At 44.4% G+C, this 142,432-nt stretch overlaps 4 protein-coding genes, 1 long non-coding RNA gene and 1 other non-coding gene across 7 annotated transcripts; 4 read left to right on the forward strand and 2 right to left on the reverse strand.

Moving 5' to 3' along the window:
- Positions 1 to 1,402: 1,402 nt before the first annotated feature.
- On the reverse strand, positions 1,403 to 80,929 carry LOC134757507 (uncharacterized). The gene is made up of 4 exons (XR_010131560.1): positions 80,526 to 80,929; positions 19,969 to 20,055; positions 7,958 to 8,050; positions 1,403 to 2,634 (listed from the first exon to the last, which is right to left on the reverse strand). It is a non-coding gene; the product is annotated as an uncharacterized lncRNA (long non-coding RNA).
- RHBDL2 (rhomboid like 2) lies at positions 1,765 to 55,322 on the forward strand. 2 transcript variants are annotated; one of them, XM_019015782.4, is made up of 8 exons: positions 1,765 to 2,152; positions 24,586 to 24,956; positions 28,197 to 28,345; positions 32,438 to 32,550; positions 45,060 to 45,160; positions 47,902 to 47,962; positions 53,106 to 53,167; positions 54,447 to 55,322. In XM_019015782.4, the coding sequence occupies exons 1-8, from the start codon at positions 1,783 to 1,785 to the stop codon at positions 54,624 to 54,626; spliced, it is 1,407 nt and encodes a 468-aa protein (XP_018871327.1). In that variant the 5' UTR covers positions 1,765 to 1,782; the 3' UTR covers positions 54,627 to 55,322. The 2 variants fall into 2 exon arrangements, with proteins under 2 accessions (XP_018871327.1, XP_004025548.1); XM_004025499.5 differs by lacking the exon at positions 1,765 to 2,152 and adding an exon at positions 14,336 to 14,483.
- Positions 16,904 to 17,011, reverse strand: LOC115932227 (U6 spliceosomal RNA). Its single transcript, XR_004068543.1, has one exon. It is a non-coding gene; the product is annotated as a U6 spliceosomal RNA (small nuclear RNA).
- On the forward strand, positions 64,927 to 66,736 carry GJA9 (gap junction protein alpha 9). Its single transcript, XM_004025498.5, has one exon. The coding sequence runs from the start codon at positions 64,927 to 64,929 to the stop codon at positions 66,472 to 66,474; it is 1,548 nt and encodes a 515-aa protein (XP_004025547.3). The 3' UTR covers positions 66,475 to 66,736.
- On the forward strand, positions 67,572 to 77,816 carry MYCBP (MYC binding protein). Its single transcript, XM_004025497.5, has 5 exons — positions 67,572 to 67,747; positions 67,948 to 68,020; positions 73,166 to 73,214; positions 73,765 to 73,894; positions 76,067 to 77,816. Exons 1-5 carry the CDS (start codon positions 67,664 to 67,666, stop codon positions 76,109 to 76,111), a joined length of 381 nt encoding a protein of 126 aa, XP_004025546.1. The 5' UTR covers positions 67,572 to 67,663; the 3' UTR covers positions 76,112 to 77,816.
- A 62-nt stretch (positions 80,930 to 80,991) lies between the features above and the next one.
- RRAGC (Ras related GTP binding C) lies at positions 80,992 to 102,566 on the forward strand. Its single transcript, XM_004025500.5, has 7 exons — positions 80,992 to 81,355; positions 83,687 to 83,890; positions 84,866 to 85,065; positions 88,283 to 88,397; positions 89,014 to 89,156; positions 94,653 to 94,801; positions 101,049 to 102,566. The coding sequence occupies exons 1-7, from the start codon at positions 81,119 to 81,121 to the stop codon at positions 101,198 to 101,200; spliced, it is 1,200 nt and encodes a 399-aa protein (XP_004025549.2). The 5' UTR covers positions 80,992 to 81,118; the 3' UTR covers positions 101,201 to 102,566.
- The last annotated feature ends 39,866 nt before the right edge of the window (positions 102,567 to 142,432 follow it).

Consider the following 142,432-nt stretch of genomic DNA (forward strand, 5'->3'; position numbering starts at 1 on the left):
ACATTGCAGGTCTCAGTGAATTTTTTTTTTTTTTAAGACAGGGTCTCACTCTGTCATCCAGGCTAGAGTGCTGTGGTGTGATCATAGCTCATTGCAGCCTCAACCTCTTGGGCTCAAGCTGTCCTCTCACTTCGGCCTCTGGAGTATAGCTGGGACTACATGTGCACACTACCATTGCCCAGATAATTAAAAAAAATTTGTTTTGTACAGACAGGTGCCATTATGTTGCTCAGGCTGGTCTCGAACTCCTGGGCTTAAGCAGTCCTCCAGCCTTGACCTCCCAAAGTGCTGGGATTACAGGTGTGAGCCACCACACCTGGCTCCAGTGATCTATTTTAAATGCAGTCTGATAGTTTGTGTCCCTTGTTTAAGGCCTATCTGTGAGCTAGCAGGGTGTGGTGTACCACCTGTAATCCCAGCGCTCTGGGAGGTCAAGGCGGGAGGATCTCTTGAGGCCAGGAGTTCGTGATCACCCTGGGCAACAGAGTGAAATTCCATCTCTACAAAAAATTTAAAAACTGGCTGACCATGGTGGTGGGTGCCTGTAGTCCCAGCTACACAGGCAGCTGAAGTGGGAGGATCACTTGAGTCCAGGAGTTCAAGGCTGCTTCAAGCTATGACTGCACCACTGCACTCTAGCCTGGGTAACTGAGAGAGATCCCATTTTTTCTTTTTTCTTTTTTTTTGAGATGGAGTCTCACTCTGTTGCCCAGGCTAGAGTGCAATGGCGCAATCTCGGCTCACTGCAACCTCTGCCTCCCAGAGAGACCCTGTATTGCAACGAACAAATGAACAAACAAACAAACAAACAAACAAACAATCTTTCTATGACTCCCCAGAACCTATAGGACACAGTCCAAACTGTTTACCAAGGCACACAAGGCCCTGCATGATCTGACACTCCCTGCTCACAATTCTGAACTTTGAGTAGTTCCTGCTGAATTCCGTCCCTTCCCATGGCCTTTTCTGTCAGCCTGTGCTCCCCTTCTGTGTGCTCCCCGCTCACAATTCTGGAAAACCCCTGTTCACCTTTCAAAACCCATCTTGTATGTCATGTCATCTAGGAGCTTTTCCAGAACACTTCCACACAGGGGGATTCCTCCCTGGTCCCTTCTGCCTGAATTTTTTTTTTTTTTTTTTTTTTGAGACCGAGTTTCGCTGTTGTTGCCCAGGCTGGAGTGCAATGGCGTGATCTTGGCTCACTGCAACCTCCGCCTCCCGGGTTCAAGCGATTCTCCTGCCTCAGCCTCCCGAGTGGCTGGGATTACAGGCATGCACCACCATGCCCAGCTAATTTTGTATTTTTAGTAGAGATGAGGTTTCTCCATGTTGATCAGGCTGGTCTCGAACTCCCGACTTCAGGTGATCCACCCACCTCAACCTCCCAAAGTGCTGGGATTACAGGCGTGAGCCACCATGCCTGGCCGCCTTCTGCCTGAATCTTGAGCAGCGTCTACTTAGAGCTTCATTCTTTGTCTTCCTAGTAGAGTAGGAGGTCAGGGACCCCGTTAACCTACCTCTTCATCCTCAGGGCCTCACACAAGGCCAGTTATTCTCAAAATGCTTTGAATGAATAATCAGAGCTGGCAAAGCTATTTCACCAGGGGCCATGGTGTCACCAATTCTTCTGTGGACTAAATCTCTGCTGAGGATCATCAAGTCACCCACCCTGGTGCCCAGTACAGGCCTGGCTTCAGACTGGAGCATAACCAAATGCAGAGTGATAGAGACCACCTCGTTGAGGCGTCAGAGAGCTGAGAGTGGAGAGCAGGGGACCCAGGCATGAAGCAGGAGGGCAGGACTTGGAGGAGGAATGGAGCTCAGTGTCCTGGAGAAAGAGCAGAGGCTGCCACCGGCTCCCTGGCTAAGACCCAAGCAGGCGAAGAGGAGGACTCATTCATCCAGGGCCAGCCCAGGAGCAAGACTGCCAAGCAGGCCGGCCCAGCCCAGCTGGGAGGGGATTTCCTCAGCCTCCCTCCTCCTGGGCTGGGCAGCTTTGGAACCTGTCTGGAGGATTTTCGTTTGGGGAGGGACGGAGGAGCGCCTGGCAGAGCGGGATCTTCAGGGCAGTGGGCAACCCCTTGGCCCAGGAAGCCTGGAACGCAAGGACCGGAAGGCGTGGGCTGGGACGCCCCTACCTTGGTCTTTCAGGGTAAGATGTGGGAGCTGGGAGGGAGTGGAGGGAGTCCCATGTCAGGACAAGGGGGCGGCAGCAGGAAGTGCAGGGCCGAGGGGTGCTGTGCAGGAAGGAGGAGGGACATGTGGGGTGCTTCGTTGGTAACCCCCCTTCTGGAGTGACCTCCTGGTGTGGCTGCTTTGGATCCTGCTACTTTCATTTTAAAAGTTGGCAGCATGTTGGGCCAGGAGTCAGGGGCTATCTTCCCGAGGGAAATGGCAGGGAAGGGCTGAGGATGAGGGCTGAGTAATTCCATTCCTCTTCCCTGCCCTTCACACTGGCTTTCCCTCCAGCCATCATGTTCTCCCCAGCACCCCCTACCCTCCTAAGTTTTTCTAACTCCAACTAAGCCAGTTCCTAGCCCTTTGCTGACCTGGACACTGGAGACCACAGCCAGGGAGACAGTCTCCACTTCTTCCTGCAAGGCGGCTCCTCCAGAGTTATTTGTTTCCTTCTTCCTGGTGTGGGTATCAGAGAGATTTCACTCAATCTTTCATTTATTCATTAGTGTTCATTTGTTTATTCATCACTGTTTGAGCATATACCTGGATTCCATGGAGGGAGGGCTGCACAATTTCTGCTCCTCTTGGGAATAAGAAAACTGAAACTTATTGCTCAAACATTTGATGGTCATCTACAAGCTGGTGGGCAGCATGGCAGAGCAGAAAATTATTTTGGAGTCACAGAGAGACTTGGCTTTTTATCCCATATCTCCTGTTTACCTCCTGAGCCTCAGTTTCCTCAGCTATAATTTTTTTTTTTAAAGAGACAGGGTCTTGCTACGTTGCCCAGGCTGCAGTGCAGTGGCTGATCATAGCTTACTACAACTTCAAACTCCTGTGCTCAAGCAGTCTTCTTGCCTCAGCTTCCTGAGTTAACTGAGCCACGGGGGCTAGCTCAAAATGATATTTTTATGAAGATGACAGGGAACAATGCATGTTGAATACCAAGCCGGGTGCCAGGCTCATTGTGGAGCCTTCCTAAACACCTGTGCTTTTCCCTTCCTCTTTGACTGCCTTCTTGCCACGCCTCTCCCTAAGCAGCAACTCCCTCACCTTAGGCTTGTAAAGATATGCTAGACAACCCCTGGCCTTGAAAGCACGTAGGCAGCGTGTAAACAGAACTGGCCAGTGACGGGTGGAGTGGTGAAGGGAGAGGGAAGGCTGGGTTCCATGGCTCGCTCCCAGCGATTTGGGAGGCCGAGGCGGGAGGATTCCTTGAGTCCAGGAGTTCGAGACCAGCCTGGGCAATAAAGTGAGGCCTTGTCTTTAAAAAATAAAATAAAAAAGAAGGGAGAGCCACATAGGCATGGGATTAGGGAAGGTGTCAGGTGCTGGTTTGTGGTAAAAATACTGGACCAGGGCTGAGTCCAGACATGCTGTGTTTCTGAATTTGCGCACTCAACACTGAGCAAGTGATGGGAACCACCAATTCCTAAACTATGGATGCAGGCTAAGGGCTTTTAAATGCATTCTCTTATTTAATCATAATCCTCTTATGATATTATTATTAACCCTATTTTATAGATGGGGAAACGAAGATACAAACAGGTTAAGGGATTTGCCTAAGGTCACATGGCTAATAAGTAATGGATCCAGAATTCAAGTCTAGGTCAGACTCTAAACTCCATGCTTTTTGCTCTGGTGCTTGCTGTCTTTCAAGTTTCTCTGTATTAGAAAGAGCAGGCTGGGGGTGGTGACTCATGCCTGTAGTCCCAGCATTTTGGTAGGCTGAGGTAGGAGGATTGCTTGAAGCCAGGAGTTCAAAGCCAGCCTGGGCAACAAGCGAGACCCTGTCTCAAAAAAAAAAAGAAGTCCTGGCACAGTGGCTCACGCCTGTAATCCCAGCACTTTAGGAGGCCAAGGTGGGAGAATTGCTTGAGTCCAGGACTTTGAGACTGGCCTGGGCAACACAGTGAGACCTCTTCTCTACAAAAAATAAAACAAAATTAGCCTGGTGTGGTGGTGTGCACCTGTAGTCTTAGCTACTTTGTTTTTTTTTTTGAGGTGGAGCCTCACTCTGTGGCCCAGGCTGGAGTGCAGTGGCGGCATCCCCATCTCAGTTGATTCTCTCACCTCAGCCTCCTGAATAGCTGGGACTATAGGTGCACACCATCACGCCCAGCTAACTTTTGTTGTTGTTGTATTTTTGGTAGAGACAAGGTTTCATCATGTTGCCCAGGATAGTCTCAAACTCCTGGACTCAAGTGATCCACCTGCCTTGGCCTCCCAAAGTGTGGGGATTACAGGCATGAGCCACCATGCCCGGCCCATCTCAGCTACTTTGTAGGCTGAGATGGGAGGATCATTTGAGCCTGAGACGCCAAGGCTGCCGTGAGCTGAGATCAGGCCGCTGCACTCCAGCCTGGGTGACAGAGCAAGACTGTCTCTCAAGGAAAAGAAAAAAGAAAGACCAAAAGGGCATCAGCATTCCCCAACTACCTCCCTAGACACTGGCCTTTCACTTCCTGTAGATCTGCTCTGGGCTGCTGCATCCAGACTCCTTCCCTGATTCGTTAACTCATTCACTTATTCCTACATCATTCATTAAATCAAGTGCTCTGTTTATCCCCTGAGACTGCAAAATTTCAAGAGGGCAGGGATCATAAGCATGATCCTGTTCATTCAGTTTTATAATCCTGTTCATTCAGCACCTCATTCATTCCTGATACAAAAATTTTCAATGAATTCTTTGTGAGTAAATGAATTTGACAAATATTTACGGATGCATTCCATGGACTAGGTAATAGGGAGTCAAAGATGAATAATGCAGAAGCCCTGTCCTCAGAATGCTCACAGCCTTGTAGAGGAGACAGTTATAATACAAAGAAGACATTGATGCTCTAGATGCAAGCAGAGGTTGCTGACGGAACTAAGAAGAGCATTTAATTCTACCATGCATCCTCGGTGCCTAATACAATGCTAAGCATGTGGTAGATGCTCAGTAAGGCTTTGCAGAGGAGTTGTAAAGGACAGAGTCTTTTAGTTTTGTTTTTCTTTAATTAAAAAATTTTCTTTTCTTTTGTTTAACTTAATCCCAAATGTGATAGTAAGGAACAGAGTCTTAAAGGGGGTGTTAATACTTCCCTGGGACAACAAATGGGGAGTGGGGGAGGATGTTCTAGCAGAGGGAGGAGCTCATGAAAAGACCTCATGGAGAGTGGGAGCTGGAACTGCTAGGGGCTCAGTGTGGCTGGGGCATAGGGTGTATTTGGGGAAATGGAAAGAAATGAAGGTGGATAAATAGGCAGGGTTCAGGTCATGAGGTCTTTCTGTGCCTCGTTAAGGAATCTAGGCTTTAAACAAAAGACATTGGATACCCATTGAAAAGATTTTGGCTGGGCGCGGTGGCTCACGCCTCTAATCCCAGCATTTTGGGAGGCCGAGGCAGGCGGATCACAAGGTCAGGAGTTCGAGACCAGCCTGACCAATATGGTGAAACCCCATCTCTACTAAAAAAAAAAAAAATAAATAAAAATTAGCTGGGCATGGTGGCGTGCACCTGTAGTCCCAGCCACTCTGGAGGTTGAGGGAGGAGAATCACTTGAACCCAGGAGGCAGAGGTTGTAGTGAGCCAAGATTGCGCCGCTGCACTCCAGCCTGGGCAACAGAGTGAGACACTGTCTCAAAAAAAAAAAAAAAAAATTAGCAATGAGAATGACACTACCTGATTTGCATTTCAGAAGTGAGGCTGAGGTATAGGGGCCTAGGATATGATGACGCCAAGGTTTTCAGGCCTGATGGGTCCCCACCTATCTATGAAAATTAGTCTTCCTTTTTAAGACTTCAGCATGGTTTGTTCATGAAGGGTCTCTTGAGTTGGCCTGTTCCTGATGACTGGTACTTTGCCCTCAGCTGTATACTGGGTCACAGTGAATCTGTTCCTCCTAATAAAAGTTTGGAAATTTATAAATAGTTTCCTTTTGTATAATCTGGAATAAGTTCAAGGATACTACTTGCAATACCTTGTGCTTTCTTATGCCAGAGAGCTAGAGATGGAGGTGTAGAAGGGTTTCCAGGAATTATATCTAGCTCTGAGTGTGCCCAGTGAGGGTGTGTCAAACTAGCCAGTGGTCCTGGAACTGGGAATGCAGGGGCACAGATAACATTAAAGGAATCCATTTCCAGATTCTCAGCTTCTGCAGGGACTCTTGCCTAAAAGTCATCTGCTTGTCTGGATTCTTTTAAGTTCTCCTTTTCAACTCTGTTTTCATTGTTTCTCTTCTTTGGCTTTATAAGAAAGTTACACCTCTGTCCATCCCAAATTCATTGAACAAGGTCCATTGTTCAAAAGGACAGTTAGAGAATGCTCTGTTCCTGAGAGATAGCAAGTAAAGAGAGATTAGGCAGGAGAAACTAAAGGGTGCTGTGCCTCTACTACGGACTCGTAGTATTTGTTTTATTTAAGAATACTCGGCCAGGGGCCAGGCGCAGTGGCTCACGCCTGTAATCCCAGCACTTTGAGAGGCCGAGGCGGGTGGATCACAAGGTCAGGAGATTGAGACCATCCTGGCTAATACGGTGAAACCCTGTCTCTACTAAAAATACAAAAAATTAGCTGGGCGTGGTGGCGGGTGCCTGTAGTCCCAGCTACTTGGGAGGCTGAGGCAGGAGAATGGTGTGAACTCGGGAGGCGGAGCATGCAGTGAGCCGAGACTGTGCCACTGCACTCCAGCCTGGGTGACAGGGTGAGACTCTGTCTCCAAAAAAAAAAAAAAAGAACACTCGAGAATACTCGGCCAGGCATGGTGGCTCACACCTGTAATCCCAGCACTTTGGGAGGCCGAGTTGGGTGGATGACTTGAGGTCAGGAGTTCAAGACCAGCCTGGCCAACATGGTGAAACCTCATCTCTACTAAAAATACAAAAATTGCTGGGCACGGTGGCTCACACTTGTAATCCCAGCACTTTGGGAGGCCGAGGTGGGTGGATCACCTGAGGTCAGGAGTTCCAGACCAGCCTGGCCAACATGGTGAAACCCCATCTCTACTAAAAATGCAAAAATTAGCTGGGCGTGGTGGCCAGCATCTGTAATCCCGGCTATTCGGGAGGCTGAGGCAGGAGAATTGCTTGAACCTAGGAGGCGGAGGTTGCAGTGAGCTGAGATCGTGCCATTGCACTCCAACTGGGTGACAAGAGCAAAACTCCATCTCGAATAAAAAAAACAAAAAACCCAAAAAGCAAAAAACCAAAAATTAGATGGGTATGGTTGCGTGTGCCTGCTGTAATCCCAGCTACTCAGGAGGCTGAGGCAGGAGAACCGCTTGAACCTGGGAGACAGAGGTTGGAGTGAGCCAAGGTCATGCCACTGCCTTCCAGCCTGGGCAACAGAGTGAGACTCCATCTCAAAAAAAACCCCAAAAACCAACAAACAAAAAAGAATACTTGTTTATTCAACCTGAGGAAGCTGATTAAGTAAAGCCAAAAAATAAAACATAAAATAAAAATAAAGAAATAAAAATATTAGTTTAGGCTGGGCACAGTGGCTCATTCCTCCAATCCCAGCACTTAGGAAGGTCGAAGTGAGAGGATCACTTGAGCCCAGGAGTTTGAATCCAGCCTGGGTAATGTGACAAGACCTCATCTCTACAAGATTTGCTGGGCGTGGTGGCATGTGCCTGTGGTCCTAGCTATTTGGGAGGCTGAGGTGGGAGGATATCTTGAGCCCAAGAGGTCGAGGCTTCAGTGAGTTGGGTTTGCATCACTGCACTCCAGCCTGGGCAACAAAGCAAGACCCTGTCTCAAAAAACATCCAAATAGGGCCGGGTGTGGTGGCTCATACCTGTCATCTCAATACTTCAGGGGGCCGAGGTGGGCAGATTGCTTGAGCTCAGGAGTTCGAGACCAGCATGGGCGACATGGCTAAATCCTGTCTCTACAAAAAAATACAAAAGTTAGCCAGGTGTGGTGGTATACACCTGTAGTCCCAGCTACTTGGGAGGCTAAGGTGGGAGGATAGCTTGAACCCGGGAGGCAGAGGTTGCAGTGAGCTGAGATCATGCCACTATACTCCAGCCTGGGTAACAGAGTGAGACCCTGTCTCAAAACAAAACAAAACGAAAAATTTGCTCAATGCTAATTATGTGCCAGACACTCTTCTAAGAATTTTACAGATAATAAACTAATTCAATACTGATACCGAATCTATAAAGTAGATATTTACCACCCTCCTTTTACAGATGATGCTCCCAAGGCACAAAGAGGTTTAATAAGTTGCCCAAGGTCACAGAGGTGTTAAGTGGTGAAATCAGAATTTGAATTCAGACACCTTTGAATTCCTCTAGAATTTGTGTTTTAGCCATTATGCTATATTAAACTTAAGTGCTTTAGCTCTTTATTTATGTATTATAAAATTAGAATTGAGACATGAGCCAGTTGTCATGGGGATGCAAATTAATGCATTTATGGAACCTTTTAAAAATAAAGGTAGATTTTCTTATGGACAGAAAATCTGTTTGATTTGGCTAATTGGTTTGACAGTGAGGACAGGCTTTGCCAACTGGATTATGTGGTAGACATTTTCCATAAACTGAACGTGAAATCTGTAGCTCTAAGGTTTGGATGAAAATGTATTTAAAACATGTCTCTAACAAAGACTATGACAAAAAATTTGATCTTGGAGCCGATTTTAACTTGTAAAAAATAATTGTAGTTATTAACTTAAAAATGTATGAGACAGAACAGAGCTTCTTAAAATTTTTTTTTTTTTTTTGCAACTGAGCCTAGCTTTGTCACCCAGGCTGGAGTGCAGTGGCATGATCTCAGCTCACTGCAACTTCTGCCTCCCGGGTCCAAGTGATTCTTCTGCCTCAGTCTCCCAAATAGCTGGGATTACAGGTGCCTGCCACCACACCCAGCTAATTTTTTTGTATTTTTAGTAGAGACGGGGTTTGACTGTGTTTGCCAGGCTGGTCTCAAACTCTTGACCTCGTGATCTGCCCGCCTCGGCCCCCCAAAATGCTGGGATTACAAGTGTGAGCCACTGCGCCCAGCCATTTTTTTTTTTTTTTTGAGACAGTCTTGCTCTGTCACTCAGGCTGGAATGCAGTGGCATGATCTCTGCATTGCTCACTGCAACCTCCGCCTCCCGGGTTCAAGCGATTCTCCTACCTCCACCTCCGGGTAGCTGGGATTACAGGTGCCCATCACCACTCCTGGCTAATTTTTTTGTATTTTTAGTAGAGACGGGGTTTCACTATGTTGGCCAGGCTGGTCTCGAACTCCTGACCTCACGATCTTCTGGCCTCGTCCTCCCAAAGTGCTGGGATTACAAGTGTGAGCCACTGTGCCGGGCCATTTTATTTTTATTTATTTATTTATTTTTGAGACAGTCTTGCTCTGTCATCCAGGCTGGAGTGCAGTGGCACAATCTCGACTCACTGCAACCTCTGCCTCTTAAATTCAAGTGATTCTCTTGCCTCAGCCCCCTGAGTAGCTGGGATTACAGGCACCCACGATAACGCCTGGCTAATTTTTTGCATTTTTCATAGAGATGGGGTTTTGCCATATTGGCAGGCTGGTCTTGAACTCCTGGCCTCAAATGATCCACCCGCCTCAGTTTCCCAAAGTGCTGGGATTATATGCGTCAGCCACCACACCTGACATTCTTCAAAATTTTTATGGGGATTTATGAAGACTTGTGGACCCAGCACAGTGGCTCACTCCTGTAATCCCAGCTCTTTGGGAGGCCAAAGGGGGTGGATCATTTGAGGTCAGGATTTTGAGACCAGCCCGGCCAACAAGTGAAAGCCCGTCTCTACTAAAAATACAAAAATTAGCCGGGCATAGTGGTGGGCACTTGTAATCCCAGCTACTTGGGAGGCTAAGGCAGGAGAATTGCTTGAACCTAGAAGGCAGATGTTGCAGTGAGCCAAGATTGCACCACTGCACTCCAGCCTGGGCAACAGAGCGAGACTCTGTCTCTAAAAACAAACAAACAAACAAACAAACAAAAATTGTGAAGACCTGTGAGGTATGACAGTGATAAACATCGCTGGCCATGTGTTTGCTGGTGGGGATGAAGTTTCTGGTTAGGTGAGGGGAAGTAGCTTATCCATAGGTAAGCAGGGGCAAAATTGGAGCAAGGACCAGGATTTTCTGACTCCTGCAATGTCAGAGCTCTTTCCATGATACTTCCCTTTTCCTTCCTTCTCCATTCATGGGATTGTTAATTCAGCAAATACTTGCTGAGAAATATTTTCCACTTTCGTGGAGCTCATATTCTAGCAGAAAGAGACAGACAATAAATAAACTAACTATTTTTAGATAATGATAAGTGCTGGGAGAATATAAGTGGGGAAATGTAGTAGAGCATATAGGGGTACGGGAAGGCATGGGCAGGGGAGACTTCCTAGGGACGTGCTACAGGTTACGAAGGATCAAGACCAACCTTGCGTGTATGAGTTGTAGGGAAGGGAGAGGGCTAGGTAGAAGGAACAGCAAGTACAAAGACCTTGAGACAGGAGAAGATTTGGTGTATTCCAGGAACAGAAAGACATCCCTGTGGCTGCAGCACTGAGTCGTTGGGAGAAAGTAGTAGAAAGTGAATTCCACAAAGAAGGTAGGAGCTAGCTCATATAGGATCTTATCATTTGCCATTAGGATCCTATATCTATCCCAAAGACAATGGGAAACCATTGAAGGATTTTTAAGCCGAGAGTTAATACACTCTGATTTACGGTTTTGTTTTGCTTCATTATTGGAGGAAGGCAGGAGTGGAAACAGAGTGAAGACTAATTTGGGAGAGTAATTTCGGTTCAGACATCAGTAATCTACTCAATGGAAGAATACAAAGATGAACAATGTGAATGGAAAGAAAGGCAGAATGGTATGGGATGTCATTCTGTCTTCTGGTTCTGATGAGGCATGCTGGTAGCTATTACTGTGTAACAGATCACCCCAAAATTTAGTGACTCAAAACAATAATAGGTGTGGTGGCTCACGCCTGTAATTCCAGCACTTCGGGAGGCCAAGGTGGGTGGATCGCATGAGCTCAGGAGTTCAAGACCAGCTTCGGCAACATGGCGAAACCCCATCTCTACAAAAAATGCAAAAATTAGTTGGGCATGGTGGCGCTCACCTGTAGTCCCAGCTACTTGGGAGGCTTAGGCACAAGAGTCCCTTGAACCGGGGAGGAGGAGCTTACAGTGAGCTGAGTTCGTGCCACTGCACTCCAGCCTGGGCGACAGAGTCAGACCTTGTCTCAAAACAAACAAATAACAGAAAAACCAAGAGCCATTTTATTTCGTCATAATTATGCAAGTCAGGGATTTGGGCAGTGTTCAGCTGAGCAGTTCTTCTCCATGTAGTCATCAGCTAGGGTCATTCACAGCTGTATTCAACTGGTGGATGAGCTGGGCTGGTAGGTCAAGAAGGTTCCATTCATAGGTCTGGCACCTTGGTGCTTTTCTTTATTTCATTTTCACATGACTTTTCTTTTCTTTTTTTTAAATCAGGCAACCTCCTGAGCCAGAGCAGGCTCAGAGAGACTCCTACCTTTGTGCTCTTCTACATGGCCTCTCTTTCCATGTGGGCACCTTGGGCTTTCTCATAGCATGGTGGCCTCCAGGTAGTGTTAGGTTATATGGTGTTAGGTTATATGGTGTTAGGCTTCAAAGAGGAAGCATTCCCAAAGGAGCAAAAGTGGGGACCACATAGCTGTTAAGGCCTGGCCCTGCAAAGTATCCAGCATAGCTTCTGCCACGTAGTATTGGTCAAAACCAGTCACAGGGCTGGCCCAGACTTAAGGAGAGGAGAAACAAACCCAAACCATATCTCTCAGTGAGAGGAATGGCAAATTATATGCTCCGTCTTTAGTCTACCATCCTTGGCTTCTGGGAACTGAATAGCCCTAACCATGCTGATGGTGCTGACCCACTTTTAAATCTAAACCACAGTATACTATGTTGGAACAATTTGTAGGTCTTTATTCCCCAGTGAATAGAGAGGGACTGGAGAACAGGAGGTGGTTTCCTTTTCTTTCTTTCTTTCTTTTTTTTTTTTTTCCCATGTGTTTCCAGAGCCTAACACATACAAGGCATTCAGGGAATGCTACCACTGGATGCACACATCACATAAGCATTCACTGGTTGTTGAAACATGATGTATATAAGAATCCCCTGGGAGCTGTTAAAAATGCATGCAGATTTCTTTTTTCTTTTTTCTTTTCTTTTTTTTTTTTGAGACGGAGTCTCGCTCTGTCACCCAGGCTGGAGTGCAGTGGCGCGATCTCGGCTTACTGCAAGCTCTGCCTTCCTGGGTTCACGCCATTCTCCTGCCTCAGCCTTCCGAGTAGCTGTGACTACAGGCGCCCGCCAACACGCCCAGCTAATTTTTTTGTATTTTTAGTAGAGATGGGGTTTCACTGTGTTAGCCAGGATGGTCTCAATCTCCTGACCTCGTGATCTGCCCACCTCAGCCTCCCAAAGTGCTAGGATTACAGGCGTGAGCCACGGTGCCCGGCCGCCTGCAGATTTCTGAACAAGACCTGAGCCCAGACCCTCTGAATCCAAATCTCTAGGGCAGAAGTTTTCAGTCTTGGCTGCACATGAAAAGATACAAGTGCCAGGCCTTCACCCCAGAGACCCAGTTTCTGTTGATCTGGGGTGAACTCAAACACATTTAAGTCTCTTCAGATGATTCTGTTGTGAGGCCAGGGTGAAGACCAGTGCCCTAGGATTAGAACCAGCCATCTCTGCTAACCTCCCCAGATGATTCTGATGCAGGTGGTCCATGACAGGGTGACCAACACCCTTGGCTTGCCCTGATTTTAGCACTAAAAGTCTCACATCCCAAGAAACTCCTAGTCCTGTGCAAACCAGACAGTTGGTCATTATCAGTGGACCACTATTGAAAAAAATTCTACACGAAGCAGTGAAAGCCTTTTTTGAGAAATGCCCACAAATATCTACTGAAAGCCATGATTTTGTCTCCTTACTTAAGGGCCTGAGCCAACTGTCCTTGAATTAAGGGGGAAGTGGCTCAGGGTCACTGTTTTCCTTCAGCCCTGTGCTCTGGTGTGCTAGGCCTGTTAACTCATGTAAATAGTGTGTCTGTCTTTGGGAATTCTTTCCGACTATATCCCTTAGTGCGCACACCACAGCTTTGAAAGCCCAATCACCATCAACAAAGATGATGTGTTTAGGATAATACAAGATACAGGATGAAATTCCTATGTCTTCTGCACCAGTGTGTATTATTATTACTATTACAAATACTATAATAGGGTACACAAATATATGTAATATGTTAAATAGCTGTGGGGCGGCCCAGACTCTGGTCTGAGATTCCCAGGTTTGTGCCCTAGCTTTGCTGTACCTAGGTATGTAATCATGGATGCCTCTTTTTTGCCCTAGTTGTTTACCTGTAAAATGGGAATAATAAAGAGGTCTTCTTCACAGAGCAGATGGGAGGATCCAGAAAATAATAAAAGCGAAAGTGGTTCTGTAGAGTGAGAAGGCTGAGTATTATGATGGTCTTTGAATGGGAGGGACTTGAAGACATTATTCCGCTGAGAGGCCCTGCATGTGACTGGGGCTCTGGTCCCCCTACCCTGAACCATAGCCCACCTGTGAAGTTTCAAGGAAGAAGCTTTTGACGCTGAGTGGACCATGGAGAGAGCTCAGAAAGCAGAGTTCTCTACCTTAGCTGCCCTTACTGCTGAGGTCAAGTGTGCTTTGCTTCAGCAAAAAGCAAAGCTTTTGGAAACGGGGGTTTGTGAAGGCATTTTTTTGTTTTCAAATCTTTTGCCTATTTATTCCAAGTGTATCCTCAGAAATGTAGCCAAAAGAAAACAACCACAACCACAAACCTGTAATATTGAAAAGCCAGTTCTTAATTTCTGTAGCTAAAAAAGCATCCTTTCAGGATGTAACCACAGAGAGATTGCTGCAGGCCTCTGGCATAATGATGGTTTGCAGTGTGATGAAGGAGGCTGCTAAGCTCTGTGGCCCAGAAGTCCAATCCTGGCCTCTCCAATTACCCAGGCGCCTAGCAACACCACCAAAAGTCTCCCCAGCAGCCCCAGCTGGGCAGCAATTGGCTACACCCACCACTGCCCGCTGCCCAGCGTCCTGAGCTCCCCAGCCACATCAAGGCGGGTCTCAGCCCCGGCAGGGGCCCGCCTGGTACCAACGAATGGGTGGGGCCAGCTGTTTAGAAAAAACAATTCAGATATTTAAAACCTCCTGTTTGAATGCAGCTAGGCAAGCGGCACAAGCTCACAACTAAAAGTGTCTGCCATGGAAAAGGAGTTGTCATAAGCGTGTTGGCCTTGCCAGGGCCCTCCTGGGTGAGGCGAAGAAGGGAAGGTGAGCCTGATTTAGTCCTCTGGCTTCTCAAAGAGGCAAATCCTTTTCCCATCCTGGACGCTTGTGTCCACCTAGAGTCCTCGTCGTAGCAGTGGGGATGGTGGGAATTCCCAGCCCCATCTTCTCCCAGGGGTCATGACCTGCCACTTCCTCTACAGCTTCCGTTTAGGAATTCCCAGGGTCTAGTCTGGGACTGTCTAGGCAGCTGGAGGAAAAAGAGGGAGCTAAGAGTACAGGAAAGGATGGGATGAAAATAACCAAAAAGAAGATTCACACTTCTTTTGTTTAAATTTTTATTTTTATTTTTATTTATTTAGGTTTTGGAGACAGGGTTTCGCTCTGTCACCCAGGCTGGAGTGCAAGTGGCACCATTGTAGCTCACTGCAATCTTGAACTCCCCGTTTCAAGCGATCCTCCTGCCTCAGCCTCCCGAGTACCTGGAAGTGCAGGTGTGCACACCACTGCACCTGGCAAACTTTAATTTTTAATTTTTTTTTTTGTAGAGAAAGGCTTTCGCTGTGTTGCCCAGGCTGGTTTCAAACTCCTGGCCTCAAGCAATCCTCCTGCCTCGGTCTCTCAAAGTGCTAGGATTACAGGCATGAGCCACCGTGCCTGGCCCATTATTTTTTATTTAATTTTTTTTTTTTTTTTACATGGCCAGGCACAGTGGTTCATGCCTGTAATCCCAGCACGTTGGGAGGCCGAGGCGGGTGGATCACCTGAGGTAGGGAGTTCGAGATCAGCCTGACCAACATGGAGAAACCCCATCTCTACTAAAAATACAAAATTAGCCAGGCGTGGTGGCGCATGCCTGTAATCCCAGCTACTCAGGAGGGTGAGGCAGGAGACTCTCTTGAACCTAGGAGGTGGAGGTTGTGGTGAGCCAAGATCCTGCCATTGCACTCCAGTCTGGGCAACAAGAGCAAAACTCTGTCTCAAAACAAAACAAAACAAAACAAGGCCGGGCGCTGTGGCTCACCCCTGTAATCCCAGCAGTTTGGGAGGCCGAGGCGGGCGGATCAAGAGGTCAGGAGATTGAGACCATCCTGGCTAATACGGTGAAACCCCGTTCCTACTAAAAATACAAAAAAATTAGCTGGGCGTGGTGGCAGGCACCTGTAATCCCAGCTACTTGAGAGACTGAGGCAGGAGAATCGCTTGAACCCGGGAGGCGGAGGTTGCAGTGAGCCGAGATCGCACCACTGCACTCCAGCCTGGGTGACAGAGCGAGACTCCGTCTCAAAAAAAAAAAAAAGAAAGAAAAAAATTTACATTTTAAAATCTTAAATTTATTTATTTATTTTAGAGACAGGGTCTTGCTCTGTTGCCAAGGCTGGAGTAAATTTTCATTTTTAACTCTAATCCCATGACAGATGAAGGAGTACCTTTCTATAACTCTTGGTGCGTAGAAATCACACGGGCTGTGGAACATGTGGGGGCTTTGGAGTCCGGCGCCCAAGACTCTTCTCCCAGCCCTCCCCTTATTAGCTGTGAGACCTTGAGTAAGTTACTTTGGGAGCCTGGGTTTCTTTATCCTTAAAATGGGAATATTATTACCCTGCCTTACAAAGTGGTAAAAATTAATGAAGAGAATGCTCATAAAGTGTTTAGCCTGGAAGCTGGCACACAGTAAGTGTTTATTATTCTAGTAGCTCTTTATTATTTTATTTGGTTCTTACCACAATTCTGTAAGATACTCAGGGCAGAGGTGAGCTCTGTTTTACAGCTGAGGAAACTGAGGCCCAGTGGAAAACTAAATGTGGATGCTGGGAGTAGAATTCAGGTCTTTACAGTGTCAAACACAAGGCAGGCTATTCTTCAAAGGCAGATGGCAAGCCCTTTTTTTGGTAGCCACTATGACATGGCAGCTTCACAGTGATGGTGCCCAGTGATGGTAGAATGATAATGGAAGTGGTGCGGCCTTGCAAAGGAAAAGGTTGGTAGGAGGCTCTTTTCTTTTCTTTTTTTTTGAGACAGAGTCTGGCTCTGTCGCCCAGGCTGGAGTGCAGTGGCGCGATCTCGGCTCACCGCAACCTCCGCCTCCCAGGTTCACGCCGTTCTCCTGCCTCAGCCTCCCGAGTAGCTGGGACTACAGGCGCCCGCCACCACGCCCGGCTAATTTTTTGTATTTTTAGTAGAGACGGGGTTTCACCATGTTAGCCAGGATGGTCTCGATCTCCTGACCTTGTGATCCACCCGCCTTGGCCTTCCAAAGTGCTGGGATTACAGGCGTGAGCCACCGTGCCCGGCCCGGTAGAAGGCTCTTTTCAACATAAAGTCACACAAAGACTTAGTCAATGTGTGGATGGAATTCCTCCTTCCCCCTTTTCCCTCCTCTCTTTCTCTCCCTGTCTCTTTCCCTCCCTTTCTTCCAGAAGCATTCCTTTTAAAAAACATTTTTTAAAAAAATAACTCTGATGTTTTGTATGGAATGCTTCACGAATTTGCGTGTCATCTTTGTGCAGAGACCATGTTAATCTTCTCTGTATTGGTCTGGTTTTTAGTATATGTGCTGCTGAAGCAAGCACCACAAGCATTCTTTTATTGATTGATTGGTTGAGATAGGGTCTCGCTTTATCACTCAGGATGGAGTGTAGTGCCACGATCTTGGCTCACTGCAACCTCCACCTCCCGGGTTCAAGCGATTCTCCTGCCTCAGCATCCCCAGTAGCTGGGATTAAAGGCATCTGCCACCTCACCTGGCTAATTTTTTGGGTACTTTTCGTAGAGATGGGGTTTTACCATGTTGGTCAGGCTGGTCTCAAATGCCCGACCTCAGGTGATCCGCCCGCCTCGGCCTCCCAAAGTGCTGGGATTATAGGCGTGAGCCACCGCGCCCGGCCCGAGTCAGGTTTTTTGATTGCAAAAGATGGGAACTGATTCTGGCTAATTAAATCAGGAAATGAATTTTATTGAAAGCACATTGAGTAAGTTACAGAATCACTTGAAGGCTGTAGAAACAAGGCTTGGGAAAAAAGCAGAAACAGAGACCAGGTACCTAAATTACACCAAATCCCATCACAGAGCCAGATAGGTGAGGACAGCCTCAGTGCTGCTGCTGCTGAACGCCCAGTGCTGCCGCCTTCGTCACAGCCACAGCTGGCGTTGGATGCTGGATGCCATGCTGACCCCAGTGGCAAAGCTGTCTGGACACTGGATACTGCTGCCACTGCTGCAACCACTGTAAAGAATTTTTTCCATCCCCACCTCCAGCCTCAGAAATCCTAAGCAAATGCAGCTGATTGGTCAAGCTGCCCTAGCTGCCTAGGGACATGCAAAAGTGAATATTGGGCATGGTTAATGTCTGTAGTGGGATCCGTTTCCTGCTGCCCACCAGGAGAAGATAAATTCCCCAAGAAAACTGACAAATGGCGACTACGTACATGTTGTCAAAGAATCCACTGGTAGTCCTTGACATTTGCAGATTCAACACTTGCAATTTCGGTAATTTATTAGTTACTCCCAAAGGCCCATTATAAATGAATATGAGTTGAATGATTGGCTTTGCCTGTTAGTGAGCCAGGCCTACTGCTCTGCCTGGACATCTCACATGACTGTTATCCTTTATGTAGTTTGCATGCAGTGATTAAAATATTTGTTTCTTGTTTGCAGAGTAGAAAAGATTCATAAAATAAATAATCCAATAGTGCCAGTGATATAAACAAAGAGAAAGTGAGGAGGTATAAGACAGTAACTTTGTTTTTTGGCTACAAATAGAAGTTTTGGATAAATTGGCATGCTGTGTCAAGTTCAGTGGTGTCTAAGATCCCTGATATCATTAGATCCACCATGTGTGTCACTGAGATACAAGGAAAAGTTGTTTAGTGAGTGCATCAGCCAGGCTGCTCATCAAGAGAGAGATTAACCGTTTTTTTTTTTTGAGACAGAATCTCACTCTGTCGCCCAGGCTGGAATGCAGTGGCAAAATCTCAGCTCACTGCAACCTCCGCCTCCCACTGCAACCTCCACCTCCTGGGTTCAAGAGATTCTCCTGTCTCAGCCTCCTGAGTAGCTGGGATTACAGGCACATGCCACCACTGCTGGCTAATTTTTGTGTTTTTACTAGAGACAGGGTTTCACCATGTTGGTCAGGCTGGTCTCGAACGCCTGACCTCAAGTGATCTGCCTGCCTCGGCCTCTCAAAGTGCTGGGATTACAGGTGTGAGCTACCATGCCTGGCCTGGCTATACTTTACAATGTAACTTTGGGAGACACTATGTGGTATGTAGTGCATTAGGGCATCTGAAAGGTCTGGAAAAATCTCTTGCAAATGTCAGGAGTCTCCTATGTAAATCTCTTTATAGAAATCTCTTTTTGGCTGGGCACAGTGGTTTACGCCTATAATCCCAGCACTTTATGAGGCCTAGGTGGATGGATCACTTGAGGTCAGGAGTTTGAGACCAGCCTGACCAACATGGTGAAACCCTGTCTCTACTAAAAATACAAAATTAGCTGGGTATGGTGGTGCATGCCTGTAACTTCAGCTACTTGGGAGTTTGAGGCAGGAGAATTGCTTGAACCTGGGAGGTAGAGGTTGTGGTGAGCCGAGATCGCACCATTGCACTCCAGCCTGGCAACAAGAGCAAAACTCTATCTCAAAAAAAAAAAAAAAGAAAAAGAAAAAAATCTCTTTTCAACAGATTTTTTTTTTAAGGTAGTCAACTGTCCTGAGTAAATGAGCGCAGTCCTGCCCTTTCAAGTCTTTGGCCAATACACTGGCTCTGTGATTGTTAACAAGTAATGCTTATTCCAGGCAAAGTCAGGAAGTAGGAAAGTTCCTTCCGTGTTTCCTTGTTTTTTTTTTTGAGACGGAGTCTTGCTCTGTTGCCTAGGCTGGAGTGCAGTGGCGCAATCTCGGCTCACTGCAACCTCCGCCTCCCGGGTTCATGCTATTCCCCTGCTTCAGCCTCCCGAGTAGCTGGGACTACAGGTGCCTGCCACCATGCCCAGCTAATTTTTTGTATTTTTAGTAGAGATGGGGTTTCACTGTGTTAGCCAGGATGATCTCGATCTCCTGACCTTGTGATCCGCCTGCCTCCGCCTCCCAAAATGTTGGGATTACAGGCGTGAGCCACTGTGCCCAGCCCTGTGTTTCCTTTTAAGAGTACTTGTGGCCAGGTGGGATCTTTCTATGTTTCCTCTTGAGAATACTTGTGGATTACAGGCTCTCTCACACCTGTAATCTCAATGCTTTGAGAGGTCAAGCAGGGAGGATCCCTTGAATTCAAGGGTTTGAGACTAGCCTGGACAACATGGGGAGGCCACCATTTCAAAATAATAATAATAATAAAGTTTAAAAACTTTTTTTTTTTTTGAAAAAAAGAATACCTGCCAACCATGAAGGAAAGGGTTTTGGTTCTTTTCTCTCCCTCCCCAATCCTTAGAACCCATGAAAGGGTTTTGGTTTTTGGTGTGCATAAGGAACATTTCCATTTTTAACCAGAAGGCTAGAGACATTCTAACAATCTACTCAGTTGTTCCCTACCTGTAGGATGAGAACTTCTCACAGCAGTGCCACCCAGTTTTGATCTGTGTATGCGAGGCCTTTCAAAAAAGAGTGGGCAGCAACTTCCTGCAGATAAGAGGTAGGAGGTTTGCTTAGTGAGTAAGAAAGCAGAATCAGTGCAGTAAATCTCCACCCAGTGAATGACACCCAATAAGTGAGTGCTCGAGTGCCAAGTAAATGAATGGACAGCTGTTGATGCTTGTATATTTCTTTGAGACTAGAATGTGTTGTAATCATTATTTTGTTTTGAGACTCCTGCTCCATTCAATTGGGCTTCCAAAAATTCTGGTAATCTGACGTGTGTTTCTGAACGCTGTATCCCAAGTTTGACCTATAGAGCCCACGGAGTTTATATACAGGCCATGCCCAAGGAAGGACAAAATTAATGACAACATGACCTTCGATTAGATTTGCTTTGTGAGGCTCCAGGGAGGGAAACCTTGGACCCAGGAGCTGGTGAATAGATTCCAGCAGTGTAAGGAAGAACTACCCATGAATTAGAACTGTTAGAAAATATAGCAACCCCGCTGAAGTCCATCTAGGTTGTTTATAATTCTTCACGGCTATGAATAGTTCTGCATGAATATCCTTGTAATATACCATTGTGTATGTGCTCAAATACCTTTGAAGGGTGGATTTCTAGAAGTTGGATGGTTCTGTTGAAAGGTATATGCTTTTAATAGTTTATACACATTGGCCAATTGCTTTCCAAAAGGCTGCATTAATTTACACCTCATACATTGCACCCATTGCCACACACCTCATAAATATGGGAGATTAGTAGTCTTTTTTTTTCTTCTTTTTGAGATGGAGTTTCACTCTTGTCGCCCAGGGTTGAGTGCAATGACACGATATCAGCTCACTGAAACCTCCACCTCCTGGTTTCAAGTGATTCTCCTGCCTCAGCCTCATGAGTAGCTGGGATTACAGGTCTTGCTACCATGCCCAGCTAATTTTTGTATTTTTAATGGAGACGGGTTTCACCATATTGGCCAGGCTGGTCTTGAGCTCCTGACCTCAGGTGATCCACTGACCTCGGCCTCCCAAAGTGCTGGTATTACAGGCATGAGCCACTGTGCCCGGCCTAAGTCTTTTTCGTTGTTACCAATCTAATAGGTAATATTTCCTCAGAAATTCAGGAGTGGGGCAGAAGATAAACGTGAGCAGGAGAGATGAGGAAATGTTAGAGACTGGAAGGAGCACCTGTGAGCATTATAGTACCAGGTATTGGAGATAAGATAAATCAGAGAGAGGCCCCTGTTCTCAGGAAACAGGGTGGAGAGGTATGGAAGTTGGAGGATGATAGTAATTGACTGAGAAGAGAGGTAAAACCAAAATGCAGTGGCTCATACTTGTAATCCCAGCACTTTGGGAGGCTGAGGCGGGAGGATCGCTTGAGCCCAGGAGTTTGAGACCAGCCTGGGTAACACAAGAAGACCCCATCTCAACAAAGAAAAAAAAAATAGCTGGGTGTGGTGTCGTGTGTGCTTGCAGTCCCAGCTACTTGGGAGGCTGAGGTGGGAGGCTCACTTGAGCCTGGGAGGTAGAGGCTGCAATGAGCCGTGATCCTGCCACTGCATTCCAGCCTGGGTGACAGGGAGAGATCTTGTCTCAAAAAAATTAAATAAAAAAACCCCAAATGTTTCTAATTGCTAGCAATGTGCTTATTTGGTGCTAGAGCCTGAAGTAGCTAGAACTACATGTCTACTTTACAAGGCAAGGCAGAAAGCAGACATGCAATGAGTTTTGACTAAACCAGTTGGGTCAACTATCTTTGCAGCACAGGAAATATATTTAAGCACTAACATATTTAAAATGGTGGCCTTGAAGTTGTAAAATTTCTGGAACTGTTGAAATCCCAAGATAAGGGCAAATGTAATCCTTATTTTTGTAGCTCCTTTTATACAGTTGTATTGTTAACAATGTGACATTTTATTTCCTCATAAAATGATTATGTATGATATTTAGATACAAAAAGGCTGATTTATACAATGTGAACTGTCCCTAATTGAACTTATTTTTAAAATGCTTTAATATTTGTGGTTAAAAGCTGCTGATCTTAAATCCACATTGTAGTTTTGTCAATTATGAGACGTGGCAAAAAGTAGAAAAAAATCATCAGTCTTCAAGGGAAATTAATAAAAGAGTGATATCTATGGACTGAATGTCTGACTGTCTGACTCTGGGAGGCGGGTGAGTGGGTGGGTGAAAAATGCAGGGGAGAGAAAAAGCCTTTATTTTCAGAAAATTTGCTGGGGAAAAGAAAAATAAGATGTCTCTTCCTCAATTTATTGAATATAACCTATTCTAATGTGAAAACTTGCCTAATGAGTTTCATTTGAAAATCAATTGAATTTGATCTGATTCCCAGTAACATGCAGTGTGAAAACAGGCCCCAGGCTCAGCTCCATCCCTTCCATCTATCCATCCATCCATCTAAAACTCATTCATCCATCCATAGCCAATAACAACTAATAATTATAGGGTGTTTACTACGTGCCAGATACAGTTCTTTTTTTTTTTCTTCGAGACAGAGTCTTGCTCCGTCACCCAGTCTGGAGTGCAGTGGCCTGAATTTGGCTCACTGTAACCTCTGCCTCCCAGGTTCAAGCGATTCTCCTGCTTCAGCCTTCCTTCAGCTGGAAGTACAGGCACGTGCCACTATACCCAGCTAATTTTTGTATTTTTAGTAGAGATGGCGTTTCACCAGGTTGGCCAGTCTGGTCTGAAACTCCCGACCTCAAGTGACGGGATTACAGGCGTGAGCCACCACGCCCGGCCCAGATACTGTTTTAAGTGCTTTACATGCATTATCTCAAGTAAGCTTCCCAGCAATGTTATGAAGTAAGTGCTATCATTATCCTCAGTTTAAAATGGAATGTGAGGGTTTCCCAATAAGTTAAACATAGAATTAATTACCATATGACCCAGCAATTCCACTCATAGGTATATGCTCCCCTCAAACTGGAAACAGATGTTTAAAGAAAACTTGTGCCAGGTGCGGTGGCTCATGCCTGTAATCCCAGCACTTTGGGAGGCCGAGGCGGGCGGATCACGAGGTCAGGAGATCGAGACCATCCTGGCTAACATGGTGAAACCCCGTCTCTACTAAAAATACAAAAAAAAAAAAAAAAAAAAAAAATTAGCCAGGTGTGGTGGTGGGCACCTGTAGTCCCAGCTACTCAGGAGGTTGAGGCAGGAAAATGGTGTGAACCCGGGAGGCGGAGGTTGCAGTGAGCCAAGATCGCACCACTGCACTCCAGCCTGGGTGACAGAGCGAGACTCTGTCTCAAAAAAAAAAAGAAAAAAAGAGAAAACTTGTACAGGGATGTTCATTCACAATAGCGAAAAGGTGGAAACAACCCAAATGTCCATAAACAGAGGAGTGGATAAACAAAATGTGGCATGTCTATACAATGCAATAGCATTCAGCCATTAAAAAAAGGAAATTCTAGGCCAGGGGTAATGGCTCATGCCTGTAATCCCAACACTTTGGGAGGCCGAGGCGGGTGCATCACTTGAGGTTGGGAGTTCGAGACTAGCCTGGCCAACATGGTGAAACCCTGTCTCTACTAAAAATACAAAAATTTTCTGGGCGTGGTGCCGGGTGCCCATAATCCCAGCTACTTGGGAGGCTGAGGCAGGAGAATCGCTTGAACCTGGGAGGCAGAGGTTCCAGTGAGCCGAGATCGCACTACTGGACTCCAGCCTGGGCGACAGAGCGAGACTACATCTCAAAAAAAAAAAAAAAAAAGAAAAGAAAAGAAAACATGTGAAGGAAGCCAACCACAAAAGGCCACCTACTGGATGGTACATATGTATTGTATGATTTCATTTATGTGAAATATCCAGAATAGGTCAATCTATAGACACAGAAAGCAGGTTAGTCGTTGCCAGGGACTATGGTAAGAGGAGAATAGGAATTAACTGCTTAACGGGTATGGGTATGGGGTTTTTGTTTGTGATGAAAAAGTTTTGGAACTAGTGGTGATGGCTGCACAACATTGCAAATGTACTCAATGTCACTGAATTGTACACTCTAAATGGTTAAAAACAGGGCCGGCTTCGGTGGCTCACGCCTGTAATCCCAGCACTTTGGGAGGTCTAGGCGGGTGAATCACTTGAGGTCAGGAGTTCGAGACCAGCCTGGCCAACATGGTGAAACCCTGTCTCTACTAAAAATACAAAAATTAGCCAGGGAGGGTGAAGCAGAAGAATTGCTTGAACCCAGGAGGCAGAGGTTGCAGTGAGCTGAGATCTCGCCATTGCACTCCAGCCTGGGCAGAAGAGCAAGATGACTCCACCTCATAAAAAAAAAAAAAAGAAAAAATATATATTATATATTAAATGGCGAAAATGGTAAATTTTATGTTATGTGTATTTCACCACAATTTAAGAAATATGTAATTTGAGGCTTGGAGAATTTAATTAAGTGATTTATCTGATGTTAACTTACAGCTGATACGTGGTAGAGCTGCGTTTTAATCTCAGTCATCTGGCTCTTTTTAAAACAATTACAGAGAAAACTTTATTTTGGGCCATTTAGGAGGTTTAGATCATTTTGATCATCTTCAGCTGTCTTCTCTTCAAATACAGGAAAGGCCTTGGAAAGCAGTCGTTGCGCCAGACAGCCCAGGGAAGAGCCGCAGCCTGAGGACCTAGGGCCACCTGCTGTTCCCTGGGATTCATGTCCTTCTGGGGAGAAGGGAGGACCCAGGACAATGGCTGCTGTTCATGATCTGGAGATGGAGAGCATGAATCTGAATATGGGGAGAGAGATGAAAGAAGAGCTGGAGGAAGAGGAGAAAATGAGAGAGGATGGGGGAGGTAAAGATCGGGCCAAGAGTAAAAAGGTCCACAGGATTGTCTCAAAATGGATGCTGCCCGAAAAGTCCCGAGGAACATACTTGGAGAGAGCTAACTGCTTCCCGCCCCCGGTGTTCATCATCTCCATCAGCCTGGCCGAGGTGAATGGGGAGCGGGGTGGGCACCGGGGTAAGTGGCATGGGGAAGTTGCGAACAAACTAGGGGTCAGATCTAGATCTAGAGAAGAGACTGGGAACATGGGAGAGAGCTTCGCGGGGATGGGGACAGCACACACCTCACCTCTGCCTCTGCTCTCCCCACAGCTGCCTTTGAGGCTTTCCCTATACTCACGGTCACTGCCAACCCAGGGTGGAGTTTCGTTTGTCAGACAAATCTGCCCAGCTGTGGCTGCAATTTCAGTGGCTTCCTTTCATTTTAGTTGTGAGGTCTTTAGGAAGCAAATCATTCTGGGGTTGCACAAGGGCTTTCTCTCATGAACCGATTTAGGCTGGTTGGTAAGGCATTTCTGGGACCCCAGGTTTAGAAGTGTTATAGAATTCTTCTGAATTTCAGTAGGAAAAAAACGGGATCCTTTAACAATGTCTACTTCAGGCAGCACGTGGTGTGTTTTCAGGCTCTGATCTAGTCAGTCCTCTTGTTTTCCAGAAAAGACTGCAAGGCTCAGAGAGGTGGGATGACTATCCCAAGGTCACATCATAGTCACTGGGCCAGGATGAGGCTCCCCTGTACCTCGTGGCACCTAGTTTTTTCCCCCACACTTGATGTCCTATAAAGGAACTGGCCAACCATGGCTGCCTGTGGAGTGTGACTTCAGGGGCATTAGGAAGTTCCTAATGTAACCCTTTTAGTTCCCACTGATGCACTGATGCCTCAGCTTCCTTATCACATACTGTATTAGTCAAGAGTTCTTCAGAAAAACAGAATCAATAGGTGTGTTTCCTGGGGGAAGAGAGATTAATATTTATTTTAAGGAATTAGCTCAAATGATTATGGAGACTTGGCAAGTCCAAAATCTTCAGGGAAGGCTGGCAGGCTGGAGGCCCAGGGAAGACTTGCCATTCAAGTCCAAAGGTAGAGTTCTGCTGGCAGAATTCCCTTTTCCTAACAGAGGACAATCTTTTCTCTAGCAAGGCCTTCAACTGATTAGACAAGGCTCACCCACAGTATGGTGGGAAATCGGCTTTACTCAAAGACTACTGATTTAAATATTAGTATAAACCATAACCTCACAAAAACACCTAGGATAATGTTTAAGGAAATGTCTGGGTAGCATAGCCTAGCTAAGTTGACACATAAAATTAACTGTTGCAGGGACCAAGCCTCTTATGGCTTAGACAAAGGTAAGGCTAAGGTGTAAGCATCCCAGGAGATGCTGTGGTCAAGTCTGTTTAGGTTGAAGGGGCACAGTTCTAATTTTTTTCACAGGATTTTATTGTGAGACTGCTTGCACCTGGGAAGTCGTCCGGATCTGAGACATCTGTATCTGTTTTTTCTGCTTCTCCTTCCTGTTATCCTTCTGGCCTATGGGTTGTCTTGTGTTCCAATCAGCTGTGTGTGTGTCTTGTCCGGGTGAATGGGGAAGAATGAGATAAAGTATCGTGGTACAAACCACAATTGCCTAGGCAATGAGTGCTATGGAGGAGGGCAGTTTGCCATAGGAGGCTCATGGAGCAGGTGCTGAGATACCTGCCTCTCACAGAAAGACCAATTTTTAAATTAAAAATTTTAATTTTGGAATAATTTTACCTCTATAGAGATATTGTAAAGATAGAACAGAAATTTCTTATAGGCCGGGCACAGTGGTGCACGCCTGTAATCCCAGCACTTTGGGAGGCCGAGGTGGGCGGATCACAAGGTCAGGAGATTGAGACCATCCTGGCTAACACAGTGAAACCCTGTCTCTACTAAAAATACAAAAAATTAGCCGGGTGTGGTGGCGGGCACCTGTAGTCCCAGCTACTTGGGAGGCTGAGGCAGGAGAGTAGCGTGAACCCAGGAGGCGGAGCTTGCAGTGAGCCGAGATCACGCCACTGCACTCCAGCCTGGGCTACAGAGCAAGACTCCATCTCAAAAAAAAAAAAAAAAGAAAGTTCCTGTATGCCTCTCACCCAGTTTCTCCCATTGTTTATATCCTACATTTCCATAGTACATTGTATTTTTTTTCTTTTTTTTCAAACCCAGGATAATCTCTGTATATAGTACATTACATTTCCATAGTTTTTTTTTTTTTTTTGAGATGGAGTCACTCTGTCGTCCAGGCTGGAGTGCCAGTGGTGTGATCTCAGCTCACTGCAACATCCGCCGTCCAGGGTCAAGTGATTCTCCTGACTCAGCCTCCCAAGTAGCTGGGATTACAGGTGTGCACCACCACGCCCGGCTAGTTTTTTTTTTTTTTTGTATTTTTAGTAGAGATGTGGTTTTGCCATGTTGGCCAGGCTGGTCTTGAACTCTTGACCTCAGGTGATCCACCTGCCTCAGCCTCCCCCCAAAGGGCTGGGACTATAGGCATGAGCCACTGCGTCTGGCCCCATAGTACATTTGTCAAAACTAAGAAACTGACATTGGCATATTCCTAACTAAACTCCAGATTTACCTGGATTTTTACCAGTTTCTCCATTAATGTCCTCTTTCTGTTCCTCTGGTACCCACTCCATTTAGCTGCCATGTCTACCCAGGCTCCTCTGATCTATGGCAGCTTCTCAGTCTTTGTTTTTCATGACTCTGATAGTCTCGAGGGGGACTGGCTAGGGATCCTGTAGAATGTCCCCCAGCTGGGGTTTGACTGATGCTTTTCTTGTGATTTAACTGGAGTTATGAGTTTGGGAGAAGAATACCATGGAGGTGAAGGGCCCTTCCCATCACATAACCTCAGAAGGTTGAGGACATCATGTGGCATCACTGGGACATTCACCTCCATCCCTTGGTTAAGGCAGGGTTTGCCAGGTCTCTCCCCTGGCAAGTGACTATTTTTCCCTTTCCCTGCTCTATTATTCGGAAGCCAGCATTGACCTACTTTCATAGCAAGTTGTAAATGAAAGATCAGTTGGTGCGACGATGAGGGCAGTGGGTATTTAAGAGGGAGAGGGTAGTAGAGAACGTAGTGCCAGAGAGCAGGGTGTCCAAGAGCAGGGCAAAAGGGGTTCAGAAAGTCTTCCTTACAATGTGAGCTAGCACTGCTCCCAACCATCAGAGGAAGTGGGGAATGGTGGAAACCATCACAATGGGGGATGGTGAAGGAGTGTATTTCATGTCACCTTCTGGCACTATGGTGTGGCCCACTTGAGAGCTGAATCATCTGAAACAGTTACTGCCCACAGGCTTGGATGGGGCCCCTCTCTGGAGAAGGTGTGGTTAATACTCATGTCTGCTCCCTCCATCAGCTGGCAGTGTTTATTTACTATGCTGTGTGGAAGCCTCAGAAACAGTGGATCACGTTGGACACAGGCATCTTGGAAAGTCCCTTTATCTACAGTCCTGAGAAGAGGGAGGAAGCCTGGAGGTTTATCTCATACATGCTGGTACATGCTGGGTAAGCAATGATAGTTAAGCCCCTGGTATCAAAGGTGATTATATCATTGTAACCTCTAACATTTGTTGAGTGCTTTATTATTGATAAGGCACTTTCATGTCCATAATCTTCACAGCAACCCTAAGGGGTAGGTATTGCTCCCACTGTTTTATGTCTGAGGCATAGGAGATGTAGTCATGGAGGCTAAGGTGGGCAGATCACTTGAGGTCAGGAATTCGAGACCAGCCTGGCTGATACAGTGAAACCCCATCTCTACTAAAAATAAAAAAATTAGACAGGCATGGTGGTGCATACCTGTAGTCCCAGGAGGCTGAGGCAGGAGAATTGCGTGAACCTGGGAGGCGGAGGTTGCAGTAAGCCGAGATCGTGCCACTGCACTCCAGGCTGGGGGACAAGAGCAAGACTCCATCTCAAAAAAAAAAAGATGTAGTCACTTGCTCCAAGTCACACAGCTAAGGTGCAGAGCTAGGACCTCAGCCCACTAGTGCTAACTCTAAGGCCAGTATCCTTTCTTACATTTTGTTTTTTTTTTTGAGATGGAGTCTTGCTCTTGTCGCCAGGCTGGAGTGCAGTGGTGTGATCTCGACTCACTGCAACCTCCGCCTCCCGGGTTGGAGCGATTCTCCTGCCTCAGCCTCCTGAGTAGCTGGGATTACAGGCACCCGCCACCAGGCCGGGCTAATTTTTATACTTTTAGTAGAGACGGGGTTTCACCACGTTGGCTGGGCTAGTCTTGAACTCTGACCTCAGGTGATCCATCCGCCTCGGCCTCCCAAAATGCTGGGATTACAGGCGTGAGCCACTGTGCCCTTAAGGCCAGTATACTTTATGTTGCATTATAACTGCCCGATATTAGTATTTATTTAGGAATATTAATGAGAAGAGATCAAATCATTGCAAAACCAAAAGCACGTTCCCCTAGTTGTCTAATGTTGTTAAATATACTCTTTAGGCTATGAAAATGGTGGTGCTGAGTCACCAGTCTCCTCCTCCACCACCATACATCAAACAAAATTTAGTTCATGGCTGGGCACAGTGCCTCACACCTGTAATCCCAGCACTTTGGGAGGCTGAGGTGGATAGATCACCTGAGGTCAGGAGTTCAAGACCAGCCTGACCAATATGGTAAAACCCCGTCTCTACTAAAAATACAAAAACTAGCCGGGCGTGGTGGCGTGCGCTTGCAATCTCAGCTACTCAGGAGGCTGAGACAATAAAATTGCATGAACCCAGGAGGCGGAGGTTGCAGTGTGCCGAGATCGTGCCACTGCATTCTAGAGTAGGTGACAGAGTGAGACTCTGTCTCAAGAATAAAATAAAATAAATTTAGTTCATGAACATATTGATGAGTGTGTGATACTGTTATCCATCTGGAATAATACTGGTAATAGGAGATGCAGTGCCCGCCATTTAGTTTTGCCTGTAGTTTCTTTCTTTCTTTTTTTTTTTTTGAGATAGAGTCTAGCTCTATCGCCAGGCTGGAGTGCGGTGGCGCGATCTCGGCTCACTGCAACCTCTGGCTCCCTGGTTTAAGCCATTCTCCTGCCTCAGCTTCCCGAGTAGCTGGGATTACAGGCACGTGCCACCACGCCCAGCTAATTTTTGTATTTTTAGTAGAGACGGGGTTTCACCATGTTGGCCAGGATGGTCTCAATCTCCTGACCTTGTGATCCGCCTGCCTTGGCCTCCCAAAGTGCTGGGATTACAGGCGTGAGCCACTGTGCCCGGCCGCCTATAGTTTCTTAAATGCCGATGGCCTTTCGTGAACTCACTCAGCATCCATGATCCACCATGCCCACTGCAGACAGCGAGCAGCTTCCTGTTGGCCCCACCTATCCAGTGGACTCTTGTGGTCTCAGGTGGGTCCAACCTTTTCTGTGCAGTCTACCCAACTCTGGACTTGAAAACGACTTGTAGCTGGGGTGTGGTGGTGTGTGCCTGCAGTCCCAGCTACTTGGAAGGCTGACGAAGGAGGATCGCTTTGAGTCCAGGAGTCTGAGACCAGCCTGGGCAACATAGAGAGTGTCTCTACAAAAAAAAAAGTTAAAAATAAATAAAAAATAAAATAGAAAGGATGACACTTTTGTTTGGTGGCTAAATAGGCATCAGGACACATGGCTCAGAGGCTTGACAAATCAGGGGCAAAATCACCAACTGCTCAGTTTCCATTTAACAAGTATGTTCTGAGCAAACATGGCTCCCGCACACAAGGACTTTAAGATGATAAGAAGGAACATGTCAGTTAAATAGCAATGTAAGGCAGTACAGTATTATAGTATATAGTAGGCTGGGTGCAGTGGCTCATGCCTGTAATCCCAGCAGTTTGGGAAGCTGAGGTGGGTGGATCACCTGAGGTCAGGAGTTTGAGACCAGCCTGGCCAACATGGTGAAACCCCGTCTCTAGTAAAAATACAAAAATTAGCTGGGCGTGGTGGCAGGTGCCTGTAATCGCAGCTACTTGGGAAGCTGAGGCAGAAGAATCGTTTGAACCCAGGAGGCGGAGGTTGCAGTGAGCCGAGATTGTGCCACCGCACTCCAGCCTGGGTGACAGAGTGAGACTCTGTCTCAAAAAAAAAAAAAAAATACACACACACACACACATATGTGTATATGTAAATACATACACACACACACATGTATATATATACGGTATATGGTAGTTACTTAGCTTCCTTGTCCTTCAGTTTCCTCAGGTGTAAAATGGAGTAATATGAATAGTACCTACCTCATAAGGTTGTTGTGATTAAATGAGACAATGGCTATAATTTTCACTGTGCCTAACACATAGTAAGGCACTTAAAAAGAATCTGTGGCCAGGAGCAGTGGCTCACACCTGTAATCCCAGCCCTTTGGGGGGCTGAGGTGGATGGATTGCTTGAACCCAGGAGTTTGAGACCAGCCTGGGTGACATGGTGAAAACCCCATCTCTACAAAAAAATAAAATAAAATAAAAAATTAGATCTGCACAGGGTGTGTGCCTGTAGTCCCAGCTGCTGGGGAGGCTGAGGTGGGACGATTAAGGAATCCTCAGGCCCAGGAGATGGAAATGTAGTGAGTCGAAATCGAGACACTGCACTCTACCTCGGGTGAAGGGAGTGAAACCCTGTCTCAAGAAAAAAAAAAAAAAAGGGCCAGGCGCGGTGGCTCATGCGTGTAATCCCAGCACTTTGGGAGGCCAAGGCGGGTGGATCAATGAGGTCAGGAGTTCGAGACCAGCCTGACCAACATGGTGAAACCCCATCTCTACTAAAAATACAAAAATTAGGCTGGGCATGGTGGCTCACTACTGTAATCCCAGTCTTTGGGAGGCTGAGGCAGGTAGATCACCTGAGGTCAGGAGTTTGAGACCAGCCTGACCAACATGGATAAACCCTGTCTCTACTAAAAATACAAAATTAGCCAGGCATGGTGGCGCATGCTTGTAATCACAGCTACTCAGCAGGCTGAGGCAGGAGAATCGCTTGAACTCAGAAGGTGGAGGTAGCAGTGAGCCGAGATCATGCCATTGTACTGCAGCCTGGGCAACAAGAGCAAAACTCCGTCTACAAAAAAAAAAAAAAAAAAATTAGCTGGGCGTGGTTGCAGGCACCTGTAATCTCAGCTACTAGGGAGGCTGAAGCAGGAGAATTGCTTGAATCCAGGAGGCAGAGATTGCAGTGAGCCAAGATCATGCCATTGCACTCCAGCCTGGGCGACAGAGGGAGACTTCGTCCAAAAAAAAAAAGAAAAAAAAATTAGCCAGGAGTGGTGGCACATGCCTGTAGTCCCAGCTACTTGGGAGGCTGAGGCATGAGAATTACTTGAACCCTTGAGGCAGAGGTTCTGGTGAGCAGAGATTGCACCACTGCACTCCTGGCTGGGAGACACAGCAAGTCACACACGCACACACACACACACACACACACACACACACACACACACACACACAAAAGAAAAAGAAAAAAAGAGTTGTCTGCTAAGAAAAATTAGAAAATGGAATTCTAGTTAAGCAAATCCTTAACTAGAGAAAACACATGAAAGTCTGTTCATCTCCCAGGGAAATAACTGCTTGGTTTAGTCATAATATTTGACAACTATTGTTTGTCTTTGCAGAGTTCAGCACATCTTGGGGAATCTTTGTATGCAGCTTGTTTTGGGTATTCCCTTGGAAATGGTCCACAAAGGCCTCCGTGTGGGGCTGGTGTACCTGGCAGGAGTGATTGCAGGTCAGTGTTCTGAGGTAACACAGAATCAATACCTCTGGGCTCTTAGGATTAAAAGCAAATGAAATACACACTTATAGTAGGCTTCTTTAAGTCAAGGTTTACTGCACTCCTAATATGCGCTCGGGAACACACTAAGCCTTAGAGATCATTGAATTAGAGATACTATCAGCAAGCAAAGACAAGTCATCGTGCCTGTCCTCAGGTATCTCACACTCAAGACAGGGTTTTGCATAATTGAAATTGCAAGTATGCCTGGCGCTCCTGCCTGTAATCCCAGCACTTTGGGAGGCTGATGTGGGTAGATCGCACGAGGCCAGGAGTTCGAGACCAGCCTGGCCAATATGGTGAAACCCTGTCTCTACCAAAAATACAAAAATTAGCTGGGGGTGGTGGCTCACCCCTATAATCCCAGCTACTCAGGGGGCTGAGGCACCAGAATCACTTGAACCTAGGGGGCGGAGATTGCAGCGAGCCAAGATTGTGCCACTGCACTCCACACTCCAGCCTGGGCAACAGAGTGAGACTCTGTCTCAAAAAAAAAAAAAAAAAAAAAAAGAAAAGGAATAAAGAAAACTGCAAGTAGTTTGGTGTACAGGTACGTATTTGAGTGAAGGTCTAAAGCCAGATCATGGAGGCCCTTATATTTCAGACTAATGATTTTGAGAAGTAACATGATCAGATTTGCATTTAAGAAAGACAACTTTAAGAGAATGTAGAGAATAACCAAAGGGGCTCTAAGACTGGGTAGGTAAAAGTAGCATACGTCAGTGATCCCTAAATCTGGGTGTGCCTAAGATGATCCATTATGGCATGGGAAGAAAATATTAGAAGTCCCATCCATCCATTTGTTTATTTATTGGAAACATTTTTTTTAAAAATTAAACTTTTAATTTTGTGATAATTGTAGATTTACATGCAGTTGTTAGAAATAATGCCTAGAGGTCTTATGTACCCTTTAAACCAGCGATCCCCAATGGTGACATCTTGCAAAACATTAGTACTGTATCACAACTAGGATATCCACGTTGATATAGTCAGGGTACAAAACATTTTCAAACCATATGGATCCCTTATGATGCCTTTTTATAGCTATACCATCTTCTGTCCCACCCTCCTTTACCTCTGGCAACCACTAATCTGTTCTCCATTTCTATAATTTTGTCATTTGAAGAATATTATATAAATGGAATAATCCCGTGAATACCCTTGTGGGATTGATTTTCTTCACTCAGCATAATTCTCCGGGGATTCATCTAGGTTGTTGCATGTGTCAATAGTTTATTCCTTTTTATTGCCCAGTATTCATTCCATAAAATGGATATAGCACTGGTTGTTTAACCATTCACTCATTGAAGGTTATCTGAGTTGTTTCAGTTTTTGGCTATTAGGAATAACACCACTCCAAACACTTGTGTATATGTTTTTATGAACATAAGTATGGGGTTTTGTGATCAGAGTTTTCAGTTTTCTAGGATAAATGTCCAAAGGCACAGTTGTTGGAACATGTGATAGTGGCATATTTTATTTTTTAATTTAATTTAATTTAATTCATTAATTTATTTATTTTGAGACGGAATCTTGCCCTGTCGTCCAGGCTGGAGTGCAATGGTGCGATCTTGGCTCACTGCAACCTCCGTTTCCCAGGTTCAAATGATTCTCCCGCCTCAGCCTCCTGAGTAGCTGGGATTACAGGTGTCTGCCACCACACCCAGCTAATTTTTGTATTTTTAGTAGAGATGGGGTTTCACCATGTTGGCCAGGCTGGTCTCGAACTCCTGACCTTGTGATCCACCCACCTTGGCCTCCCAAAATGCTGGGATTACAGGTGAATTTTTAAAGAAAATTCTTTAAATATTAAACATTTAAAGAATGTTTTCTAGAATGCCTCTCCCATTTTACATTCACCGTAGCAATGCATAAATGATTCAGATTCAGCATTTGGTGTTGTCATTATTTTTTATTTTACCTGTGCTCGTGATATGGAAGGGTGGAAGGGAAGTGCTGGGTAGAGGAGGGCATAGTGCCTGGCTAGGGCTCCACCCCCAGGCCTGTGCCCACGGAACTAGGTGAGGACGGACATTTTTGTTTTCCTGCCCAAATGTTGCATTTTCCAATACCACCCTGATTTGCCACGCCCCCATCCTGTGCCTATAAAAACCCCGAGACCCTAGCCTGCAGACACACAAGCAGCTGGATGTCGAGAGGAACACATCGACAGAAGATGACAGGACAGACGCCAGCACGCCAGCAGGCCACTGACCAGCTGGAGGACGCGGAGTTTGGCTGGGGCAGTCAGAGGAGATCCCGGGCTGCCGAGTGGCCTGACTCCAGGGGAAAACCATCCGCCTTCTGGCTACCCCATCTGCTGAGAGCTACTTCCACTCAATAAAACCTTGCACTCATTCTCCAAGCCCACGTGTTATCCATCCAATTCTTCCTGTACACCAGGCAAGAATCCTGGGATTACAGAAAGCTCTCTGACCTGGAGATAAGGCACAAGTATAATTGAGCTGACTAACAGAAGCCACCTACAGACTACTAAACTAAAAGAGTACCCTGTAACACATGCCCACTGGGGCTTCAGCTGTAAATTCACCCCTAGATCACTGCCGTGGGGTCAGAACCCCACAGCCTGCCCGTCTGAATACTCCCCCAGAGGTTTGAGCAGCAGGGCACTGAAGAAGCGAACAACATCCCCATCGCACGCCCTGTGAGGGGGACAAAGGAACTTTTCCCATTTCACTCCTAAGTGGGTAGTGATATATGATCATGGTTTTTTTTTTTTGGAGACGGAGTTTCACTCTTGTTGCCCAGGTTGGAGTGCAGTGGTGCAGTCTCAGCTCACAGCAATCTCCACCTCCTGGGTTCAAGTGATTCTCCTGCCTCAGCCTCCCGAGTAGCTGGGATTACAGGTGTGCACCACCACACCCGGCTAATTTTGTATTTTTAGTAGAGACAGGGTTTCTCCATGTTGGTCAGGCTGGTCTCAAACTCCTAACCTCAGATGATCCACCTGCCTCGGCCTCCCAAAGTGCTGGGATTACAGGCATGAGCCACTGCACCCAGCTGATCATGCTCTTAATTTGCATTTCCCTAATGGCTAATGATATTGAATATCTTTTTTTTTTTTCAAATTTGGAGGGACATTTTGAGATGCATTGTTGAATATCTTTTTATGTGCTTATCTGTCATCTATCTTCTTTAGTGAAATGTCTCTTTATGTTTTTTGCCCATTTTCTAACTTTTTTTAACTTGAATTTTGAGGGTTCTTTATATATTCTAGATGCTAGCCCTTAGCTGAATATGTAGTTTATAAATATTTTCACCCAGTCTGTAGCTTGTCTTTTTATCCTCTTACCAAGGTCTTTCAGAGAACATGAATTTTAAATTTTGATGAAGTCTAACATCAATTTTTCCATTTATGAATGGTACTTTTGGGGTTATGTCTTAAAAACCTTTCACTGAACCTTAGGTCCTGAAGATTTTTTCCAATGTTATCTTCTAAAAGTTATAGCTTTATGCTTTACATTTATTTATTTGTTTGTTCACTTTTAGAGACAGGGTCTCACTTGGTTGCCTAGGCTGGAATGCAGTGGCACAATCATAGCTTACTGCAGCCTGCAGCCTCGAACTCCTGTGCTCAAGTGATCCTCCGGCCTTGGCCTCCTAAAGTGTTGGGATTACAGGCATGAGCCACTGCACCAGGCCTTATGCTTTACTTTTTTTTTCTTTAATTTTATTTATTTATTTATTTTGAGACAGAGTTCCACTCTTGTCGCCCAGGCTGAAGTGCAATGGCACGATCTCAGCTCACTGCAACCTCCACCTCCCAGGTTCAAGCAATTCTCCAGCCTCAGCCTCCTGAGTAGCTGGGATTACAGGCGCCCACCACCATGCCTGGCTAATTTTTGTATTTTTATTAGAGACGGGGTTTCGCCATGTTGGCCAGGCTGGTCTCGAACTCCTGACCTCAGGTGATCTGCCTGCCTCGGCCTCCCAAAGTGCTGGGATTACAGGCATGAGCCACTGCACCTGGCCTTTACTTTTAAATATGCAACCCATTTTGAGTTTGAGGTTTGTTTTGTTTGTTTGGCCTGAAGATATCCAGTTATGCTAGAATAATTCATTGAAAGGAATTTTTCCTCCTTTGTTGAATTGCTTTTATACCATTATAAAAAATCAGTTGCCTATAGTTTTGTGGGGGCTATTCTGGGTTCTTTTTATTCTATCAATCTCTATGTCTATCCCTCCACCAAAACTACATAGGCTTGATTACTGTAGCTATATAATAAGTTTTGAAATCAGAATGATTCCTCCCTTTTTATTCTTCATTTTGAAAATTGTAGCTGTTTTAATTCCTTTGCCTTTCCATATAAGCATTAGACTAATTCTGTTTATAGCTATAGAAATTCTTGCTGGAATTTTGATAGGAGTTGCCTTAAATCTGTACATCAATTTGGGGAGAACTGATATATTTTCTATACTGAGTGTTTCAATCTATGAACAGTGTCTTTTATTTATATCTCCTAAATGGTGTTGTATTTTAAATTTCAGTGTCCATAATTTCATTGCTAGTATATAGAAACACAATTGATTTGTGCATGTTATTCTTTTTTTTTTTGAGATGGAGTGTCGCTCTGTCGCCCAGGCTGGAGTGCAGTGGTGTGATCTCCGCTCACTGCAAGCTCCACCTCCCAGGTTCACGCCATTCTCCTGCCTCAGCCTCCCGAGTAGCTGGGACTACAGGTGCCCACCACCACACCCAGCTAATTTTTTGTATTTTTAGTAGGGACAGGGTTTCACCGTGTTAGCCAGGATGGTCTCGATCTCCTGACCTCGTGATCTGCCCGCCTTGGCCTCCCGAAGTGCTGGGATTACAGGCATGAGCCACTGCACCTGGCCTGTGCATGTTATTCTTATACCTTGCAACCTTGCTGAACTCACTTAGTAGTAGGGTTTTTGTTTTGTTTTAGATTCCTTGGGATTTTTCATGTCATCTGCAAATCATCATGTCATCTATAAATAAGGATATTTTATTTCTTCCTTTCCAATCTATATGCCTTTTGTTTCTTTTTCTTGCCTTATTGTGTTGGCTAGCACTTCAAGCACTATGTTGATTAAGAGTTAAGAGAACAGATGTTCTTGCCTTGTTTCCAATCTTAGGCAGAAAGCAATTAGTATTTCGCCACAAAATGTAATGTTAGCTGTAAGTTTCTTTTTTTCTTTTTCTTTTTTTTTGAGTTGGAGTCTTGCACTGTTGCCCAAGCTGGAGTGCAATGGCACGATCTTGGCTCACTGCAACCTCTGCCTCCCAGCTTCAAGCGATTCTCCTGCCTCAGCCTCCCAAGTAGCTGGGATTACAGGTGCTCACCACCATGCCTGGCTAATTTTTTGTATTTTTAGTAGAGATGGGGTTTCATTATGTTGGCCAGGCTTGTCTCAAACTCCTGACCTTATGATCTGCCTGCCTCCTTGGCCTCCCAAAGTGCTGGGATTAGAGGTGTGAGCAACCATGCCTGGCCTGAGCCACTGTGCCTGGCCTTTTTTTTTTTTTTTTCTTTTTCTTGAGACAGAGTCTCTGTCACCCAGGCTGGAGTGAAGTAGCATGATCTCGGCTCACTGCAACCTCCACCTCCCAGGTTCAAGCAATTCTTGTGTCTCAGCCTCAAAGTAGTTGGGATTACAGGCATGCAGTACCGCACCTGGCTAATTTTTTTTTTTTTTTCTGTAGAGACAGGGTTTCAACATGTTGGCCAGGCTGATTTCAAACTCCTGGCCTCAAGTGATTCATTTGCCTCAGCCTCCCAAAGTGCTGGAATTACAGGCATGAGCCACCATGCCCAGCCAACTGTAAGTTTTTTGTAGGTGCTCTTTACCAATCCATTTATTTCTAAAAAATGAACAAGAAATCTATCGAGCAGAGTCCTGTGGATGGCAAAAAGAAAAATAAGGCTGGGCACAGTGGCTCATGCCTATAATCCCAGCACTATGGGAGGCCAAGGCAGGAGGACTGCCTGAGTTCAGTAGTTTGAGACCAGCCTGGGCAATATAATGAAACTCCGTCTCTACCAAAAGAAAATTAGGCCAGGCATGGTGGCTCATGCTTGTAATGCCAGGCTGGTCTCGAACTCCTGATCTCAGGTGATCCACCTGCCTTGGCCTCCCAAAGTGCTGAGATTACAGGCGTGAGCCACTGTGCCTGGCCTTATTCTCTTAATAATATCTTTTGGAGAGGAGAAGTTATAAATATTAAATCTATAATTTTTATCTTTAAAAATGTTTTACTATATATATATAGTATATGTATTATATATATATAAATATATATATGTATTTTTTTATTTCTGTAGAGACAGTGTTTTGCCATATTACCCAGGCTAGTCTCAAACTCCTGAGCTCAAGTGATCAGTCTGCATTGGCCTCCCAAAATGCTAGGATTACAGGTGTGTGCCATGATGCCTGGCCTTTTATACATTTTCAAACTTTAGGAATTGTGGCTTTTAGTGTCATATCAAATAATTTTTTTTTTCTTTTTTTTTTGAGACGGAGTCTTATTCTGTCACACAGACTGGAGTGCAGTGGCGCGATCTCGGCTCACTGCAAATTCCGCCTCCGGGTTCACGCAATTCTCCTGCCTCAGCCTCCTGAGTAGCTGAGATTACAGGCGCACACCACCACATCTGGCTAATTTTTTTTTGTATTTTTAGTAGAGACGGGGTTTCACTACGTTGGCCAGACTGGTCTCAAACTCCTGACCTTGTGATCCACCTGCCTCGGCCTCCCAAAGCGCTGGGATTACAGGCGTGAGCCACTGCGCCCAGCCTGTATAAAATAATTTTTACCTAACACAAAATCACCAAGATTTCTCCTAGAATCACCATGTTTTCTCCTAGAAGTTTTATTATTTTAGACTTTCCATTTAGGTGTATCATCTGGTTTTTTTGCAAGGGGAAGGACTGAAGTGTCATTTTTTTGCATGTGGATGTCTGTTCTAACATCATTTGTTGAAAAGACAGTCCTTTCTCCATTGAATTGCTTTAGTATCTGTTGAAAATACAAATTGCTTTTGTATCTTTGTTGAAGTTGTTGTTTGTATATATGAGTGTGTTAATTTCTGGAGGTTCTGTTCTGTTCCACTTATGTATTTGTATATCTTTACACCAATACCACATATCTTGGTTACTGTAGTTTTCATGACTTTTAGTCATGAAATCAGGAAGGGCTAGCACTCCAACTTTACTCTTTTTCACAAATTTTTTGGCTATTCTAAATCCTTTGCATTTCCATATAACTTGGTTTGTGCGTTTCTAAAAAAAATTTGCTGGGATTTGGATTGCATTGAATCTATAGATCAACTTGGGGAAAACGGGCATTTTAACAATATTGAGTCTTCCAACCCATGTTGAACAAGGTATACCTTTCTGTGTATTTAGGTCCTTCAAAATTCCTCTCAGCATGTTTTTTAGTTTTCAGTGTTTATGTCTTGCAGAGTTTTTGGTCAGATTTATCTCTATGTATTTCATATTTTTGGTGTATTAGAAAGGGTAATGTTTTTAAAATTTCTATTTCTCGGCCGGGGGTGGTAGCTCATGCCTGTAATCCTAGCACTTTGGGAGGCTGAGACAGGTGGATCGCCTGAGGTCAGGAGCTCGAGACCAGCCTGGGAAACATAGTGAAACCCCGTCTCTACTAAAAATACAAAAATTAGCTGGGTGTGGTGGTGGGTGCCTGTAATCCCAGCTACTTGGGAGGCTGAGGTAGAAGAAAGGCTTGAACCCAGGAGGTGGAGGTTGCAGTGAGCCAAGATCGTGCCATTGCACTCCAGCCTGGGCAACAAGAGCAAAACTCTGTCTCAAAAAAAAAAAATTATATTTCTCATTCTTCATTGTTACAGCATGAAAATATATACTTTTTGGTATATTTTGTATATAGATCTTGTGTCTTCCAACCTTGCTAAACTCACTTATTACTTCTAGAAGCTTTTTGTAGATTCCATTAGATTTTCTACATAGATTATTATGTTGTCTGTACTTGCTAATTTCCCTTTTGATGTTTTCTTTGACACATAGGTTATTTAAAATGTGTTATTTAGTTTTTAAATATTTGTGTGTTTTTCCAAAGATGTTCTGTTGTTAATATCTAGTTTAACTGTGGTTAGAGGCTGGGCGTGGTGGCTCACGCCTGTAATCCCAGCACTTTGGGAGGTTGAGGTGGGCAGATCATTGAGCCCAGGAGTTTGAGACCAGCCTGGGCAACATGGTTAAACCCCATCTTTAAAAAAAAATAACAAAGGCTGGGTGTGGTGGCTTATGCCTGTAATCCCAGCACTTGGGGAGACCGAGGTGGGCGGATCATCAGGTCAGGAGTTCGAGACCAGCCCGACCAACATGGTGAAACCCCGTCTCTATTAAAAATACAAAAATTTAGCTGGGCATGGTGGTGTGCACCTGTAATCCAAGCTACTCAGGAGGCTAAGGCAGGAGAATCGCTTAAACCTGGGAAGCAGAGGTTACAGTGACCTGAGATTGCGCCACTGTACTCCAGCCTGGGCGACAAAGCAAGACTCCATCTCAAAATAAAATAAAATAAAATAAAATAAAATGGAATAAAGTAAAACAAAACAAAAACAAACATTAGCTTGGTGGTGCACACCTGTAGTCCCAGCTATTCGGGAGGCTGAGGTAGAAAAATCACCTGAGCCTAGGAAGTCGAGGCTGCAGTGAGCTGTGATCACGCCACTGCGTTCCAGCCTGGGTGACAGAGTGAGACTCTGTCTCAAAAAAAAAAAAAAAAAAAAGAAAAAGAAGAAAAGAAAACTGTGGTTAGAGAACAAACTTTGTATGACTTGAATCCTTTTAAATGTATTAAGATTTGTTTTATGGTCCAGAATATGGCCTATGTTGGTAAGTGTTCTTTGTACATTTGAAAATAATGTGTGAGATCAGTTGTTGTTGGGTAGAATATTGTATACATGTCAATTAGGTCCATTTGGTTGATTGTGTTGTTTGTCTTCTGATTTTCTGTCTACTTTTTCTATAAATTATTGAGAAAGGATTATTGAAATCTCTGATTATAATTATGCATTTGTCTGTTTCTCCTGTGGTTCTATCAGTTTTTGTTTTATTTATTTATTTATTTATTTTATTTTTTTTGAGATGGAGTCTCGCTCTGTCACCCAGGCTGGAGTGCAGTGGTGCAATCTCAGCTCACTGCAACCTCCACTGGGTTCAAGCAATTCTCCTGCCTCAGCCTCTCGAGTAGCTGGGACTACAGGCATGTGCCACCATGCCCGGCTAATTTTTGTATTTTTAGTAGAGACGGGGTTTCACCATGCTGGCCAGGCTGGTCTCAGACTCCCGACCTCAGGTGATCCACTGGCCTCGGCCTCCCAAAGTGCTGGGATTATAAGCGTGAGCCACTGGCCCATTTATTTATTTATTTATTTTTAAATTTTTCTTTCTTTTCTTTTCTTTTCTTTCTCTTTCTTTCTTTCTTTCTTTTTTTTTTTTTTTTTTGAGACTGAGTCTTGCTCTATCACCTAGGCTGGAGTGCAATGGTGCGATCTTGGGTCACTGCAACCTCTGCCTCCTGGGTTCAAGCAATTCTCCTGTCTCGGCCTCCTGAGTAGCTGGGATTACAGGTGCCTGCCACCAAGCCCAGCTAATTTTTGTATTTTTAGTAGAGACACGGTTTCACCACTTTGGCCAGGTCGTCTTGAACTCCTGACCTCAGGAGATCTGCCTGCCTTGGCCTCCCAAAGAGCTGGGATTACAGGTGTGAGCCACTGCAGCCAACCATATGCCTGATAATTTTTGATTGGATGCTACACACTTTATCTAGTTGGATGGTGCATATTTTTGTGTTCCTGTAAATACTTTTTTAATTTTTAAAATTTTATTTATTTATTTATTTATTTAGAGATGGAGTCTTGCTCTGTCACCCAGATTGGAGTGCAGTGATGTGATCTTGGCTCACTGTAGCCTCTGCCTCCTGGGTTCAAGCGATGCTCCTGCCTCAGCCTCCCAAGTAGCTGGGACTACAGACGTGTGCCACCACGCCTGGTTAATTTTTGTATTTTTAGTAGAGACAGGGTTTTGCTATGTTGGTCAGGCTGGTCTTGAACTCCTGACCTCAAGTGATCCTCCTGCCTTGGCCTCCCAAAGTGCTGGGATTACAGGCATGAGCCACTTTGCCCGGCCAATGCTTTTTATTTTTTATTTTTATTTACTTATTTTTTTTGAGACAGAGTCTCACTCTGTCATCCAGGCTGGAGTGCGGTGGCATGATCTTGGTTCACTGCAACCTCCGTCTCCCAGGTTCAAGTGACTCTTTGTTTTCTTTTTTTAGACAGAGTCTAACTCTTGTCACCCAGGCTGGAGTGCAGTGGTGGATCTTGGCTCATTGCAACCTCCGCCTCTCAGGCTCAAGCGATTCTCCTGCCTTAGTCTCCCAAGTAACTGGGATTATAGGCATGCACCACCATGCCTGGCTAATTTTTGTGTTTTTAGTGGAGATGGGGTTTCGCCATGTTGGCCAGGCTGGTCTCAAACTTCCGACCTTAATGACCCACCTGCCTTGGCGTCCCAAAGTGCTGGGATTATAGGCATGAGCCACTGCACTCGGCCCAGGGGGTTCTTGTGTCTCAGCCTCCCGAGTGGCTGGGATTATAGGTGCACATCACCATACTCGGCTAATTTTTGTATTTTTAGTAGAGAAGGGGCTTCACCATGTTGGCCAGGCTGCTTTTGAACTCCTGACCTCAAGTGATCTACCCGCCTTGGCCTTCCAAAGTGCTGAGATTACAGGCCTGAACCACCGCTCCAGACCATAAATACTTTTTAGATTTGTTCTGTAACTCAGTTATGTTACTTGAAAGCAGTTTGATTCTTTTTGGTAAGATGGTAATTATTCCCACCACTGGACCCTTTTGTGTACTCTAAGCATTGCCCCATTAATTATGGCATTTTCCAGTACACATCCCCACACTGCTTGCAGGAAAGGACCTAGAGAAAAGTCGTAGGGCAGAAAAGCAGCGGAGGACGGCCCTGGATTTGGCTTATCAGTCCTTGGGGCCCTCCTGCCCCAGGAGGAGATTGGTCACAAGAGTGACCCAAAGCACTGAGATTATAGGAGTGAACCACCGTGTCTGGCCAATCTTAAAGATTCTTCAAAGTTTAGGCCAGGCGCAATGGCTCACGCCTGTAATCCCAGCACTTTGGGAGGCTGAGGTGGGCAGATCACGAGGTCAGGAGATCGAGACCATCCTGGCTAACATGGTGAAACCCCGTCTCTACTAAAACCACAAAAAATTAGCCAGGCGTGGTGGCGGGCACCTGTAGTCCCAGCTGCTCGGGAGGCTGAGGCAGGAGAATAGCATGAACCTGGGAGGCAGAGCTTGCAGTGAGCTGAGATCACGCCACTGCACTCCAGCCTGGGCGACAGAGCGGGACTCCATCTCAAAAAAAAAAAAAAAAAGATTCTTCAAAGTTTAATCAAAATGCTATCTCCTCCTCCTCAGAGTAGCAAGGACTCCACCCTTCTGCTGAGAAAATCACTCCTTCCTAAGTGCTTCTACAATAAATTTATTTTTGTCAGAGTAGTTGTTATATTCTGCACTTTATAATAGTTGTTTGCTCATCTTTTTGTAAAATTACTGAGGACAGACACTTTTTCTTGCACAAAATAGGTACTGTATTGTTTTGTATCATACACTAAGGAAATGAAAGAAGACCTTGAAAGGAATAGACCAAGTAATAGAACTAAGCAGTATAGAGAGAATATTTTAGTCTTTGCATAAGGTGGTTTGCAAAGCCTTGTTTTGGTCCAGTAAATCTAGGATTAGGTTAGCAATTAGGATTCATCTTGCTTGGGGAATCTGATTGGGTCGTATGTTGAGAAGGATTCTGAGGGCACATTATGGCTCATTGAGAAAGATAACTATTAGATAATAAAATGTTGGATTGTCTCAGGTATTTTGACTGAACATAGGATATTTTGCAATAATATTAGGTTGATGCAAAAATAATTGCAGTTTTTGCCCTTAAAAGTAATGGCAAAACCGCAATTACTTTTGCACCAACCTAATAGCTAACAAATATATAATACACATCAAGCAGTATTCTAAGCACAAAACATACATCAACTCATTACTTACCCTGACAATCCATTAAGGTAAGTTCTATTAATAGCCCCATTTTGCAGGTAGGGGAACTGAGACATAGAGAAGTCAACTAACTTCCTCAAGTCACACTGCTGGTAATTCTGGCTCCAGACGATTCTGCCATTGTCACTGCTATGTTGCTGTTCTAACGAACATTCCATGTTTTCAGAAACACTGTGGTAGTTAGCATATACAGCTATGCTTCTATGGTATGAAAGGGGCAAAATAGATTTGTTGCTTGCTAATGTGATAATAGACCAGACTTCCCAAATGTCTACCTTAGATTAGAAAGATTTATCTTTCCTGATCCATATAGTCATGTCTGATCCTTTGTGTTTTATTTCTTTAGGGTCCCTTGCCAGCTCCATCTTTGACCCACTCAGATATCTTGTGGGAGCTTCAGGAGGAGTCTATGCTCTGATGGGAGGCTATTTTATGAATGTTCTGGTGGTAAGAACCATGGGGATGGAGTCCACGAGTCTCTTAAAAAAACAGAAAACAGTAACTCTTCTTTGGTTCAACGAACCTTCATTTATCAATATTTACTGAGCACTCAATTTTCTGAGAATTGTATGGCAATGCCATTTTGTTTCCTTTCTTTTCTTTCTTTTTTTTTGAGACAGAGTCTTGCACCATTGCTCAGGCTGGAATGCAGTGGTGTGATACTGGCTCACTGCACTTCTACCTCCTGGGCTCAAGCAATCCTCCCACCTCAGCCTCCTAAATAGCTGGGACTACAGGTGTGGGCCACCATGCCTGACTAATGTTTTTATTGTTTGTAGAGCCAGGGTTTTGCCATGTTGCCCAGGCTGGTCTCGAACTCCTGGGCTCAAGCGATCTGCGCACGTTGGCCTCCCAAAGTGCTGGGATTACAGGCGTGAGCTGCCGCACCTAGCTTCCTTTCATATTTTATCATTTTTTTTTCTCGTTTCAAAAGTAATGAGTACAACATAAAATTTTAAATAAAAAAGTAGAAAGTTAAGGTCCTCAATATAGTATCTGTTAACAGTTGGGTGGGTGGTGAAAGACGTTGTTGACAGTTTTATATATTTTTTTCAGCCCTTTTTATTTTATTTTTTTTTTAAAGGAAACCAAGTTTATTAAGAAAGTAAAGGAATAAAAGAACGGCTACTTCATAGGCAGAGCAGCCCAGACCTTTTTCTACATGTATTCAAAATCCTACCAATGTTAATCTTATAACAATGACACCACCCTTACATTGTTCTGCATTTTATCATAGAGCATCCTGACCATCTACCCATGTCAGTGCTTAGAAATCCTCCCAGCTTAGAGCTGCTCCCTAGCATCCTCTATATAGATGCACCATGATTTATTTAATGAATCTCTCATTGAAAAAAATTTGGGGTGATTCCTGCTTTTCATGTTTACAAGTAATGCTATAAGAAATGCCCTTGGCCGGGTGCGGTGGCTCATGCCTGTAATCCCAACGCTGTGGGAGGCCAAGGTGAGTGGATCATGAGGTCAAGAGATCGAGACCATCCAGGCCAACATGGTGAAACCCCGTCTCTACTAAAAATAAAAAAATTAGTTGGGTGTGGTGGTGTGTGCCTGTAGTCCCAGCTACTCGAGAGACTGAGGCAAAAGAATGGCTTGAACCTGGAAGGCGGAGGTTGCAGGGAGCTGAGATCATGCCACTGCACTCCAGCCTGGCAACAAAGCAAGACTCTGTCTCAAAAAAAAAAAAAAAAAAAAAAGAGAAAAAAAAGAAAAGAAATGCTCTTTTACATTTATCTTTTTGCATTTGTGTAAATTTTTTTTTGTAGGATAAATTTCTAGGCCAGGCATGGTGGCCTATGCCTGTAATCCCAGCACTTTGGGAGGCTGAGGTGGGCGGATCACAAGGTCAAGAGATCGAGACCATCCTGGCCAACATGGTGAAACCCCGTCTCTACTAAAAATACAAAAATTAGCTGGGTATGGTGGCACGCGCCTGTAGTCCCAGCTACTCTGGAGGCTGAGGCAGGAGAATTGCTTGAACCCGGGAGGTGGAGGTTGCAGTGAGCCAAAATTGTGCCACTGCACTCCAGCCTGGTGACAGAGTGAGACTCCATCTCAAACAACAACAACAACAACAACAACAACAAAATTCTAGGTAGAAAAGTGTAAAGCAACTATAAAACTGTTCCAAATATAGAAATCACTAAGAAAAGTGGTTTTTTCAACTTTGGATTGCAACCCATTAGTGGTTGTAGACTCACTTTAAGGAACTGTGGCCAAAAGTTAAACCCAAGAAAAAAAAAGTCAGTGTTATTGTTTGATTTATGTGTGTACTGGGTTGTTATGTAAATTATTTCTTACTGTAGGTCATGGTCACAAGAGTTTGAAAATAATTGATTTAGAGTAAACATGCCTATTTCAGCATCTTTACTCCTTGGGAAGAGAGTTACTAATTTGAAAGAGAAGGGACAAGTAATTCAATAAATTATATTAGAAATGTCTCACTCAGCAGTTCGCCACCGATGCATAAGGGACCCAAAGCTAAAATCCAACAATGAGCCAGGTGTGCTGGAATGCACCTGTAGTTCCAGCTACTCAGGAGTCTGAGACAGGAGGAAGGCTTGAGTCCAGGAGTTCGAGGCCGCAGTGAGCTATAGATTGCACCACTGCACTCCAACTTGGGTGACAGAGTGAGACCCTCCCTGTCTTCTACCTCCCCTCACAGAACCCCCCCAAGAGCGCCCCCAAAAGACCCTGCAATAATTTTTGACGAATATTTTCAATGTTTTTGAAATTACCTCAAAAATTAAGGTAATACTCAAATCTCAGTTAATTCTTTGCTAAATACTACTGGGAAAGAGGATGAAGAAACATCAAATGAATATTAACCAAAAATCTTATGAATATTTCATCAATCTTAGTTTAACAGCATTTATCTATTTATTTATTGATATGTTAAGTGCTGATTTTATATTACTTTTATTGAGATTATTTCTGGCTAGCAAAATTGTGTCATTTATATTATTAAATTAAATATCTTGTCATTTTATTCTCCAAAGTGCATTGTACTTCCCAAATACATTTAAAAACTCGGCTGTGACACTCATGCTTTGTTTTGCAAATATTTGATACTGGAAGATTATTTCGAATGAAGAGCAGATGAAGAGGGAGTAGAGTTGAGGTTTCATTTGTCCATAGATAGCTTATATAATTATTATTTATCTCTTTTTAAGAATTTTCAAGAAATGATTCCTGCCTTCGGAATTTTCAGACTGCTGATCATCATCCTGATAAGTAAGTGTGTTTTGTGAATACTTCATACTGTCCAAGTGAAAATAAAATATAGAGACAAATCTCTAAACATTTTATTTGGGAATCACAGGATTGCAATTTGGGGCATACACACAGACCTGGGAGGTCTATGGTATGTCTGAAGTACAAAAGAAAAGGCTGGGGGTTTTATTAGAAAGATAAATTTTACATATTATTTTGAAAGAAAGCTCATTGGCACTAGAGCAGCCTTTGGGAGCTGGTTGGTGAGTGATGGTAGTGGGGAGAACTAGTCTTAGACTTGTGTTGTTTAGACCTGATTGTTAGACTCAATTTGTTTCAGCAGCTATTAGGTAAAACTAGTCTTATGGTTAGAACAGGTAGTTTCAGCAGCTGGGCTTGTGGAGAATTCAATTGTTGGTGCAGTGCTATGTGCTCTGAGTGCTTTTGTCCCCTGGCCCCTCAACTCTGATTTAGCTGGGTTTGACAACAATGACCTATTTCACATAATCATCTCACATAATATTTTCACAATGTTATTGGTTTAGGCTTCAGAAGGCCTTTCCACATTTCCCAGACACTAACATGGAGAATAACTGCAAGCCTACAGTTAGAAAAAAATTGTCCACTTCACAGCACTAAGCAGAAAGAAGTAAACAAAGGAGTTTTACAGGCTCTCATGGGTGGTTCTTAGACATGCCTACGTGATGTATTTTTGCTTTTAGTATCTTTATGGAGTGGGGGAAGCCAAGAGAATAGAGCCCTAGGCACCCCCTCTACTTGAACCACAATAGCTTCACTTATATTTTATATACTGGACTTTTTCATATATTGGAAGCTGTATGTGATTTTGTCTGCGGAGGGAAAACTTGGAAACCACTGATATAATCTCTTTTCTTCCTCAATTTCTAAATTTTCAGATTAAAAAAAAAACTGATCCAGTAAGTATTGAGTGATAGCTGATAGTTGAGGATTAATGATAGAGAGTTGGGGGAGCAGGGGGCGGGTGGCAGCAGGCAACCGTTCAAGAAGCCCAGACCAAGAGGGTGACTAATGTGGCTTTTGAAATCTCCAAGCATTCTAGAATCACATGCTAAAGGAGGTTAGGAAGAATGCTGTCTGGAGAGGGGATGGAAGTGCAGCTGAGTCTGAGAGTAAAGGTAGATTCCAGATGACAGCAGGCCATAGAGCATGGAAGAAAACAAGAGCAAAGGTCGGGGTGGTAACTGGTGTTGACGGACCTGCTCCAGTTGAAGTTCTCTCCACCTGGAGGGCTGTGGAAGAATGACAGACCCTGGGGTCAGACCTGAAAGCCAAGGCAGAGGTTATACCTGATAAAGCCTAAGATGTTTTTGGCTGTCCACATAGTAAGAAAACAGGATTTTGCAATTTCTATGAAGGGTTCGATTATCCCCATTACAGGAACAGAGGCAACTATGCCTGTGGGAAGGGACTCTTTAGTTTATTGACCATTTAAATGTAAGAACGCTAATATTTCACTCTGAGATAAAATAATTCACTTGTTTATAGTTTATACTATTCTTAATTTTTTTCTTCATAACAAATTCAAAACCTAAGAGAAGGGAGAGTGAGTATCTGGGAGACAGCAGAGCCGCTGCAGGAGCTGAGCTGCCTCCTCAGTTGTTCAGGGTCACACCCAGAATCAGAGGACACATTGTTTGGGCACAGAAAGGTTGTCACCCGAGATACGGGGTCTTCAGTCAGTCTGCTTCATTTCTAAAAGTTCTTTGGCCTGGTTTACCTACTATTGAAAATGGGAAGAGTTACAACACATACCAGATTAATAAAATATAAGTGCATCTGTATTTGAAATGTGTTTCTTTGGAAATGTATATACTTTTGTAATATGTAATATGTAATGTATATAAAGTTGTAAATATTCTTCTTTTTTTTTTTTTTTTGAGACGGAGTCTCGCTCTGTTGCCCAGGCAGGAGTGTAGTGGTGTGATCTTGGCTTACTGCAACCTCCGCCTCCTGGGTTCAAGCAATTCTCCTGTCTCAGCCTCTCCTGTCTACAGGTGCATGCCACCATGCCCGGCTAATTATTGTATTTTTAGTAGAGATGGGGTTTTACCATATTGGTCAGGCTGGTCTCGAACTCCTGACCTCAGGTGATCCACTCACCTCAGCCTCCCAAAGTGATGGGATTACAGCCGTGAGCCACTGAGCCCAGCCAAGTTGTAAATATTCTTCTTAATTGTAAATGGCAATTGCCCTAAAAAACATTCCTTCATCAAGCATTATGTTCGAGACCATCCTGTGAAACATAGGGAGGCTCTGTCTCTACCAAAAAATTGGTCAGGTGTTGCAGTGTGGGCCTGTGGTTCCAGCTACTCAGGAGGCTGAGGTGGGAGAATTCGCTTGAGCCTGGGAGGTCAAGGCTGCAGTGAGCCGTGAACGTGCCACTGTAGTCTAGTCTGGGCAGCAGAGCGAGGTTGTCTCAAAAAAAAAAAAAAAATCCATATGAAGGCAACTCTTTTAAAGTAAATGTTAAATTTTTAAGGAGGACAATGGTTTGGCTTCTTGGAATAAGGGCTTATTTTCAGGTGGGAAGACATGTCTCAGTTTAGAGGCTGCAGCAACCCAGAAGAAAAGTCCCCTAGGAAGCAGAAAGAGGAAAGAGCCAGACTCAGATATAGGAAGGGGCAAGATGAGAGAAACTGGTTGGAGAAATTGACATGCTAATGGTTACAAAGACTTTCTGAGAGGAGGTCTCCTATTGTGGAAGACTAAGCCAAAGTAACTGTTTCCAGTTATGTGGCAGTGTTTTTTAAAAACACTTTCCTAGACCCATGGGCATGTTATTTATGTGGACCAGGAAATGCAAATGATGATTGAAAATATGGGCCAGGCACGGTAGCTCACGCCTGTAATCCCAGCACTTTAGGAAGCCAAGGCGGGTGGATCACGAGGTCAGGAGATCTCATGGTGAAACCCCGTCTCTACTAAAAATACAAAAATTAACCAGGCGTGGTGGCATGGGCCTGTAGTTCCAGCTGCTCAGGAGGCTGAGGCAGGAGAATGGCGTGAACCCAGGAGGTGGAGGTTGCAGTGAGCTGAGATTGCACCACTGCACTCCAGCCTAGGCGACAGAGTGAGACTGCGTCTCGAAAAAAAAAAAAAAAAAGAAAATATTATATAGCCTCATGAATCTAGCACTTTGTGTAATAGTCATTTACAATTAAATGAATATTGAATATTTCCTCGACCTCAATTTCTGTCCAGTGACTTCAACATCAATCAATACAGTATTGAAAGGGAATCTAGTCAGAACACATGTCCTGATGCTATTTTCCCAAAGGCAAGGACTAGGTCTTTTCATCTCCTAGGACACAGTGGCTCACTAAGTAGAGCATAGGGAATTAGGGGATGGGTGTGGAATGTGATAGCTGCAAGAGATGTTTCCAAGCACTACACATATAGGGCAGAGTTCTTCTAGGCCAAGAAGTCGGAAGCTCCTTTTGCAGCGCAGATCCGACTTACTTGAAGACTGCCTAACTTCTGGCTCTCACATTTTTATTGGAGAATATGGAATGATTTCCTTTCATGGCCTGACACCTTCAGAACTCCCGATGGTAATGACAGGCAATTAGTGTGGTGGCTGAGAGTGGACTCTTGGTGTCTTGGTTTCTTTACGTATAAAATGCCACCATCCTTCTTCACTTCGATTGCTACAATAGTATTCTTCCATCTGGTCTTCCAGTTCCTGTTCTTGCTCCCTTATAGTCTGCTTCCTATATGGGAGCTAGAATAATCTTTGTAAAACCACCAGTGTGGTTGCTCAAGCCTGTAATCCCAGCACTTTGGGAGGTCGAGGTGCGTGGATCACCTGAGGTCAGGAGTTCGAGAGTTGGAGACCAGCCTTGTCAACACGGTGAAACACTGTCTCTACTAAAAATACAAAAATTAACTGGGCGTGGTGGCACATGTCTGTAATCCCAGCTAATCAGGAGGCTGAGGCACGAGAATTGCTTGAACCTGGGAGGCGGAGGTTGCAGTGAGCCGAGATTGCATTACTGCATTCCAGCCTGGGCGACAGAGTTGAGACTCTGTCATAAACAAACAAACAAACAAAATCTATCATGTCACTCCTGTGCTCAAGAGCTTTCAAAGACTTCCTATCACTCAGTAAAGGTTGAAGTCCTTACAATGGCCCATATAGACCCTACATAATCTGTCCCCTGCTACCTGTCTGACCTCATCACCCACAACCTTATCCCTAACTCTAGTCCAGAATCACCTGGAGGTCTTGTTAAAACAAATTTGTTGGAAACAACTTTACCACAGTTGGTAGTTGGAAAACACAGCCATGGAAGTAGGAATCTGCTAAGGAGCATACAACTCACCTTCTGAAAACAAAAACGAAAACAAAAACAGAAAGCTGAGTCCCACCCTCAGGTTTTCTGGTTCAGTAGGTCTGGGATGGGTTTAAGAGTTTTCATTTCTAGTAAGTTTCCAGGTGAAGCTGATGCTGCTGGTCTTGGTAAAAACCACTTTGAAAACCACTGATACAGCCAGCTCAACTGCTTTGGTATTTTTCAAACACACCAGGCGCATTCCTGCTTAGGGACTTTGTACTTGGTCTTCCCGCTCTCTGAAACACTCTTGTGTCAAATAGCAGCATGACTTGGACCCTTACCTCTGTCCAGCGTCATATTCTCAAAGAGATCCTCCTTGACACCCCTATTGGAAATCACACTCGACATCTGGCATTCCTAGTGCTTCCTCTCTTTGTATTTTCTCCACAGCACTTAGCACTATTTGACATACTGTATGTTTTACTTATTTGTTTGCCTCCCTGCCAATCACCCCCCCACATACCCCCCAACAGTTTGTCAGCTCCATGAGGCAGGGCTGTTAGATCTGTCCATTGCTGCCTATCTACCAGCTAGAATAATGCCTGACACATAGAGGACAATGAATGCTTGTTGGATGAATAAATCTGTAAAATGGGATAACGATAGTTCCTACTTCATAGGGTTGTGATGAAGATTAATGAGTTAAAAGATCTCTTAGAAAAGCACCTGTCACAGAGTTAAGTCTCAATAAATGATAGCTAGTATTATTATTATTAGAGGGGAACCAAAAACATTTGGTGTACTATTGTGGAGATTCTGAGCCTTTATCAGGGTGTTTTTCCTTCTAGTTGTGTTGGACATGGGATTTGCTCTCTATAGAAGGTTCTTTGTTCCTGAAGATGGGTCTCCGGTGAGTTCAGTTTCTTTCTTTTATAAAATAGAAATTAGTTTACTGTCAAAAAGGGTTATCAAATAGGGGTTACAACGCTGTGATTTAGGGCAGCCAAATTTCCATTTGGAAGTTAAGAAAATTTTTAAGGAAATCAGACTTTTGAATTATCCTTCCCACTTAACTCTCTCACAGCCCTGATCACTGGCTCTACTTCACTGCACCTGCCATATTGGTAGCTATTCCAAAACAGGAGAGAATGGCCAGGCGCGGTGGCTCACGCCTGTAATCCCAGCACTTTGGGAAGCCAAGATCGGCGGATCACAGGGTCAGGAGTTTGAGACCAGCCTGGCCAATATGATGAAACCCCGTCTCTACTAAAAATACAAAAATTAGCTGGGCGTGGTGGCAGTCACCTGTAATCCCAGCTACTCGGGAAGCTGAGGCAGGAGAATCGCTTGAATCTGGGAGGCGGAGGTTGCAGTGAGCCGAGATTGCACCACTGCACTCCAGCCTGGGTGACAGAGTGACTCTGTCTCAAAAAAACAAAAAACAGGAGAGAATGGATTTTCCTGTCCACATAGAATAAAAAGCAGTTGGTTTAGCCAGGCATGGTGGCATGTGCCTGTAGTCCCAGCTACTTGGGGAGCTGAGATGGGAGGATTGCTTGAGTCCTAGAGGTTGAATCTGCAGTGAGCTGTGATCATGCGACTGCACTCCAGCCTGGGCGACAGAGTTGAGACCCCATTTCAAAAAACAAAACAAAACAAAAAAACAGATCGGAAAACAGCAATGAAAGATTGAGTTCTATAAATTGACAATAAAGAAAATTGACAAAAATTTCCAGTTTTGCTGTGATTTGTCTTTGAACTTGGTAGTTTCTGTTTGGGTATTTCTTGTGTATGTTATTACTTGTGTTTTAAATCTGACACCCCATGTATGTGGAATCAGATTATGCTGCTATAGAGATCCCTCATGGCAACTCAACCATTCTCTTAGTTGGCATTACATAGAATTATTTTAAATGCAATGATGATCAAGAATGAGAAACAATTTCTCTGTCTTTGGTACTCTAAGAATGGGTGAAAATGACATTTTTAAGCTTTGTATCTTTCAGAGTATCTCCTTCTCTCTGTGCACATGGAGTTTTGTGTCTCTTTTGCCTTACCCCTAGTTCTCTAGACCTTTAAGACTCTTGTTTAACTGTGACGGTATTTGTGTTTGAATAAGAGAGATGCAACTGAAATACACAATTAGCATTGTCTTCACTTATTTCCATTTTCCCCCCTTTTCTCCCAAGGTGTCTTTTGCAGCTCACATTGCAGGTGGATTTGCTGGAATGTCCATTGGCTACACGGTGTTTAGCTGCTTTGATAAAGCACTGCTGAAAGATCCAAGGTTTTGGATAGCAATTGCTGCATATTTAGCTTGTGTCTTATTTGCTGTGTTTTTCAACATTTTCCTATCTCCAGCAAACTGACCTGCCCCTATTGTAAGTCAATTAATAAAAAGAGCCATCTGGAGGAAATAAAAAAAAAGGAAGACTCTATGAAGAAACAGAGAAGTCTCAGCAAAGGCTAACAATTTTATATAGAGGACAAAACAGCATTAAACTCATCAGTTGCAAAGATTGCCTATAAAAGGACCTTAGGATTTAAGGAAGGGGCTTCTTAATGTAGAAAGGGAAGAAGAAGAGAGAAAAGAAGGGTAGTAAAAACTAGAGATTGGGGCCAGGCGCAGTGGCTCACGCCTGTAATCCCAGCACTTTGGGAGGCTGAGGCGGGTGAAATCACCTGAGGTCAGGAGTTCAAGACCAGCCTGACCAATATGGTGAAACCCTGTCTCTACTAAAGAAAATACAGAAATTAGCTGGGTGTGGTGGCGTGTGCCTGTAGTCCCAGCTACTTGCGAGGCTGAGGCAGGAGAATTGCTTGAACCTGGGAGGCGAAGGTTGCAGTGAGCCGAGATTGCGCCACTGCACTCCAGCCTGGGTGATAGAGCGACACTCGGTCTCAAAAAACAAAACAAAACAAAACAAAATTAGAGATTGGGTCTTTCCCAGGCATATGGTATTCTATAAAACAGACTTACTCTCCTTGGAGGATATATTTTGGAGAATGCTTCATAAAATCTATGAATACTGTACAATGCTGATAATAAAAACTTTTTATACCTGTGTCAGACTCCTGATAATCACTTTAAAATAGATCACTGTTTGAGGAGATAGATCACTACTGTTTGAGGTGTTTTACACACTTTATTGATAATATTATCAACAACCCGGAAAGGTAGTTATTACTTTGCATCTTAGAGTAATCTTAAAGAATCCCTTAAAGGAACCCTTAAAGAATTAAGTACTTGTCTGAGGGGAGCAGAATTTAAACATAGATAATGACTTGGAAACCTGTAGTCTCCCCTATAGGTCCAACAATGCTGTGTTCCCCAAACACTGAAGGGTATCATAGGAGTACAAGAACAAACATCTATGCGGGGTACACCATGAATGGTGGAAATATCTCATAGAAGAAGACTGAGGATTTTCTGGACTGCTAGTTTAAGATTCTGATACCGTGTCTAAGATCCCAAGGAACAGGGCACTGGCTTTCTGGTGCACACTATATACCTAGACTTCAGATTCTCATCTGTGATCAGACTGTCATCCTTCGTGTGGGTCATGGCTCTCCTAGGAGTGGGTAGGATTTATTTACAGAAGGTAAAATGTCATACCTGAAAGCTGAGAAGCATGTGTCATTTTCCTGTATAGAATTCAGACTACGGTTTATTATGTTTTTGGAAATGGTAGTTTTAGGTCATCTGAATATAGGAAATATAATTTTTTCTTTTATCATCAATGTATTTGTTAAACAGCCATCTAAACATGTCACTGTATCTGGAAGGGGCATATACACTTAGATATAGTGAGAAAAGTTAATACTTTAGTATTTTGAGAAAAACTGATCAGAAATTTGTTTAAAAAGTTAAATTTAAGTATAAACATGGGAATATGAGTGTTTTTTTTTTGAGATGGAGTCTCGCTCTGTTTCCCAGGCTGGAGTGCAGTGGGCTGATCTTGGCTCACTGCAGCCTCTGCCTCCTGGGTTCAAGCAATTCTCCTACCTCAGCCTCCAGAGTAGCTGGGATTACAGGCATGCGCCACCACACCTGGCTAATTATTATTATTATTTTTTTGAGACCGAGTCTTGCTCTGTCGCCCAGGCTGGAGTGCAGTGGCCGGATCTCGGTTCACTGAAACCTCCGCCTCCTGGGTTCAAGTGATTCTCCTATCTCAGCTTCCTGAGTAGCTGGGATTACAGGTGGCCGCCACCAAACCTGACTAATTTATTTATTTATTTATTCCTTTATTTATTTATTCCTTTATTTATTTATTTTTAGTAGAGACGGGGTTTCACCATGCTGGCCAGGCTGGTCTCGAACTCCCGACCTCAGGCCCTCAGGCGATCTGCCCGCCTTGGCCTCCCAAAGTGCTGGGATTACAGGTGTGAGCCACTGTGCCCGGTCCCTAATTTTTTTTTTTTTTGAGATGGAGTTTCGCTCTTGTCATCTAGGCTAGAGTGCGATGGTATGATCTCGGCTCACTGCAACCTCCACCCACTGGGTTCAAGTGATTCTCCTGCCTCAGCCTCCTGAGTAGCTGGGATTACAGGCACCCGCCACCACGCCTGGCTAATTTTTGTATTTTTAGTAGAGACGGGGTTTCACCATGTTGGTCAGGCTGGTCTTGAACTCCTGACCTTAGGTGATCTGCCCACCTCGGCCTCCCAAAGTGCTGGGATTACAGGTGTGAACCACTGCACTCGGCTAATTTTTGTATTTTTTAGTAGAGACGGTGTTTCACCATGTTGGCCAGGCTGGTCTCAAACCCCTGACCTCAAGTGATCCACCCGCCTCAGCCTCCCAAAGTGCTGGGATTACAGGTGTAAGCCACCATGCCTGGCCTTATGAGTGTATTCTTGGTTAAACAAAGATTCAAACAAGAAGTTAAAAGATAAAATCTCAGCCAGGTGCAGTGGCTCATGCCTATAATCTCAGCACTTTGGGAGGCCAATGTGGGAGGACTGCTTGAGCCCAGGAGTTTGAGAACAGCCTTGGTAACATTCAAGAACTCTACAAAAGAATAAAAAATAGCCAGGTGTGGTGGTGCTTGCCTGTAGTTCTAGCTACTCCAGAGGCTGAGGTGGGAGGATCACTGGAACCCAGGAGTTCGAGGTTACAGTGAGCTATGATCATGCCACTGCCCTCCAGCCTGGGTGACAGAGTGAGACCCTGTCTTAAAAAAAAAAAAATCTCCTTTTGCCTTCTCACTTCAAACCTGCTGTTTTTCCCTAGTGCTGACCATCATCAGTGGTCACAACAGTATGGTGTGTATCCTTGCAGATGTTTTTCTATGTAGGATGAGCAGAAAGGAAAATGGATTTAAGTTAATGGCCAACTCATCCACTGTATTGAACTTCAATGAATCTGCTCTACACCCTCAAAGGGACAAATTCGAAGAACAAATTAGAGGTGTCCATGGTATAACTCCTCCTAAGCATCATTTGCTTCTCAGATTTATCTCAACTAGGAAAAGTTTTTGTTAATCAATTTTAGCTAAATATATGTGTGTGTGTGTGTGTGTGTGTGTGTGTATATATATATATATATATTTTTTTTTTTTTTTTTTCTTGAGACAGGGTCTTGCTCTGTCGCCCAGGCTGGAGTGCAGTGGCGCCATCTCGGCTCACTGCAACCTCTGCCTCCTGGGTTCAAGCAATTCTCCTGCCTCAGCCTCCCGGGTAGCTGGGATTATAGGCATGCGCCACCATGCCTGGCTAATTTTTGGTATTTTTAATAGAGACTGGGTTTCACCACGTTGGCCAGGCTGGTCTTGAACTCCTGACTTCAGGTGATCCGCCTGTCTCAGCCTCCTCCCAAAGTGCTAGGATTATAGACATGAGCCCAGCCTCTAATTAGATATTTTTATAAAATGTAGGTTTCAACAGGATAAATGTGATACATGTATTGTTCTATAACTTGCTTTACAACATGACCTAGGGACCTTTCTCTATTAGTTCACAGAAATCTTTATTCTCTGAATTGCTGAATGATATAGATGTACCATAGATAACCATTCCTCTGTCGGACATTTAAATTGTTGCTGCTTTTGTATAATTACCAACAGTGCTATGTGAACATCCTAGCATGTGCAGTGTGTCTCTGAATGTCTATGCTGAATGAATATTTCAAGTATCCAAAAGTAGAAATGCTATACTAATATTGATAGGTTTAAACTGCCTTTTAAATAGCTGTATCCATTTATATTCTTACCTACAGGATATGAGAGTAACAGTGTCTCCCTACTTTGCCAAAAGAAGGTATTATAAATCTTTAAAATTTTGCATTTTGATAGTTAAAAAATAATATTTCACTTAAATATGTATTCTCTGACTACCGAGGTTGAGGAAGTTTCGAGTTTATTAATAATTTATGAGTTACACATATGTAATTCAGATAACACATAATATAGAAACATGGATATATTGTGTATGTATGTGTGCCTATACAAATATATATATATCTATATTTGTCCCTGGTGAAATGTTTGTATTTAATCTGAGAAGTAGCTATTGTTGGCAAAAAACCCCAGGGAAGAAGTATTTATTTGTTATGCTCAACCTGCCAGATCACTAGCTCTGAAGGGACCTTTAATGACCTAAAATACAATGTAATTGTTAATAACAGAACATGGGAGACAGAATCAGGATCTATCTATGAAATTGGACATGACCCATTTATTAAGGCAGATGACCAAGAAGTTATTATCTAGTAAGAAAGACTTTTTTGGTTCTAGAAACATGGTTTATTGCACAAAAAACAATGACATTGTATTAGGTTCCCCCAGTGGCAAAAGTTGCATACAAACAGCACACAAATACCTCCTGTCATTTTAAATTTGACATCTCTGAATTATGGAGGAATCATTCACTCAGCTTAATTTGGGGCTCATGACTTTAGTCTTCTAGACTGCAGTGTGTTATCAGGACTATTATAAGCATTCTTTATCTGTGCTGTCCAAAAAAGCAGCCATTAGGTAGATGCAGCTCTTTACATTTTTATTAAAATTATTTAAAATTAAAAATTCAATTGCTCTGACACACAAACCATAATGCAAGTGTTCAATAGCTACATTTGGCTACTGGCTGCCTTATTGGCCAGCACAGATAGAATATTTCCATTGTTGCAGAAAGTTCTATTGGATGGTGCTGTTTTAAAAGCAAGGATAAGCAGAAAGGGACATGGATTTTAGTTGATGGATGACTCACTCACTACATTTAACTGAACTGAATCTGCTCTATACCAGCAAAGGGACAAATTCAGAAAATAAATTGAAGATGGCCATGCTGTAACTTCTAAACATGGTTTGCTTCTCAGATTTACCTAAACTAAGAAAGGTTTGTGTTAATCTCTCTGTTTTAGCTTATTAAGAAAGAGTTGTTTGAAATGTTTTTATCTTTTTCTTTTGAATTCTATGGTACTGTATATATGTATACCAGTTTTTATGTCATTTGCTATGAAAGCTTTAATTTGTAGCTAAATACTACTGCTCCTTCTTTCAGGAAATACTATGTGTTGTCCTTTATGAAAAAAATCTTTTCTTTCTTTTTATGATTATAAAAGTAAAATGCTTATAGTAAAAAATTAAAATACATGTAATTACAATATATTAAGTATATAATTTGTAATCCCAACATCCAGAGCCAATCACCGTTAATATTTTCATGAATATCCTTCTAGACTTTTTTGTATACATCTGTAAATGTAACTAAACTTATAATAATGGGGCCATATTATTCTATTTTATAACATCAATTTCACTGAAATGAAATATCAAATGCCATTTTATGTGTGTTTATCATTTCTACTGGTTGCATAGTATCACACCGTGGATGTAGTCGATTATTTAACCAGTTTTTCTTGTATTGATAATTATTTTATGTTTTTAGCTTATGACTATTATAAACAACATGAATTACATCTTTGCTTACATTATTATTATTTATGAACCATAAATGAGACTTAACTTGCTTACTCTTTTTTATTTTTTGAGACAGAGTCTCACTCTATTGCCCAGGCTGGAATGCAGTGGCCGGATCTCGGCTCATTGCAACCTTCACCTCCCAGGTTCAAGCGATTCTCCTGCCTCAGTCTCCTGAGTAGCTGGGATTACAGGCATGCGCCACCATGCCCGGCTAATTTTTGTATTTTTAGTAGAGATGGGGTTCAACCATATTGCTCAGGCTGGTCTCGAACTCCTGACCTCGTAATCCGCCCGCCTGTGCCTCCCAAAGTGCTGGGATTACAGGCGTGAGCCAGCGCGCCTGGCCAACTTGCTTACATTTTAAAGTGCTTTGGGTTGTTGGGTCAGAGCATGCTATTATTATTATTATTATTATTTTTTTTTTTTTTTTTGAGACAGAGTCTTGCTCTGTCGCTCAGGCTGGAGTGCAATGGTGTGATCTCGGCTCACTGCAACCTCTGCCTCTGGGTTCAAGTGATTCTCCTGCCTCAGCCTCCCGAGTAGCTGGGACTACAGGCGCCCGCCACCACGCCCGACTAATTTTTGTATTTTTAGTAGAGCAAGGGTTTCAACCATGTTGGCCAGGCTGGTCTCAAACTCCTGACCTCAAGTGATCCGCTGGCCTCGGCCTCCTAAAGTATTGGGATTACAGGCGTGAGCCACCGTGCCCGGCCAGAGTATGCTATTATTAACATAATAAAGTCAATGGAAAGTTTCTCTATTTCAGGAATACAACTATATTTTAGAAGGTTGATGCTTTTGCAAATCGTATTAACAGAGCCGGGCGCGGTGGCTCACGCTTGTAATCCCAGCACCTTGGGAGGCCGAGGCGGGAGGATCACGAGGTCAGGAGATCGAGATCACGGTGAAACCCCGTCTCTACTAAAAATAACAAAAAAATTAGCCGGGCGTGGTGGCGGGCGCCTGCAGTCCCAGCTACCGGGAGAGGCTGAGGCAGGAGAATGGCGTGAACCCGGGAGGCGGAGCTTGCAGTGAGCCGAGATCGCGCCACTGCACCCCAGCCTGGGCGACAGGGCGAGACTCCGTCTCAGAAAACAAACGAACAACAACAACAAAAAAAAACAGAACAAAGGCTGAAGAAAGGACTCTAGAACTAGTTATTTAAAAAGCCAAAGCTATCACTATTTTACATTCCTAAATTTAAATGATTAAACTTAAGAGAAAACAGATAATCTCTTAATGTTTCTTTCCGGCAAATTTGAAGTTTGCTTATAGAGGAAAAATAATAGTTCAGTAAAAAATTTAAAGAGCTGACTCTAAAGCCACAATGATTGGGTTTGAATGCCAGCTCCAGCTGTGTGACCTCAGGTAAATTAAGGTGTGCTTCCGTTTCCTCATCTGTAAGATGGGGGAAACAACATACTTACCGCATAGGATTTTAGTGATGAACACATCTTGTATCTTAGTAGTTTGTTTGATTGTGTAACAGTTCCCTTTATATAAAGGGGACAGGACATATATTTATATTTTAAATGAAAAATAATGAAAATATTCACTTTTAAAATCTTTCCTTTGGGGTATATTTCCTCTGAGATAACCTGGGATACCAACCTTAATATGCAATCTGCTGGCAAATAATCCAAGCAGCTAAATTATAACTTGCCCCACTGCTTCCTTCAAGAGAGCAGCTATATGTCTTAAATAGGTCAAATACTGCTACAGTGAAAGTTTCCATAATACTACCACCATACCAGTGAACAATCTATTGCAAGTAATATCCATAATGAGATTCTGGTACCATAAGGCCGGGCGCAGTGGCTCACACCTGTAATCCCAGCACTTTGGGAGGCCGAGGCAGGTGGATCACCTGAGGTTGGGAGTTCGAAACCAGCCTGACCAATATGGAGGAATCCCATCTCTACTAAAAATACAAAATTAGCTGGGCATGGTGGCGCATGTCTGTAATCCCAGCTACTCTGGAGCCTGGGGCAGGAGAATCACTTGAACCTGGGAGGTGGAGGTTGCGGTGAGCCGAGATTGTGCCATTGCACTCCAGCCTGGGCAACAAGAGGGAAACTTCGTCTCAAAAAAAAAAAAAAAAAAAAAAAAGATTCTGGTACCATAAAATAGTTGAGAATTTTTGGAGTTCTTTTTGTTTTCTGAGACAGAGTTTCTGCTCTTGTCGCCAAGGCTGGAGTGCAATGGCGCGATCTTGGCTCACCACAACCTCTGCCTCCCAGGTTCAAGCAATTCTCCTGCCTCAGCCTCCTGAGTAGCTGGGGTTACAGATGCCCACCACCATACCCAGCTAATTTTTTGTATTTTTGTAGAGACAGTGTTTCACCATGTTGGCCAGGCTGGTCTCGAACTCCTGACCTCAGGTGATCCGCATCGGCCTCCCAAAGTGCTGGGATTACAGGTGTGAGCCACTGTGCCGGGCTTGAAGTTCATTTTAACATAAGAATTTACAAAATTTGGGCTGGGCGCAGTGGCTCACTATGGGAGGCTGAGGCGGGTGGATCACTCAAGGTTCAGGAGTTCAAGACCAGCCTGGCCAACATGGTGAAACCCCGTCTCTACTAACAATACAAAAATTAGCCAAGCGTGGTGGCACTTGCCTGTAGTCTCAGCTACTTGGGAGGCTCAGGCACGAGAATCACTTGAATCTGGGAAGTGGAGGTTGCAGTGGGCTGAGATCCCGCCATTGCACTCTAGTCTGGGCAACAGAGTGAGACTCTGTCTCCCCCCACCAAAAAAAAAAAGAAAAAAAGTATACTTTTTCATAGTAAAGTATAATAAGTACTTTATACATATTCATAAATATTACTGAGATGAATTTCTGAAAATGTTCACCAATTGCCAGGAAGAAACCAGAATTTATTTCAAATTTATTTCAATTTGGATTAAAAAAACTAATCTAAATTCCTATGACAGCCAGATCTGTTTCCTCTGGTTTCACTGAATGCCATATCTTACTGAATTATCAAATGAAGCATATTCGTTTTCCTATGTGTATAAATGAGATTTAAAAATCACTGACTTTTTGGCCAGGCACAGTGGCTCATGCCTGTAATCCTGGCACTTTGGGAGGCCGAGGCGGGTGGATCACGAGGTCAGGAGATCGAGACCATCCTGGCCAACATGGTGAAACCCCGTGTCTACTAAAATACAAAAAAATTATCCGGGGGTTGCTGGCAGTCGCCTGTAATCCCAGCTACTCAGGAGGTTGAGGCAGGGGAATCACTTGAACCCAGGAGGCGGAGGTTGCAGTGCGCTGAGATCGCGCCACTGCACTCCAGCCTGGCGACAGAGCAAGACTCTGTCCCAAAAGAAAGAAAGAAAGAAAAAAAAATCACTGACTTTTCAAGCCAGTAATGGCATGTTGGGGAAAAAGAAATTGACTTTGTTATAACTTTTATATCAAATAATCTTAATAAATAAGGTTAAGATCAGGTTACTAGTTTTAGAAACCTTTCCAAAAGTTCTGTTGAAAAACAACAACAGGCTGGGCATGGTGGCTCACGCCTGTAATCCCAGCACTTTGGGAGGCTGAGGTGGGCAGATCACCTGAGGTCAGGAGTTCGAGACCAGCCTGGCCAACATGGAGAAACATCATCTCTACTAAAAATACAAAATTATCCGGGCATGGTGGTGCATGCCTGTAATCACAGCTACTCAGGAGGCTGAGGCAGGAGAATCGCTTGAACCCAGGAGGTGGAGGTTGCGGTGAGCTGAGATCATGCCATTGCACTCCAGCCTGGGCTACAGAGTGAGACTCCGTCTCAAAAAAAAAAAAAAAAAAGAATATAATTTTAGGCCATGCTCATTGGCTCATGCCTGTAATCCCAGCACTTTGGGAGGCCGAGCTGGCCAGATCATCTGAGGTCAAGGGTTTGATCTCAGCTCACTGCAACCTCTGCCTTCCAGGTTCAAGCGATTCTCTTGCCTCAGCCTCCCGAGGAGCTGGGACTACAAGCGCCTGCCACCACGCCTGGCTAATTTTTGTATTTTTAGTAGAGGCGGGGTTTCACCATGTTGGCCAGGCTGGTCTGGAACTCCTGACCTCAAATGATCCACCCACCTTGGCCTCCCAAAGTGTTGGGATTACAGGTGTGAGCCACCCCGCCCAGCCTATATTCTTAATAGAGAATATATACACTCCTCCTCCAGGTATCATGTTTTTTTCATTGTATTGTGATGTCTAAATATAAGTGATTTTAAATTCCTGACATATAAGTATATTATTGGTAACAGATTCACACTTTGGCCAGGTGTGGTGACCTACACCTGTAATTCCCACACTTTGGGAGGTGAAGGCAAGAGGATCACTTGAGTCTAGGAGTTTAAGACTAGCTGCAGCAATAGAGTGAGACCCTGTCTCTACAAAAAAATAAAAAAAATTATCTGGGTGTAGTTGTACACACCTGCAGTCCCAGCTACTCAGGAGGCTGAGAGGGGAGATGATCGCTTGAGTCTGGGAGGTTGAGGCTGCAGGGAGCTGTGGTTGCAACACTGTACTCCAGCCTGGGCAACAGAGGGAGACTTTGTCTCAACAAACAAACAAACAAAGAAAAAACCCCACAGCTATCTAGGGAAAAAGTAAAGCAACCAGCATATAGAAGTGACATATTGTTATATTTTCACCATAGGTTTGCTTTAAGAAATAGTGCTCCCTTCAGAATGGAAGAATTTATCTGCCTCTTATTTGATGTGGATCAGAGCTAAGATGGCTGACTAAATAAACATGGGGGACTGGAATCTCCTTGGAGATACTCTGGAGGAAGTTCACATCCACTCCACCATGATTGGAAAGATCTGGCTCACCATCCTGTTCATATTTCGAATGCTTGTTCTGGGTGTAGCAGCTGAAGATGTCTGGAATGATGAGCAGTCTGGCTTCATCTGCAATACAGAACAACCAGGCTGCAGAAATGTATGCTACGACCAGGCCTTTCCTATCTCCCTCATTAGATACTGGGTTCTGCAGGTGATATTTGTGTCTTCACCATCCCTGGTCTACATGGGCCATGCATTGTACCGACTGAGAGTTCTTGAGGAAGAGAGGCAAAGGATGAAAGCTCAGTTAAGAGTAGAACTGGAGGAGGTAGAGTTTGAAATGCCTAGGGATCGGAGGAGATTGGAGCAAGAGCTTTGTCAGCTGGAGAAAAGGAAACTAAATAAAGCTCCACTCAGAGGAACCTTGCTTTGCACTTATGTGATACACATTTTCACTCGCTCTGTGGTTGAAGTTGGATTCATGATTGGACAGTACCTTTTATATGGATTTCACTTAGAGCCGCTATTTAAGTGCCATGGCCACCCGTGTCCAAATATAATCGACTGTTTTGTCTCAAGACCAACAGAAAAGACAATATTCCTATTATTTATGCAATCTATAGCCACTATTTCACTTTTCTTAAACATTCTTGAAATTTTCCACCTAGGTTTTAAAAAGATTAAAAGAGGGCTTTGGGGAAAATACAAGTTGAAGAAGGAACATAATGAATTCCATGCAAACAAGGCAAAACAAAATGTAGCCAAATACCAGAGCACATCTGCAAATTCACTGAAGCAACTCCCTTCTGCCCCTGATTATAATCTGTTAGTGGAAAAGCAAACACACACTGCAGCGTACCCTAGTTTAAATTCATCTTCTGTATTCCAGCCAAATCCTGACAATCATAGTGTAAATGATGAGAAATGCATTTTGGATGAACAGGAAACTGTACTTTCTAATGAGATTTCCACACTTAGTACTAGTTGTAGTCATTTTCAACACATCAGTTCAAACAATAACAAAGACACTCATAAAATATTTGGAAAAGAATTTAATGGTAACCAGTTAATGGAAAAAAGAGAAACTGAAGGCAAAGACAGCAAAAGGAACTACCACTCTAGAGGTCACCGTTCTATTCCAGGTGTTGCTATAGATGGAGAGAACAACATGAGGCCGTCACCCCAAACAGTTTTCTCCTTGCCAGCTAACTGCGATTGGAAACCGCGGTGGCTTAGAGCTACATGGGGTTCCTCTACAGAACATGAAAACCGGGGGTCACCTCCTAAAGGTAACCTCAAGGGCCAGTTCAGAAAGGGCACAGTCAGAACCCTTCCTCCTTCACAAGGAGATTCTCAATCACTTGACATTCCAAACACTGCTGATTCTTTGGGAGGGCTGTCCTTTGAGCCAGGGTTGGTCAGAACCTGTAATAATCATGTTTGTCCTCCAAATCACGTAGTGTCCCTAACGAACAATCTCATTGGTAGGCGGGTTCCCACAGATCTTCAGATCTAAACAGCGGTTGGCTTTTAGACATTATGTATATTATCAGAGAAGTAGCCTAGTGGTCGTGGGGCACAGAAAAAATAGATATGGGCAGCTCTAAAGACCAGCTGTTAAGACAGACAACTGCAAACTCATTTAAGCAAGAGAAAAACAGCTCTAATTCGAGATTGTGAAGCAACACTTCTAAATTCAAAGACATAGAGTTGTCAAATCAGGATTTTTTTTTTTAAAAAATGATATCCTTTCGAATGTAACTGATTTTGGGAAAATCACATGTTCAGAATTGAGGCTAAATGGTTTGATCAGGTTTTCTCTTTGAAGAGACCACAGCCTTAGGAAATGGTTCTTGATCTATACAATTCCACCTTGGACACTGGGTTAATTCTGTTTGCCCCTGGAACACAATCACGTAAGTTTCCTTCTAGACTGCATCCTGATGTGTCTTGAGTATAATCACATGTTGCTACCTAGTAAATAAAATCTTAAGAAGATCCGTGGCTTTCCTTCACCAGTTCATAGCATCGTGATTCATTGCCCGGATTGGACTCGGCTCTACTCACTGGACATCTAACCACTCCACTTAATTAACAGTACCCACCCTACAGGGGTGTTGTAAGGATTAAAATTTAAAATACCCGTGTTTTCTACAGTGCCTGGCACACAGTAAGCGCTCAAAAGCTACTGCAAGCTCGTTACTGCTCATCTTCCAGAGGCCCACATCAAGTCAGCCACGACTCAAGGAGACTCCAAATATAAAAGCGGGAGCCAAAATATATGATTCTAAACACCCTCCTCAGCTACTGCAAAGCACTGTGAGCACTTTCTCAGGACGAGAGCCAAGAAGCCCAGCACCTATGGGTCACCACAGTTTCCGAGGTCCCAGATGAAAAAGATGCGCTCGCTACCACCGTGCGGCGATCCTTTCTCTCGCAATAGTCTCAATGCTCCCGGGCCCTGCCTCCGGACGCCAGGACAGAGATACCAAAATCTCACCTCCTGCAAAGAAACCTAATTGCTACGGGGGCCGGAAGAGGAAGAGGTGCGGCTCCGACAGCCAGAGGGGCGGGCATACGCAGCCTCCCTCGTCTCAGCCTGCTACTGGGGATGCAGAGCGTCCTGGTCGCCATGAAAACAGGCCACACCCCGGCGATCCCGGCCCGTGGTTTGCAAGTGCGCAGGCGCGCGCACCCTTCCGCGCATGAGCAGTGCTGCACCCAACCCGCCAGTCGCGGTCTCCGGCGCCAGCTACGCCGCTGCCGCTGTCACTATGGCCCATTACAAAGTGAGGGGGGCGCGGCGTGGCTGGGGGCATGCGGGCGGTAGCAAGCCGCTGGTCGGCTCTGGGTGGGAGTGGGGTCGCGCGCCCAGGTTTGGGCGGGAGGGCCCCGAGGTAGCGAGGCGGAGGCGGGGTTGCCGGATTCCCAGCGCCTTCTTCCTGCTCGGCTCCCGGGCTCTGGCCACTGACCCCCGGTGTCTCTTCAGGCCGCCGACTCGAAGCGTGAGCAGTTCCGGAGGTACTTGGAGAAGTCGGGGGTGCTGGACACGCTGACCAAGGGTGAGCCTGGGCTAGGAGAGGGTACCTCGTGCCCTCGTCGTGCTCCCCGGCGCTGCCCCGTTCCCCAGCGGGCCGTAGCGTGGGGAAGGAGGGGAAACAGATGGGGCCCGTCCGGGGTCCAGCGAGGTGGGCCTCGGGGTTCGGCAGGGACCTGGCTGCTGGACGCCGCCCGGGTGGGGTAGCCTAGCTCCGCTACCCTTCTCCGCACCGGGAGTGAAACTCTTGCAGCTGTTGCAAAGTCTCTTCAACTTCCGTTGCTTTGCCTCCAGCAGCCGCAGTGGACATGTTTGCCAAGGACCTTCAGATCCCAATTCCTCCCACCTTACGGTTTTTATGGAGTCCTCAGAATCTTGTTAAGAAAGTTTCCCTCCAACAAAGAGCAACTGGAAAAATGACCGAATTTCCAAGTGGGCTATGAAGTAGCTGAGTGAGCCTAATCCCCAAAGTAGGAGATTCATAGCGAATTTGGCTGTGGCTTTTCAGCCCCCATTCCTTAGTCTGTCTGTGTCAATTCTTATTTTGTGTATATTTCATAGTTAAAGTAGAATTACAGCTTAAAGAGCTCGAGGGCATATCAAGGTGGTTACATTGTTTTCACTTTTTAAAATGAAAGCTTACTGTTAACGCTGTATCTCTTCATTCGTGGCTTCAAGATCCAAGTTAAGTAGATGAGTAAAGTGTTGGAAACAGGAGGATTCCAAGGGGTAGGGTACAGTTTACTTTATTGGCTTAGCACTAATTTGAATGCCTGCTATGTGTCACTCAACTCACTGGGATATTCAAGGGTGTAGAATGGAATTGTTCGCAGGGATGAGGACTTGGGTCATATGAAACTAGGAAGTTTGGAAAGTGGGAAATAAATTGGTAACTGCCCTTTGGACAGAAACAAAGTTTAGAGGAAAATTCTAGGAGCATAACTCCTGGGTGTTAGAAGAAAGCAGGCTAGTAATTTTGAATTGCTACCTATTTGGGGTTCAGATAATAGTTTACCTCTTTGCAAATAAACTTCAGCAAGTATTAAGGGACTACTCTGTGAAAGTACTGTGCTATGTTGTCTCTGAAAGTGTCACAGATGCTTTGAATGTCATTCCGTCTAAAAACTCCTTACGTTCATTTCTTTCATTTAATAATTTTACTCAGGTGTCTGTTCTGCACACTGGAGATAAGCAGGGGAGGATAAAAGTCTCGGCTCTCATAAGCTTATATCCTAGTTGAGGGAGAGAAATCCATAAATAAATATGTAGTGTCAGCTAGTGGTAAGTGTTACAGATAAAAATACAGCAAAGTTAGGGATAAAGAGTAACAGGTGAGGCCAGGCACGTGGCTCATGCCTGTAATCTCAGCACTTTGGGAGGCTGAGGTGGGTGGACTGCTAGAGGCCAGGAGCTCAAGACCAGCCTGGGCAACATGGCAAAACTCCCATCTCTTAAAAAAAAAAAAAAATTGCTGGGCATGGTGTGTGCCTGTAATCTAGCTACTGTGGAGGCTGAGGTGAGAGAATCACCTGAGCCCAGGAGGTCAAGGCTGCAGTGAGTTGTGATTGTGCCACTGGGCAACAGTGACACTCTGTCTCCAAAAAAAAAAAAAAAGTGACAGGTGGGATGTGTGTGTCATTTTATATAGGGTGATGGGGGGAAGGCCTTTCTTAAGAAGTAACCTTTGACCAGAAACCTGAAAGAAACAGAGTTTCAGGACGTATAAGGAGGCCAGAGTGGTTGGATGGAGCAAGTGAAAGACTGAATGGTAAAAGGCAGAAAAATGACAGTTGTAGGCGGTAACTGACTACACAGAAGATGTTGCCCAGGCTGGAGTGCAGCGGCATGATCTCGGCTCACTGCAGCCTCCACCTCCGGGTTCAAGTGATTGTTGCCTCAGCCTTCCAAGTAGCTGGGATTACAGGCATGTGCCACCATGCTTAGCTAATTTTTTGTATTTTTAGTAGAGAGGAGGTTTCACCACATGGGCCAGGCTGGTCTTGAACTCCTTACCTCAGGTGATCCGCTCACCTCAGCCCCGCAAAGTGCTGGGATTACAGGTGTGAGCCACCGGCCTCCACTAGAATTTAACCTCTCAATCTCCTTAGATTTCCAGGCTCCTAAATAACATCAGCCAACACAGTATTGATGTGATTTATTAAAAATTTGATTTTCAGCTTCAAACATAGGTGCTTTACACAATTCTATTTGTTTTTACTTTTTATTTTTTTTGAGACAGAGTCTCGCTCTGTCACCCAGGAATGCCTGGCCTCCAGTGATCCTTCTGCCTTAGCTTCCCCAAGTGTTGATGTTACAGGCATGACCCACTGTGCCCAGCCTCACAAATTTAATTTACATATATATATTTTTTCGAGACAAGGTCTCTGTCGCCCAGACTGGAGTGCAGTGGTGCAGTCATGTCTCAGTGCAGTCTTAATCTCCCAGGTTCAAGCAGTTCTCCCACCTCAGGCACCCAAGTAGCTGAGACTACAGGCACGCACCACCATGTCCGGCTGATTTTTATTTTTATTTTTATTTTTTTGAGACGGAGTCTTGCTCTGTCACCCAGGCTGGAGTGCAGTGGCGCGATCTCTGCTCACTGCAAGCTCCGCCTCCCGGGTTCACACCATTCTGCCTCAGCCTCCCAAGTAGCTGGGACTACAGGTGCCTGCCACCATGCCCGGCTATTTTTTTTTGTATTTTTAGTAGAGACGGGGTTTCACCATGTTAGCCAGGATGGTCTCGATCTCTTGACCTCATGATCCGCCCGCCTCGGCCTACCAAAGTGCTGGGATTATAGGTGTGAGCCACCATGCCTGGCCAATTTTTTTTTTTTTTTTGTAGAGTTGGGGTGTTGCCCAGGTTGATCTCAAACTCCTGGGCTCAAGGAATCCTCCTGTCTTGGCCTCTCAAAGTGCTGGAATTTCAGGAATGAGCCACTTTGTCTGGCCTAAATTTTTACAGCTTATTTCCAAGATGATTTGAAATAGTTTATAACATTAAAACGCTATGAAAGGATGGCTAAAGATGATAAATCATTTGGAAGCTGAAGCATTTTAGCTATTTTGAGCGCTATATCAACCTCTAAAAATCCTGGCTGCGAAGGCAAAAAGGGGAGCATGATTGGGTATAGAGTTCTTGTCTGTTTACAAGGAAGTGCATTTCATCTATAGAACAGCACAGGAAACTTTGTATTTACAGTATCTTCTGCAGCTATCAACCTTGCAAGTACCAGTGACAAATTAGAAGCTGAAAGAAATGGGGTGGGGGAATAAGAGGAGGAGAGAGTAGAGTATTAATATTCATGTCTTATAAAATGAGGATTTGGCCGGGTGTGGTGGCTCACACCTGTAATCCCAGAACTTTGGGAGGCTGAGGCGGGTGGATCACCTGAGGCCGGGAGTTCGAGATTAGCCTGACCAACACAGAGAAACCCTGTCTCTACTAAAAATACAAAATTAGCCGGGCATGGTGGCGCATGCCTGTTATCCCAGCTACTAGAGAGGCTGAGGCAGGAGAATCGCTTGAACCTGGGAGGCGGGGATTGTGGTGAGCCGAGATTATGCCATTGCACTCCAGCCTGGGCAACAAGAGCAAAACTCTATCTCAAAAAAAAAAAAAAAAAAACCAAATGAATTTCTCAAAAAATAGTGCTGTTAAGTGTATTTAGATGAAAAGTAACTATCAGAACTCAATGTAAATTGTTAAAAATAGTTGCCCATTTGATTTTTTCATACTGTATATTATTTTGGTAAGTTATTAAAACTCTAAAAGAACAAAAGGGAAGTATGTAAGTTGGTTTACAACAGGACTTAACTTGGGGTCTAGATATCTATCACTGTTTTTTTTTGTTTGTTTGTTTTGTTTTTTTGTTTTTGAGACAGAGTCTTGCTCCGTCGCCCAGGCTGGAGTGCAGTGGCACGATCTCGGCTCACTGCAAGCTCCGCCTCCCGGGTTGACGCCATTCTCCTGCCTCAGCCTCCCGAGTAGCTGGGACTACAGCCGCCCGCCACCACGCCTGGCTCATTTTTTGTATTTTTTAGTAGAGACGGGGTTTCACTGTGTTAGCCAGGATGGTCTTGATCTCCTGACTTCGTGATCTGCCCGCCTTGGCCTCCCAAAGTGCTGGGATTACAGGTGTGAGCCACTGCGCCCAGCCACATTTTTTGTGTGTGTGTTTACTTTTTTTGCTTTTATTAGATTTTTCAAAGGGTTCCATGCACAAAAAGGCCAACCACTGATTTAGAGTTTTTTATCTAAGTAGTAAATTCTAGGAGGAATTTGTTCCATAGATGAAGAGCAAGGCAGTGCTCATGAGTGATTAGATATGAAACCACTCAAGTATATCTTATTTTAATGTTGATTTGAGCATGTTGACTACTGGTAAAGTTTTTGGTTGGTGGTTATTTAGCAAAACAAACTTAATTTTTAAGACCATTTTTGAATTCAGAGCTTCTTCCGGTAATTACCATAGTCCTGTTGATTCTTTCCTAAATTCTCGAATTTCTTTCTTCTCACTGTTCTATCACTCCCATCACTCTACTGCAGGTTGCTGTCTTTTTAAACTGGATTACCACATCAGCCTTTTAACTGTTCTTCCTGTCTTTATCCTCGTCCCACTCCAGCTGGTCCACATAGCAGTTAAGAGTGGATCCTGTCACTCCCTTCCTTTAAACTGTTTAATTATGTGCCAACCAAATTTGCATGACTCTCCCTAATCTGGCCATGACCACCTTTCCAGCTTCCTTTCCTGCCAAATTACATTTCCAGCCATACTTGAATTTTCAGTTCCTCAATACATTGTTTTCTTGCTCCTGGGCCTTCCCATTTTATCTGAAACACTCAACCCCTAGGTATCAGGTCTTTGCCTTCCTTTAGGAAGCCTTCCCTGATGTCCTAGGTTTGCTTAGGTGTTCTTCCAGTGTGCTACTGCAACCCATTATCCAGTATTCCTGCTTGATACCCTCTGTCTAGTTCCTTGCATATCTTTTATGCTTGACTGTAAATTTGTTGAGAACAGGGACCTTGTCTGTCTTGTTCAGCATTGTATAGTCTTTGCAATGTGCTCAGCGTATAGTTGGCACCTAATATTTACTGGGTAATGGAACATAATTTCAGCCATTCAAATTTAATACGTCAATTGTTGCTTTTTCTGCTTTTTGATTTGCAGTGTTGGTAGCCTTATATGAAGAACCAGAGAAACCTAACAGTGCTTTGGAGTATCCTTTCAAGTCAGAAAAAGGCTTTATTTTGAAACTCTTATTTTTTTAGATAGATAATAACCTGTAAAATACTTCTGAATATTGAGAAAGTTACTTTTTTTTTTTTTTTTTGAGACGGAGTCTTGTACTGTCACCTGGTGGGGAATGCAGTGGCGCAATCTTGGCTTACTGCAACCTCCGCCTCCTGGCTTCAAGCGATTCTCCTGCCTCAGTCTCCCAAGTAGCTGGGATTACAGGTGCCCACCATCACACCCAGCTAATTTTTTGTATTTTTAGTAGAGACGGGGTTTCACTGTGTTCATCAGGTTGGTCTCAAACTCCTGACCTCGTGATCTGCCCACCTCAGCCTCCCAAAGTGCTGGGATTACAGGCGTGAGCCACCGTACCTGGCCAAGAAAGTTAGTTTCACTTGAGTTTTTGGATGGTGATCTCTGGGTAGATATTGGTGGTAAAGTGGGTGACTCTGGTCAGGGATATTGATACTACTCTGTGCTATTTCATTAGTTTCATTCATGTCTAAGAAGTAAGTTCTTAACATTGATAATAGTTTTTTAAAGCATCACTTAGGAGCTGCTACTCCAGAAAATCCAGAAATAGAGCTGCTTCGCCTAGAACTGGCCGAAATGAAAGAGAAATATGAAGCTATTGTAGAAGAAAATAAAAAACTGAAAGCAAAGGTAAATTTTTAAAAAGAATTGATATTCAAATAATTTTACCTGTAATAATTGTATGATGAAAACCTCACTGAAATGGACAGGAGAGGAGGGAGGTGGGTGAATATCAATTTGACTTAATTGCAATGTAAGGCCAAAGTTATGCCCTGTCAAGAAAACCACAAGACAGGCCTGGCACGGTGGCTCATGCCTGTAATCCCAGCACTTTGGGAGGCCGAGGTGGGCAGATCACGAGGTCAAGAGTTTGAGACCAGCCTGGTCAACATGGTGAAACCCTGTCTCTACTAAGAATACAAAAATTAGCCGGGCATGGTGGCATGTGCCCATAATCCCAGCTACTCGGGAGGCTGAGGCAGGAGAATCACTTGAACCCGGAAGATGGAAGTTCCAGTGAGCCAAGATCGTGCCACTGCGCTCCAGCCTGGGTGACAGAACAAGACTTCATCTAGGGGGGTTAAAAAAAAAAAGAAAACTGCAAGACATACTGGAAATAGGACAAGCAAAGAAGCAAAGTGTGGTCAAGAAGAGGTTTTGGCTGGGTGCGGTGGCTCATGCCTATAATCACAGCACTTTGGGAGGCTGAGGTGGGCAGATCACCTGCGGTCAGGTGTTCCAGATCAGCCTGGCCAGCATGGAGAAAGCCGGTCTCTACTGAAAATACAAAATTAGCCGGGCTTGGTGGTGCATGCCTGTAATCTCAGCTACTTGGGAGGCTGAGGCAAGAGAATTGCTTGAACCCGGGAGGTGGAAGTTGCAGTGAGCCAAGACTGTGCCACTGCACTCCAGCCTGGGCAACAAGAATGAAACTCTGTCTCAAAAAAAAAAAAAAAGAAAAAGAAAAAAAAAAGAAGAGGTTCTTAGGAACCTGTATCACTAAAAGGATGAGAATATTGGTTAATGCTCTTTATAAGTAAATGGTCAGTTCTGAGGTTCTTAAGCAGTTGATTTTAAGTAGGCCAATATGGGGCGACTGCTTTGTAAATGGCACCTCTTAGAATTTGTATGGTTCATAGTTTGCAAGGCCATATGTAGCGGCCCTCTGTAAATTTGTTAGGACTTAATTTTATCTAGTGCTAAAGCTTTTTCTTTCTTTTTTTGAGACAGGTTCTCTGTTACCCAGGCTGGTGTGCAGTGGTGCAGTCATGTCTCACTGCAGCCTTGACTTCCCAGGCTCAAGTAATCCCCCCACCTCTGCCTCCTGAGTAGCTGGGACTGCAGGCATTTGCCACCATGCTCGGCTAATTTTTAAACTTTTTGTAGAAATGGGGTCCCACTATGTTGCCCTGGCTGGTCTCAAACTCATGACTCAAACGTTCCTCCTGGCCTGGCCTCCCAAAGTGTTGGGATTATAGGCATGAGCCACCTCACCCAGCCAGTTTTTTCTTTTTTCAAAGTCCTGTGAGAATTTTCATAAACTTCAAATTAGTCAACTCTTAAGTCTTTGAGGTCTTAACCACATTCTTAATCACATAATGTATTTTACATTACTCTAAGTATTTCTCATAATATATTTTATCTTCTCAACTTTGTGAGATAAGTGAAACAAGTACACAAGCCACTTTATAGGTGAGGAAACGAAAGCACAGTGAAGTCTAATAAGCTTCTCAACTCCAACAGGTAGTTGGCAGAACCCTAATGTTAGCCTAGTGTTCTTGCAAGGAACCACACTTAGCATAAAAGAAAATGCAGTTATTTTAAATTATCCAAGGTTCCACAATGTGTAATGCTAGTTAACTCTTTGGAACCTTTTAACTCAAAGACAGTAGTTGTTTATTGGCCGGGTAAGTTAAGACATGTCACTTAACTCTTTATCTACTTTTCAGTGGGTATTTTCAGTAAACTTTTGGTGGAGAGGAAGAAAGTTCCTTATAAGCAAATGAATCTTTGGGAAGATATAGTTTATTGCATATCAAGTATTTGAACAGTGCAGTCATGAACTGGAATGAAATTTTAGTTTCAAAGCAATTTTAAAGGTTTATATGAAAAGGGCTTTCATTAGATTTGATTGTATTAAATCTTAAATCACTGAATGATTTAAAATGGATAGTTATAGAAACTGATATTAATACAATTTACTGACAGTAACTAAGTTGAATATAACAGTTACCTTGTTTTACTATTTTTTACTCAATTTAGAATAAAATTCACCTAAATTCCTCTGTCTTTGCCCCATAGCTTGCTCAGTATGAACCACCTCAGGAGGAGAAGCGTGCTGAATAGGATTCTTCTCAGTTTGAAAGACAATGAAAAATGGTTTTGTATGACTTGAATAGTTTGTATAGTATATAATCTTTTCTGAACAGATGCTATAGAACTCTTTTAATATGTTAATTCACCTATCACACTCTGTTAAAAACACATAGAATCATCAATAAAAACTCAATATAACTTTCTTTGGGTCTTAAAGCAGGAGAATCCAAAGTAAATCCTGAACAAAACCTAAACACAGCCATCTAACTCATTACCTTAAAAGACATTCTGTTTATTAGTCTGATTAGGAATGATGGCACTGGTTGTATTTTAGCCAAGACAGTTTAGCATGGAGCTATTCCTTGGTGTAGTTCAGGATATGAACACAGGTACAGTCATTCTTTGAAGGTGACACTGTTCTGTATATTCCCTATAGGCAGCTGGAGAGATCTGTGTGACACAAGATGCTTTTGTACGGGTTCCCATGAATCTTCTGCTCTTGTTTGTGTGACATGGAACAAATAACTTCTTTGCCACCACTTTGCCTTAGATAACTGTGTGTGTGTGTGCCAGTTTGAACTCTGACACCACATTTTCCTTCTATGCAATCATGCCTTGTCTGATAATCTTGCATTGCTTTCCTCTGAGCTTTAGTGGGTCCTAGTTGCACACTGGCCTTTCTGTGCTGTTTTTCAATTTGCCTAATAATAGCAGTTACCCTGATTGTAATTTGTGTAACTTTAAACAGGATCACACTGTACCCCCTGCCTGCCTTATTTGCTTACTGAGCACAGGACAGAGGCAATATACAACTCTGGGTTCACACACAAGCTGAGATGAGAAGAGGAATGAGCCATATATTGGGGAAAATCATAGTTTGTAGGTATAATTATATAGTGCTTTTCTCCCTCAAAGTATTTTTCTAGCCTTGAATTCATTTTATCTTCATTATCCCTGTGAAGTAGGTGGGACAAGTATAAGGAGAAGAGGGGTGCTGAATTTTTAGGCCAAAGACTGATATTAATACAAATCACTCACTAACTGTAGAGCCTTGGGCATATCAGTGAACTACTCTGAGATTTACTGTCTTCATCTGTTTAATGAGTAGAATGTCCGTGATGCCTACCTCACAGGGTTGTTGTGAGGGTCAAATGAGAATGTATGTGAAAGATTTGTAAATGGTAAAGCACTATATTCTTGTTTGTTAGTCCTTTTTCCTTTCTTTGGGTAGACCTACAGTCAGATGTTTTGTTTTATGGATCACTTATTTTCCTTACTGGTAGACTGTCGTTTTATAGACATATTCCTATTTCATATATTCTCTCCCTGTTGTTAGAGAACCTATCTTTGTTTTTGGTCAAAACACACATAGAAAACAAAATGATCCAATGAAAACTGGTTTAACTAGCAAAAGCCTTGGCACCTGTTGGAGACTATGACCAAGCCAATAAAAAGGGCATTTAAATCAGCCCTGTTAGTAGGAATGTGGCTATGGCTGGTGCCTCTTCTAGTCACAAGTTTGTTTTTGGAGGGGGTCCAGAAGATCATTCCCTTGAATAGATTTCTCTTTTACCAATTTGAGTGCCTCCTACATGGGCAGCAGTGGACTAAGTGCTGGGTGTGATAAAGAGGAATGACTTAATTATGAGACTGTATATAATCAAATACAGTGTGGGTTAGGACCTGTGACAGACCATTATAATAAAGTATGGCCCCATGAGGGTTTTGAAAGAGAGAGAGACTTGGCTTCCTTAGTTGGTATGATAGTTTCTTGGTAGATACAGGTTGAAAATTTTTTGTGGCAGCCAATCCTCATGGGCTTTTTACTCATTGGATTAGTAGTAATATTTATGTCAGTAAGCCAGGTGACTGTGACTGTCTTTGGTACCATCCTTTTTGAACAGAAAGGCAACATGTGGGTTGGATAATCACACTTTTAGGTGAAACTGACTTGCTTAAACTGTAACAGTCAGTGCTATTTAAGAATTCAGGATAAGCTTAGCCTCTAGAGGTCCTCTTCAACATTTCTGTCAAGGATTTGGATGAATACAAGATGCTCCATGGAAGAGAAAATGGATCCCACCAGTTAAGCTCCTATTATGCTTCAGCTGCTTTGTCTATAAAATATCGACTTCACATCTTGCCTATCTCACAAGATGGTTGTAAGAATCAAATTAAATATAATGGATGTAAAAGTGCCTTGCAAACTGTAAAGGATTACATACAGACCAGATGGTGGTAGTGCCAAATCTGTAAGTGACACAAATTGGAAAGTCTGGTTGGAAGACTATATTGAAACAAGCTTTAAAATGATTAACCACGTGGAATACCCAAACTGCTGGGCCTAAACCAAAAAGTTGAAGTATCAAGTCTTACATTTAGGTTAAAAAATGCAGTTATACACATTTAGGCACTAGGATTGCTGACAAAGTATTAGTTACAGTGATTATCAATGTGACCCACCCTATGGATGCTTAAAAAAAATTACATTCTGGAAAGCAGGAATAGAAATATTGTCTAGGTGTTAAATGGTCGTTCTGAAAGTTGTACTGTTTAGCATTGCTTTGTAGGAGTCAGATGTTTGATGGATATTGACAAGCTTGAATGCATATAAAGAGTGACCAATAGAGGATTTGAATATATAAGGCTGGGCTCTCCAATTTGGTACACACTAGCTGCAAGTGGCAGTTAAAAATTTAAGTTCCTGGTGGGGTGCCGTGGCTCACACCTGTAATCTCAGCATTTTGGGAGACCATGGCGGGTGGATCTTGAGGTCAAGAGATAGAAACCATCCTGGCCAACATGGTGAAACCCCGTCTCTACTAAAAATAAAAAAATTAGCTGGGCGTGGTGGTGGGCACCTGTAGTCCCAGCTACTCAGGAGGCTGAGGCAGGAGAATCGCTTGAACCCGGGAGGCAGAGGTTGCAGTGAGCCGAGATGGCGCCATTGCACTCCAGCCTGGCGACAGAGCGAGACTCCGTCTCAAAAAAAAAAAAAAAAAAAAAAAAAAAATTCCTCCGTTACACTAGCAACAATTCAAGTGCTTATTCCTCATAGGACTAGCGGCTACATGTTTGACAGTGCAGATAAAGAACATGTCTATCATGTATATCAGTTGTATTGAACAGCACGATAGGAATGGTTGAAACTGAGGATGTTCATCAAGGAACAGAAGACTTAGTGGGTAATGAATACTGCAATCTGGTATTTGAAGGGCTGTCATGAAAAAGATGAAGACTATTCCTATTTTATTCTATTATAGGCTTCAGGGAGTGTGGTTTGGCTTTAAGACTTTTTTTTTTTTTGAGACGGAGTCTCACTCTGTCGCCAAGGCTGGAGTGCGGTGGCGCGATCTCGGCTCACTGCAAGCTCCGCCTCCTGGGTTCAAGCCATTCTCCTGCCTCAGCCTCCCGAGTAGCTGGGACTACAGGCGCCCGCCACCACGCCCGGCTAATTTTTTGTATTTTTTTAAGTAGAGATGGGGTTTCACCATGTTAGCCAGGATGGTCTCGATCTCCTGACCTCATGATCCGCCCGCCTCCGCCTCCCAAAGTGCTGGGATTACAAGCGTGAGCCACCGCGCGGCCGGCTTTAACAATTTTTAAACAAAGGTTTACCACAGTGGAGTTGGCTGCCTTTCGAGATGGTGAGCTCTTTTACCTTCGAACTATTTAAGTGCATTCTGCATGTCTATTAGACACTATAGAGTTGGTTCGTTTTAGGTGAGAGGTTGGGCTAGATGACCTCTAAGGGTGTATCCTACCTCTAACTTCTGGGTTCAGACAAAACCAAAGTCCCAGACCTGCCCGCATATGCGAATTTTTCCTTCATAATCAAGAAGTCAGTCTCCTTGGAGGGCTGGGAGCACCCCCACTCCTGTACTTTAAAAAGTGTATAGGGCTGTGCTTTAAGAGGATCCTCTTCTCAAACTTCCAGTTCTAGCGCCTGATTGTCAAAGATAAAAATTCCTCTAGATTTCTCGGACATATTTGGTGACAAGCATTTGCTTTTGTTTGCTTTCATTATTCAATACTTTGGTCTCTAATCTGAACGAGGTCATAGAAGAGGCAGTGTTCTATGGGGGATGGAATTCCTAGAGTAGACTTTGACAAGGCGGGAAGGAGGGCAAATTGAGTCCCGCTGGGTTTGAAGTGGCAGCAGTATCCACTATCGGCGACTTACTGAAGAAAGAAGATAAGATGTTCTAGCTTGGCTGCATCTGCTTTCCCATCAGGGTCCAGCTACCTGCTAGAACAAACTATCACGGTGACCCATGACTCTGCCTTGGTTGAGGTTTGCCCTCAGTGTGGCTGGCTCCCCCATACCTTTGCACATCCCAATCTATCCATCCACCTAGATCTGCTCAGACGCTTTCTCATTCAACTCCCGAGCATTATTTATCCGTGACCTTCCCACATAATATTTCGTAGCGAGGTTACTTACGCAGAGGTCCGATCTCTCTGTTCATCTTCAAGCAACCTGAAGGCAGGCAGGGTCTGAGTCGGATCCAGTTCTGTGCCCCTTGGTAGGCACCCAGGACACTGCAGGCATCAATAAATATCGGTTGGGCAAGTACAGTTGCAGGATGAGGACAATCAATTCTTCCTCAAATGCTGGGAGAGCATCTCCATAGCGGTGCTCTGGGATCCCGGAAGAAGGCAGGGGAGCGGTGCAGACAGCGTTGTATGCGGGCCGGGGCGGAGGGCTGAGGGCCCGAGCCCGGGCTAGAGGCGCGGCCGGGCCGCCCTCCTCGTGACTCCTCCTCCCCCCTCCGCGGCTCTGAGTCAGGTGATTCCGGCACGTGACGGGGCACCACCTACCCTGCTGCTCTCGAGTAGCAGCTCGGGCGGCCAATAAGCGGCTGGGCTTCGGCTCGGGGCCTATGAGAGCCGGGCTCTGGGGGGCGGGCCGGACGGTGGCGGCTGCCGGGGGCGGTGGCGGTGGTGGCGGCGGCGGCGGAGGCGGACTGGGGAGGCGGCGGCCTGGCTCGGCCTGGCCTGGCCTGTCAGGGCGCGGGCGGCGGCGGCTCCAGCACCATGTCCCTGCAGTACGGGGCGGAGGAGACGCCCCTCGCCGGCAGTTACGGCGCGGCCGATTCGTTTCCAAAGGACTTCGGCTACGGCGTGGAGGAGGAGGAAGAGGAGGCGGCGGCGGCGGGCGGCGGGGTTGGGGCAGGGGCAGGCGGTGGCTGTGGCCCGGGGGGCGCTGACAGCTCCAAGCCGAGGATTCTGCTCATGGGACTCCGGCGCAGCGGCAAGTCCTCCATCCAGAAGGTGAGCAGGGCTGCGCCCGGTCCCCCGCCCCCTCCCCGGGGCTCAGGTGGCCGGTAGCGGGGACGCCCGGGAGGGCGGCGGCCGGGGCCCGCCTGCGCTCCGTCCCTCCGCACTTTCTCTTCCACTCTTGCGAGCGCACAGGCGCGGCCGGCGCCGGGACCCCGACCTCTGTGTCCACGCCCAAGTCAGCTGAGGCCAAGTGGAGCGCTGAAGGCGAAACTGGTTGCAGGGAGGCAGGTGCCCGGTGGCACCGCCCAAGACCTCCGCCCCCTGGGACCCAGCTCCTGTGTCATTTACGAAATTGAGACGTACTCTCCAGTTCTCACTTGGAGAACTTCGTGGACTCCCTCCCCTGGCCCGTTTTGATTTGTTCTCACTTCAGGTGACCTGAGTGTGTCGGGATTCCCAGCAGAGCCCCAGGGAGCAGCGTCAGGAAGAGTTGTGACTAAGACACTGGGCGTTGTAATTCTCGCTACTGATGTGAAGGAGCCTTCGCTGTAGCATTACTGGGAATTGGGTAGTGAGATTGCACCCATTTCAGTAGTTGTGGCCTGGTGAATGTAATTACTGGTGCTGTTCCCCCTGTAGGGGTGTGTTTTTAAAAATCTGAGACTTTGAGAATATTTTGCAGACCTAGTCTGTTTTCACTTTTGGGCTTTCATGAACAAATGGAGGGCTGTATACGTTTGTTTGTTTGATTGTTTATGTTTTTGAGACGGAGTCTCTCGCTCTGTCGCCCAGGCTGGAGAATGCAGTGGTGCAATCTCGGCTCACTGCAACCTCCACCTCCCTGGTTCAAGAAATTCTCCCTCCTCAGCCTCCCGAAAGCTGGGATTACAGGCGCGCGCCACCACGCCCGGCTAATTATTGTATTTTTAGTAGAGACGGGGTTTCACCATGTTGGCCAGGGTCATCTCGAACTGCTGACCTCAAGTGATCGTCCGCCTTGGCCTGCCAAAGTGCTGGGATTACAGGCGTGAGCCACCACGCTGGCCTACGCTGTTTAGTAAGGGTTAAATAGAGGCAAGGTTGACTTCCTCCATCAGCCAAACCCATTATACGCGGAGTGAGCTGGTAATAAAACTAGTATCAGCAGGCACCTGGTCTTTTCACCTCTCCACTCTGTTGCAAAGGCCTATCCAAAATAAATCTGTGATTTTTTTTTTCTTTCTGAATCTGTGATATTTTGTAGATGGGATCTTTTTAAAAAGCAGCGTTCTTCCAGATTTGCTGGAGTACTGTGTTTTATTTACCTTGATTTTCACCTCTACAGCAAAACTTGGGTACGTTGACTGTAGGTTTTTAGTAAACTAATTTGTTATTCACATTTGTTACTGAGAAAACCTTGAGAGTAATTGTTCACTTTTCTCTTCTAGAAAGTAAGAGGCAAAGTAGTTTTATGTTAGAACTGTGTAGGTTGTGATTATTGTGATCCTTTTTTTTTTTTTTTTTTGTTATGGAGTCTTGCTCATCGCCCAGGCTGGAGGGCAGTGGTGTGATCTTCATTCACTGCAGCCTCCACCTCCTGGGTTCAAGTGATTCTCCTGCCTCAGCTTCCGGAGTAGCTGGGACTACAGGCGTGCACCACCACGCCCGACTAATTTTGGTATTTTTAGTGGGGATGGGGTTTCACCATATTGGTCAGGCTGGTCTCGAACTCCTGATCTCAAGTGATCCACCCGCCTCGGCTGCCTAAAGTGCTGGGATTGAAGGCGTGAGCCACCGCACCCGGGCCGATTATTCTGATTCTTAACAATTGCCTTTACGTTTCTTTTCTCATGAGAGCTATCTTTTCCCTGTCAGTCCCCGTGGCCTCTCCCTGGACGTTTTCACTTTCTACTTGGTATAGTCACTGCCCTTCTTAGACTGCAAAGTCAATGAGGGCAGAGTCCAGTCTGTTTCACTTTTTAAATTACTCCTCAGAGCCTGAGGTAGGCATTCAAGTAATTTTTGAATAAACCAGGCTTCTTAAGCTTTAGCTGTAAGACTTTCATAATCTTAAAGCAGATTTTGATAGAATTAATGTTAGCTTTCCCCCAGAAAAACTAATGGAGGTGATAGAGATTGCTACTATTAGTACTGAGTATGGTGCATAGAACATAGGAGAAAAGATTTAGCTCCAAAATAGATTTAATGGGAATTAATTTGGTGTCTTCTTTTGTCAAAAATAAAGGGATAGTGAATACCAGTGGATTCACCATTCAGTTTCTACTTTTCAAAAAAATTTTTTTTTGTTGTGGGATCAAATGTTTAAATGTTAAACCAGGGTGGAATTTTAAATTTAAATTCTGAAGTTTAATAGTCATAAAATTGCCTGTTTTCTTTTAACAGGTGGTGTTTCATAAGATGTCACCCAACGAGACCCTCTTTTTGGAAAGTACCAACAAGATTTATAAGGATGACATTTCCAATAGCTCCTTTGTGAATTTCCAGATATGGGATTTTCCTGGGCAAATGGACTTTTTTGACCCAACCTTTGACTATGAGATGATCTTCAGGGGAACAGGAGCATTGATATATGTCATTGATGCACAGGTAGTCAGTAATGTGTTTACTCCTCTTTCCTGGTGGGAAAAAAATGTAGAAACAAAGGAAAGTTGTTTATCTTCTTTGTCATGTGCTTGCAGCTTATCTCTTTGGCAGTAGATTCCCTAACAGTGTAAGAGATGCAGTTGCAGAGTGCTTTGGGAGCAGACATGCCATTGTGCAGGTACAGAATATCAGATGATTAGGAGATATGGCTTACATCCTTGAGTCCTGGTTCATGAGCAGCTAACATTGGCTTTCCACTTTTATTGGTTGCCATATTTTATAATAATTTTATAATAATAGTGATGTTATTCCCTGAAAAGATCCCATCCCATAACATAAAGAGGAATATGAGAACTGAGTCAGTAGATATTAGAGTGAATAGTTTACTTAATTGTCAAAATTGAGTTTAGCTCAACAAACATTTATGAAGGGCCTAGCATGTGGCAGTCAGTGAGATGAATGGGGCAAGTCCCTATCCTTTAAGAAGCTTACTTTTTATAAGCTTAAGCATTAGTTAAGAGTGCTTTCTGAGTGATAGGCTCTACAGAGGGTGCCTTCACGTACAGGACCTAATTAATTTAAGCTTCACAATATTGTTAGGTAGGTATTGTAATTCTGATCTTACAGATGAGTAAACTGAGATCAGAGTTTAAGCAGCTTGCTTAAAGTGACACACTGAATAAATGGCAGAGCTGGGATTACTTAAAAAAATTATGTTGGGAAAAAATGTTCATTTCATTTTTTCTTTCTTAAATTAATATTAAAAATTACAAGCCTTAACTTGGTAATTGAATTTTTTTATCTTGAGACAATCGAAGAGTTATTTAGTAGTATAGTTAATATATTTGAATGTTTGAATATTGATGATAATTAGGATAGTATTTTTCTGTGGTTGGGGAAAGAGGTGGTTTGAGGCTTTAACTCATTACTTGGCTTTTGTAAGATTTATTTTAAAAAATATTTTGTTCTGACTTACAGGATGACTACATGGAGGCTTTAACAAGACTTCACATTACTGTTTCTAAAGCCTACAAAGTTAACCCAGACATGAATTTTGAGGTTTTTATTCACAAAGTTGATGGTCTGTCTGATGATCACAAAATAGAAACACAGAGGGACATTCATCAAAGGGCCAATGATGACCTTGCAGATGCTGGGCTAGAAAAACTCCATCTTAGGTAACAACATGTGTGTTTGATATGAAAGCCCTGAACAATGTGTAAATGTATTCCCATCTCTGTCATTACAAACACCATAGCTTTCTGCTACCTGTGTGCCCTTTGCCACATCTTTTATGTTTTTGATCTTGTTGTTGAATTCCAGGCTGTCTGGGGAGCCTGATATTGAGAAATTACCCACTTTTTGCGTTTTCCTGGAGATTGAAGTCATGTGAAGTGTTTCCACTAGTGCTTTTCCAAATTAATCTCAAGAGACTGGAGTCAGGCTGTTTCTTCATGGCATAAATCTGCTTTGGGACTCCTTCCTCTTGGTTTCATAACTTTTCCCCGCCTTGCCAGTGAAGTGAATCTGTCACATTTGTTGTAGAAGTCTTTAGCTTGAGTCTTAGACAGTATCTTTCTCAGTAGGAACAGCCTTATACAGAGAGTGCACTTTCAAATCTGGACTGACTCTTTTTATTTTTCATTTTTATTTTTCCTGCTGGCTCCCTTCCACCTCCCCCCTGGACTGACTGTAATATATCTTAGCTTTTAAAACACTTTATACTTTTATGAAACTCTATAAAGTTTGGCTTAGGTGGGTTTATCTTACAAATGTGCATAAGGCTGCTATTAAATTTAGAGGACTATTGGTTTGTAACTACTGTTAAGAAATTATTATTAAATAATACCTACTAGATAGGATTGATTTGTGTATTTGCATTCTAAAAGTGTATGAGGAATATTTTTGTACATCTTATTTTATTTGGTGATATAGGTAGAAATGAGTATTAAAAAGTACCCAAGAAAATATTCTCTTGATGATAGAAGTAGCTTAAAGAGGGAGAAGGGGAGAGAGACAGCAAGTTATTTCTCTGTCCCCGTTCTATTGTTGTGACTTCTTTATGGGCTCAAGCTAACTGCTGTCCCTCCCCCTAAAATTCTCTGGGTCTCAGGCTCCAAGATCTTTCAGTTATTCTTCTAGGAAACCATGTCGAAAAGTCTCATTGACCTCTAGTTTGCCTGGATTAAATTTCTAAATAATTTGAAAATAATTCATGTTAAAAAAATAAAAATTCAGCAATGTTTGTAGGAGAAAATGTAAGTGGATTTCCTTAAAAATTCAGTCTTATTTTTTTGGGAATCCACTGCTAATAGTTTTTACCTGGATTTTGAGCCATTCTTGTCCTGTGTTCCCCAGTGCTCCATGGGGATCCTTCTGATTCTCTTTACTCCGTGTCTGTGTTCCTTTCCAGGGCATCCCACCCCAGTGGTACATGCCGTCCCTTTCCTCAGTACCATGTAGGGTCCTAGACCTTGTTAACTTCAGCAGAATGTTGCATCAAGCTTTTATTTAGGCCAGGCACAGTGGCTCATGCCTATAATCCCAGCACTTTGGGAGGCCAAGGCAGGCAGATCACTTGAGGCCAGGAGTTTGAGGCCAGCCTGGCCAACATGGCGAAACTCCGTCTCTACTAAAAATACAAAAAATTAGCCGGGCATTGTGGTGTGTGCCTGTAGTCCCAGCTACTTGGGAGGCTGAGGGAGGAGAATCGCTTGAACCCAGGAGGTGGAGGTTGCAGTGAGCCAAGATCGTGCCACTGGACTCCAGCCTGGGTGACAGAGCAAGACTCCGTCTCAAAAAAAAAAAAAAAAAAAAAAAAAGACTTTTATTTAGTACTAGCAGTCCTATGGATGAAGCTCCTTTTCATTTCCAGTTTCTAGAAACTCAGTTTACTAAAATGCCCTGTGACTTGCAGGTTCTCCCTGTCCCCATCTACCTCAAGCCTCAAAGGTGCGGGACATTCTTTCTTTGCTCACCTTTTGGCCTACAGGAAACACTAAAATATTCCTTTCTCCCTAGTGTCTATGGGGTCATCTTGGCCTTACCTGTTCCAGTGCTCTTACATCTAGATTAGACCCCTGTCTTGCTAGATTAGGTTCTTAGGTCAGCTCCTTGAAAGTATTTTTTTTTTCTGAGATGGAGTTTCACTCTTGTTGCCCAGGCTGGAGTGCAATGATGCCATCTCGGCTCACCGCAACCTCTGCCTCCCTGGTTCAGGTGATTCTTCTGCCTGAGCCTCCCAAGTAGCTGGGATTACAGGCATGCACCACCACGCCTGGCTAATTTTTTGTATTTTTAGTAGAGACGGGGTTTCTCCATGTTGGTCCGGCTGATCTCGAACTCCCGACCTCAAGTGATCCACCTGCCTTGGCTTCCCAAAGTGCTGGGATTACAGGCGTGAGCCATCGCGCCCAGCTGAAAGTATCTTTAAATTACCTATAAAGTTCTGTGTCTGTGATGTTATATATACGTATAAATGTGTGGTGGATGCGACTATATAATGAAGATTGTACTCCCTGAGTTATAAAGCAGATAGAATTGTTGACAGTGTTTAAATTGTTAAAGGCTTCCCTCTCAAATACATGTTTTATTGAATCTACATGTGTTACTTCTCCACCGTAAGTCCTTTTAGGCCTCCAGACTCCTGTAGATTCCTCCATTTTCTGTAGAGTCCCGACTCCCATCCTGTTTAATATGCTCTTTACATAAATTCTAAACACCAATTGTATTCATTTGTTTATTCAGCAGATACTTATGAGCACTGTTCAGGGAAGTGGGCTTGCTGCTAGGAGCAAGACTGACAAAGTCTCTTTCCCCTGGAACTTAACATTTTCAGTGACACAGCTCAAAAGCACCTAAATGAATGTATAGTATCGTTTTAAGTACTTACCAGTGGTGTGAAGAAAAACAAATTAGGGGAAAGGGGTTGAAAGCCTTGGGTACACGAGTGCTATTTTAGGTAGGCTGGTCTGGAAAGAACTTTTTGAGGTGACATTTTAGTAGAAACCTGAATTATGTTCTTATTTAATAAATGTCACATAACTCTTCTAGTTTTCTCGGTTTTTAGTCTTATTTTTGGTCTCAGTTATGTGCTTAAAAAAAGCTTTTTGGATCAGATTGCAAAGACTTCGGTGAATATTGGAGTTTATGTACCTGAAAATCCTTTTCTCAGTACTACTTCAGTTGCCCCCTGTGTAAATGCAGTAAAGAGATGAAGCCAGGTGGGAAAGTGTATTTGTCATCTTGAGTGATGGGTATGGTAGACAAGATAAAGAGGCTTTATTGAACTCACTGAAATCAAATGTTAAGAAACTTAAAATTTTATGTATTATAATAGTTGTCATAGAACATAAGGTATTTTTCAAATTAATCAAGCTATGTTGTGTTTTTCAGCTTTTATCTGACTAGTATCTATGACCATTCAATATTTGAAGCCTTTAGTAAGGTGGTGCAGAAACTCATTCCACAACTGCCGACCTTGGAAAACCTATTAAATATCTTTATATCAGTAAGTGAGCAATTTATATTTAATTCACTGCAGCTTCTGATTCCATTTTTGGGAATATATTTGTGTTTTCAAATTTTCCAAAAAAGTCTTGAATTAATCTGTATCAAGTACAAAGACTAGTGACCCACTTAACGTGTAAAATAAATGATAACATATTATTCAAGTTATTTTCTGAATTCTTAAATAGATGTTGATGTCAACGTGTAATTCTTTTATGGTTTGTCAATTGCCACATAACGCCTTTCTTGATAGCAAAGTGATTCAAATCAGAGATGGTTTATATTAATAAGAGGATTATTGAAAATGTAGCATTGCTTGATTTTTAGAGATTTTTGTTAAATTTTTTGTGATGTCTTAGAAAACAATTCATTTGAGTAAAGAGGAAGAAGAAGATTTGACTTAGGAAATTGTGTCAGTAAATCAGAGTAGAGAAATAATTCCTCTTTCATTCTTTGGATAATAGAAGAGTCTCTCAAGCAAGTGCTATTTGTTTTTTGGTATTGGGTTATATAATTAAAAATGACCTTGGATGTTATTCAGTAATTCTAGATCTTTGATAAGTTGTAAATTGTGATTCTTAAAAAATACTGAACAGTTTCCCATTTGTTTTTCCAAGAATTCAGGTATTGAAAAAGCTTTTCTCTTTGATGTTGTCAGCAAAATCTACATTGCAACAGACAGTTCCCCTGTGGATATGCAATCTTATGAACTTTGCTGTGACATGATCGATGTTGTAATTGATGTGTCTTGTATATATGGGTAAGTTATGTATATATTCCTGCAATATCTCAGACAGGCGGAAAACTATTAACTTGATTTGTTCAGAAGACTAATTTCTGAGGCTTCTGGCAAGTGGTACTACATGAACTGGGATTGTTCTGACCATAGTGCTTTAACTTGGAGCATGATTTCTCTGGAAGTTGGCTGCTGGGTCTTACTCCTTCAGAGAATGGCTAAGAAAAGTTGGAAAGCATGACTAGAACTGGACTTGTTTATCACTGCAAGTTTCTCCCGCTGTTGTGGGGATGGGGGAGGGTTGCACTGTGTCTTCTCACTACTGGAACTTAGTTAGATTGAAAAGCTAGATTAATTTATTTAAAATGGTCTGAATAACAAAGTAAGTTCTGGTTCCTGATTTAACCTCAGGCTTTGTGGAATTAGGGATTCTTAATCTTTCAGAGAGCAAAGAAAGTAATTAGAATTTTGGATGTTGGAAGAACTTATAAAAATCTGACCCATATGTACAAGTTTCCAAAATAAATCTCTAAAATTTGAGCTCCTCCTTTATGTAAATTTGCCAAACTCTATATAGAAATTTATGAAAGCCAGCCAGCAAGTGATTTTGTAGAATAGGCCAGAGGACTGGTGAAAACTTTGGAGAATTACTGGCTTTTCAAAAGCTGATAATGGCCAGGTGTGGTGGCTTGTGCCCATAATCCCAGATGTTTGGAAGCCTGGGGTGAGAGGATTGCTTGGGGACAGGAGTTGGAGACCAGTCTGGGCAACATAGACCTCAGCTTTACCAAAAAAAACAACAACAAAAAAAGAGTTAATAACATTCTCTGTACCCTCTGACTTCCTAGATTCCCCTGGTATATTAACATCAGCACTCAAGTTGCTTTTCAGATGTTTTAGCATTATCTTTGCTTTCTACTACCTGTGTCTTCTCTCTGCTCCATCTAGTCTAAATATCTCTTTCACCTCTGACTCTGCCCTTCATTTTGGTCTTTTGCTTAATTTTTCGGTGTCTTTCTCCAGCTGCCTCTGAGTAGGAGAGTACATTTGTCTTACCTATTCTATATCTGTCTATTCCTTTAACTTTTATGATTGTATGCTCTCTTTCGTTATTTATTTATTTATTAAACGGAGTCTCGCTCTGTCACCCAGGCTGGAGTGTGGTGGCGCGATCTTGGCTCACTGCAAGCTCCACCTCCCAGGTTCACGCCACTTTCCTGCCTCAGCCTCCTGAGTAGCTGGGACTACAGGTGCCCGCCACAATGCCTGGCTAATTTTTTGTATTTTTAGTAGAGACGGGATTCCACCATGTTAACCAGGATGGTCTCGATCGATTTCCTGACCTTGTGATCCACCCGCCTCGGCCTCCCAAAGTGCTGGGATTACAGGTGTGAGCCACCGCACCTGGCCTTTTTTGTTTTGTTTTGTTTTTTGAAAAAGAGTCTCGCTCTGTTGCCCAGACTGGAGTGCAGTGGTGAGATCTCAGCTCACTGCAATCTCCGCTTCCTGGGTTCAAACGATTCTCCTGCGTCAGCCTCCTGAGTAGCTGGGATTATAGGTGCCTGCCACCATACCCGGCTAATTTTTTATATTTTTGGTAGAGATGGGGTTTCACCATGTTGGCCAGGCTGGTCTCGAACTCCTGACCTCGTGATCCACCTGCCGTGGCCTCCCAAAGCGCTGGGATTACAGGCATGAACCACCATGCCCGGCTTGTTTTAATTCTTTACATAATCAAAATGAGACATTGTCAGTTTATTATATATTTTAGGAAAGTTTCATATTTCCCACTTCTAATTTAAACAATGGATGAGTAGAACGTTTGCTTTTTCTTTAAAACAAATCAAAATTTCATAAACCAACTTTTTTATAATACAAAAATCAAATTTAACTGTAAAATTTATTTTCAATATTAGATACATTTTATTTATTTTATTTATTTATTTTTTTGAGACAGAGTCTCGCTCTTGTCGCCCAGGCTGGAGTGCAGTGGTGCGATCTGGGCTCACTGCAACCTCTGCCTCCCGGATTCAAGCAGTTCTCCTGCCTCAGCCTCCTGAGTAGCTGGGATTACAGGGGTGCACCACCACGCCTGGCTGATTTTGTATTTTTAGTAGAGACAGGGTTTTACCATGTTGGCCAGGCTGGTCTCGAACTCCTGGCCTCAGGTAATCCACCTGCCTTGGCCTCTCAAAGTGCTGGGATTACAGGCGTGAGCTACCACTCCCAGCCAATACATTTTAAAATACCTTATACATAATAAAGTACATTATATTAGCTGGGTGTGGTAGTGTCCACCTGTAGTCCTAGCTAAATTTGGGGGATTAAGCAGGAGGATGAGGCAGGAGAATTGCTAGATCCCAGGAGTTCCAGGCTGCAGTGAGCTATGATTGCATCACTGCACTCCAGCCACGGGTCACTGCAGCCTCAATCTCCTGGACTCAAGTGATCCTCCCACCTCAGCCTCCTGAGTAGCTGGGACTACAGCCGCACACCACACCATACCCAGCTAACCTTTTTTTTTCTTTTTTTTTTTTTTGAGACATGGTCTGTCACTAAGGCTGAAGTGTAGTGGTACAATGACAGCTCATTGCAGCCTCTGCCTCCCAGGCTCAAGTGATGCTCCTGACTATAGCGTGTGCCATCATGCCTGGCTGAGTTTTGATTTTTGTAGAGATGGGGTCTCACTATGTTGCCCAGGCTGGTCTTGAATTCCTGGACTCAAGTGATTCTCCTGTCTCGGTTTCCCAAAGTGCTGGGATTACAAGTGTGAACCATTGCAGCTGGCCTTTTTTGTTTTTTTAATTTTACTTTTTTGTAGAGACAGGGTCTCATAGTGTTACCCAGGCTGGTATCGAACTCCTGGCCTCAAGCAATATTCCCGTCTTAGTCTCCCAAAGTGCTGGGATTACAGGCATGAGCCACCACTCTTGGCCTGCCTTGGCATTATTTTGATTAAGATTAGCATATTTTCCTAATAGTCTTAAAAACTGTTAAAACAGATAAATGTAGAAAGCAGATCTTATGCTTTACAGATTCTGAGCAAGCATTTTAAGGTCATTAACATATTTTTATTCTTAATTTTATTAATCACAGCCAAATCAAGTCACTCTAATCTCCAGACTTTGAATAGAATGTGCCTTTCTTATGTTAGTGTGTGATTCAAGATCATATGCTGGCTTGACATTAGGAGCTTTATAGTTTCTTACAGTTGCTGGCTGTGGGTACTGGTTTAGGGAATCATCTTCAGGGTTGTCTATGTTGGAACCTGTTGTCAGAGTTAGTTCTTGTTCTCACTTTCCATGTGGCACAGAAAAAGATCTACATGGGGCATCTTAACTATAAGCTGAGAACATGTAGCACTTATAACTTCCTCTTCTCCAATTAGAAGGAAGTAGTTTTCTTCTATACTCTTAAAAGCAAATGACACCAACTTCCCCTCCACTCTGCCTTCCCAAATTAACTTTATATTAGTTAAGGTACTGGAAACTGCATGGAATTGAGTTAAAAACCCTAAGTTTGAGTCCTGACTTTGCCAGGAGATCACTTCATTTTTAATGAACTTCAGTTCCTACCTTTTTTTTTTTTTTTTTTTGAGATAGGGTCTCTGTTGCCCAAGCTGGAGTGCAGTAGTGAACACAGCTCACTGCAGCCTCGACCTCCTGGGCTCAAGCTGTCCTCCTTCAGCCTCCTGTGTAGCCAGGAGCACAGGCATGTGCCACCGCACCTGGCTAACTTTTGGATATTTTTGTAGAGATGGAGTCTCACTTTGTTGCCCAGACTGGTTTTGAACTCCAGTGATCCTCCTTGGCCTCCCAAAGTGTTGGGATTACAGGTGTATGCCATGTGCCTGGCCTCTGTATCTTTTCAATGGGCATAGTCCTCTTTTATTTATGTAGTTTACTTTCGCTTGTTGCAGAAAGGACATAATGTGGTTAAATAGGGCTATAGTAATAATTCGTGTCCTCAGGGTTGTTGTGAGGATCAAAGAAATGTATGAGAAGGTAAACTGCAAGGTTCGGAATAGTAAAAATAAGCCCCCACTTCATGAAAAAAAAAATACACGGAAAATATAGAGAAATGAAAATAGGAGTGAAGAGCCACTGCTCAAGTCAACCACTAACAACTGTTTTAGTGTTATTTCTGTCACCTTAAAATTGTGTGTGTGTGTGTGTGTGTGTGTTCTTGTGTTGCCTAGGCTGGTCTCGAATTCCAAAGCTCAAGCATTCCTCCCACCTCAGCCTTCCAAAGTGCTGGGATTACAGGCATGGCCCAGCATGCCAGACCCCAAATTTTTTTTGACATTATGCTTATGCTGCCATATGAGAACACAAATTGTAAGGCTCGGAATAGTTTAAAAAATAAACCTCACCCCTATTCATTAAAAACTGCATGGAAAATATAGAAAAGTGAAAATAGGAGAAAAAAGATACATTGTTTTACTGCCAAAGAAAATTACCAATTACTCCTGACATTTTCTTTTCCTTTTTTTCTTTTTTTTTCCCTGAGACAGAGTCTTGCTCTGTCACTCAGGCTGGAGTGCAGTGGCACAGTCTCGGTTCACTGCAATCTCCGCCTCTTGGGTTCAAGCGATTCTCCTGCCTTAGCCTCCCGAGTAGCTGGGACTACAGGTGTGAGCCACCATGCCCGGCTAATTTTTTTTTTTTATTTTTTAGTAGAGATGGGGCTTCACCATGTCGGCCAGGCTGGTCTCGAACTCCTGACCTCAGACAGGTGGCCCGCCTCAACCTCCCAAAGTGCTGGGATTACAAGCGTGAGCCATTGCACCCAGCCGACATTTTCTTTTTAGTATATTTCCCTCACCTTTTTTGTTTTTGAAGGCAAATACTTTTAAAAAAGCATTTTTGATAACTCTTAATTCGTAACAATAGCTAGATAACCTTTAGATTTTTATAGGCAAGTACATCAGAAAAGACTCTGAGTCCGTATCTCTTTTTAAAAGTTGTTGATTTCAACATAGTCCCTGCTAGTCTCTAGCAGAGACTGTTCTTGTTTAGTCTAAGTATTTTCTTGCTTTTGTGAGGAAGCAAAAAATATGTTTTCTGTGAAAATGTGATTGACCTGGCAAATAGAATATGCCTCGAAGGAGCTCATCTAAGTGAGGCGGCAGGTCCCAGAGGGTCCCTTAGGGCAGTAAAGAGAGGAGACACCTCAGCTGGGTTTACAGAACACAGTCTAGGGGGTGAGTAGCCCCACCTGGTGAGATGTTGGTAACGTTGTCATTTCCCTGGTTAAGATATACATATGTTTGCACCTTTTTCTCCAAATGTCTGATTATCTATATTAAAGGATGTGTATGGAGTTGTTGTTTTTAATAGGTATCTCTGAAATTCTGTGTTTAGGAACACTATACCTTAACAACACTCTCTCCCAATATGTTTAAGCCAGTATTCTTTCCCAGAGACATTTGGGAAACTGGGTGGATGTCATTGTGCAGATTAAATGTGGCAGATGCCTAGATGGGAAACCTGTGATGAATAGTACTTTCTTTTAAAATAGGTTAAAGGAAGATGGAAGTGGAAGTGCTTATGACAAAGAATCTATGGCAATTATCAAGCTGAATAATACAACTGTCCTTTATTTAAAGGAGGTGACTAAATTTTTGGCACTGGTCTGCATTCTAAGGGAAGAAAGCTTTGAACGAAAAGGTAATAGCATTTTAAAAAGCTGTTTTTATGTTAATTTCTTTGCCATAACTTCTCAGGTTCTTGAAAACAAGTGAAAATAATAATTGCAGTGTTAGACAAATAGCTATCAGAAAAAAAAAAAGCTCAAACTGCTTTTGTCCCTTTCCTTCCATGTATAGTCCAGACTTTCTGTTTTCTTTTTTTGATCTTTCGTTTTAAATCAAGATTTTAATTCTAGCTTTTCTGCGTTCAAATGCTTTCATTACCTGTTTAACTGAATGCAGTTTGGCTTCCATCTGAACAAGTCTACTGAAACTAGACTTTTATTTATTTATTGTTTATACTTTAAGTTCTGGGATACATGTGCACAACGCACGGGTTTGCTACATAGGTATATATGTGCCATGGTGGTTTGCTGCACTCATCAACCCGTCATCTACATTAGGTATTTCTCCTAATGTTATCCCTCCCCCAGCCACCCACCCCTGACAGGCCCTGGTGTGTGATGTCCCCCTTCCTGTGTCCATGTGTTCTCATTGTTCAGCTCCCCACTTATGAGTGAGAACATGCGGTATTTGGTTTTTTGTTCCAGTGTTAGTTTGCTGAGAATGATGGTTTCCAGCTTCATCCATGTCCCTGCAAAGGACATGAACTCATCCTTTTTTATGGCTGCATAATATTCCATGATGTATATGTGCCACATTTTCTTTATCCAGTCTGTCATTGATGGGCATTTGGGTTGGTTCCGAGTCTTTGCTATTGTGAAGAGTGCTGCAATAAGCATACGTGTGCGTGTGTCTTTATAGTAGAATGGTTTATAATCCTTTGGGTATATACCCAGTAACAGGATTGCTGAGTCAAATGGTATTTCTGGTTCTAGATCTTTGAGGAATCACCACACTGTCTTCCACAATGGTTGAAATAATTTACACTGCTACCAACAGTGTAAAAGTGTTCCTATTTCTCCACATCCTCTCCAGCATCTGTTGTTTCCTGACTTTTTAATAATCGCCATCCTAACTGGCATGAGCTGGTATCTCACTGTGGTTTTGATTTGGATTTCTCTAATGACCAGTGGTGATGAGCTTTTTTTCATATATTCGTTGGCTGCATAAATGTCTTCTTTTGAGAAGTGGCTGTTCATATCCTTTGCCCACTTTTTAATGGGGTTGTATTTTTCTTGTACATTTGTTTAAGTTCCTCGTAGATTCTGGATATTAGCCGTTTGTCAGATGGGTAGATTGTAAAAATATTCTCCCATTCTGTAGGTTGCCTGTTCACTCTGATGATAGAAACTAGACTTTTAGAAGTTACCAGGTTACCTCCTTCCTGCATTCAGTGGCCTTTTCTTACTCTGCAGGCTTTTCAACCTTCTAAGCATGTGATCTTGTCAGTCCCTCCTTTCTGAAAACTTTCTTCTCTCTTTGCTTCTCTGAAGCTGAATTCTTGGGATATTTTGTGTGTTTGTTTTCCCGACCACCTCTCCTGTTTCTTCTGTTTTTTTTTTTTTTTTTCTCAGTCCTGTTTGTCAGAGCCAAGTCTTTCTGCTTGCTTATTTTCTAGGTCAGCTCATCAAATACATGGCTTCAGTTAATCTTCTCTATGTGATTGAAAAATTCACATCTCCAGCTATGACTTGGGATCATGCTCTCGTCCCATGTTTGGAGCTATTAGTAAGACGTTCTCTCTTAAATATTGTGAATGTTACCTTCAACATCATGTCAATCATTGGTTGATGAGTATTTCCCCTGTTTTGTGACTCTCGTGGCTGTCATACTTCTGTCACTAGTTACGTGAGTTTCTCCTGTCCAAGTGTAGATACCTTGTAGTTAGGTAATTGTGTGGTGTGATTGCTGAAGGGGCCCTTGCAGATTGGTTCACAGAGGAGATTTCGTGATCTCCTTTTTCTATTCTTCTATGTTGTTTATATTGAATTTTCACCAAATCTGATCATTTGTTTCTTGTAACTGTTACTTGGGTTTCCTTTCCATTTTCACTGTTAGTGATTCCACTCCAGGTTCTCATTGCTTCAGGCCAGTGGTGCTGCAGTAGTCTCTTACTTGATAATATTCATGTAGTTGACATATATGTGGAGGGTGTAGTATGTGTCATCTTTTATCCCAAAGGCAGATTAGTTTTCAGAAAATTTATTTTAGATTATTTAACTATTCAAGGATCTACAGTAGCTCTGTTATTTACTGCAACAAGTCCTTCCTCTTCTACCTGAGTTTTTTTTTTTTTTTTTTTGAGACAGAGTCTCGCTCTGTTGCCTAGGCTGGAGTACAGTGGCACAATCTCAGCTCACTGCAAGCTCCGCCTCCCGGGTTCATATCATTCTCCTGGCTCACCCTCCCGAGTAGCTGGGACTATAGATGCCTGCCACCACGCCTGGCTAATTTTTTGTATTTTTAGTAGAGGCGGGGTTTCACTGCGTTAGCCAGGATGGTCTCAATCTCCTGACCTCGTGATCTGCCTGCCTCGGCCTCCCAAAGTGCTGGGATTACAGGAGTGAGCCACTGCGCCGGGCCTGAGTTTTTAATGGAATAGTTCAGATATACACAAATTTTTGGGTAAATCAAAACATGTATCTTCACCTTTCAGCTTAAGAACTAAAATGACGAATACAGTTAAAATCTTTTTTTTTTTTTTTTAAGAGACAGAATCTCACTCCATTGCCCCAACATGATCATAATTCACTGTAGCCTCAAACTCGTGGGCTCAAGAGATCCTCCCACCTCAGCCTCCTGAGTAGCTGGGACTATAGGCTCATGCTACAGGATACTGGCTAATTTTAAAATATTTTGTAGAGATAGGATCTCTCTCTCTTGCCCGGACTGGTCTTGAACTCGTTGCCTTAAGCAGTCCTCCTCCTTCAGCCTTCCAAAGTGCCGGGATTATAGATGAGAGCCAACTGCCTGGCCAGCTGAAGTCTTCTGTGTGTTTTTCTCAATTGAAATCCCTTCCTTTGAGCTATATGTATTTTATTTTTCTTATTTTTTCACTTCATGTCTATCCTTAAACAATAGAGTATAGTATAAATGATATAAAAATATAAGTAGTCTTCTGCAACTTGCTTGATTCTTTTCCTTCAGGTGGTTTTTGAGATTTATTCAGATTGATGACACATAGTTCTAGTTCATTCCTTTTCACTGCCGTATAGTATTCTACGGGTTGACTATACCACATTTTATTTTCTTGTTGCTGGACATTTGGATTATTTTAAAAATTTCAAATCTGTAACAAATGCTCATGAATAAGTTTAAGTTTGCCTTTGCACATGTGGAGAATTTCTCTAGGGTATGCCTTTAGGAGTGGAATTTATAGAGTACCTATATCTTTTGACTAATAAAGATATTGCCAAACAGCTCTCCAAAGTGGCTTTACTATTTTCACCCCTGGCTGGCACCGGTCTGTGGAAGTTCTTATCACTTCTTGTCCTTAATAATGCTTGGTATTGTTAGACTGTTTAATTATTGTCAATCTGGTAGGTGTGAAAGGGTATCTTATTTGATTCTCATTTTTACTTTTTAAATTACTGGTTAGAGCAAGTGTCTTTTCATGGCAAGGACCTTTTCATGGCCATTCAGGTTTCTTCTTTCACATTTTACCTGTTCCATATATATTTATCTTTTTTTGCACTGATTCTTAGCAGTTCCTTATTTTTCTCTATGTTAGTTTATTTATTTATTTATTTTTTTGAGATAGAGTCTCGCTCTGTCACCCAAGCTGGAGTGCAGTGGTGCGATCTCGGCTCACTGCAAGCTCCGCCTCCCGGGTTCACGCCATTCTCCTGCCTCAGCCTCCCAAGTAGCTGGGACTACAGGCGCCTGCCCGCACGCCTGGCTAATTTTTTGTATTTTTAGTACAGAAGGGGTTTCACTGTGTTAGCCAGGATGGTGTCGATCTCCTGACCTTGTGATCCGCCTGCCTCAGCCTCCCGAAGTGCTGGAATTACAGGCGCCCGCCACCACGCCCAGCTAATTTTGTGTATTTTTAGTAGAGATGGGGTTTCACTGTGTTAGCCAGGATGGTCTTGATCTCCTGACCTCGTGATCTGCCCGCCTCGGCCTCCCAAAGCGCTGGGATTACAGGCGTGAGCCACCGCGCCCAGCCTATGTTAGTTTATTTTTTTATTTGTGTTTTTATTTTGAGATGGGAATCTTGCTGTGTTGCTCAGGGTGGTCTTGAACTCCTGAGCTCAAGCTGTCTTCACACCTCAGCCTCTCACATAGCTGGGATTACAGGTGTGCATCACTTGTGCCTGGCTCCTAACCATTTTAATCTTAAAAAAAATTTTTTTTTTTTTAGAGTGGGTGTGGTGGCTCACACCTGTAATCTCAGTGCTTTGGAAGGCTGAGGTGGGAGGACGCTTGAGCTCAGGAGTTCAAGACCAGCTTGGGCAAGATAGCAAGACACTGTCTCTACCAAAAAATTAAAAAGTTAGTTGGGTGTGGTGGCTTGCACCTATAGTCCTATCTACTCAGGAGGCTGAGGCGGGATTGCTTGAGCACAGGAGTTTGAGGTTACAGTGAGCTATGATTGTACCACTGCACTGTAGCCTGGGTGTCAGATCAGAGTGAGACCCTGTCTATAAAAAAAAAAAATTTTTTTGTTTATGGAAATTTTCAGGTGTACACAAAGGTGGAGCAGCACGAGGAGTCCCTATGCATTCAGCTCCTGGGTTCAGCCCTCATTCCCACACACTTCAATCATGTTTCCTGGAGAGCTTCTCAGTTATTATAGATTATTAAGCTTTTTTATTTAATTGTGGAAACTGTCAAATATATAAAAAAGTAGAGAAAACAGTATAATAAAAGCTTTTTAATCCATTGCCCAGATTCAGTAGTTATCAAAATTATAGCCAATTATGTTTAATATTTATACCACTTTTCCTACTGGATTATTTTGAAGCAAAGGCCTGACATGAAATCATTTTGTCTCTGCAGATTTCAGTAGGTATCTCTAAAAGGTAGTGGTTTTTAAAACAGTAAACAACAAAATTAACAGTGACTTAATGATATCAAATATCTGGCCAGTGTTCAAATTTCCTTGATTGTCTTTTATTTTACATTTGGCACAGAAATAAATTTTAATGTAGTTGAATTGATCAAAACTTGTCTTTTATAGTTTGTTTCTTTTCTGAGTCTGAAGGTCCACCTTAATTTGGCTGTAACCTACTTATTCAGACCTGATTCTTAGTATTTCCTACCAAGAGTTCTCTGATGTCCCACTCTCCAGTCAGACCGTTTTTTTTTCCTGTCTTCCACCTGTGCTGTATTCTCATGGCCAGGTCCCTGCAGTTTTCTTGTGATTTTGTTCCCCTTTTCTGCCTAATTAAATCGTGTCTGTATTCCCCAAGTTCTTTCTTGTCCCTGAAGTTTTCAGTTGATTACTTTGCCCTGCACTTGGCTTTTTCTTTGGATTTCCTTCACAGTTGTAGTCAATTTGACACCAGATTGTTTTGGTTTGTTTCTTGTATTTTGGCTTTATGCCTCAGCTAGCATATCCTGTCTGGAAGGCATGGACCATATCTGCTGTTTCCTTTGACATATTGTACCCTCTATCGTGCTGTTCAATAAGTATTTACTGACTTTCATCAAATCAAATATAAATTATTGAAAGATCACACTATGTTCAAGCAGGCCACACAGTGTATTTGAATATTTTACTTTTGTTGAATGTGAATTGAGTGATTTGAAACTTGGATGCCAGAGGTATTAATTTGGCCAAGGTGGTGGTCTAATCGCAGTCGCATTTGTTTTCTAGCAGAACGTTATGATGGTGGATATAGATGATGACCAGCTGTTCTTTTTTTTTTTTTTTTGAGTTGGAGTCTCACTCTGTCACCCAGGCTGGAATGCAATGGCGCGATCTTGGCTCACTGCAAGCTTTGCCTCCCAGGTTCACGTCATTCTCTTGCCTCAGCCTCCTGAGTAGCTGGGACTACAGGCGCCCGCCACCATGCCCGGCTAATTTTTTTTTGTATTTTTAGTAGAGACGGGGTTTCACCGTGTTAGCCAGGATGGTCTTGATCTCCTGACCTTGTGATCTGCCCGCCTCAGCCTCCCAAAGTGCTGGGGTTACAGGCGTGAGCCACTGCACCTGACCGATGACCAGCTGTTCTTACGATTGAAGAAGTTGCTATCTAGTTTGGAGGCTTAAGAATTTCCAACCAGTGTTTATCCGAGTTATTTTTGGCTGCAAACCCAAATATAAAATTTCACAATTGACAATTCAGGAGGCATTCTTTTCTTTTTCCTTCCTGCAGGTTTAATAGACTACAACTTCCACTGTTTCCGAAAAGCTATTCATGAGGTTTTTGAGGTGGGTGTGACTTCTCACAGGAGCTGTGGTCACCAGACTAGTGCCTCCAGTCTGAAAGCGCTGACACACAATGGCACGCCACGAAACGCCATCTAGTCTGAATCCCAGCATCGGGGCTCTGTGCCAGCTTACTCTTCACTCCAGGGTCGGATGCCACGTGCTACAGGACATGGGAGCTGCCGCTTGTGGGAATCTGGTGCCTGTTCCACTAGAGACAAGGGGTAGAGTTTCTCATTTGGATGAAAACCCCTTCAACTGGTGGTGTACAACTGAAGCTACTATTTCTTTTTTGAAAATGGCAAAAAAAAAAAAAAAAAAAAAAAAAAAATTCTGGAGACCACAGAACTCAAGTGTGTGTTTCTCCTCTTTTGGGTCCCCTTTAAGTAGTTGGGGTATTTTGGACCTGGAGATAACACCAGTTACCCATCCTTACCAGGGAATGTTGCCATCAATTCCAGTTGAAAATAATAGAAAAGACTGAATTTTTATATGCTTCACTTAGGCTTTCATTTGAGTAGACTCTAAAAATTCTGCCTTGCTTAAGTTCTAACACTGCCTCTCAGATTTCAGTTTTGGACATTGCACAACTCAGACCTTTTAAACGCATTTGCTTGCTAACTCGGAAGACACATAGTCTGCAGCAAGACATTCCTATATTGAAGAAGTGAGAGAAAATTTTATGCTGCATCAGGTGGAGAGCAAGGCTCAACGGTGGTTGCATTAGTTCCCTCGGAAGCGTTGAAAAAACTTTGAAGTGGAAGAAAATTTTTGCACCTATGTTCTGAGTACCAGATGTCTGGGTTCTTTCTTCTGCATTAGATAAATGATCATGCTCAGTGTAACAAAGAGAATTAAAAGTTTTTCCCACAGTCCCCTTCTAGAGGAGAAACTCATTGTGTCACTGAAATGTTTAGCTTACTTTAATCTTGATATCAGCCTCTACAGACCTTTTATTCTAAGCTATCGAGCTTCTTGATTGCATTTTGTTGACCACGAGTGACCCTAAGGCATTGGGGGACTGTCCACTGGGAGTTGGAGTGAGCACGTGGTGCTGCAACAGGGATTGTTTTACATACTTTGTCTCCAGTATTCTGACACCAAGTGTCAACTGTGGTACTTTCTTTGCCTAGGATATTAATTCATAATTGTTGCTTTTGTTGATGGTTGATACCCTTTCCATTGATTTAAACCTAACACATTATTTCTATTCCACATGCCCAGTAGACATATATTCCAAAGCCACTGGACCACTTGAGTACATAAGTGCCACTGTTTAATGCAATATGTATATTCAGGTCTGTAAACCTAACAGTGTGACTTGGAGTGCTTCCTGCAGATGATTCTGACTTGAGTATTTACATGGACCATGGTGATATCCAAAAGAAAAATGCTTTTTATATTTATAGATTATTTCATTGAACTATATATGAAATGGGTATCAATAAATGTATTTACTCCAAAATCAGCGTTTCTCCTTGCCTGAGGTATGGAGGGTGGTGGCGGAACGTTGGGTTGTCCCACTTTGCCGTTTTCTCATCCATTTCTTTTTCTTTTGCTGCTTCCTGTGGTTAATGTTTCTTATGTGTCAGAGCTTCAGGTTCTATCCCGATGTGGGAATTTCATGGCCTTGTGTCTAGGTATCTTCCCTGGCCCATTTCTGCTCTAGGGTAGTAAATCTAAGCTCAGGTGAAAATGTTGTTGGTTGGGTGTTTCATATCCACAAATCTCACACATGGTGGGGAGTATCCTGCTCCTGGCCTCATTAATGTGTTAATCCAACCTAAGAAGGAGTGAGGAGATGAGTGAAGTAAAACACACTTAAACAATTGTACCGATTCCAGCTTGTTTTCTGTTTCCTCCAGGTGCTGACATACTCATTGACTCTTAAATGTCAGTTAAATCATTGTTTGTCTATACAAACAGGTTGGGTCTAAACTAATCAGAGAAAAATAGACCTTAGTTTATCAGTGGGAGGAAGACAGATCGAAAGATCTTTAAATTTTGTAATTGGACTACTTTAGAAGCTGTTTTAATTCTGAAATGGAAATGACAGAAATGGCTTGAAAAAACTCTTGTGAAACTATCTAATCCTGTCTTCTTTTTCAGATTTTGGAAACAGGTGCAGAGGGATAAGGAGCCTTGTTGAGGCTGTAGCTAGGAAGAAAGTATAACTTAAATTCCAGATACTGTTGAGAGTGGAAGGGATGCCATTAGTAAGGATGCCTGAGCAGCAGGTGTGAACTGGCACTGTTGAGGGTACACTAAGGGTGGCCAGCCTCATCATAGATCTAATTAGTGGCAAAACAGGGCTTGTCCTCCAGGCCTGGCAGCCCAGCGTGGCATGCCTTTACTTGCAGCCTCCAGCCTTAGGCTCCCATTGGTTAAATGGAGAGAATGTTTCAAGATGCATGTGGTACATAGATGCCCAATAAATGTTATGTTTTCCTATTACTGAAAATTATAAATTCAGTCAGTGATTAAGGAGAAGTCTTTAATTGTGAAATAGAAAGTAAATGTGAAAGGAGACAACTCAGGATGAAGAAAACGGAGAATAAAATGATCAGGGTTTTGCTTGAAATGTTTTGCATCCCAGTGGATGTTGATCTCTACCAGTCTACTTCAAAGAGAACTAGGACAGATGGTTAAAAAATACCTTAAAGTCTTAAGCAGCAAGGTATTTTAGCTATTTCACATACCACCACCTCTCCCATTCACTTTCATATATACACACACATACATATATGCATGTATATAATATCTCAATATAGAATGCTGGAGGTATTTGGGAGTTAATTTACCTTCTACATCTTGAGTTCTGTGTGGAGAAATGATTTAAAAGATAAAATCAAGCATTGTTGGAGAAAGCACTGTGTGTGAATTTTGGACTTTGGTAAGGATCTCTATCCTTTGTTTTGCAAATGCTGAAAGCCCTTCCAGTTATTCAAAAGAGATTATTAGTATCACTGTTTTCCATCTAAGCTAGTAAGTAAGCTAGTTAGTTTAAATGCTCCCCCTGTCCCTCTCGGGGGTCCCAAAGGAACATTGTAAGGGGAATGTGGACAGCAGCTGGGCATAACTGTAGAGTTTTTTTTTTTTTTTTTTTTTTGAGACAAAGTTTCGCTCTTGTCACCCAGGCTGGAGTGCAATGGCACAATCTTGGCTCACTGCAACATCCACCTCCTGGATTCAAGCGATTCTCCTGCCTCAGGCTCCTGAGTAGCTGGGATTACAGGCATGCGCCACCACACCCGGCTAATTTTGTATTTTTTCGGTAGAGATGGGGTTTCTCCATTTTGGCCAGGCTGGTCTCGAACTCCCGACCTCAGGTGATCCACCTGCCTTGGCCTCCCAAAGTTCTGGGATTACAGGCATGAGCCACCGTGCCAGGTGAGTGTTATTTGTTAATAGTAACTTCCCGGAACTGTACATTAGGATACTTTGGATGCAAATAACATCCAAGAAGGACTTGAAGGGAAAGCCAACCACCACTAATTATTTTAGGTGGTTTACGTGTATTACCTTGTAATCTTCACAACTCCTTGGGAAGTAGGTGTTATATTCCTATGTTACAGAAGGGGAAATAGATATAGAACAGCTCAATTGTAAAGTGGTAGAGTTAGAATGGGAACCCATGCAGTTTGATTCCATAACCTGCAGCCGCAAACTACCACTCGACCTTCCTTTCCTAGTAGGGAGGGCGAGTTTGCTCACTGGTGTGTTTTGCAAAAAACAACAACAACAACAACAAAAGGATTCTATAGTTAAGTTTTGGAAACTTGCAATCTGTAGTCTCTCTTTGGAGATTTTCTACATACAGTCAAATATGAAAGGTTCTGAGAAGACCTGCAATAAGGAAGCCTGTTTACCTTGGTTTATATCCCATGTTCCTAGGTTTATTTGACACATTAAAGAAATGCATATTCATTCAATCAGTGTGTAATAAATTCACACTGTTTTGAAATGTTTTCATGAGATTGGAAGTATGATTTTTACACTGTTTTCCAAGTATCTTAATACAACCATCACCAAACTGGTTTCTTGGATGGCTAGTTCAACACCTGTCTTTGTAGGTAGTGAGCAGGAAGCATATTTAACTACTCTGTAACATTTCCTCGGTATCTCTACTCATTTAAGCCAGCTGTGCTGCGAAGCACAGGCAGCTTGTCTACCTTTTCAGCCTGTTTGGTGATGGTGTCCAAGTCCTTAGTGTATGGCCTCTAGGTGGCAGTGTTGTATTATCTAAACACAGCTTCTTGCTTTCTGGCTTCTGCACGTGTGCTCTGTCCTGAAAGTTTGTATTGCCCATATCACCTAAGTGCACACCTAACTTAGAGATCCAAAAAATTCCTAGTATTTTCCCTAGGATAACATTCAGGACTGATTTGAGACATCTTATTGGAAGTGGAGCAGTTGATGATTTCCACTTTTTAGTGAGGGGTTGGGTAAAATGAAGGTCATTAACATCATTTGCTTTATGTATTACTAGTTACAAAAGGGCCTTAAGACAGCTGTAGCCACATTCCTATAGCAGGCAGAACTTCTTGCTTCCTCTTCTAATCCATCTGTTGTAAATGTGTGTGCTCTTCAAGACTCCATGGAAGGAAATGCCACATATTTGAATTAAAATATCTGTTTTCACCACTTTTCTTTGTGTCAAATGAGGTTTGTTGAAATTATTTCACACTTATGCTTGAGAGATAAAATATGGCAAAGGAAAAGACTGCAGAACCTTATCCTTCCATGGGTACTTATTTTTCCTTTTTTTTTTTTTTTTTTTGAGACAAGGTCTTGCTCTGTCATACAGGCTGGAGTGCAGTGGCACGATCATAGCTCCCTGCGGCCTCAACCTCCCAGGCTCAAGTGATCCTCCTGCCTCAGCCTCCCGAATAGCTGGGACTACAGGCATGCACCACCATGCCTGGCTAATTTTCTTTTTAATGTAGAGATGAGGGTCTCTCCATGTTGCCCAGGCTGGTCTCAGACTCCTGGGATCAGGCAATCCTCCACTGCCTCAGCTTCCCAAAGTGCTGGGATTACAGGTGTGAGTCATTGCTCCCAGCTTGTTTTTCTTTCTTCTAGAGCCATGTAATCGCTTCACAATCCCCAGCTGTGACTTTGCTCTGCAAAGACAAATTTTAGTGTAAAAAGAACTAGATACACCAGTGCATCTTCAGACCTGTTTAAAATATAATTGAGAAAATTGCAAAGGACAGTTATAATGAGGAACTGAATGGCAGGAAACTAGTTGTTTCTCCCCACACTTGAAAATGCCAGTTACTACCAACGTGTTGCCCGCAAAGTGCTGCAACTTCCACTTTAAGATTCTTACACTTTAAAACGCATCTTTTGAACTGATCAAATGTATATATTTGTTATTGTGTGTTTTGTTTTGAGATGGAGTCTCACTCTGTTGCCCAGGCTGGAGTGCAGTGGCGTGATCTCGGCTCACTGCAACCTCCACCTCCTGGATTCAAGCAGTTCTCCTGCCTCAGCCTTCTGAGTAGCTGGGATTACAGGTGTGCACCACCAGGCCTGGCTAATGTTTTGTGCTTTTAGTAGAGATGGGGTTTCACCATGTTGGCCAGGCTGGTCTCGAACTCTTAACTTCAAGTGATCTGCCCTCCTCGGCCTCCCAGAGTGCTGGGATTACAGGCATGAGCCACCACACCCAGCCTGGACTGATAAAATATTAGAAGGCATGTGGGAGACAATTAATTTGGTTTATTACAAAGTAACCTGCCGAACAGACAGGAACTTGACTTAGAAAAATGGAATATTAATTTTCTACAATATTCTTTTTGCTTTTCTTTAAAAAAGAGGTGCTGGCACACACATTTTAGCAAATTGTGAATATTCCTTCCTTTCTTTCCATGTCCTCTCTCTTATCTCCATGCAAATTGGCATGCAAACTTTGTGTTCCAGGTAATGAGGCTCCAGACAGGGCCTATCTTTCTCTGAAAAGCAGTGCTGGCATGCTCTGTACTGAGGCTTTTTCCCAGAAAATGTACTGCCTCTACAGCTTTGGAAGATGAACTGAGAAATAACGCTTATAACCCTACCAAACATTTCTCGAATATCTGTCTTGACTTTGGAAAGGGAGCTATTGGCCATTTCCATGCTTGGAGGATTCTTTTCTTCTACTGCACTGTAGTTCTTCCTGGCTAGATGTCTAGCACGGAGGCTCGTTGGACTATTTCCTCACATGACCCCTGTGGCAGTCTACTGATGGGAATGGGACAATTGAGAAAGGCAGGCTGTCTGGCAAAAAGAAACTCATTAGGGTCAGGGGCCACAGGATCTCCATGGGAATGTTCTCTGGACTACCAGAGTGTTGAGGCTGGATGAAGGGGAAGAGGGCTGAGCTAGAGATCGAATTGGCATACTGAGTGGGAGCAGGGTGGGGTGGGAGGCAAAACTGGGCCTTAGGGAGGGCCTTGCTCAGTCAATGGAAGGAAGACAGCTGGAACAGAAGTTAGAATGATTCATGCAGTGAGAAGGAAACCAGGTAGAAAGGGAGGAATGCTCACCACTGAAATGTCTCTTATTTGTTGAAATGAAATTAAGGTCTCTAATTTGTTCTTATCCTTCAGGTTTCTGTGCCTGGAATCTGGAAAACAAGACAGATTCTCCTTGATTTTGCCTAGGAATGTTAGTGACCTTGAGAGGCCTTCCAAATGGAGACCTGGGCCACACAGTGGAGATCTGGACCTGCCTCTGTAGGTCCTTGACTCTCCTCTTCCAATGTGTCAAGTCCTTCATTTATTCTTGATTTCTTTCAGATCCAAAATAATGGTCAAAAAAGTGCTGTTTAGCTGGTATTATTTTCATGTTATCCCTTACCACAGTTTATCTCAATTCTCACAGGAGCCTCAATGCTTATCTCTTAGATCCTTTTCTTCTTTTAAAAAATTTGGGCTAGCCTATACTAATAATTGTACCAGTTTAATTAAAATTATGATTAGCAGTAGCATGCATATCTTAATATTTGAGAGCTTACACCTTGCCAGCCATTGTGCTAAGAGCCTTACTTGTGCCTTCTCCTCTAATCCATCCAGTGTAATGAGGTTGGAGCTATTGTTGTGGTCCATTTTACAGATGAGAAAACTGAGGCACAGAGAACCTGCAGGAACATATTGCTAGTTTTATTGGCATAGTTTGGAATTGAAGTCCCATCTGTCTGATGCCAGAGCAAAGATCTGCCTTCCTGACAGTAACGGAGCTTCTTAGAGGCTGCCAGGAAGGAAGGAAGAAGGAACGAGGGAAAATGCTACACTGGGACTCCGAGCAGCTTATCCCAGAACTTTCTGAGAGCAGCTGTACACACCCGTTGTGGCAGAGGCAGAATAAGCTTTCTTCTCCTTGGACATAGAGATAATATTTCCAGCCACTCTTGCAATTAGGGATGGCTATGTGAGTTCTACCAATGGAATGTGAGTGGAGGTGACATATTCCATTTCTAGGCGTAGCCCATGTAATTATCTCAGGCATGATCCTCCATGTTTTTTTCCCTTCTACTAGATCACTGCAGATGAGCACAGAAACACTGTTGAAAATGCAGAGCCTTGACATGGAAGGAATCTGGATTCCTGGATCACACAGTGGAAGGCTCATCTGCTGACCAGAAACACTTGCATTGGACTGATGAGCAGTGCATAGATGTCTCTGCTGTTAAGCTTTTGAGATTATGGGCTTTATTTATTATAACAGCTAGTGTTACCCTAACTTACACACTAACATACTGTATGGGTCATGATTCTTGGCTAGGAGCTCAGGCAGATAGTGGGTGAATGAACCAGAAAGATCCAGTTTTTGTGACCAGTTACAAAATGCCAGAAAGAAATAATGTTTCTTAGGCAAAAGAGATTATACTGATTACTAGAATTTGAAGTCGGGTTTATTGGATACTCGTCAGAGTGAACTTCTCATGCAAGGAGATCACGGAACTATCTTAGGAGTCCGCGGATGGGTTACAGAGGCTTTAGGAGCCCCTGAATTTGTGTGCAAAATTATATGTACCAACTGGACAGAGAGAACCTGGCCTTTTCAGTCTCCAAAAAGGTGAGGAACCAGTTGTGAATCTGAGCATAAGCCACTTAGGAGGCTTATTTAGAACAGAAATGCAAAATTGGACTTGGCTGCGTGTTCTGGATTTCACATTTTTTTCCCTAGGATTTCCAATTCTGCCCCTTATATATGTAAAAACTATAAAAGGAGAGCTTTTCTTGAAACTGATACATTGGCATATGGTACAAGTGTCAATGAGCAAGTAAAATAGTCTGGGTGAGGGAAATCATGAATATAAAACGTAATTGTCTTGTGGTCAAGTAGAATATGAAGCCAATCATTTTGGGAGGAAAAATAAGCCTAGCTCATTAGTTCCCCCCTTCTGGCCTGCCAGCTTCCTCTTCTCTGTGTGTCCGAGGGTCACTGCCCTTCGTGTCCCCTGACGGGTCCCTTCTGTAACGAGCCTTCCTCGATTTGGCATCTCCCTTCTTGATGGCATTCCTCAGTGGAGGGGAGGAAGAGTTTCCTCAACCCACTGAGGGTTCCTGGCCAGGTCTAGTGAAACAGACAAAGACAGGTTAACAGGATCAGCACCATAAGACAAGGCAAGAAAAGAAAGAAAAAAAAGACAGGTTAACAGGAGAAAAGCATAATAGATTTATTTAAAGTTTTACATGACATGGGCCGGGCGTGGTGGCTCACGCCTGTAATCCCAACACTTTGGGAGGCTGAAGGGGGTGGATCACCTGAGGTCAGGAGTTCAAGACCAGCCTGCCAACGTGGTGAAACCCCATTTCTACTAAAAATACAAAAAAATTAGCCAGGCATGATGGCGGGCGCCTGTAATCCCAGCAACTCGGGAGGCTGAGGCAGGAGAATCGCTTGAAGCCAGGAGGCAGAGGTTGCAGTGAGCCAAGATTGCACCATTGCACTCAAGCCTGGGCAACAAGAATGAAACTTCATCTCAAAAAAAAAAAAAAAAAAAAAAAAAAGAAAAAAGAAAAAAGAAAAGAAAGAAAATGAAATAATGTTTTACATGACATGGGAGCCTTTAGAAACGAAAACCAGAGACGCAGGGAAAACTGTCCATTTTTATGCTTCAATTAGATGAAGAACAGACAGCCGTGTAGAAATGGGATTGGACACAGAGGGTAAGACCTCGTGGTAACAGACTGAAGGGGGAGACCCTGCAAGGTCTGTCCAGATTCTTCTTGGCCTTTCTATGCAACATTCCTTCCTCCAGGGTATAGGGCAGGACACCTCCTGGAATGAGGGTCTTAAGACCTACTATCAGACAAGGTAGGTCAGAGAATTTCCTTATGGTTAGCTCTTACACAGAAAAGTGGGAAAATGTTAGAGTAACATTACAGGTTTTATGGCTGGCTTTGGGAGAGAGGGTTTCTAGTTGCTATGACTTACCTTGGGGAAGAGGGATTCCAGTTTTTTGTTTCTTGGCTTTTTTTTTTTTTTTTTTTAAGACAGAGCCTTGCTCTGTCACCCAGGCTGGTGTGCAGTGGCGCGATCTCAGCTCATTGCAACCTCTGCCTCCCGTGCTCAAGGGAGCCTCCCACCTCAGCCTCCTGAGTAGATGGAACTATAGGTAGCGCCACTATGCCCAGCTAATTTTGTTTTGTATTTTTAGTAGAGACAGGGTTTTCCCATGTTGCCCAGGCTGGTCTCGAACTCCTGGGATCAAAATGCTAGGATTATGGACGTGAGCTACCATACCCAGCCAGAATTTCAGTTTTATGGTCTGCCTTTAGGTAAAAATGGGAGCAGGAGAAAGAAGAGCAGGAGAAGATCAGAAAGAGACTTCTGAGCCCCTTTCCTTCAGTTCAAAGTATTCAGCACGTCCAGGCACCACACTTTAGGGTACTGTGTTCTGAGCCCCAACATTTTGAAGATTCCTGGCCCACATTTTGGCCCATCTAATTTCTTTTTCAATTATCCTGTGTGTTTAATGAAATTCTGCAAGGGCAATCACTAGGCTGAAGGGCAGAGTCTGTGTATTTGCCAGTCCTCTTTTTTATGCAGTAGGGGTGCCTGACACAGGGCTGGCTTCATACTATACACTCAATACAGGCTTCACTGTGCTGGGGAAGAGTGGGAAAAATGTAAACAACATGACTGGGAGACACAACTTGTGATCCGTTTAAGGCTGCTCAGGGGCAGTGGTTGCTGGGCTTGCTGTGGATGACGACAGTGAGGCTAGGGTCCAAGCCAGATGCTTATTCATTCATTCAACAAATCCTTAGTGAGTGCCTGCTGGATGCAAGGCTGTGTTCTAGGTTCCCAGGATCTATCAGTGAACAAGAGAGCAAAGTCCTTGCCATTATAGTGCTGACTGAATTTCAACCTGACAAAAGTTAGGATGCAGATGGGGGAGAACGGAGTCTCAGAGAAGTGAAGTGGCTTGCCCTAAATCACACAGCTTGTAAGCCAATGAGTGCTGATCTTCTGACTCCAAGCCCTACACATATCAACACATCAAGAGAATAAGGAGGATAAACATTAGAGGCGATTTAACAACAAATTCTGGTGTGTGTGTGACTTTACACACCTAGAATGAACAGATTCTGTATGTCAAAATGTACTATTAAATTAAACAAGAGAAACTAGGAAATATGCTTATTATGTATAATAGAGAAAGTTAATTTTTTTTTGTTTTTTTGAGATGGAGTTTCCCTCTCGTTGCCCAGGCTGGAGTGCAATGGCACGATCTCAGCTCACTGCAACCTCCACCTCCCGGGTTCAAGTGATTTTTTTGCCTCAGCCTCCCGAGTAGCTAGGATTACAGGCACCCGCCACCATGCCTGGCTAATTTTTTGTATTTTTAGTAGAGACGGGGTTTCACCATGCTGGCCAGGCTGGTCTGAAACTCCTGACCTCATGATCCACCCACCTTGGCCTCCCAAAGTGCTGGGATTATAGGCATGAGCCACTGCGCCCAGCCTGAAAGTTAATATTTTTTATACAATGTTACAAATCAGTAAAAAATACATTCTAAAACAAAATGAGGGAAAGATATTAGTGTGTGACACAAAGTAGAAGAGGCCAAAACCATGAAAACCCATAAAACCTCACTAATAATAGAAGAAATGAACACTAAAATAATAAGCTTCCCTTTCTCTTTATCAAATGGGTATTTTTTTCAAAGGATGATATTCAATGTTGATGAGAACACAAGAACAGGATCTTTCATACATGTTTTAACCATCAATTTTAGGACGTTCTTAAATAGATTGATTCTTGTACTTTAAAATAATACAGATTTGAAACATCTCATTACTTTTTTTAAACCATATTAACAGTGTTTTCCAATTTTTCTACAGTGAATGAATATGTATCCTTTTTATAATTAACAATATACATATATGCATTTTTAAAAATCCTTTAAAAAATTGAAGGGGATAGGAGGAGGAGGTGTTTATTGGTTTTAATATGTCATAGAAAATGGTCTTAGACTGAGAGCAGGGACCCGAGTTTATTGACTGCAGTCTGCAAAGTATCCAAGTGCCATTTTGTGCACTCTCACCTGGCCTGGCTGCAGCTCTCTGTCAGAGCCTGATCAGCTCTTCCATTCCTCTGCGCGTGGTCTGTGCAGTTTCTGTTGTTGTTTTATTACGTGTCTATAGTGGTTCTTAACCATAGTTGCACACTAGAACCACTTGGGGTGAGTATAAAAAAAAAATAGTAATACCAGGCCCATCCCAAACTATAGTCATGTGTCGCTTAGTGACAGGGATACATTCTGAGAAATGTGACGTTAGGCAATTTCAGCATTGTGTGAACATCACAGGGTGTGCTTGCACAAACCAAAATGGTAAAGCTTCCTACATACCTAGGCTATAGGGGGTAGCCTATTGCTCCTAGGCTACAAACCTGTACAGCATGTTACTTACTGAATACTGTAGGCAACTACAACACAATGGTTAAGTATTTGCGTATCTAAACGTAGAAAAGGTACAGTAAAAATAAAATCGTATGGTACCACTGTAGTATGTGTGGTCCATGGTTGAGCAAATTGTCATTATGTGGTGCATGATTATAAGTAAATAAGGCTGTTCCCATGTGGCTGAATGTCAGTTAGTGTTTAGAACCACCAGCTTCTAGGCTGGATCAAACTACCTCTAGCTACTCTGTGTGCCTACGCCTAGGTCATGTGACATATCGCAGGCTTGTTCAATTGACTTAAATAGGTTTGGTTTCTCAGCTCCTCAAGCACGAAGAATTGTTTTTGCTGCTGCTTTTTGTGTGTGTGTGTGCTAACCCAAAGTGTCAAAGAGAGACACACAAGAGGTGAAGAGGTGGCAGATGTATAGCTGTTTGTCAGTACATTGTTCTTCTTTCTTCTAAATTCCTGGGTTGTGACAGCTCAAAGTATCTGTGGTTAGTACAAATTTAAATTTAGTTATTGTTAAAATTTCAAAGCCAAATGAATTTTGATTCATTGGTTAAACAGAGAAATATGTTGCATTACACTATCTGACAGAAGCAATAATTAGTCACCATAGGTTATAGTATTTAACCATACCTGGCACTCTGTAGGTACCCAATAAATAGAGGAATGAATGAATGAATGAATGAATGACAAAATGGAAATCGGGACAGGACAGCATCTCTCACTTTATACTTGCCTCTTATAGGGGTCTCTAGCTACTTCAACTACTTTCCATTCTACCTTTCACCACTAAAATTTTATTTGAGACTTAGATTGAATATCACTGTTTTGGTGATGCTCTATTCAAAACAACTTCCAAGTATGAAATAATCTTCAAAGTAAACCAGTTTATGGGCTGGGACAATGTTCAACCACTGTCACTGCAGAAATTGGGCACCTGTAGATGGTCTGTCACTTCCTCACAGTGGCTTAATGCGAGCATTTACTCTCATATAAAGTCCCCTCTTTCTTTCTCCTCTGACTGCAGACCCTAAAACACAGGTATGAGCCTAACCTCACTTCTCCTGTTGCATCTGCTCTGGAGGCAGGCATGGTTCTGTGAAAGCAAATGTCACTGCAGCAGCCATAATTTAAGACGTCCTTTTAAAAAATTCCAATTTCATCATTTCACAGAAGAATAGATCAATATTTCTACAGTTAAGAGTTTAGTTAAAAACCCTGCTGTGCAATGAAATAATGCATCTGCTATTGGCGTAGAGCGACTGGGATGTTAATTCCCTGGTTTTGTGTCAGTTAAGGGCAAATTAGCCTTCCAGCACCAGTCATGACTCATTATGTCATTATGTAGAAGGCACTTACTGTACCTCCACTACTATGCAATTTAGATCCAATAAAAATTGTGACAGCGTTTTTATCCACTTCATTAAGCTACTAATTTCTTGTAAAAAATGTACATTAATCTTTTTATAGCTTCATGCAGAGTGGCATATTTTTAGACTCTAACATTGATTAGGTCCTGGTTAAGAATAATTTTCACAGTACTTTTAAGAAATGTAAATAAAGTTACAATAATTTAATTTTTCAACATAGTTATGACAGTATTGATCTTAAAATGAACATGTTGGCTGAATTAAATGTGTAGCCCAAATGAAATACAGACTGAATATTTAAACATGCAACAAATTACAAAGCATGGCTTAACAATACCCTGCAAACAGAATGAAGAGAGGGAGCATGAACCTTCATGGAAAATATCAATTGCTCATATTTTAAAAGAGGTAAATGGGGATTTTTTTGACATCTGACTTTCCCTACCCAAATGTTTAAAAAATAAAGCAAAAAATAATTTTCCCCTTTTGATTTTTCATTGCTTGTGAAGTATTAATGACTCTTCCGCCTGAATGACTTAGGAAAAAGTAGAAAAGAAGAAAGTTCCCTCTGCCAGCTAATTGTGATATTAGTGGGTCGGAATCAGAGAAGACAGTGCCCAGGGTTTTCAGAGGGCACCGTGGGTGGTTGAGGGCAGAGTGTTGGCACCTGTGTACTCAGTGACAGAAGCTGCCCCCTTCACTCTAACCCCTCATCAACCCAGAGCTTTTGGAACAGGGCTGAGGAAGCCGTGAGTCACGTCCTCATTGGCCGTAAAGGTGAGCTCTAAATGCTGGCTGGCATTTCACGCAATTACTCAGGCTTCCCATTAGATCCTGACCTGCCTCGCTGGACCTTGTCTCCTTGCTCTGGACTCTTTGAGCTGTGCTCTGACTTTGATCCCCTCTGGCAGTTGGTGTCTTTTGCTTTCCCAGGTGAACGAACCCTAGCTCTGTCTTGGCCTCCAAACCTACCTGGTTCTAGCCCCTCCACAAGTATCTACCGCATCAGCCCCAACGGGCATGCAGGGAGCTAGAGACCATGAAGAATGATTAGGCTTTATCATAGGAGACACACAGAGTGTGAACAGAACCATGTTGGAGTCGAAGACTTAGATTCTTCCAGACAATATCTATGTCCCCTCTCCAAGCCTGTCTCTATCTCCCATTAGAAGGCTTTGTGCTGGATGATTGAAAAAAGTTCTAGGATATGAAGACCCCCTTCTCACTGCAGGAATTCCTCCCTGGAACAACCCTACAGGCTGTGCGTGGATCCTCATTTCCTTGTATTTTTTGAATGTATGGAGCCCTGTATCTTTCCAGAAGGGATTAAAGTGGAGGTAGAGAAGAGTTTCCTGCCTTATAGCACCTTCACTTCCACAGAGTCAGTGCAAGTCAGAGCTGTTCAAAGTGCTGTGAGCAGCCAGCTATGTCTCAGTACAAAAGATTCTGCAGCTGATGTTAAGAGTAATAATGATCTCATTATCAACGTCCAGGTCCCTGGCTCTAGAAGTGTGGTCGTCCGCCAGCAGGATTATATGGGACCAAAGGCCTATTCTTAGCCCATAGCCCAAGCAGCATCTCTCCAGTCCCTGGGTGCTCCCTAAAGAGCCCATAGCAGCTGGAAACACCCTCTCTGCTTTGTAGCTGTCCCAGAGCGTGGGCTCAAATACAGCCTGCTTCCCTGGCATTTCTCAAAAGCCATTCCTTTTTGCAGTTGCTGCTGCTGCTTCCCAGATGTTAACTGCTGTGCCATCCTGTTCCTGATAGTAAAGCTCATTTTGATTGCCTTTTCCATTTGTACAGTTTCATTTACTCATTAGGAAGAGCAGTCTCAGCCTTTACCTCTGAGAGCATCACCACCACTCTGTGAGGCAGGCAGATGACCCAGAGAGGCAAAGTGACAAACTCAAGGTCACACAACTGCTCTGCAGCGAGCAGTAGAGCCAGAAGTTAACATCCCATGTTCAGTATATCAGAGATTCCAAAATGCCTTTGGTCATGGAACAGAATCGTGGTTAAGAGCTTGGGCACTGGAGTTAAGGTAGATTTGGACTCAAACTCCAGCTCTTCCACTTACTAAATTCCTTAGCTCGAGTACATTACCCAATTTCGCTGACCCTCTGCTTCATCTTATCATCTTTACCAATGGGGAAAAATGCTTTTTAACCTCGCATGGTTATGCTGAGGAATTTTCTTTCTTTCTTTTTTTTTTTTTTTTTTTTTTTTTTTTTTTTGAGATGGAGTCTTGCTCTGTAGCCCAGGCTGGAGTGCAGTGGCACCATCTCGGCTCATTGCGACCTCCGCCTCCCAGGTCCCGGTTCAAGCAATTCTCCTGTCTTAGCCTCCTGAGTAGCTGGGATTACAGGCACACGCCACCATGCCCAACTAATTTTTTTTTTTTTTTTGTATTTTTAGTAGAGATGGGGTTTCACCATGTTGGCCAGGCTGGTCTTGAACTCCTGACCTCGTGATCCGCCTGCCTTGGCCTCCCAAAGTGCTGGGATTACAGGCGTGAGCCACCGCACCCAGCCTGATTTTTTTTTTTTTTTTTTTTTTTTTAAGCAGAGTCTCACTCTGTCACCTAGGCTGGAGTGCAATGGCACAATCTCGGCTCACTGCGACCTCCGCCTCCTGGGTTCAAGCTATTCTCCTGGCTCAGCCTCCCAAGTAGCTGGGATTACAAGTGCCCGCCACCATGCCTGGCTAATTTTTGTATTTTTTGTAGAGACGGGGTTTCACCATGGTGGCCAGGCTGATCTCCAACTCCAGACCTCAAGTGATCCACCCGCCTAGGCCCCCCAAAGTGCTGGGATTACAGGTGAGAAGCCACCACGCCTGTCCAGTGGTGAGGATTAAATGAGATAAAATGTGAGTCACCCAGCTTCATACCTGGTACATATCAAACCCAATAAATGGTAGCTATTATTATTTTTATTATTATTACTATGAATTCATTTGACTCTCACCGCAACCCCATGTGGTGGGTACTCACTTATTCACATGTGGACACTTATAATCATAATAGTTAAAATTGACAGAAGGGAAGGATGAGGCTTGGCATGGTTTGTTAGGATCTCCCTGAAACCTGCTCCTGTATTTCTTTCTGCCTTTGTCCAGCACCACTTTGTCAAGCTCCAGACCCATGAGGCTCCTGCCTTTTTCTTTTCTTGCACATGCCCAGGCTCAGCAATGCTGGGCCTCATGCCTGGGTGACCTCCGGTTCTCAGGCCACATGCCTGACACCGATGCAGTGGCCCGAAAGCAGGATCCAGCCCAGAGGAGGAGCTGAGCTGTGCCCCAAGCGCCCAGCCTCTCTCTCTCCAGGAAGAACTAGTGTTCTGGGGTCACATAATTACTCCCCACAGAAAGCTCTTTCAACTTAAGTATAGGGTTCTGCATGTGACGCTGTCTGCAAGGCAACCCTGGGGACTGGCAGGAGGTTAAGTTCTGTTTCTCTTCAAAACAATGATTCCTCCGAGGTTTATACAAATACTCAATCAGTTTCCTATTACGACATTGTGAAGGAGAAGTTGGTTGCATCTTTGTAATTAGGACTTGAAGAGAAGTCAATGACAGTGAATAAATTAGACTTAGATGCTTTTCACCCGCCCTGTCCTTCTTTTCCCTTATCCCTTAGCATTCTCTCAGGGTGGGCCTGCCGCTCTGAATTCTCAGGCAGGCCTGGCCCCCTCGTGCCATTAGGTGAAGAAGGAGGAGGCTGTGGGCTGCCCCCTCCCACCAGGCTGGGAAGCCCCAGAGCTTGGGTTTGCAGGCTCCTTTGCCAGATGGTATTTGATACGAATATTGATGTTAATGGTGTTTGGATAATGACACTGTCTGTGGCAGGGGCTTTATTACTGTTATGAACGGCACGGTCCTGGAGGGAACCATTCTGTTTAGTTACCTTTGTGTGTGTGTTGCAAATGTTTAACAGATAATTATCAAGAGGCAGTGTTCTAGGGGATTTGGGTTATTCCTGGATTCCCAGGCAGGTCCTGAAATCAGTGCATGTCACAGAGCGGTGGTGCGTGCCTTGTTGGAGTCAGTGGAACTGCCTGATTCCCTTCCCTTCCTGCAGAGCGTGGTTACCCCAACCTTTCCTGCCTGTCCTTCCACAAGACATTCCCATTCTCGGAGGGTCTGCTTTGTTGCAACCTCTCCATAACCAGATACATCAAAACCTACCTTTTACACTTCCTGGGGGAGTTTGAGCTTCTTCCTACGAAAAATGAATAATAAAATCCTCCGCTTTCATCCTAATGGGGTTAGTAGGAGGTGTTTAGCTTTTTATAGCTACCTAGATGATCGAAAGAGGCAGATGAAGCCATCACAAAATTAAGGAAGAGGTCATCATTAGAAGACCAGAGACCAGAGTCTTTTAAAAGCATTTCTGGTCTTAATTCAAAGTGCCTCTCTGGAGAGCTTTAGCAAGCTGAGCTCTTGGGTTTTCTCTGTTGGAACCAAAGCTTTGGTAAGATGAGGGCTATAGCAGGCTTCTCTGCAAGGCCTGTGGAAGGACCAGTCCCTTCAGAGCAAATATGACATTTTCAAGATGGATTATCTGGTAGATAGTTAGGCCTGTTTCCCTACGTCAGGCAAAAGCCTTCTGCCCTTGTGAGAAACGAATAAATGAATGAATGGGACCTCAGGTGTTTTCGTAGCCCTGCAAAATGGCTTCAGAGGTTGGGCTGGCAGTTGCTACGGACCAAATGCTCCTGGGATCTCAGTGATCAGGCAAAGTGGGAAATCAGGAGGCCTAGCTGAACTCCTGGAAACAGCATACAAATGGATTGTTGTGTGTGCTCCTGGCTTGGACAGCGCAGCTCTAAATCTGAATACAAAACAGAGAAGATGCTCTTTTGCTCCTTTCAGACTAATGATTTTGTCCTTTTTCCCTCTCCTCCTCATTTTATTTCTTCATCTATAGCATCTGCAAGAGGGCAGCCAGACTAATAAAACTGCGCTAAGCTCCTCTAATGCCAGCCATTGATCCAAGGGTGGGACCCGATTAATCAATGGGATTTTAGCGGTGTTCACATCCCCGAGGGACATCAGGCCCAAAGACATTTCTTGTCTCCGCAGAGGGGAGGAATCTGAGAACTGATGGAGTGATTCTCTAGCTGTAGATTCTGGAGGTGGTGAAAGGCAGGGTGCCAGCCCCCAGAAACAGTCTGTGGCAGTATCAGAGGGCCACCTTGGGTGTTTGATGGCTTTGCTTTGGGGATGTTCACTTGTTCTGGCAGTGACATCACTGCAAGATGTGTGGGATCCGAGGCACCTGTCACATGACCACAGACCTGAGAAGTCATCTCCTGTAACCCCTGCCATTGTGCAGTAGAGGAAACTGAGGCCCAGAGAGGGAAGGTCATACAATGAATTAGTAATACTGTAGAACTAGAGTGCAAGTCTCCTGGGCTCAGCTTTTTGCCTTCCCAGTGTCTGTAAGGCTGAGTCAGGATCAGAACCTGTTGCAACCATCAAATGGTTGATACAAGCAGTGATAGAGAATTCAGGCAAGATACAGACACCCAAACTGAAGAATTCAGTTTGAGAAAATTATAATGCATTTTAAAAATAGGCTGGATGTTCTTTTTCTTCCTTTATCTTTTTATTAACATTTTTAAAATTTGGGGCTATTACATATGTAAAAGTGCATAAAACATAGATACAATCTGACAAATAATTTATAAGCAAATACCTTTGTAACCACCACCCAGGTCAAAAATGGAGTATTGCCAGCCCCACAGAAACCCACCATATGAGCTAAGAGTCCTTTATCTCAACACTCTCTCTCCTAGAAGTAATCATGATCTTAATTTTTGTGATGATCATTTCCTTGCCTTTCTTCATAATTTTACACCCAAATAGCATATTACTGCCTGCTTTAAACTTTATGTAAATAGAGTCATACTGTGTGTGCTCTTTTGTGTCTTATTTCTTTGATCCAGCATTGTGAGATTCCAACACTGTGAATTATTTTAAAGAAATCTACTAGAACACTGCCCTGTGAAGTGAAGTGTGATCCTTAACATAGCTCAGCCTAGGGTATGGGTATTGCAACAAGGGTGCCCCAAAGAGGTTGTTTTTGGACTTTGTTCCTGGTTGCTCTGACCAACTATCACTTTTTTTTTTTTTTAAGCTTCAGGGACCTGATTGTTTCATGAATTCCCTCAAAATATACACTAATTTAAGGGACATATAATTGTGTGTGTGGAGGTGGTGGGAGGTCCAAGGGGCAAGGGGTGGCAATCCCAGAATTCCTTACTTTGCAAAGGAGGCACCTGACTCAGGTTGTGAGCCCACTGGGAGCAGGAGTTGTTTTATCTGTCTTAAATCCCCAAGGCCCAGGATGGAGTCAGTCTATAGGCGGAGATCAATAAACATTTGTCCAGTGAACACAAGAATAAAGGTCACTCAGCTTAGGCCTCCGCGGGACGCCTGAATTTCCTCCACAGTACAATCTATGACTGTTTCCTTGGTGGTCTGATGGAGGCCCACCAAATGCAAAAAATCAGCTTGCTGGTAGAGGTAGGAACCTTGATCATCCTTGATACATTTGTGTCTTACATTCAAAAAGACCTTAGGAAGGTCAGTATTAACCAGACGTGCTATTTCTCTAGAAACTATATAAAGGGAGTGTGGGAAAGAGAAGCTTTTATTAAAAACAAACAAAGCCTGCAATGTGCTTTTGCAGGGAGTTGCGGGAGAGCTGGGTGGGGCCACTCCAGGTCTCCTGGCCCTGAGGTGGAGGCCCTGTGACCATGGAAGCTTCTCTAGGTAGCTCTGAGCCCACTTCTGGGGTCTCTTGCATGCCTCCTGTCAACTCAGGAGAGGCAGCTGAAAACTGAGCCATCTCTGCTGCTCTGGTCAGCTGGACAGGCTGCATAGTTTGAAGGAAAGTCCTTGTTTTCTACCTCCTCCTGCCTATGATCAGTGACCCCCACCTCCCACCTTCTCCAGCCAGGTCAGGCATCAGAGAGCTGCCATGGCAGCCACAGATGCAAATGCATATTGCTTGAATTATTTATTTTATTATTTTTTTAAAGCTCACCCTTTAATGAAATACCTTAAATATGTAGGGTAGTCAAGACTCACAAGAGAAGGCTAGACTCAATCCCTTCAGCGCCCCTTCAGGCTCTCAGAACTTTGATGGAAAACATCCCGGAAGCTAAAAAACTGTATTTACCTTCCCCAGCCCCACCCCTACCCCCATCCCGGACACTGTAATTTAGAAGCACGCGTTCATTTGTAGGGTTATTCATCAAGTCAATCTTCCCCACCAGATGTGATTCTCACGATTGTTTTTTGACTACCAATGGTCAGCTAAGGGTTTAGTAGGTATTTGGCGATGGGGAAGCATTGGTTGAATGCGTGATGGGTGAATGCTGAGGGGTCTGACTCGGCTGTGGATGGAAGGAAAAAGACCTCCTCCACCACCACCCGGGTCTCAGTGAAGGACGGGTTGGGAGCGCTCCAACAAGAACCACTGCCTGTCCCCCAGCCCGGACCCGCGGCCAGGGAGGAGGCCCCGGGGAGCCCTGGAAGGCGCCGCGGGGAGGCCTGCCTTCCAGGAAAGCCACGCTTGGAGCTGTCTTCAAAAGCGGCGACGCAGCCCCCGGCGTTTGAGCACGAATAAATCATTAGCATTTTATTTACAATTCTGGGTTTACAATTCCTGGAAAAGGATCCTGCTGTTCAGTGCGGATTCCTGCTTTGCAGGATTTCCCCAGCGCCTCCTTCCACCTCTCGTCTAGGGGGACTGGGTTCCTTAAGACTTCCCTGGACGGGAGTGCGGTGCGGAGTTGATGGGGCGGGTGGTCTCGGGAAGGAGGGGGCGCCGTCCCTCGGTCCTGCGTTTCCCGACGACCCCGAGCAGAGGAGTTGTATCCTCTCGGTTTTACCGAGAAAGGACGGTTGATCAAAGAGGGCTGGGCGTGCCCAGGGTCACACAGCTCGCGCTGAAGCTTGCGCCTAAGTCCCCGGTCTGGGAACCCCGCCGCGCAGCCGCGGACCCGGGAGCCCCCAGCGCTCGGCCCGGCTCCGGTCCCCGACGGCGCCCCGCGTGGCCGCTAGATGGCAGCCTTGGTCTCCGAGGCGGGCGGGCGGCCGCCCTCCCAGGGTCCGGAGGGGCCAGCGCGCCGCTCCGCGGAAGGCGCTGTCGCTGGCACCCTAGCCCACGCTTCCGGGGCCCCAGTGACCAAAGCAAGGAAAGAGTTCCAGAAAGCAGCCCAGGCTCCCCTGCCCGGAATGGAGCTGGGGCTTGCTCCGGGCTTACCCGGAGCGGGGTCCGAGGCGTGGCGCTTTGGGCTCCGTGTTGGGGTAGGCTCCGCCGGGCGGGGGCGCCTTCAGCCCCTCTTGGGCAATGCCGGCCGCGCGCACAGGGCCCGGGGACGGTCGGGGCGAGACCGCGTGGGGTGAAATCCGCGGCAGGAGGCCGCCTGACTGTGTCCTGATCCGGTCCCTTTAGACGTGACCCATGGTCAAGCCTTCTACCTATCTCCCCTCTCCTGCTCCAGACCTGGGCATGTGGAGTCTCTCTCTAGCTGGGAGAGGCCGCGGGCCGGTCCCTGCCTGCCTCAGCCCCAGCGACCTCCACCCAGAACCCACAATGGCAGGTGGAGGCACCCGCCCATCCCCGCGGCGGCACCTGTGGGCGAGCAGAGATTGGCATGTCTCGGAGGTTGGCACACGGATGATTTGGGCCTCACCGGAGAGAGACATCTGTGTGGGCAGAGGAGGTGGTGATGCTGGGCAAACCGTGCCTTCCCTACATCAGAGGGGAGGTGGGACTCAGGGGACTGGGATCAGCCCTGTTGTCTCTGGAGTGTGCACCGATATGAATTCATAGGTTCGTTTCATTGGCCCCTTTCTTTGGGCCTCAGAGTGGTAGGTTCTCTGCCTTTAAGGTCTGACATTACAGTGCTGGGATGTGCCTGACGTGCAGGTGAGGTCTACAAAGGACCCTCTCACCTCCCTTCTCTATTCATGCTTCTTCTCTGGATGTGGCTTCTTTCTTTTCTAGGAGGAAGGGGCTCAATTTTGTGAATTTGACCTGGCCTACAGGTCATCTTTGTGCACTGGGCAGCAACAGACCTGAACTGTGCTTCAGATTCTGAGAAATTGGACTTTGTCTTGGCCCTTGGAGGTGGGGACACTGAGGCCTAGAGGGGGAAGGCCTTTGCCAAGGTCACTTGGGGCATCCAGCTTTCCCAGTCCAGGACTCTTGTTGCTGCCAGGCCTTCTCGAAAGACATCCTCTAGATCCCAAAGTCCTTGCAAAGTTCTATACTTTGCATTGCTTTTGAAAATCATCTGAAGCTTTGTCCGAGTGCATGGGCCATTAGGTCCTAGGAGTAGAGTTGGGCACTGAAGGGTGTTGTTCCTCAGGATGGCTCTCCAGGCCTTGTCTTCCCCAGTCTGGGCCGTACAGATCAGGTCAGATGAAGGCAGTTGGGGACTGGTGGTGTGAACATCCCTTGATCCCATCAGTAGCCCCCTGGGAAAGCCACGTAGTACAAGGATATGAGTGGAATTGGTATCTGCCACATGTCCCTCTGTTAAGATCACAATTTCCATGACAGAGTCGCTCTCTAATGGAGCCTGTCAACTCGGCTTAGGCCCCAGTGGCTCAGAGCACACTTCCAAGAGAGAGGCAGTGTGGGATCTGAGGCATTAACTGTGCCTTGTACTGGGAGGAGGCATAGGGCGGCAGAATACCTTTTCGAAGTCCCCTTGGAAACCAGTACCCGGCACCTATCATGCCTGCCATCTAATTACCCGGTAATTATTCCACACAGCCATGCAATTGGCCAGGGTCGCAGGGAGCCCACCAACAGCCCAAGGAGGAAGGTGGCTCTCTCTAGGGGCCTGCAGCTCCAGCTCTGGGCGAACAAGCCGCCTCTGAAGCCGCTGGAGAAGTACCCCTTTGACAGCATGCAAGGGCCTAGAGCAGCCGTCTTTATTGGCAGCCGGAGAGGCTGTTTGGGGAAATGGAAAAACTTGTGTCGGCGGCGTCAGTCTTGTAAAGGGGTAGCCAAGCAGTTTGCAGCGTGTTCTGTTCCTCGCGCTGCTGCCACCGCCTCGGCTCCTCAGAGCCTGCCGGGGAGGAGCGAGGGGGAGGAGGTGACCGAGTTCACGTCCCCACCGCTGCCTCTCCTGGAGTGATGGATGGCTGTCTGCTCAGGCGGGGGAGCGCCTGCACAGCTCTGCAGGGTGCGCGCTCAGACTCCCACACCTGGCGCAGAGGCTTCAGCAAACTCCCATGTCCCCCAGTGCTCGGAGAGTATGAGCTCTGGGTCAGTTAGCCTGGCTGGTTATTTTGGGTTAATGAGACCCTCCTTTTCAGTTTCACCCCGATCTGTGACAATCTCGCACAAACATCTGTCGCCTCCTCTGGGCTCCGCTCCACCCTTTTACAGCAAACCCGTGTGTCTCCCTGAGGCTTAGGAGGTACCAGGATTCACCCGAGTCTTCTGAGGGTGGCACTTGGGTTAGGGAACAATTTACTCATGACGAAGACAGAGATCAGAGGGTAGGTATTGGGTCATTTCTTCTTTAAAAGATGTTACATTTTAGAATTCCATTAATTGAGGGCTGTAGTTAATCCGTTAAGTACGGGAATAAGGTTCTATTTTGTCTTTCTTTTCTTTCTACTCCAAAATGTTCTCAGTAAGTGTTCCGTAGCTGGGAATTCTGCAATCAAAACCTGGGTGTGGGGAGTGAGGGTTGGGGAGGAGAACCCCCCTGCCCCCACCAGAAGGGGCCTTGATTTTGCAGTTTGCCTCATGTCAGGGGATCATTGAGTTCAGTTCATGATGAAAACCAAGTCTCAGCTGTGGCTTCAGTGCAGGACTTGTGGATGCTTCTGCTTCTGGGGGCCAAGGTGCTTAAAAATGACCTCACCAACAATAACAATGATGAAAATAATAATGTGCAGCAGTTTACATTTTTCTTGGGTAACTAGTATGTGTCAGATACTGTGTACTTTACCTCTATTATTTCGTTTAATCTTCAGATCAGTCTTGTAAAATAGGTGTTACTGTTATTCCCATTTTACAGTGGAAGAAACTGAGGGTCAGAGAGATTAATTAACTTGCTTAAGTGACACAGCCGGAAAGAGACAGAGGCAGAACTCAGCCCAAGTCCTTTTGATTCAAAGCCTTGCACTTAATCGGTCTGCTCTATTGCTACAGAAACCTGCAGTTATCTTGTTGAAAAGCATATTTGTAGTTTGGGGAAACACCCTTTAGAACTCTGTTACAGTTTTACAATGGGTTGATGTTTGGTTTGGTTTTGCTGCTTCTTTCTCTCTCTCTCTCTTTTTTTTCTAAAACAGAGAAAAACAAAAACAAAACCCCCAAATCTTTTGCTTTCCAGTGGGTCAGTTAGCTTGCATCAGCCAGATCAGAGGAAGAAGAAACTGCTGAGTTTTCATTGCTGACTTACGTGAAAAAGAAGTTGCCTTGGAATTATTTGCCTTAAAAATTATTCATTAATTTAACCAATATTTGATACACTTGCTGTGAAGCCATCTTGAGTATCTTCCTTATGTTTCTGTGCCTTGTTTCTGGTGTGCCCTGGAGTCCAGATGGACCTGGAGAAGTCTGGAGTCCTCCCTTGGTACTCAACCACACTTGCTTTTCAGCTTCCATAAGGATGGAAAGAGGGGTACCTGATGAGAAACCCTTACACAGGCTGTTCAGCCGAGTCGGCTGCGAGTTGGCTCAGAGCCAGAGAGTGTGAGAAACTTTCAAATTTCAAAACTGCCCTGGGCCAATTAAATAAACTTCTGCCACCTCCATCCTCTCCACATTTTTGAATTCTCAAATATTCACTCCCATCTAAGACACGTACAAGAGTGGAAGGATTTTGGAATGTTAATAATGCAGACTTGTACAGCACAGCAAGGTGAATTCTCAAGGGGTGATGGTTAACATCTGCTTTCTCTTTTCCCAAGATAACAATAGGGAAACCTGTGTGCATATGCACACACCAAGCCAGGATTGTGAGGGCTGAGTCTATCTCTCTGTCTTTCTCTCTCACTCTCTCAGCAAAGAGATAAATTGTTCGCAGATCTGGCACTAGGCACAATCACCAGAAAACTTGGATGAAGCAGGCGTGACAGTGATAGGGAAAAAAAACCAAAGCCAGTCTCTCGGGGGCACTTTCTGCACTGTGAACAAGACCTTTTCTTCCGGGGAGCCTGAAAGATGGCACGAAGCACTCTCCTTCCTCCCAGTGGGGCACATTCTTAGCAATCAGCATCAGAGCTGTGGTTCTGACATGTCCCCTGGCAAGCGGCAGGAGGCTTTGTATCAGAAGGAGACAAACGGAAGGGGCTGTCTCAGGTTCTAGATGCAGGCTCTGGAGCACCCAGGGAGTCTCAGGCTTGTCCTCTTTGGGGGTGTCTGTGTTTCCACCATTGTAGCTGCTCTCCAGGGTAAAGGGTAGTGGCTACCAGTGAGCTCCAGAAGCAGAGGAACCTGGGTCCCAGTCCCAGATCTGCTGGAGGGAACCCCGGTAAATTACCTCTCCCATCCTTAGTCTTCTCGTATATAAAATGGAGAGAATAATACTGGCCTTGTGGGTTGCTTAGCACAGAGTCTGACTCAATACACGACAACACTTTCAAAAAACCACACATAAATAGCTATAGTCCACACTTGTTTTCTGAGGCCTGTTTCATGCCCTTCAAGCTGCGCATCTTAGGGAATAAATTATTCTGTGACTTGGAACCAGGTGACCCGGAATCTAATTTTTGACCTAGCCCAGCCCTGTAGATTCACTTAAATAGGCCTATGGAAAATGATCCAGATTCAAATCTGGGAGCAGCAAAGACATCCTTTTAAGGGAATCTCTTGGTTAGTTCTATGATAAAAAATGACCCAGAAGTTATTTTTAAAAGTGAAAGGTGCCAACCTTATGTTTGCAGCCACCCAGAGATTTTTATCATGGGTTTTTTTTGCTGAAACAAATGCTCCTCTGTGTTGCAGCAATGTCTTCAGTGCAGAGAAATGTGAGGAAATGGCCAGGCCTCACTGTATAGGTGCCGTCCTAGCTGAATATTGGAAGCCCTGAACCAGTGCACTGGCTTCTCTCTTTCGTGTGCATAATGCAATTTAAATCCCTTGTTAATTTCCAGGTCGAGTTTCATTCATGAGGATAATCTTTAATTGATGTTAAATATAGGGATCAAGTTAAGTGCATTATTTCTTTTTTACAAAGTGCTAATTGTTCATGTTCTCATAAATTATTTTCTCTTCTCATGTAGCAGATTTTATGAAAGAACTTTTCAGCCAGTGCTTTTAACCTCATTGTATGAATATTATCCTGTAATCAGCAGGTCGTTCAGATCCTTCCTGTGCTGATGATCTCCATGTCACCCTTCAGAGCAGTAAGGAGAAGAAAAATGAGCTCTCTTGCTTTGAGTGTATGTATATAGGTGTAGTCTCACAGTTGTTAAAAACAATATTTATTCCTGGCCAACATGGTGAAACCCGTCTCTACTAAAAATACAAACATTAGCTGGGCGTGGTGGCACGTGCCTGTAATCTTAGCTACTCGGGAGGCTGAGGCAGGAGAATCGCTTGAACCTGGGAGGTGGAGAGTGCAGTGAGCTGAGATCACGCTACTGCACTCCAGCCTGGCCACTGAACGAGACTCTGTCTCAAAACAAACAAACAAACAAACAAACCAACAAAAACAAACAAACAATATTTATATCCAAACATTTTAAAACCTTAAGCATATTTTTTCTCAGCTGCTTCTGTTCCTGCTAAGACCCTTGAGGGGTTCAGCCTGAAACTAGCTTTTTTTTTTAAAGGTTCATTAGTGTTAAGTATATTTGCATTGTTGTGCAACTCTCACCACCAACCATCTCCAGGACTCTTCATCTTGCAAAACTGAAACTCTGCACCCATTCAACAACTCCCCATTTCTACCTCCCCACAACCCCTGGCAACCACCATTCTACTTTCTATGAATTTGACTACTAATTTGGTACTTCGTATAAGTGGAATCATACAGTACTTGTCTGTTCATGACTGACATTTCAAGGTCACACATGGTCTTGTAGGATGAATGTGGGGTTTTATTGAGTGGCGGAGGTGGCTCTCAGTGGGATGGATGGGGAGCCAGAAGTGGGGATGGAGAGGGAAGATGATCTTCCCCTGGACCCTGGCCATCCAGCGGCTGAACTCCTCCCTGACCACCTTCAGTCAAACTCCTCTCAGCATGTCCTCAAGTTTCATCCATGTTGTGGCACGTGTCAGAATTGCTTTCCTTTTAAAGGATGAATAATATTCCCTTGTATGTATAGACCACAACTTTGTTTATCCATTCGTCTGTGGATGGGCAGTTGGGTTGCTTCCATCTTTTGCCTATTATGAATAATGCTGCCGTGAACATTTGTGTACGGTCTGAAATCAAAAGGGGAGAGTTCCCTGACTCCCCTTGCAGGACATGCGACAGGGGTGTGGCTCACCTGTTTGGTCACCAGTGGCTGCTCAAACCCCCGAGGGGAGGGGGAGCACGCAGGCAGACAGGTGCTGGAGCCCAAGTGGGCATGTGTTACAGTGTGCCCTTTTAGCCCTGCCATGGATGGCTTGAGTGTTAACTAGCTCAGTGGACCGTCTGCCTTTTTGCAAGGGCAGAGGGCCGCGTGACAGCTTTCTGTATCCCAAGCTCTTGCCCAGAGGACCCAGAAGAATTAGGTCACACATGGGCTTGTAGGATGAATGTGGGGTTTTATTGAGTGGTGGAGGTGGCTCTCAGTGGGATGGATGGGAGCCAGAAGTGGGGATGGAGTGGGAAGATGATCTTCCCCTGGACCCTGGCCATCCAGCGGCCAAACTCCTCCCTGACCACCTTCAGTCAAACTCCTCTCAGCATTCAGGCATTCCTTCTCTTCTCTCTTTCCCTGCTGTATCGTTCCACCATTCATCTGCTTGTCTCCTCGTATTTTTGTCTGCCCGTCTGCTTCTGGAGCAGGTGGGATAAACCTTGAACTGGATTTAACCTCGAACAGGTATGGGATAGGGTGTGTGGTGGGCCAAAAGGCAACTTTCTGGATACGAAAACAGGACTGCCTGTCCCCATTTAGGGATGAGGGTCTCCAGGGTTAAGGGTGGGGCCTTTCCTGGGGAACCACCCTCTTCTACCCTGTGTTTTCCTGTCTCCTGTCTGTATAAAAATGACTTTTGATTATTTATTCTAAAATGCTTAGCCATGCTGAGAACGGACCCTGTGCTGAGCTTCTGTAAGGAGATGAGAAGGAAGCTTTTTCTGCCCTCTGGGAGCTTGCATAAAAAGAAAGATGACAGAGGGCCAGGCACAGAGGCTCACATCTGTAGTCCCAGCTACTCAGGAGGCAGAGGTGTGAGGATCGCTTGAGCCCAGGAGCTGGCGGCTGCAATGAGCCATGATTGTGCCACTGGACTCCAACCTGGGTGACAGAGCAAGACCCTGTCACACACACACAAAAGAAAAATTTTAAATGCATCGTTCCATTTAATCTTTTCTAAGACCTCTGAAGGAGACGCTGTGTTATTCCCATTTACACCTGAGTAAAGTGAAGTTCAGAACTGTTAAGTCACTTGCCCCAGATTATCACAGTCAAGGCAACTTGGATTTGAACCTCAGTCTACTTGATTCAAAACCTGTACCCTTAACCCAAACAATACAACACAGTGCCTCTTGCAAGGACACAAAACCCCATAAAAACGATGGTAGGGAGCTGTGTTCCTTGGGAGAGTCACAGGTATTGTGCTAGGAGGGTTCAGAGGAGGATGAGATGGCTTTCTTCTCGGGATCAGAGATGACTTCTTGGGGGAACTGATGTTTGGGCTGGAGCTGGGAGAATGAATAAGTAGGATTTGGGTGGACAGAGATGAGGGTGGGGGAGGCAGAAGATTGTGCAGGAAGGGATATCACGAACAAAGGCCCAGGGAGAAAAGGTATGAGAGGAGTCCAGGGTAAGGCAAGCAGTTTGGGCGGAGTTTTAAAGGCCGTGCTAGGAGCTAAAGCTCTAGAGATATTCATGAAGTCAAACCCTCTGAGCTGGAAGCAATGAGAGGTGCAGACTCTATTTTACAGAAGAGGAAGTCAAGCAGTAGGGAGGCTGAGCCACCTGCCGAGGTCCCAGGAAAACAAGGCTCAGCTCTCCAGACTCCAGTCCAGGGCTTGCTCCATAGCAGGTTGGAAGAGGTTGAGGATCTGGTTGTGTGGATGATGAGAAAGCCCTGAAGATGTTGCAGCAGAGGGATGGTGCAGTTTGGATCTTGTATTCTAAGCCTCGGACCCACAGGGCAGTCCTAGAAGTGAAGGTGGTGGTCGGGCACGGTCACATAGAAGCAAGGGCTGCTACGACTCAGGAGCCCTGCTTGTTCTGGCCATGGGCCTGTGCTGAGTAGACAGGGCAGCCCCTCCCCACAAACTCCTGCTAGAAGCCAGGAATTGTGTCCCTACAAAGCTACTGGGTTTGCTTCTTCCATAGTGGGTGAATTTCCAGATTTTTTTTTTTTTTTTCTGAGAAAGAGTCTTGCTCTGCTGCCCAGGCTGAAGTGCAGTGATGCGAACGCAGCTCACTGCAACCTCTGCCTCCCAGATTCAAGCAATTCTCTGCCTCAGCCTTCTGAGTAGCTGGGACTACAGGCATGCACCACCATGCCCAGCTAATTTTTGTATTTTTTGTAGAGAGGGGTTTCTCCATGTTGGCTAGGCTGGTCTTGAACTCCTGGCCTCAAGTGATCCACCTGCTTTGGCCTACCAAACTGCTGGGATTACAGGCATGAGCCACTGCACCTAGCCCAGACTTTCTTTCTTTTTTTTTTTTTTTTAAATAAAACAAAAATGAATGGCCAGGTGTGGTGGCTTACAATGTAATCCCAGGACTTTGGGAAGCCGAAGTGGTAGGCTCACTTAAGCCCAGGAGTTTGAGATGGGCCTAGGCAACATAGTAAGACCCTGTCTCTACAAAAAATAAAAAAAGTAGCCAGGTTATGGGTGGTGCACACCTGTAGCCTCAGCTACTCAGGAGGCAGAGGCAGGAGGATCAATTGAGCCCACGAGGTTGAGGCTGCAGTGAGCCGTGATTGCACCACTGCACTCCAGCCTGGGTGACAGAGCAAGACTCTGTCTTAGGAAAAAAAAAAAAGAGCTTGTTTTGAGTGTTTGTATGTATGCGTAGGCATATGGAGGCAGTGTGTACCAGGATGGTTAGGAACACATGCTCTGGAGTCAGATGATGTAGGCTGGAACCCACCTCTATACTATAGTTTTCTTGGTGTAAAAAGAGAAATGTAATAGGGCTCTCGTGCAGATTAATTGAAATATCGCATTGAAGACAGGAGGGTGCCTGGCATTGGAAAACACCAATGTTCAATGTTAGTGGTCATTTTCCATGTGGTTATTTCCAAGATGGCTTGGGAAGATATTTTATCCTGAGGAACAGCCCAGGGCAGTCACACAGCACTGGCTCTTAGACTGCAGAGCCTGCCCTGGGTTGAGAGCAACAGAGAAATCAGAGGGCCCAAAGGCTAATGCCAGGTATCAAGCCTTTGATGTGTGAATTTTGATGGCCATGGTTAAGTCTGAAAAGCTTGCTGCTTGGGACTGAAGTCAGACCTTTCTGTTCTTTCATCCATTCCACAAATTATTATTAATGGCTTGCCATGGCCAGGCATTGTCCAGATGATGTTGTCTGCACGTGGAGGTAACTGAACCTCTGCACAGGCTGGACTTGGCATTGTGTAACTCCTGCCCAAGGCATGGCCCTTCACGATCTATGGAAGCTTTGTGGTGCATGCCTGTGGCAGGATCTGTTTTTGACGAATGAATGAATTTTGCTTTGTTTCTATTCCTCAATCCCTGTGCTCCAAGCCAATAGCCTGGCCCTTCCACTTCCTCTGCCTCAGGGATTCTTACAGGAGGCAAAGCAGGAGTTGATTGACGAGCTGAGTCTCTTCTGTAAAAGTCAAAGCTCCTTGCATAAATGATGCTGAGTGTCTTAGAGAGTGGGAAGCACCTTGGAAAACATAGAGAGAAGATAGAGCCTCATGGTCCCTCCAAGGGAGTCACAGGGATCTATGTCCAGGAGAGATGACGTGACCTCAGAGGGCAGGCTGAGTCTTGTGGAAGTAGCAGAGCCAACTGGCTGGCTAGCACTATAAGGCTGGGATCCCCAGACATCTCTGCAGGAACAAGTAGGGCAGATGACTGATGGGTGACCAGAAGGCCTCTCTGGGGCTTGATGTGGCAGAAGACCCCAGGATCCTGGAGCAACCCCAAGGCAGAGAAGACCCCTATTAATGACAGATTAAATTTCCCCTGGTTTAGAGGGCTGGGTCCTCAGAGCTGGACTTAAGCTTAACAAACATAAAAGTATTCCTTGGACACTTGAGTTTGAAGATTGCAACTTAATACCTGCTGCACTGTCTCTCCATTTTAGCCACACAATCCCAAGAGGGAAGTAGGGCAGGCACTGATAACCACCTGACAGGTGAATAAGCATGCTCAGAGGAGAAGTGCAAGCCAGAGATGTGTTCCAGAGACCCAGGAGGAATGTGGATCGCATTGTGGCAAAGGGCTGGCAGGTCAGGATGCAGGCCAGGGCTGTAGCCGAAACACCTGTGAGGAGCCAGCCTTTCTGAGGACAGCTGGGGCGGAGGCTGGTGAGTGCAGTCGCTCATTCAACACAGATATGATGCATGGTGACAGTGCTGGGTCCTCAACACGGAGCACTGTAGCTCTCCTCTGCCGCCCTCCATGAGCACCCTCCCCCACATCGATGGGGTTGCTCTGGGGGCTCTGGGAGCCCAGAGGAGGGGAAAGAGTGAAATTCTCCTAGGCTGGAGGTTGGTGGGAGCTGGAGATGGGAGGTTGGAGGGGTGGTTTCCAGAGGCTGTGATATCTGAGCTGCAGCTTGGAGGACAGGTAAGTGTTAGCCAGGTGGATGAAGGATGATGGGGGCTCCAGGCAGGAGGAAAAGTGTAAAGGTAAGACAGGGTAGGTTGAGGGATCCCAAGAGACTGGGTGAGGGCAGCCTTGTAGGTGGAAGGCAGCAGGACGGGACAAGGCATGGCAGGCTGTGAATCCGGATCTGTGCAGGTGTGCAGGTGTGTGTGTGTGTGTGTGTGTGTGTGTGTGTGTGTGTGTGTGTGTGTCAGGGAGAAGGACGACGTGGCTGACCATTGTCTTGGGAAAAATTTCCAATTCATGACCATGGCCCACAAGACCCTTCCTGATCTGGCCCTGTAATCTGCCCTCTGACCCCATCGCATGACCCTGTCCCCTCACACTCTATTTTCCAGCCTTCTGACCTTCTCCAGTTCCCCCATAACACCTCTTCTCTTGTCAGATCTTTGATTCACACATGCTATTCCCTCTGCCTGGAATTCAATTCTTCCTTGCCCCAACCTGCCTAACTTTTTTGTTTTGTTTTTTTTTGGGACGGAGTCTCGCTCTGTTGCCCAGGCTGGAGTGCAGTGGCATGATCTTGGCTCACTGCAAGCTCCACCTCCCGGGTTCATGCCGTTCTTCTGCCTCAGCCTCCCGAGTAGCTGGGACTACAGGTACCCGTCACCACGCCTGGCTAATTTTTTTTTTTTGTATTTTTAGTAGAGACGGGGTTTCACCTTGTTAGACAGGATGGTCTCGATCTCCTAACCTCATGATCCGCCTGCCTCAGTCTCCCAAAGTGCTGGAATTACAGGTGTGAGCCACCGCTCCCGGCCTAACTTTTAAAATAATTTTCACTTGCACAAGGAATGCATGATCTCATTCTCTTTTTTTAAAAAAGTTTTATATACATATCATTTACATACCATACAATTCACCTGTTAACAGTGCACAATGCAATCAATGGTTTTTAGTATACTTACAAAGTTGTACAACTATTACCACTACCTAATTTCAGAACAATTTCATCATCTCCAAACAAAGCTGTGTATCTGTGAGCAGTACCTCCCCATTCCCCTCAGCCCCTGACAGCCACACATCTACTTTTCATCTCTATGGATTTGCCTATTCTGGACATTTTATATAAATAGAGTTGTATAATTTGTGGCCTTTTATGACTGGCTTCTTTCATTTAGTGTAATGTTTTCAAGGTTCATCATGTTGTAGCATGTATCAGTACTTCATTCCTCTTTATGGCTGAGTAATATTCCATTGTATATTCCATATTTTACTTATCCATTCATCACTGATGGACATTTGGGTTTCTACATTTTGGCTGTTATGAATAATGCTGCTATGAAACTCATGTACAAGTTTTTGCGTGAATATCTTTTCATTCCACACCTGGGAGTGGAATTGCTGGGTCAGATGATAACACTGTTTAACTTTCTAAGGAACTGCCAACCTGTTTCCCAATGGCTGCATCATTTTGCATCCCCACCAGCAATGTACAAGGGCTCCAGTTTTTCCACATCCTGTCTCTTTGGTTGTAGCCCTCCTAATGATTACAAAGTGGTTTTGATTTGCATTTCCCTGACGGTTAATGATGTTGAGCATCTTTTCATGTGTTTATGGGCCATTTATGGTATCTTTCAGAGAAATATCTATTCAAAATTTTCCCCATGTAAAAATTTAGTTATTTGTCTTATTATTGAGTTGTAAGAATTCTTTATATATTCTGGATATAAGCCTCTTACTAGATATATGATTTGCAAGTTTTTTTTTCACCATTTTGGAGGTAATCTTTTCACGTAAACTTTTTGGCAGCACAAAAATTTTAAATTTTGATGTAGTTTTTCTTGTCTTCTTTTTGTGTGTGCGTGTGCTTTTGCTGTCATATCTAAGAAACCACTGCCTAACCAAAGGTCACAAAGATTTATTCTCGTGTTTTTTTCCAAGAGATCTATAGTTCTAGCTCTTACATTTAGGTCCTTGATCCATTTTGAGTTAATTGTTGTATAGGATGATGTGGCTGTCCTGTTGTCGCAGCACCGTTTGTTTAAAAGAGTAGTCTTTCCCCATTGAATTATTTTGGCAACTTTGTCAAAATTAATTGACCATACACGTTAAGGATTTACTTCTGGACTCTCAAATCTCTTCCACTGATCTATGTGTCTGTCCTTAATGCTAGTGCCACACTGTCTGACCATTGCAGCTTTGCAGTAGGTTTTTGCAGGTGCTTGGCGCATGAATGACGGGTGTGAGGGTTTGTGGAGGAGTTTGTGGGGCGGAAAGAGGCAGCGGCTCCCTTTGGCTGATGCTGGGGCAGCAAGTTTGTGCACACACACGCGAACCTCAGGGCTTCTAAGCTCCTTAACAGGTGTCTCCCCAGGTACAGGCGTCTTCTCCAGCCTCCTCCTTTGAATCCATTTGTCCCTGAGATCCTTCCAGGGCCAGGAACTGTACTCATATACAAAGTGCATGCCTTAGTCTACGGTAGAGAGGAAGACCGCTGCTCTTGGCTGCTCCCTCCAGCAGTGGAATAGCTTCCTGGCTGTCAAGGTCTCTGCCAAGTCACTTCACCCCCTGAACCCCATTTACTTTGACAGTATTAATACCCACCTCTCAGGGTTGGTGAAGAATAAATTAGATAATGTGTCAAGCACTAAGATATGTGCTTTACAAGCGTTTACTCCTGAGATATGTAGCCTCAGCCTCATTTATAAAGGCAGGGAAACTGAGGCACACATAGATGAGGTTGTAGATAGGGCCTCACATCATTCCGTGGCAGAGCCAGCATTCAAGGCCACCTCTTCCTGGCTCCGCGGAGGGCCTGTGCGCTCGGGCCAGAGTTGCAGGGACGGAGGGGGCCTCTCTGGGTTCTAGAAGATCCTGCTCTGTGCAAAATTTGGGGCGAAGCCTGCCCTGTCGCCTTCCCTTCCCAGGCTCTTCTTTCTTCCTGGCATGCCCTCCCCGCCCCTCCGTCGCCCCCCACCCCACCCCACCCCACCCCACCCCAACAACCCCCGAGAGATCTGGCTGGGCAGGGCGGGAGGCAGAGGTCTCGGGGACAGCCGGGCCCGCAGCCCGCAGCTCTTTCTAAAACCAGGGCAGCGGCGTTCGGCCGCGGTGGCTCCTGCGGCTCCGTCCGCGGCCCGGGATGTGCCGAGCATTCGGGCTGGAAAATGAGCACAAAAGAACACACAGGAAGGCCTCGGAGATGCTAATGCGGCGCCCGCGCTGCTGCCGGCGGCGCAGCCGAGGGCCGCGGTCATGGCGCTGTGCCTCATTATTACCGCCGGTGGCCCGCGGCCGCGAGCAGCGGGGCGCGGGACAGCACGCGGCGCGGCTGATGGCGGCGCTGATGGCGCGGCGGAGAGGTTCGCGGGCTCAGCGGGCGCCGGAGCGCACCGGGCTGCGCGCGCTCGGGCCGGCGCCCGCGGCCACAGCGGGAGGGTGGGGCGTGGGCGCCTCGCCCCCAGCCCGGACGCCGCCGAGGCCTGCCCCTGACTCCGCATTTCTATTAACTTTCGAATTAAAAAGTATTTCTTTTAAGATCAAAAAGTGATCAATGCTAGTCGGAAAAAGTTCAAACAATACCACCACCCTTCCTTCTCCAAATCTCTCTAGAGGAAACCACTGTTTACAGATTAGTATGTAGCCTTCCAGACTTTTACCTACTGATAGCGATTTGATTCTTTAAAAAATTCAAAATCGAAACAATACAGTTTTGTTTTTGTTTTTCACTCCTAAATGGAATTCTGGTATACACTGTGGCCTCTTACTCGCTTTTTTCATGTAAGAATGCCTGGAGATCTTTCCACGTTAGCAGGCATAGACCTACCCAATTCTTTCCAAAAGCCATATTTGAGAGTACTAGGGGACAGTGATGAATTTAACCTTTTTCCAGCGACTACGAATTGAACACTTGCTGCATGCCAGGACTTTAAGCACCTTACCTGTATCATGTCTTTTTTTTTTTTTTTTTTTTTTTTTTTGAGACAGAGTCTTTCTCTGTCGCCCAGGCTGGAGTGCAGTGGCGTGATTCCGGCTCACTGCAAGCTCCGCCTCCCGAGTTCAAGCAATTCTCTTGTCAGCCTCCCAAGTAGCTGGGACTACAGGCGCGCGCCCGACTAATTTTTGTATTTTTAGTAGAGATGGGGTTTCGCCGTGTTGGCCAGTCAGGCGTCGAACTCCTGACCTCAGGTGATCTGTCCGCCTGGGCCTCCCAAAGTGTTGGGATTACAGCCATGAGCCACCGCGCCCGGCCTGTATCATGTCATTTAATCATCATCACAGTTCCAGAAGGCAAGTGTAATAATTCCCCTTTTAAGGAATGGAAAAACAGGCACAGAGAGGTGAAGGAACTTGTCTGAGGTCACATAGCTAGTAAACTGTAAAGGTGGGATTTAAGAACCAGGTGGACTTTGAATCTTGCTCTTTTCTCAAAGCTCAGTGCCCAGCTAAATGTGTCATGCAGTTCACTGAATATTAGCAGGCAGGCACTTTCCCTACCCTGCAAGCTCCTTATCCCTCAGAGGAGCTCCACAACTGTGTTTCTATGGGATTCTGTGGGAGTCTGCTGATTTCATCCTGCTGATTCTAGCCCAATGATATTGATCTAGGGATTAAATAATTGAAATTGTACTGTATTTACTTGGTAGAAAACAAGTATTAAGGGGTATAAAATGAGAAATAATTATTTCATTCTGGATTTCCAGTTTCCTTTCCAGAGGAAACCCTCGTGATCAGTTTCTTATGGGTCTGTTGAGATATTTTCAATGCACATGCTTTTCCATATAAGTGGTAGCATTCACACCTTGCTTTTTCCAATTAACAATGTATCTAAAGATCATTCTCTCAGCACATATAGCTCAATCCCATTCTTTTTCTTCTTATTTTTAAGTTCAGTTTTGGTTTTGGGATAGGTCATACGGGCATACTGTTACAGGATCCTTGGGGTGTCACTTTTCTGGCTGGAAACCTCTGTGGCTGGTGGCACCTTTGCCTGAGTTTTGCTCAGGCCCACTGGGCTCTTTCTGCCCACTTGGCCTGGCAGGCTGCACTGACCTCAGGTGATCTGCCTGCCACCTCATGCTACTGGCCTGGATCCCACACTTGCCAAGGGTGGGTCAGTGTGGAGTGGTGAGGGGTTTGTGAGTAAGCATGGGGTCTGGCCACTGTGCAGTCAGGCATGCCAGCTGCTGCAGTGGGGTGGGCAGCTCCAGGTGCCAGCATGGGCACCAGCTCTCTGTGAGGCTATGGCTGGACGGGGCACACTGCAAGCAGCTTCCATGGCTGGCACCAGGGAAGGCGGTGGTACCTGGAAGCTTGGAGATGCCAGGAACCACCGGTCTCCAAAGAGGGAGTCACAGCCCTAGCTTAGGGAGCTCCCAGGTCTGGGCTCCCCAAAGGGCCACAGCTCCTCTCTACTTCTCTTTGTCCGCAATGTGGTGAGCAAGGGGCGTGTTTCAGCCCTGTTGGTGTTACAGCTCTTTTAGCCTTGCCATTCGATGGGTCCCGAGTTCTTGTCCTGTGACCAGGAAGAATGAGGTACGCAGGCAAGTAGAGAGTGAGTAAGATGAAGAGGAGCTTTATTGAGTGATAGAACAGCTCAGAGGAGACCCTCAGTGGGTAGCTCTTTTCCACAGCCAGGGTGTCCCAATGAGTATTCAGCTCCTATCAGAGAGGAGACCCTGGAGTGGGAAGCTCCTCTCTGCAGGCAGGTCGTCCTGTCATCTCTGCAGCTCTCAGCAGAAAGGGGGCCCTAGAGTGGGTTGCTCCTCTCTGTAGGCAGATACTCCCATTGTCTCCCCAGCTCCCAGCAGAGAGGAGGCCCTGGTGTGGGTTGCTCCTCTCTGCAACTGATAGTCCCGATGTCTGCCCAGCTGTCAGCAGAGAGGAGGCTGTGGAATGGGTAGCTCCTCTCTGCAGCTGGTGGTCAGGAAGTCTGCTCAGCTCTGGCGGAGCCTAGGGCTTTAATGGGCCTCAGAAGGAAGGAAGTGCGTGCCGATTGGTCCATGGGTCACCATGGGCAGGCCCAGAAAAGGCACCACAAGTTTCCAGTCTGTTTCCCTGGTCCCCGGGACTGGTAGCCCAGCTCCCAGCCTTCAGGCCTTCGCTGGCCTGAAGGTGGGGCCTCACTGGGGACCTACCTCTTCCACCCAGGAACCTATCTGCCTCTCTGCCATTCATGGCATCCAGACTATAGGTGCCAAGGGTCACCTACAGGCCAGCATCCAGCTGCCCTCAGGACCCCCTTGGCTTCCCTCCTGTGCTCATCAATACCCAGACTGGAGCAGGCTGAGGCGGCAGGGGGGCTGGCATGTCAGCATTGCCCTGAATGTGTGCGCACCTGGCCAGGCTGCGACAGCGCCCTAGCTCGACCCTGACTTTGCTCAGAGATTGGGGCGGGCACTGACAGCAGGGAGAAGCCAAGCAGTGGGAACAGGCACTTCCAAGCCTGTGAGAGCAGGGGGGTCCTTCCTGGGCTCCTAAGAGTGCAGAGATGCCTGGGTCTGCAGTCTCCATTTGGGCAGCTACAGCTGCGCTTGGGAAGGCGGGGCTCCTGCTTGCTCCCAGTCCCATCAAGAGCACAGGGAGGCCTGGGTCCACAGCCACTACTTGGGCAGCTGCAGCTGTGCCCAGGAGGGCAGGGATCCCGCCTGTTCCCAAGCCCTGAGAGCACAGGGATGCTTGGGTTCTGCAGCTGTGGCTTGGATGGCTGTAGCAGCACCTGGGGAGCTCCTGTCCCAGCTCTGAAGGGGCAGGGCTCTTGCTTGTCCCCAGCCACTGCCATCAATACCTTGTTTTATTGCACTTTGCTTAATTGCACTTCCACAGAGAATGCATTTTTTTTTTTTTAAACAAATTGAAGGTTTGTGGCAACCCTGTGTTGAGCAAGTCTATCAGCACCATTCTTCCAACATGTGCTCAGTTTGTGTCTCTTGTGTCACATTTTGGTAATTCTTACAACATTTCAAAATTTTCATGATTATTATATCTGTTATGGCAATCTGTAACCAGTGATCTTTGATGTTACTATTATAATTGTTTTGGGGTACTATGAACTGTGAACTTAATCCAATAATGTGTGTGTTCTGATTCCTCCACCAACCAGCTATCCCCTGGTCTCTCTCTCTCTCCTTGGGCCTTCTTACCCCCTGAGATATGAAAATATAGAAATTAGGCCAATTAATAACCCTACAATGGCCTGTAAATGTTCAAGTGAAAGGAAGAGTCTCACATTTCTCACTTTAAATCAAAAGCTAGAAATGATTAAGCTTAGTGAGGAAGGCAGGTCAAAGGGCAAAACAGGTCAAAAGCTAGGCCTCTTGTCTAAACAGTTGACAAAGTTGCAAGTGCAAAGGAAAAGTTCTTGGAGGAAATTAAAAGTGCTACTCCATGAATGATAAATCAGCCTTATTGCTGACACACAGAAAGTTGGCGTGGTTTGGGTAGAAGATCAAACCAGCCACAACATTTTCTTTTTTTTTTTTTTTTCTCTTTTAGCTTTTTATTTTGAAATAACTTTAAACATACTGAAAAATTGCAAGAATAATAGAAAAAACAGCACCCATATACCCTTTACCCACATTCACCTATTATTAACAGTTCACTTGTTTGCTATCATTTGCTGCCTTTCTCTCTCTGATAAACATCACATACATATAATTTTTGAATCACTTAAGAGTAAGTGGTGTACATCATGTGTATTTTCTAAAATTAGGGTGTTCTTCTGTATAACCACACTGCAGTTGTCAGCTTCAGCAATTTTAACATTGATGCAATAATTTAATCTAATCTGTTGTCCATATTCCAATTGGTTGCTTGACCTAATAATGTCTTTTTTCTCCCACACAACAGAATCCAGCCTAGGATTAAGTATTGCCTTTAGTTGTCATGTCTCTTTTTTTTTTTTATTTTTATTTATTTATTTATTTATTTTTTTTATTATACTTTAAGTTTTAGGGTACATGTGCTCATTGTGCAGGTTAGTTACATATGTATACATGTGCCATGCTGGTGCGCTGCACCCACTAACTCGTCATCTAGCATTAGGTATATCTCCCAATGCTATCCCTCCCCCCTCCCCCCACCCCACAACAGTCCCCAGAGTGTGATATTCCCCTTCCTGTGTCCATGTGATCTCATTGTTCAATTCCCACCTATAAGTGAGAATATGCGGTGTTTGGTTTTTTGTTCTTGCGATAGTTTACTGAGAATGATGGTTTCCAATTTCATCCATGTCCCTACAAAGGACATGAACTCATCATTTTTTATGGCTGCATAGTATTCCATGGTGTATATGTGCCACATTTTCTTAATCCAGTCTATCATTGTTGGACATTTGGGTTGGTTCCAAGTCTTTGCTATTGTGAATAATGCCGCAATAAACATACGTGTGCATGTGTCTTTATAGCAGCATGATTTATAGTCCTTTGGGTATATACCCAGTAATGGGATGCCAGCCACAACATTTTCTTAAGCCAAAGCCTAATCCAGAGCAAGGCCCTAATCCTCTTCAATTCAGTGAAGGCTGAGAAAGGTGAGGAAGCTGCAGAAAAAAAGTCAGAAGCTAGCAGAAGTTGGTTCATGAGGTTTAAGGGAAGGAGTTCTCTCCATAACATTAAAGTGCAAGGTGAAGCAAGTGCTGATGTTAGAAGCTGCAGTAAGTTATCCAGAAGATGCAGCTAAGATAATTGATGAAGATAGCTATGCTAAGCAACAGATTTTCAATGTAGACAAAACAGCATTCTATTGGAAGAAGCTGTCATATAGGACTTTCAAAACTAGAGAGAAGTCAATGCATGGGATCAAAGCTTCAAAGTACAGACTGTCTTGTTACAAGGGGCTAATGCAGTTGGCGACTTTAAGTGGAAGCCAATGCTCATTTACCTTTCCAAAGATCCAAAGACCCTTAAAAGTTACTAAATGTACTCTGCCTGTGCTCTAGAAATAGCAAAACAAATGTTTTCTATTTATGACAGCACATCTGTTTATAGCATGTGGTTTACTGACTATTTTAAGCCCATCATTGAGACCTACTGCTCAGAAAAAGATTCCTTTCAAATTATTATGCCAACCAGCAATACACCTAGATACTCAAGAGCTCTGATGGAAATATACAAGGAGATGAATGCTGCCATAGATAGTGATT

The sequence above is a fragment of the Gorilla gorilla genome, chromosome 1 (genome assembly GCF_029281585.2).
Source record: "Gorilla gorilla gorilla isolate KB3781 chromosome 1, NHGRI_mGorGor1-v2.1_pri, whole genome shotgun sequence".
NCBI classification, from domain to species: Eukaryota; Metazoa; Chordata; class Mammalia; order Primates; family Hominidae; genus Gorilla; species Gorilla gorilla.

What these genes read in the sequence shown, in the direction of transcription:
- GJA9 (XM_004025498.5), top strand. Translation starts at nt 64,927, where the DNA reads ATGGGGGACTGGAATCTCCTTGGAGATACTCTGGAGGAAGTTCACATC.
- RRAGC (XM_004025500.5), top strand. Translation starts at nt 81,119, where the DNA reads ATGTCCCTGCAGTACGGGGCGGAGGAGACGCCCCTCGCCGGCAGTTAC. An exon ending in TATATGTCATTGATGCACAG is followed by an intron (nt 83,891 to 84,865) that starts GTAGTCAGTAAT and finishes TCTGACTTACAG; the next exon opens with GATGACTACATGGAGGCTTT. An exon ending in TATTAAATATCTTTATATCA is followed by an intron (nt 88,398 to 89,013) that starts GTAAGTGAGCAA and finishes TGTTTTTCCAAG; the next exon opens with AATTCAGGTATTGAAAAAGC.
- RHBDL2 (XM_019015782.4), top strand. Translation starts at nt 1,783, where the DNA reads ATGAAGCAGGAGGGCAGGACTTGGAGGAGGAATGGAGCTCAGTGTCCT. An exon ending in CCTGGCAGGAGTGATTGCAG is followed by an intron (nt 32,551 to 45,059) that starts GTCAGTGTTCTG and finishes TTATTTCTTTAG; the next exon opens with GGTCCCTTGCCAGCTCCATC. An exon ending in GCTGATCATCATCCTGATAA is followed by an intron (nt 47,963 to 53,105) that starts GTAAGTGTGTTT and finishes TTTTCCTTCTAG; the next exon opens with TTGTGTTGGACATGGGATTT.
- MYCBP (XM_004025497.5), top strand. Translation starts at nt 67,664, where the DNA reads ATGAGCAGTGCTGCACCCAACCCGCCAGTCGCGGTCTCCGGCGCCAGC. An exon ending in GCTGGACACGCTGACCAAGG is followed by an intron (nt 68,021 to 73,165) that starts GTGAGCCTGGGC and finishes TTTGATTTGCAG; the next exon opens with TGTTGGTAGCCTTATATGAA. An exon ending in AAACCTAACAGTGCTTTGGA is followed by an intron (nt 73,215 to 73,764) that starts GTATCCTTTCAA and finishes CATTGATAATAG; the next exon opens with TTTTTTAAAGCATCACTTAG.